The sequence below is a fragment of the Arachis stenosperma genome, chromosome 6 (assembly GCF_014773155.1).
Source record: "Arachis stenosperma cultivar V10309 chromosome 6, arast.V10309.gnm1.PFL2, whole genome shotgun sequence".
In the NCBI taxonomy this organism is placed as follows: domain Eukaryota; kingdom Viridiplantae; phylum Streptophyta; class Magnoliopsida; order Fabales; family Fabaceae; genus Arachis; species Arachis stenosperma.
Genome location: NC_080382.1, coordinates 292,674 through 418,251, shown reverse-complemented (window position 1 = coordinate 418,251; position 125,578 = coordinate 292,674). Strand labels below are relative to the sequence as shown.

Genomic DNA, 125,578 nt, shown 5'->3' with positions numbered 1-125,578 from the left:
AAAAACAAATTTAGAGTTTAGAATTTAATATTTAAAGTTTAGAATTTAGGATTAGAGTTTAAAATTTAGGATTTAAGATTTAGGATTTAAAATTTAAGATATAGAGTTTAGGATTTAGAATGGACGGTGATAATAAGGTGGTGGCTAGTGGTAGTTGGAGGCGATGGTGGCTAGCTAGTTAAAGTTGTGATGTTGAGAAGAAGAAAGAAGAAATGAAAAGGATTAAAAACGTAATTTTAAAAAAATATTAAGTAGGTTTGTTTAGTTAAAGTCCAATAATTTATTATTAGGTGAAATTAGTTGATTATTTTGCAAGATTCTAAAAAGAATCTATTATTGAACCGATAGAGTTATAAGTTAAAAACTTTAAAGACTCAATCAAAATTTAATTATAGTTGAATCAAATATAATAAAATAATATATTTTTTAAAAGTAACTTTTTATGTTTAGTATTTTAAATTGGTTAATCACTAAAAAAAAGTGTACAAATTCAATTCGGTCAATAAACCAATTTTTTGACCAATTTTTTGCCAACTAATTTTTTATCTGAATCGTACTTATCTAGCGACTTTTTTCGTTAATTAATTGAATCATTCGGTTCGATCCGATTTTTAAAACTATGCTTTTTTTTTTATGATTCCTAGTGGATTTAGTCTTTTACTTTATCCATTTAATTATATTTTTATGTGTCATGTTTTTAATATAAATAAATTGCAGTGTAGATTTGAATTTTATAAAATAACAAGTAAATCATACTAGATTTAAAAGTTTTACTCTTCTAACTTAAATGAAAATAAATTACACAAAGTAAGAGGATTTAAGATGAATACATAAATTTCCTCTATCCAATAATGCAATTTTAAGCTTGTTTTATGGTTTCTTTTTGTTGTTAAATCGTACCATAGTGTCCTCATAACAAGATTTTCCAAAAGTTTTGAGTCTTACATCTAATGGGTGAGAAAACGACAATAGAAGGTCTAAGTGACAATAGAAGGGAGAGAGAGGGAGAGAGAGAGAGAGTGTGTGTGTGAAACACATTAAATTTACCGACGCGCTTAAATTACCAGTAACTGTGAAACACATTCAAAAAAGACGAAAATACCCCTGATATATATATAATATGTGAGCCATTGAGAAAAATCCTAGTCGTCACATATTCAAAGCTTCGGTGCTTCACTGCTTCAGAGACAGAGAGTCTCTTCTCCTCTCTGCTCCACTCCTCGTCAAACCCTCAGTCCCTTCTGTCTCCTTCCCAAACACCGCTGACTGCCAGCTGCCATCTCCTACCCACTCGGTCCCTCAGCACCGCCTCCCACCCCCTGAGTGGCTCGGTCGCTCACTGCATGTCTCGAGCTCACCGTCGCGGCCACATCGTCTTCTTCTCCTCGTCGCGTCATCGCCGGTCGTTGTCTTCTCCTCGTCCCGGCAGAGAAACGTTTTTTCTCGCCGTGTCGTCGCCGATCATCATCTTCTCCTCGTCACGGCAGAGCAACGTCTTCTCCTCGTCGCCAATTATCGCATCTTCACCGTTCGTTCGCCAAATCGCTGATCTTCGCTAGTCTGCCCCTCTTCTCCTCGAGTAAGTCAGCTTTGTGACTTCTGAATTTATGTTTCTGAATTAGGTTGATCTGATTCAAGAATTTCTAAATTTAGATTTCTGAATTAGGGTAGTTAGATTCTGATTTCTGAATTTCTGATTCTAATTTCTAATTGATAATTCTGAGTTAAGTTAATGTGATTTTGAATGGATATTCTTGATTTATATTTCTGAGTAAATTTTGGGTTAATCTGGAATTAGGTTAATGAGATCCTGATTCTGAATTTCTAACTTTTAATTTATATTTTTGGGTTAGGTTGATGTGATTCTGATTTCTTATTCTGATTTATATTTCTGAGTCAATTTTTAGTTAATCTGGAGTTAGGTTAGTGAGATTTTGATTTCTGATTTCTAATTTAGTTATAATTTATATTTCTGAGTTAGGTTAATGAGATTCTGATTTTGAATTTCTGATTTTTAATTTATATTTCTGAGTTAGGTTGACGTGATTCTAATTTATATTTCCGAGTCAATTTTGAGTTAATATGGAGTTAGTTTAATGAGATTCTGATTTTTTATTTCTAATTTAGTTATAATTTATATTTCTGAGTTAGGTTAATGAGATTCTAATTCTGAATTTATGATTTTTAATTTATATTTCTGAGTTAGGTTGGTGTGATTCTAATTTCTGAGTCAATTTTGAGTTAATCTGGAGTTAGGTTAAATTGGTAGAAATCGAATGGCGCAAAATTTCCCACTTTGCAAGCGATTGTTAGGGATTTTTTGGCGATTCCTATATCTATAGTTGCTTCTGAGTCTTCACTTAGTACTGGTGGTCGATTTGTTATACCACATTGTAGTGGGTTCGTCCAGATACGTTAGAGGATTTAATATGTAATCAAGATTGGCTTTGAAATGAGCTTGGAACCACATATAACATAGAGTTTGAGTGCTACACAATTAATAGCATTGAAGCAGATGTTGATGTAAGAAAATTACTAAATTATATACAATACTATTTTTTTCATATTATTGACTTATTCTTGATTTATTTTACGATTTTAACTTTTAATTGTATTCTTTTTTATGTAGGATTCAAACAAATCAGAATCTACCATCACTACCTTTATATCATGAAAAAAGGCTTGAGAATTCTACAATGTGATGAGTTATGTTTTGTAGTTTTCGGATATGTTTGATACTTTGGTTGTTTTATGGATATGTTTAATATTGTTTGTTGTTGTTAATGTCTTTGTTGTTGTTAATGTCGTTATGTCTTTGGAGACAAAGAACATGTTGTTAATGTCTTTGTTATTGTTAATGCCTTGGAGACAAGGAACATGATGATTGATATGATTTTTTTATTTTTTTTCAATTTTCTTTATTTTTTAAAATCCGCAGATATTCGTAGAGTTCTCGATCCTTGACGGATACAGAATTCCCGTTACCTGTGACGGGGACGAAATGGGGACGAAAACTGGATATGAAGGTGGGGGGCGGAGGACATGTTCCCACCCCTGTGAATACCTATTATCATGTCTATAACATTGTTTCATTAATGTATTATTATCAACGCCTACCTAGACCGTCGGTAATATCATAGCATTAGCATAATTTATTAAAAAATCAAATAAATTTTAAATTAAGTTTATCAACTGTTAAGCCGTAAATAATTGCTAACGTTAATTTTATTATAAATTTTTTATTTATTGAAATTTACCAATGACAAAATCATAGGTAATTAAATATTTAAATTAATTTAAAATAGAAAAAAACTGTATATATTACCGACGATCAAACCATGAGTAAACAGGTGACAAATTTAATTGTTTAGCAACAGCACAGGCGTCGGTAATACTACGTGTTGATAATGTTAGCGCGAGTCAAGTGGAGCCATTTAAGTCGCATGTAAATTTTAGTAAAATAAATTTAAAATTTTAAAAATATATCATAGATAACTATTTATTCATTAATGAACCTCTCTGATCATTCTATGCTGCCTATGAGCGAAAGCATTCACCATTTATAAGAATAATGGATATTTTGATTATTTTCTAATTTAGTTCAGATATTTAAATATTTAGATATAGAAGTCTATATTCAAGACTTTAAGAAATAAGATTTTAATTTTTTAATACTTTGAGAAAATAATCTTCGTTAAAGCATGCGCATATGTTAATTAATATCTTTAAAATATCATATTTTAAACTTCTTTTTCACTCAAGTACAAGATAATATAATCCATTTATGGCATAAGTTTCACTTATCCTAGCATCATTGTACTTCCATCATAAAAAGATGCCAAAAACTAAATTGTAGTAGACTATAGAATCTTACTTGGCTTCTAAAAGATACCAAATGCTGCGAATTAATAATTAATATTCCACTATACTAAACCAAGTAATAATAATATAAATTTATTTATATGTTTACAACCAAAGTCTACATTGACACATTGAGCATTTTGTTCAATTATTTTTGTTAGGCATAAACGATTACCTAGCTAATTAATAGACATTGATTACGTAACATCTGGTAAATTGAAAAAAATTAAAATGTGAACTTTTATTCTTTATTTGAAGGAAAAAACAAAAAGATGGACATGAACACATGTTCCTCGTGTTTATTATTGTTGTATTATTGTACGACACAGATATACTAAGACATAGATAGATCGAATTCTACACATAGGGTTTAAGAAGAAAAGTTATATTTTTAAAATTGGAAAAACACCCATTCTTACCCCTGAACTTTATAAACACTTATAAAAATACTCATCAAACAAGAAAATTGATGTTATACTCATTAAAAATAGGTTTTGTGTGACACAAATACTAAAATTTTAATTTTTATTGACTTTCTAATAAAATTTCTAAATTACTTCTATCCTTTATCTTCAACTTCAAATCTGTCACTATCTTTTTCCTCAAATTCCAAAGTTTCACAACCCTCACCACCATTAACTTAATCCGATCCCTTATTACCACTGTCTCTTTTCTCCATCTTCACTGCCACTACTTACCGTCACCACCACCAACAATGTCATCATCACCTCTTAAAGGAACTTGTAAAAGACAACGAGTTTGTTGTGCTAAAAAACAAGATTTATGTAGCGAACAGTTTAGAGGAAGACGAAAAAAATAGCAGCAGAAAGCCACCCAATGAGAAGAATCAAAGTCTTGGAGTCGTCGTAGTAGAAAGCGTAGTACAACTGGATTGATGATTGCAAGGATAATGCCACGGTTTTGAGGGAAGTTCTTGACACAAGTAACAAGAGAGTTGGTGTTGGTGAAGAAGGATCGAGAGAGGGGAGGCAGTGATAATCAGGTGGTGAGAGTTATGAAAATTTGGGATTTGGAGAAGAGATGGTGGTAGAATTGAGGATGAAAATAAAATATGGGAATAATTTGAAAATTTTATTAAAAAGTTAACAAAAAATTAAGATTTAAGTATTTTTGTCACACAAAACCTATCTTTCATGAGTATAATATTAGTTTCCTTATTTAATGGGCACTTTTGTCAGCATTGTAAAATTTATGGGTTCAAATAATTGTTTTTTTTTTTAAATTTTATTCAAAAGAGTTTAATAATAAAAGTTTTATTTGGAGTAAATGCTCTTTTTCAATTTTTAACCATTTGTTCGAAGAACAAAACATATATATTCACAAGTTAAAATTTTTTTAGTCGATCTCTAACTATCCAAGTAATTGATCTAAACATCCTTTGTTATTAGTCTAAATGATTTTTGTAAATGGTAACCTGCTAATGTGTCAAAAACCTCCTAAATTAATACCAAAAGTTATTTAAACCAATATTTTAAATAATTAAAAATCAATTAAAATTTTTCAAATTATAAAAAGACACTTTATTTGTAAAGCAATAGCCATGGGAATCGAAAATAGTATTTACTCTTTTATTTTGCTTAATTTTACTTTAGTTGTTAAAGAAAACGAAAGCGAAATATTAATAAAATGACCCAAAAATATACTTTGCAATATATTGTCCCATGCTTTGCAAAAAAAAAAAAAAATGCCCTAAAAGTTTATTTAAGATTAGAATCAACCCATTTTGGAAAAACTAATTACACTTTGTTAGATATGAGATTTTGAACAAAATCTTTTTTTTTTTTTTCCTTTTTATTAGGATCCATTGCAAATAATAGATATCTACTTAGTATATGATCCATACGTATTGTCTATTGGATTTGGAGATAGAACTATCAAATCCAAATTAAAGTTAGTGTCATGTGTACACTCTCAAACAATATCTTGAATATCACTAACATAGTATATATATTACGTACCAATTATGTGTCTTTGTTTCTTTTTTTTATGTCTAGTCTATTATTAAAAATAAAAACAATAAAGGTGATTTGATAGGGAGAAGAAGTAGTAGCTAGTAGTGATTTGAAGATCCCAGTTGCAATTATTTGCAAGCTAAGGTAGTGATCATGGATTCTCATAAACTAACGGCGCTTGTTGTTGATGATGATAGGATGGTTCGAATTATCCATGGAAAGATGTTGAACAGTGTTGGGGTGAAAAATCAAGTTGTGCAAAATGGTCAAGAAGCCATTAATGTTCATCTCTCTGGTCAAACCTTTGACCTAATTCTAATTGACCTGGATATGCCTATCATGAATGGCATCGAGGTAATTATTTATTTACATTTAATTAATTATTTAATTTGTGTTTTTTAATAATGAGATTATTTTGATTGATATATTATTAGGCAATAAAAGAACTTCGATCAATGGGAATTTGTAGCACCATTGCTGGTGTTTCAGCACGGTCAATGGAATCACATATTCAAGAATTTATGGAAGCAGGATTAGATGAATACTTAGAGAAGCCTCTTAATATTTCTAAGCTTACTTCATTCATTCACAAATTCTATGTTACAAATTAAACTCTATTTTAGTTATATAGTTGCATTGTTGGATAATTCATGAAATTGAGGATGTGCTATTCACTAAGCTATATTGTTAGTTGGTTCTTATTGTTTTCTTTTTTAATTGTTTGGGCTTTGCATTATTTAGGTCTTATATATTTCTCTTTTTATTTTTATATATTCTCATGAAGATTTTGGAGTTTAGGTGTTTCAAGTTTCTGTGAATTGGTGTATTATGTATTATAAAAATATTTATAAGAGAATAAAAATTAATCTAAAATTATTTTATTTTGTATTTATTATTTTCAGTTGTAATAAATATAGTATAAGAAAAATTTTAAATATACCGAGAATATTGGTGTTCCAATTGTTTTAACCGTTGATTTCAATTAATATATATTATATATATTTTTATAATTCAGATCAACGGTTAAAACAACTGAAATATCAGTATTCTCGATATACTTAAAACTCTTTTTATAGTATAATATTATATGTAATAAATATAAAATTATAAATATTAAATTAAATAAAATAATTTTTAATTATTATCTTTCTAGCACGTATGTAATATATACTAGGCATAAATGTTTTGGTAAAAATGTGATAATATATAAAGGAAAGAAGCGAAAGAGAAATTTGATGTTATTTTGAATAAAATGGACTTTTTTCTCTTAAGAATGAGGTAGAGTGATATCCAATCTTTTAAATAAATAATTAAAAAATAACTTGTTTTAAATTGTAAAAAAAAAAGAACATTTTAGACAAATTTATGCCAAATCAGGTTATACGAATCGTGCACAGATCTTTACTATTTTCTGGTTATACGAATGTTGATTTTGATGTTCAGGAGTTTACATATATATAGAAATAAATATTTTGTTTTGGATCTGGTTCTTTATATTTGAGATATACTAACTATTTAAGTATTTATTGAAAATAAAAATTCTATCTATAATAAGATTTTCGTATGCCACTATTATAAAATTTCCAAAAACAATAGAAACATTTCACTGGGGAGGGAATATATATACCTTTGACGATTTTATCTCTTTTTTTTTAATTATAAATTCAAAATTTAGAAATAAAAGAAAAGGATATGTTCATGCATAATTATTATTAATAGAATGATGATGCAGATATGTTCATGCATGAGTTTTTATATGGGGCCACCAGTTTTATTAGATCAGTACAATATCATTACTTTATCAACCAAAATAAAAGGATGATATAGTAATGTTGCTCATTTTAACACGGTTTAGGGAATTATGGATTGAAAATCTTGGAGTACATTGTTTTGGTAGAATAAGGCAATCAACAATTTTAAGAGAATTCAGGACGTGGATGCTGCATAACCACGCGCAAATTTAACATTACTTTAATTACTTTTTCATTCTACTTTAAAGATGATTTTATATGTCTATAATAGTGTGACAGGTAAACATCTTTACTTGAGTATCCGCTTCGGATTAAATTACCAAAAAAATAAACTGATCCAAGTGAACAAAAATGGGCCAACCCACATAAAATCCAGTTGAGTAAAAATACACAAACGCCCAAGCAAGGCATAGTGGGGCGAATTCCAAATACTAAAACTGAAAAGCTTCACCCTGTCCAAAAAAAAAAAAACTTCAATAGTGGACCAAAATAAATGGTAGTCATATTTTAATAGCATGACATCTGAAGACCCTAAATAAACCTTGACCAAAAAAAAAAAAAAGAAAGACCCTAAATAAACAAATAAATATGACATTTGAATTGTTCTTTCAGTCCTTTGTGTTTGCTAGATGAACTTTTAATATGACAAGCGTAGGAATTCTTGATCTATTTATTCTCTATTTAGCCCTACCTTTAAAAATTTTGAATCCAAATGGATGATCACACTAATTCCATATTATTAATTAGGCAACTAAAATAATTAATTTGGATTGATTTAATAATTATTTTATTAATTAATCTGTTTAAGTATGTTTTGGAGATTCAAATTTTACTTTATGTATATAGTAATTGATTGACCAATAACAAACCTTTAAATAAAATTTAGATCTGCAGTGGATTAATCCTTATTCTAGCATATTAGAAGATATTATGAAACACTAAAAAAAAAGAAATAAACAACTAAAAAATATTATATAATATTTTTTTATTATAATTAAAATATTTTTTAAATTAAACATTTTTTATTTTTTTCCTTTCTATATCTCCTACTTTACTGTCTCTTATTCGTTTTTATATATTGTATTTTATCAATCAAACAATTAAAATATGTTACAAATTATTTTATAATTATAATGATACAAATTATTTTTTCTACGATTAAAGAGTTTTTTTTTTCTCTATTATATTTTACTAAATAAAATTTGTTCTTTTTATATTCACATAAAAAGAATATATATATATATATATATATATATATAGTCGGTTGGACTAATCAAACTGAGAAATGGTGACTAATTCATTTCAGTTCACATGTAAAATTGCTAATTTTAGAAATCTGTATTGAAACAAAAATTCGATTGAGAACCGTTCAGTAGAACCAAACTGAGACCCGATCAATTTTTTTAAACCATACGAAACAACAGCGTTTTGAAATATAAAAAAAAAATTGCAAGCAAACAAATTCTAACATCAACAATGACAGTTAGAGAGTGAAGTTTCAAAAATAAATTTTAACAATGGCAATAATGACAGTGCATATGGGTGGTTTGGAGAGTGAAGTAAAGAGGGAGAAAGTTGGAATAAAAACTCACGGCAAAACTCTTACTTTGTAAGAGGCAATTGGTGGTTCATATGGCTATTGTTTGTTATGTCTAGTCTAGTTAGTTTAGTTCTTGGCTTGTGACAAACGAGTAGATCAAATTGTTCATAGAAAGAACAGATGTCTTTTTTGTTTTGAGCCTTTTTGTAGGTTAGTTGTCTTTGAATTTTGTTATTTTGACAAATTTTTAAGGCCAATTTTTGGATATTGGAGATTAATTGGCCATAACTTAAAAAATCGTATGGAATAATACTGTCCGAAATTAGGCTATGAATTTTGTCTCACATTTTATCTCCTAAAAATTTTGAAAGTCTGGCTAAACCATAAACCCTAAACGCTAGACAAGCTCCCGAAATTCAAGAGATTAAACAAGATGAAATTGGAAGAATTGAAATCTTTTTTTTCATAGAAAAAATTCATTTTCTCTAAGGTTAGAAGCGGATTCTACATACAGATCAGACTTGGCCTCAGTCAGACGATCCTTTTCAATCTCTTCTCAATTTTCTTTTAAAAATTCACATATTAGAACCATCCATTTTAAAATTAATCTTATAAAAATACAAATTAATTCCAACATTTTTAGACCAATTTACCATAAAGAAGAGAATATAGACGAACAGTCTATTCAATATCCAACATATCCTTCTTTAAATGATGATATCCATGTCAATTGAAGAACTCATTATTGATAAAGAAGCCTTACGTAAAAATATTAACTCTGCAAAAAAAAAAAAAACTCCAAAAAAAATGAGTTTTACAGACTTATAAAGCACCACAAGTATTAGAATTTAGAGGAAAGTTTTATAATTTTTTCCAACAAGTTAAAATGCATATTGGTTTCATGCATATAGCATCAAACGTTACATAGATTATCCTTTTAAATATGACAAGAGTATATCTCGTTTTATAAATGTCATATCAATTTGAAAAAGGATGGAGATTTAGTTAAATCTGAATTTTTTCAACAGAAAAATTCATCCTCATAAATACCTTAGACGCGAAACATAACCCTGTTATGGCTTCACATTTCAAAACAAAAAATTTGGACAAAACCGTTGAGTCTAAAGACATAAAAAATATTATGAAAACAGGTCAACTATACAAACAAATATCTTCAAACATTAAGGTAAAAATTTAGTTCTCGAAATTTTAGAATATAAGAAGCCTCAACATCAAAACTTCTAGAAAAACCTTTATTTAAACTTTTAAAATTAGCCACGAAGCCAGACAAATATCACGGTAAATTTTAGAAGATTAAAATTAACGGTAATTGTATAGATTTTTGGAGTGTTTGAGAATGCTCTAGATAATTTCGAAACGTTTTAGGATGTCCTAGAAGGTCTTGGAATAATCTAGAAGGTTCTAGATGACTCTAAAAAGTCATAAATTATTCTAGAAGAGTGTGGATGTATATAAAAGTATGAAGAGTAGTATGAAATACTCTAGAAGTATTTAGAAAATTGTGGTAGAATAGATATTTGTAATGAAAGTTTTAGATGATTAATCTGGACTGTGATTAGATTTAATCTTAACCATCCATTAAAGAGGTGGATGGTTATAAATAGGAGGTGAGAGTTAGAGTGTGAGTCATGTGTGAGTCATTTGTAACAAACACTTTATTACTCAAGGTGTTCTTTCCACCAAAGCTTCCTTTCTCTTATATTCTCTTGTGTTCTTAGCTTTCTTGTTAAATATTGAGGGTTAGGCTGACTTAGTCTTAACTCAAGAGGTTGAGTAAGTTCGAATACCGACACGATAGCGTTGGAGTGTGTCCAAAAATCATAAACATCGAAAGTGTTACAAAAAAATTAATCATCTTCTCAGCTAAATAACTATCCTTAAAACTTCTCAAACCATAAAATCATCCACAAGAGTCAATGGACAATCAGCAAAAACAGCTATTAATATCATTTATGAAGAGTCACAAGATTCCAAAAAAAGTCTAGATTCACCTAGAATCAATTCCATTATGACAACTTTCATTATAAAATGGAAAGATCTTACAAAACCTTTTTCCTAATCTTACATTACTGCATCTGATCTAGCTCTCGAAGATAGAAAACTAGACTTCAATAGTTTTAATGCCAACAACATTTATAAATGAAACATAGACGGTAAAATTAAGTATAATATTATACATATATTATAACATATGACCATAATTTGTACAACGTATCAAACTGCCCATAAAAATTTCGAAAAAGCAATTGTAAATTTTATTGTTTTCGGTCAGGACAACTCAATAGATGGTGGGATAATTATCTCATAGAAGATAAAAAAATTTCAATTCTTTCAGCTATCAAAACAAATGATGACGGTGATCCCATCTTTAATAACAACGGAGAAATTATCTCTGATGCAGTCAGCATTTTAATTTTTACCATAACAAATAATTTCATTGGCAATCCATCCTTATAGAAAGACAGATGTGTTGAGCTATTATCCAATCTTAAATATAAAACCTTATTTGATTTTAGATGGTGTAAAGATATTAACAAGAGTTTATAAAAAAAAAAAAGTCTATTTAAAAAGAGTGCTTAACAAGAGTGTATATATAAAATATTAGAAGATCATCAAAATTTATTAGTTTTTATCATTAATTAACTATCAATATTTAAAAGTATGGGATAAAATGTATTGTTAAATTATTAAATTAAAGAAATTAGATTAAAAAAATTGAATTGATAGTTAAATAATGACTAAAAATAATAAATTCTGATCTTCTCTAATATTTCTCTATCTATATATAAAAGAAGGAAAAGAGAATATGTAAATACGAATACCTGAACACTTGAGTGAAAATTTATTAAAAATATTTTCTTAGATTTGATTATAAAATTAAATTGCTTCGCGAACATATTGCTATTTAATTGGTTTTATTTGACTCTGCCGTTCACTCGTTTGTGCATTTTCTCTGCTGAAAATTCCAGGAAATGAACTCTAATAAATTACTCGGAGGACCGTTTCAAACTTTGCTTCGTTTTCTTCAAACGCGTCATGATCTTCATGTAAATTAAACCCGACAGAAGCAAAAGAAGTCGAACACATTGTTATATATGCAAGTCAACCTAGTTAAGTTCTGTCTAATATTCTATATAAAACCAACATTGATCAAAGTTAACAACAAACCAAGTATCTAAATTAACATTAACATCCACATCAATTATTCCTTTAATGGAGACAGAAGAGTTAACTATTAATAATACAAGGCAGGCATTCTATCAAGCATCATTGAATAACAACAATGGTGGCTTAAGAACCTTAATAAACACCTTCAATCTGAGCAGAGTTTCATTTTCATTCTCTCCATTCGGAGAAACCCCATTACACATAGCAGCTGTGCTTGGAAATCTGGAGTTATGTGAGATTCTTCTAAGCAAGGAACCAAGTTTAGCCACGGACGTTGTCCTCTTCATCTTGCTTCAGCTGAAGGACACACTAAGATAGTGAAAGCTCTGGTTATGGAGAATTCGGACACGTGCTTGATCCAAGACAAAGATGGTAACCTTCCTCTTCACTTGGCTGCGTCATTGAAGAGTTGATAAGATTGAAGCCATGCTCTGTTTGGAAGATGGTTGATGTGTTAGGTGTAATCACCTTGAGGCCTTGAAATTCATAGTGGAATCAGTGCATGGAGCCAAACAGCTCCTATATGCCATTGATAAAGATGGTAACACACTTCTGCATTTAGCAGTGAGTCTTCGCCAAGTTAAGGTACTATAGTGATGCATACACCAAACCAAAGCTTTCATTTAATCATGTATTGTTGTTGTATTAGTAATTAAATCATGCTTTTCTTGGTTTATATTAACTTAAATCAATTTTCGAAAATTGTTTTGACAAATTTTAATTACTAAAACAATTCCTACGTCAAATGTTAGTATACTGAATGAACTTATTTGAAAATTTTAAAAGTTTTTTTGTATTTTTTAAATGAATGTAGGGTTAGTCAAGTAGTAATCAGAACTTTTTGTTTAACTTGTTTGCAGATCATAAGATACTTACTTTTGCTAGCCGAGATAAGAACAGCAGCAAAAGCTATGAACAGGAAGGGTCTAACAGCTTTGGAAGTATTGGATCATTGTCCAAGAGATTTCATAAGCCTCACAATTGAACACATTTTAATTGAATCCAGAATTCAAAGGCTAAGAGACATACCAATTTTTATTCCACAACAACCACCAAGAGCAAGAAGAATCACATGAACAACTAAGCAGTAAATGGAAAAAATGGGAGAATTTCTACACAAAATATCTACAATACCAAGGAAATTGGATAGAAGAGACACGTGGCACACTCATGGTGGTGGCAACTGTGATAGCAACAATGACATTCCAGGAGGGGTATGGCAAGAAAATACAAGAAATGGAGGGCATAGCTGCAAATCCTATGGTGTGTGTGAAGCAGGAACTGCAGTTGTAGGGTATGTTTGGTCAGAGGACTATGTGAGATTCATGTTCTTCAACACTATATCTTTCTTTGCATCACTTTGTGTGGTGCTCATTCTCATTAGTGGGTTCCCACTTAAGAACAAGGTCGTCATGTGGGTTTTGACCATTGACATGACCATTGCCGTAAGCTTCATGCTTTTGACATATCTGTGGGCATTGGGTTTGGTGGCACCTGATCAACTTTATTATAGATTTTATAAAATTGGATTTCTTCTTGGGGGTTCTTGGTGTATCATACTCTTAGGTATTGCTTTGATTCAAACAGCTCGCTTACTCTTTTGGATTAAGAAGAGGAACATAATTAGGGCATCTAGATCTGCAATGGGATGTTAACCAACAATTAATGCCAAATTTTGTCAAGGTTCCCTTATGTATTACATACTTATGACGTTTTAGCAACTCAAGTAATTATTATTAAATATAGGGTAAATTAAATTAGTCCTCTACGTTTGAACGTAATTTTGTTTTGATTCTTAAGATTTAAATGAAATTTTTTTTTAATTTAAATAAAATATTTTACACCTTAAAGATCAAAATAGAATTATGTCTAAATATAGGAGACTAATTTAAACTTTACCTTTAAAGATTTATGCTAATTTGTTATTCCCTTTTATTCGGACATTTTTGCTTAGCAATCCAATTTGAAATCATAATATAGTTTTAAGTTATCGAAAAGGTTTTTAAAATACTAAAAGTGTAATCTTAATAAATTGATAGTGTAAAAAAATAATACAATTATTGACTATTCATGTCATACAAATAAAAGTTTTAGTGGAGTCTCATACAAAAATGATTAAAACGTTTTTAAATAAAAACGTTTGATTTCCAACATTGAATATATTATTATGTATTAAATTTTTAACACATAATATAAATTAAAGATGTTGTTGTTAAAAAGTATTATTATATTCTTGAAATTGTTACTTTAGTTTGGATATCAATTTTTTAATTTGGTTAAAATTTAAATTTTTAACAAAAAATTTATTAGAGAGTTGTTTTATTTTTTTATTTTTTTATAAATTTTATAATATTATTTTTTATTATAATTCAAATACAGATAAAAGAATAGTTAAATTATAATATAATATTTTCATAATTTTTTTAAAAAAATTTTTAATGTCAACAAAATTGTCTATCGTAATATCTCTTCTCAAATTATGAAAAACAAAAAAAATATAACAATCCTAGCTTAATTTTTAAATTGAAAACAATTTTGGAACAAAAATAACTAAAATACAATATATCACAAAAATAAAAACGAGTTTTGTAATAGAAAACAAAAATAGAGCCATTTATATTTTAAGAAATAAATTAAGTCACATAATTTAGAGTATATATATTGGAAGTGCAAAATAAAATAAATAAAATGAAAATAAAAATAAAAGAAGTATATTTAAAATTATAAATTTTTTATTTTCGTATATACTTCTAATATTTTATATTATTTAATTAAAAAAAGTTCATATTTAACTCATTCTTCCTTTCGAAAATCCACAAATTTGACGGTATAAATTTGGTAAATTTCTTTAGTTTACATTGTCAATGAGATACATGCAAGCTTATTTGATTTACACTATAAACAAGATACATGTTAAATTAAAGCATTTACAGTGTAAACGAGATATATTAAGACAAATTTTTAACTGTTATAAAAGGATATGCAACTCTTGACGAGACTGATCACCCCGGAAAGCCAACAAAATTGTAAACACTACACTAAGCAGCTACGAAAATAAAGGCCACAATCCGAATATTTAAAGAGCCACAAGTCGGCTTGGCAAAGCCAAATATCAAACGTCGAGTAAAATGGTAAATAGTTTACACAAGCTACCAAAAAGTTCAAAACAACACTTTACAAGGCTAGCACAGCCCAAAAAAGTACAACTAATTACACATTACTTTTCTGGGATGTCAACAATCTGACCATCCCGGATAGTCTTAAAAGCTCCAATGGCGGAGGTGTCGAACTCGGGAGAAAGCAACTTGACCTGGGCCTTAATCGCTTCCTCGGTCCCGAAAATCACCTCGCGAGCATTTCTCACAGTCTCCTTATTCTTCTTCTTCAAACCAGCAACCTGCCCCTTCAGCCCCGCGACCTCAGTCTTGGCATCCGTTGCCGACTTGACGGCCTCCTCCAGCTTGGCCTCCAGGGCAGCAACCTTGGCCTCTACTGCAACAATTTCACCGCGAGTAGAGTTGAGCTGACTCTCCAATGTCATCTCTCGATTGGTAAGTCGGGCCACCGTCTCGTCGGAAGTTGTTAACTTCTCCTCCAAGGTGGCTAATCTCTCCTTCAAGGATCCCACCTCAGCTCTCAAGCTTTCGACCTCTCGCAAGGACTGACGGTACTTCCCGTCCAGTACCCCAGCTTGGGTTAGGATGGGTTCTGCCCTCCTTGCGATGGTCACAGATCTCAACATGCACCGGTAGATCCACCTAACCTGGGCACCAAGATCCCCCTCATGGAAGAACTCATCGGTGTCCGGCATGAGCTGCGAGTCGATGAAACCCCCGGCATCGAAATTCTTTTTCATAACGGTAAGCCACCCCTCAGGGCTGGAGGTCGACTTCCGCTTACGGGGGTTCTCGACTCGACTATCACCACGTCGGGACCTTCCCCGGTAGGCTCTACCTCCGGAGGGACCACGCTGCTACTAGGAGTGGCCGTTGCGTTGGGGCTGGTAGGTCCCGGAGGGGGAGGTGGAGTTGATTGCACTTCAGCAGTAGGGGAGGACGGGGGGTCGACAGTATGGGTGGCGGAGCTGTCCTCACTATGCCTGGGAAGAAACTGGGCCATTAAATCTTCAAGTTCGATCTTCTCGGCGGCCATGGACACTGCAGTAACAACACACAACAACGCGTTAGTAAAAAAAGGGAGAAAGCGAGGGGGCAACACTAAACTAGCCAATCACTCACCTACATAGCTTCTATCCATCTCTTGGTCACCCATCAAAAGATGTAGGTTGACATTATTTTTATTAAAAATAGCCAACAAGAAGTCGGCCACATTCTTGTCCTCCTTGGTCATCCCTTTGTATGTCACCTTAGTAAAGGTATTGGACCCAGCCCCGAAACTCCAGTAGGTCGGGATACGGCGCTCCCCCTCATGAGTCAGCCAAAATGGGTGTTGGTTTTCAGTAGGCCGTACTTTGAAGAACTTGTCTTTGAAACCGTGAAACGAATCTTCGAACACCCCGAAGATTCGCCTACCTTGAGCAGCCCAGAAGGACATGAAACCCTTTTTATGCCTCCCCTCTTTGGAAAGATTTGTCAAAACGAAGAACCACAAAAACACTTCTACGGAGGCCGACAACTCCAAATACTCACAGACCATTTCAAAGCATCGGATGATGGCCTAACTATTTGGGTGCAGCTGTGACGGCGCCACGTCGCACCGATTTAGAAGTGCCATTTGGAAGGGGGAGAAGGGGATGCGAACCCGCAGGACGGTAAACATTGCCTTATACATCCAAATTCAGTCGGCAATTCGAGGGGTGTTCAAGTTAAGAGACATATCCGTTCGTGGTCTGCGGGAACGAACACTTCGTAGCGTTCCTCCTCGGGACCTCCCTCGCATAATTAGTCGGCTTGGTGGAATTCCGTGAGCTCCTCTAAAGTTATTTGAGAGAGTGTATCCTTCACGTCTGAGGTGACCCAGGCGTATCGGTCAACACGGGGCCTCGGAAGGGGAAGTTGCGCCATACCTATAGTGGGGGCACCACTCAAAGTCAGACTAATAGGTTGGGAAGCCGGAAAAACCGGAACTAACACTATATACCACAGTAAGCCTATCTACAGTTAAACAAAGGCTAAAAACCAGAAATGTAAATGGTAACCCCCTCTAAAGCCTAACTAACAGCGGCGTGATTCAAACAAAACGCATGCATAGCCTAAAAGCTACAAAAACGCAAGGAGATGGCAACAGTAAAACAACAATAGCAGTAACAACAGCAATCATTCATTAAAAACGGAGATGCTTACCAGGAAGGAAGTTGTCAAGTGATTTCAGAAACTTCTGAGGAATCAGAGGCAGACCAATGCAGTAGAATCCAGAAAGCTCGAAGGAAAAATGAGAAAAAGCAGCACAGGAGTGATTCAGGAATGAGGAAAGGGAACGTGAAAATAGGAAAGAAAAACTAGAAACAAAGGAATAACTGTCACGGAGAAGCGCGAAGATCAGGAGTAAAGTGGACTTTTCACCAAGGTTTTCAAATCAATCATAATGAAATTTATTGTCAAGCGCGGAGAACGAGGCGACAAGTGACGCCCCCGAAGCGGAAGAACCTCACCCGCGCGTAGGAGACACACCCTTGTCACGAGCAGCCGACTCGGCGAGGCCCCAACCAGGGAGAAAGTAGGATGAAACGCGCCAACAACGGCGCATGCAGCTATAGCTGACGCATTGGGGGCACTGTTTTGGTCCGGCCCAGTTAGCCCTGTGCTCGGGTTCGCCGACCCGACAGATTGGGGAGATCCGAGCCAGAAAGCGACCCAGGCATTGTCACCCTTTCCACCTGGCACCTGACAGCTGGGGAAGGAAGCTTCCCATAAGGTGGGTCTTCCAGTGTGGGACCCACCCTAGTACAGACTATATAGGGGGAGGGCTTACCCCTCCCCAGAGGTATGACACCTATCCCTTACTTTTTCTGCCACCTTGTACAGATTCTGACTTGAGCGTCAGAGTCTTTTTTGCAGGTGGCTCCCCCCACGTCACACCGACCAGTCGATAAGATCCTCGAGCCCTCCTCCTCTCTCCACCACACTAGTCCGTGAGATTCAGTCACCCGTAAACGATCTGGATCTAGATCCCCCGTCAATCTAGAGTACCTAACACCTCCGACCTGTTCAGGAACCGAGCAACCGAACAATTTACAAATGTTTTTTTTTTTTTGGTTTTTTATCAACACCATTAGAGCAATGGTTGGTGCAAATTAAAGGAGAATGCTTCCATTTAGCTTGAGTTCTTTTTTAGTTGTAAATTATTTGGACCTACAAATTATTCACACACATCACAAATATATTTAGACTTTCAATCCAAACCTAAATATTTGTCATCATAAAAATATTATTAATTTTTTAAACTCAACAATAACTAACTGACCAAAAATAATAAATTTGATCACCCTCTAACATTTCTCCTAAGAAATTCATATATTACTCCGAGGACCGTTTCAAACCTTGCTTCGTTTTTCTTCAAACGCGTGAGTGGGGTTTTTTCTTAAATGAAAAAAAAAAAACAATAATTCCAAAAAGTGTTTCATTTTTTTTTTTTTTGAAGTATTCTCTTTTTTATTATTTAAAAGAATAAAAACCGTGAGTGGCTGGTCCTCAGATTTGTGATTATATATAATCAATACTGATGAAAGTTAACAACAGACCAACTATCTAAATTGATATTAACATCAACATTAATTAATTCCTTTAATGGAGACAGAAGAATTAAATATTAATGCAAGGAAGGCATTCTATCAAGCATCACTGAATAACAATAATGGTGGCTTAAGCACCTTACACACTGAAACATGCTATTTTGACGACCATTTTCATTTTCATTTTCATTCTTTGTTCGGGGAAATCCCATCATTACACACAGCCGCTGTGCTTGGAAATCTGGAGTTATGTTGACTCAGAACAAGGACGTTATCCTCTTCATCTTGCTTCAGCTGAAGAACACACTAAGTTAGTGATGAAAGCTCTGGTTATGGTATTGATAAAGATGGTAACACTTCTGCATTAGCAGTGAGACTTCTTCAAATAAATCAAGGTACTATAATGATGCACACACAAATTCTTCAATTATTTTTATTCACATAAGTTATCTGACAATTTAATATGGAAGCATAATCCAATTGGAAGATAGTATTAATTTGTGGGCTGTTTGGTAATGATATTGATTAGTGTCAATGTAGGGTTAGCAACTAAATAGTAATCCAAGAAATGGTGGCATATAGATGGGTCATTAGATCCCGTGCCACCTTGAACAAAAATCAATCTTATTCGAAATCCGAAAATCCATCCTACTCAAAACCCATCTTAATTAAGTCGGATAATTATTCGACCCGACTAAGTAGGAGTGCCATAAGTATCTACGATACAAATTGTATTGTCATTCCTATTTATATATTTCATACCTATCATCTCTTGATCGAATTAGGGATATGACCAAACAATTATTTCTAAGAATTTATGTCTAATTTGTTGTTCCCTTCCATTTGGGTCGATTTGGTTACCAAGCCAATTTAAAATTATAACATAGTTTCAAAATATTGAAAGGTTCTTAAAATATTAAAATTTTATTTTTAAGATTTAATAATTTGTTAGTTTCTATAGTTTTATTAAATTTTTAATTAGATTTTTATATTTTTTTATTAGGTTCCTATATAAAAAACGTTAAAATTAATAGAATATTTCTATCAAAATACATACGGTCAAAGATCTAGTTAGGTTTTTAATTATGAATACCTTTAAATTTGCGAAGAAATATCCAGTTAACTCTAATATTTTTTACACTAAAAAAGACTTAATTATAAAACTAAAATCAGTGTAGAAATCTAATTGAAAGTGAAAAAAAAATAGAAATCTAATTGAAAATTTAGTAAAACTATAAATACCAACAAAGTAATTAAACCTATTTTTTAATATAGAAATTCATAATTAGGTGTAATACACTATTTAATGTATTAAAATTAAGTTCAAATAATAACTAGCTAGAAAATGTAATTTGCCTTATATTTATATAGTTGCCGATATGGTTCTTGTAACACAAATAAACAAAGCTTAAATTATAATAACACTTGGATCTTGTTACTATCGTTCTGTTCGATGATTTCACTGATTGATTATATACACTGTTTCAGGACACTAAAAGTAACTACATTGATGATCACATTGCACCCAACATTATTACAAAAAGAATGGAGGTTTTGAAAGCAGATTCAAATCTACAAGACAATGCAATGAGAGAACTTTATGAAGCATCAATAAAAGGATGTGTAATGACCTTAAAAGCACTGATCCAAAGGGACCCTCTCATTCTCTTTAGGGTTTCACTATATCCCTTTCATGAAACCCCATTACACATAGCCTCATTGCTTGGACACCAAGATTTCTGCAAGATCCTTCTAGAAAACAACCCTGCTTTCGCCGTCGAGGTGAACTCAGAAGGACGGTGCCCTCTTCATCTTGCTTCCGCTAAAGGGCATGTGGAGGTTGTGAAGATTTTGTTGCAGATAAACCAAGAAGCTTGCATGGTTAGAGACAAAGATGACCTGATTCCTCTCCACTTCGCCGCGATGAGGGGACACGCGGCAGCAGTTGAGGAGCTGGTAAGGGCAAGGCCGGAGTCCGTTAAAGAGAGGATTGTGACCGATGATAGCTCCGTTCTGCATTTGTGTGTTCGGTTTAACCATCTTGAGGCCTTGAAATTCTTGGTTGAAACAATGAGACTTGAAGCTGCAGAAGACAACCACCAAATTTTGTGTGCCAAGGACAAAGACGGTAACACTGTTTTGCATTTAGCTGTGAAGAACAGGCAATTTAAGGTACTACTAACCAATAAGTTAATAATTACTCATTTGAAAGTTGATAATAGAGTATACGTTGTTACTTAATGGTAATAACACAATAATTTTGATGCCCTTTTATGTAGAAAATGAATGATTATCAATGTTAGTAAAATATGACAAGTTTTGCAGAGCATTGAATACTTGCTTTCGGTATCGGAAATGAGTCCAGCAATAAGTGCCTTGAATGAAGTTGGAAGTTTATCAGCTTTGGACATGGTGCACTCCTATGCCCTTAGAATTAACCAACTTTTAACCAGAGCAGGAGTACTCTTTGAAAGCTCTTCCAATACGCTTGTTGTACAAGAGTCAGAACCCTCATCAACAGACATTGATAATGCACACTCATCCTCATCAGAAGGAAGCATAGGTAGTATTCAGAAAAAATGACTCTGACGTTCTGATAAAGTTAAGAAAATACCCTAAAGTTATTTATGTGTGGCTCTTTCTAGAAATTAACAATAGTATATCTAAATCTCTAATAGATACTCCTGCAGAACAACCACAGATGTTGGCAAGCATGGATCTTCAACCACAACCACACCTGCCACTGCGATCAAGCACAGGACAACCTTCAGAGTCATCACAACCTCAAGAAAGCAACCTCGTTCCAGCACAATCAGCAGATACTCGTGTGGAACAACCTCTGCCCTTGTCAAGCATGGCGCCTCAACAGCAACCACCACAACTGCCACAGCAAAACAACATTCGTCGATCACAATCAGCACCATCCTCGGTAAGTAACAATAATCATCCTTCACCGCCACCACCTCCCTCGTCAACAGAAATAACACCACAAGAAGATAAGAACAGCAGATGGAGTAGCAGGGTTGAGCATTTCTGCAAAAAATACCTGATAAGCCAAATCAACTGGATGGACAGCAGTCAACTCATGGTAGCAACAACCGTCATCGCAACCATAACATTCCAATCAGTTCTAAGCCCACCAGGAGGAGTATGGTCAGCGGACACACACGATGGCGGCTACCAATGCAACAGATATGGTTACTGCGAAGCCGGAACGGTGGTTCTAGGTTATGCTCAATCACCAGATTATATTAAATTCATCTTCTTCAACTCTGCTTCATTCTTTTCCTCTCTGTGTGCGCTCTTGTTAATCATAAGCGGGTTTCCACTTAACAATGTAGCTATGAAGTGGATAATGACATTCCTGATGGTGGCTTCTGCGTCCTGCATGCTGCTAACATACATGTGGGCCCTGGGAATGACCAGCCCTGATCATATTTATCATAGGCTTAGGAGTCTGGGGTATTTGTTGGTTGGTTTATGGGGTTTCTTGCTTTTTGTTATTGGCATCTTTCAGATAATAAGGTTCATTCTTTGGCTTAGATCAAGAAGGTCGTCCTCCACTCCCTCAACAACTACTACTCGGAATACTACAAATGCGCACTCACATAGTGGCATCTAATTAAGCTAGTTATTGTCAAAACATGCACATCTATTTTCTAATGTATTACAAGGCACTTCCCAGGTTCTTTCACTTTTTTTAGTTAATATTTATGTGCCAACCTAAAACATATCATTCTCATGCGACGAAGGTAATAAGCCTCTTTGGTGCTATCAGCGTCACTACAAAAATAAGCTATAGGGCAACGAGGTGAATTTAAGACTGCTCAAAGTACTTTCTGGATATTATAACAAGGATTATGAAAAATGCTCCCTCGTCTTTTAAATGATAAACGGAAACTATGTTGAATTGTAGTTCAGATCGTAATCCCTGAAAGCTCTAATTTAGGATACAAGCGAATAAACATCGTTCACACAACATAAAGAAGAACGACCATAACCAACGACAGAAATCAGAGAAATTGAGGAAGATATTTTACATATACAGTCCTTCTGGCACCCCTTCTTTCTTCTTGAACATCACTTTATCCTTTGCCTTCTTAAAGTCGGCATGTGTCACCTACAAAACCAGAAGAGAGAAGGGGGGGGGGGGGAGGTTTAAAAATTTAAATAAAAGCCTAAAATGATATAAAACAAAAGGAACATAGACAATAGCATCCAAATAATTCAACAAATTTCACACAAAATCATGTACACGTTACAACTGGAATGAAATGATCAATCATCTTGCACATAAACACAACTTTGGTACTTCAAAATACACCAAGGAAAACTTCCACCACATAGGTCGAAATCAATAATTTGCTAAATTCTAATTTGACCTTGTTTGTTTCCAAACAGGAGATATACAGGGTATGGAAATCGTAGAGGTCCGAACAGTAAGTACCATTCCCTAAAATTTTTATAGAATTGCATTGTTTTAGCCAATAACTGAAAACATAAAAGAATATGATTCGAACCTTCATTCGGCGCTCTCGTAGAGCAAGTAAGCCAGCTTCAGTGCATATTGCTTTTATATCAGCCCCTGAAAACTCATCCTTAGTCATAACAAATTCTTCTAAGTTCACATCATCAGCTAATGTCATCCTTGATGTGTGTATCTACATGAAAACCAGTATAAGAGCTTTTAGTCATGTGATTAAGCAAAATATGCCTATATATATATATATATATAGCATTTCGGTTGTTGCTATCACAAAATTAGTCATCATGCCTACCTGGAAAATGCGTCTCCTGGTTTTGATGTCAGGGAGGGGAAACTCTATCTTCCTGTCTATTCGACCAGGTCTCAACAGAGCTGGATCAAGGCTTTCAATTCTGTTGGTTGCAAGGATCACCTTTACATCTCCTCTTGAATCAAAACCATCTAACTGATTAAGAAGCTCCAACATAGTCCTTTGAATTTCGCGTTCTCCACCTGAGTGAGCATCATACCTGCAGAGTGTGTTAAAATATTAATATGCAACGGTAATGCAGGATAAGAGTCATAAGCAGGTCTCCACAATATACTCTTCCACCAGTTTATATCCTCCCCCCAATCTTCCCCAGAAAAGACACACAGATAAATTTTGACCAGTCATTGACTCCAAGAGTTAATGTAAAGCTTTTAATTGTACTTCAGTTTTGAATTGGATCAACAGTTTAACAATATCATATGCTTGAGAAGAACAGGACACTCAGTGCTATGTCAACTAACTTGTGCACAATGAGCGTGTTGGATTCAGTGTGTTGCAATTGCCCTAAAACAATATTTATAGAGTAGGCTTTTTAGTATCCTCAAAGGGAATGGCGTGCATTATTACATTGCTAACTTTTAATGACTTAACTATACCTTCTGTGTCTATGCGAGGATCATCCAAGGATGGCTGATCCATTTTCTATATTCTCTTATATTGTGTGTGTGTGTGTGTGTTAACAAGATGAAAATAATTCCAAGAAGATCCACCATGTAAACTCAACGCCCTAAAAAAAACAAAAAAAAAAGTTTGGGAGGGGGGGGGGGGGGGTTATAATGTTGGTGTGCAATCATTACCTCTTTGTACCAACTGCATCAATTTCATCAATGAAGACAATTGAAGGGGAGAGATCATCAGCTACCCGGAAAAGTTCCCTCACAAGTTTTGGACCATCTCCCAAGTATTTTTGTATTAATTCACTACCAACAACTCTTAAAAATGTTGCTGATGTTGAGTTTGCAACAGCCTGAAAGAAGAAGAGACTTCGTGTTAGAGCCAACAGCCTATGCATGGCACTTGTGTAGAAAGGAAGAAAGAAGAAAAAAAGAGAGGGGTGGGAAGAGTAGGGGAAAGGTAAGACAATAAGACATAGATTAGTTGGTATTCAACAAATGAAACTATTACTTTTTAACTGACTTATAGAGTTAATTCTATCTCAGTGACCCAATAAGAAACAAAGATAAATGGCCACCTTTGCAAGCAAGGTCTTTCCAGTTCCAGGTTCTCCATATAAAATGACCCCCTTAGGTGGTTTGATACCGATGTCTTCGTACAGTTCAGGATGTGTGAGAGGAAGCTCAACTGCTTCTTTAATTTCCTGTATCTGGGCATCTAAACCACCAATGTCAGCGTAGGATTCCAAAGGAGCTTTCTCAACCTTCATGACTGAGACCATTGGATCAACTTCATCTTGAAGAAGCCCAACAACAGATAGAACCTGATAAAATGGCAAACATGTTAGGATAAAAATTGTATCACCAGCATTTAACTATATCAACCATATAAGAAGCAAAGACTAATTCTAATTCATTTACACAAACAACCATCGTGCCAATGCCTACATTACTCCGAATCATTAATTTCCCCTGCTAGCTATTCAGAATTTATATCATCTTTGTTGGTGATTTAATCGAGTCGTGCTGATTAAAGATACTAGAAACTATACACATCTGTCCCTGTGGTATGAACTGTTACGAGGTAAAAAGACACTTAACAATTTTTTTAAAACTAATAATACCTCCCAAAATTGTGTAATTGTGCATTAATGATTCAACAAGCAGCATTTTCCATGAAAATATTAGTACTTTAAGTCTGGAAAGGTTTTATCATATCCACACAATTCAAACACCAAACCCTAATTTCTTCCATCACTCAATCAAACCTCGACAAATAAAGCACAAATCAACATCATATAAAAAGTAATAAACTAAGAGAAACAAAACCCTACCTTGTTATGCATCAAGATGGCGCAACCGGGTTCAAGCTGATCCTTATCGACAAAAGACAAGATTCCAACATAGTACTCAGGGCCAACCGATGACGAAACGATTGCATGATTCTCATCGATGAGCTCCTCCAAGTTTCCGACGGACATGGGCGAACCGCGAAGGTCATCGACTTTGGATCGGTCCTCTTCAGCCTTCTCCTCTTGCGGCTTCAGTCGCTCCTGGTTGGCCACGAACTCCTCCTCCATCAGAAGGTAGTCCTTAATCCTCTCCAGCTTCAGCAGCCTCAGCTTGCACTTCGAAACCGGCGTCACCGTCGGAAGCCGCGCCGCCGCCTCGGGCCCCTTCTGCTTCCGCTGTTTCCTGCCAACGCGAGCTGGCGGCGCCGCCGGCTCGAACTTCTTGTCCTTCTTGTCGCCGCTGTCTGGCTTCCTGTCCCCCGGCATGCCCTGCCGGTTGAGACCGCCCGGAGTTCCCTGACCCATGATCGGTAAGTTTTGGGGAAAAAGTGTAGAGAGAGAAAGTGTGAATGTGAAGATAGTGAGAGAAAGAAAGTGTTGCACTCCTCTTAGTTTTTTTTCGGTCATACACTCCTCAGTTTCAGCTCGTCTGTTTTTTTTTTTTTTTGGCCTAACTAAGTAAGTTTTATTTTTATCCTCCAATAAATATCGAATTTGGAAGAGACACTTAAAAAAGACTTTGTGGAGTTTTTAAGATAAGAATTTTTTTTTAGTTATTTTTTTAAAAAAATTTTATAAAAAATAAAAGTAATTTTATGTTTAAGTATCTCATGTAAAAAAATTTTTTTATTTATCAATTATGTTTGGGTATAATAATATAAAATATTTTTTTGTTATTTATTATATGAAAAACATCTTTTTTAAAAAAAAAGATCTTCTGAAAAAAATATAAATTATAGTTTTTCAAAAAAAATATTTTTTATTTTTCTAGTACTATTATTTTTACTACTAGAAATTTGCCAAATACGCTAAAAAATAAAAAAAAATCTTTAAAGTGCATAAAAATGTCTTTTCGATTGAACAAAATAAAAAAAATCTGAAAACATGAAGAAAGTAGTTCGAAAATACATTGATTAGGATTAAATTAAATTGCATTATATCTAAATAAAACAGTAAAATACCTTCAACAAAGGAGCTTTGAAATTGAAAACAAAAAATGCTTAAATGTAAAGTTAAGCAAAGAAAATGAAAGTTGCTTGAAAGGTAAATTTTCAAGAAAAGTAAAGGTTACAGAAAAACGTAAATGAAAAGGTAAAAACAATGAAAGGAACCCTACAGAAAAATGATTTGAAGCAGACTCATTAAGTCGCTAGTAGGGGTGTACATGGGCCAGGCCACACCGGGTTTGGCTTAACCCAGACCCGACCTGAAATATAGACCGGACCTGAATTTTAGACCCTAACCCGATCATAGACCTGATGAAACCTATGCACTTTCGAGCCGGGTGAAAATCGAGTTTTTAGCATGTAAAAATCACATAATCTCCAACCATTATTTCACAATTCACATAGTAAAATTCACTTAAAAAATATAACAAGAACCAACCCTTCTCTAAAATTAAAGTATAACCATAATCAATACTAATATTGTCTAATAACATCAAATATTTAAATCAATACAAATAACACAATATTATGCATTAGTCTAAAGTCTTATGCATTTTAAACATAAAACATTAACTTATAATCTTATAATGACTAATAACACAAAATATTAAGGTTTACAATATTTAAATTTCACATAAGAATAGCCATCATCCATCACTAATAACACAAAATATTAATTGTGTATGATGACCGGGCTACCGGACCGAGTTCGGGTGACCCGAGTTATGACTCGGACCTGACCCAAAATAATAACTACATCTATTTTTGAGACCCTTACCCAGCCATAGACCCGATAAAATTATACTAAATTAGTTCCTAAAGTAGTCGGGGCCGGGCCGGGCCGGGCTAGGCCATGTACACCCTTAGTCGCCAGGACGAATGTGAGTGTGCGTGAGTTTTTTCTGAAGTCAAGTTCAAAACCTGGTTCCTTCAACCTCCTACTTATTTATAAAAATTTTCGACCAATCACATTCAAACATAACACTCACGTGCATCAATCATTGAATAACTATTCCCGCTCCTTTTGCCTAACATAAGTAACCGCTTCAAAACTTGAGCTCTTCGATTAAGTACATCAACCAGCTCCTCGACTAAATACATCAACTGGATGTTGCTTCACATTCCTTGTCACAACCCTTCGAAATATAAACTTACTAAATTTCGAATATAGTTCCTCTTCAAAATTTAATATTTTCGATTAACAGGTGCAAAGATATTTATTAAGAAATTAAAAGTACTAATAGAATAATGCTACATATTTAAATCTTTTTGTGAATCAAATCCAATCAAATTAAACAATAAGACTTGAAATAATGTTAGTCATAACTGAATTTTATTTTAAATCCATTTAATTGAACTTAATTAATAAAAAGTCTTAAATGTGTAACGTTATTCGTACTTAATAATATAGGTAGTTAATTTTATAACTATATAACTCCTTTTTAGTTTGTCGTTTTGTGAATGATATCAAACTCTCTTTTACTCTGAATACTTTCTTAACACTCTCTGCTCGAATCACTACATTTTGAGTAATATTTTTCTTATATTTTTAAGGGTAAAATACAGATTTAAACCAAATGGAGCGAAAAATTACACAAATCAACCAAAAACAAAAACGTTATCTGGATCTCCCAAAAAATGTAAACTGAATGAGACCTACTACTAAATCGAATCACATTGACTCGAATTATGCATGCAAGGATGTCACTAGTAATTCGAATGAGTATATTTTGATTTACACATAGAACAGTCTTTATATAATTCGAATTTGGCTTATTCAAATTATCAAGCACCCACGTATATAAATATGATGTGAACATGAATTTCTCCCATTAGAGTGAAACACAATGGCTAGTGAGGAGAGTTTTTTAGTGTTTGTGCACTGTAGATGGTCGATTAAGAAAAAAACACGCTCTGATATTAAGTTTACTGATAAGGATCCCCTCAGTGTTTTTCTGAAATCTACAATGAGATTCGCTGAGTTCCAAAATTCTATAATCCAGAAACTGGGGTTGCAAGGCGTGAAACGGGTTAAGAAGTTATTTTATCGCATTCCGATTCCAGTTTTGCGAGATGATGTGAAATATGATTCGTTTGTTATAGGGAGTGACGATAATTTGGAGGTTCTATTCAATTGTCGTCGGCAGTTTCCCGAGGTCAGGACACCTAAGCTGTTGGCCAAGTTTGTAGATGTGGTCTCTAGCTCAGGTGGTTCGAACCGGAATCTCCAAGCTCTAGCAACGGTAGCTTGCTATAGTTCGAGGCCTGTTAGTGCCTCTTCATCCGTGCCTGTGATTGTACCTCAGGAAATGGTGGTTGCTTCCCTGTCCTTCGCAGCTGATCTCAACAGCAGTGGTGACAGAGAAGTTTGTATTATTGATACGGCCCGGTTTTATTACAGGGTGGGACACCGGATGGTATAGATGATGTATTGCCAGATGATGATGACGCTGATGATGTGGAGCCGGACATCATTGCTGATGATAGCGGTGATGACAAAGCAGCGAATAATCCAACTAGGGTTGGCGGAGCGTCCAGCTCAGGGACTCAACAGTACCATCTGTACTTTTTATATTTGGACTTAGATGTCATGAGACAGGAGGGGATTCCTGGAAAACCTGTTGGGTTTGGTGCCAAAGATACATAGGGTACCTGAGGTCTATCAGAGTTTCAGGTTGGTTAACGGTTTCAGGACAAAGAGGAGGTCGTGTTTAGCGTGAAGACCTATAGCATCCGACGTGGGGTACAGCACAAAGTGTTGGAGTCCGATTATCGCAAGTACTTTGGAAAGTGTAAGGAATTTGGCAATGGGTGCACATGTTTGATTAGGATCAGTCTCCGCCCGTGTAGAGGCATTTGGGAGGTAAAACGGTACAATGGACTTCATACTTTTCTGGCCACGTTGATCTCGAGCGATCACAGTAGTCTTGATTATCATGTGATCTCGGCCTTCATACTACCAATGGTTAGAGCTGATGCAGCCATGGGTTCAAGGCACTGCTGAATGCAACAGAGGCACATTTCAGGTTTAGACCGACTTATAGGAGGGTTTGGTTAAGCAGAAGGTCGTGGCACAGATTTATGGAGATTGATGATGAGTCATACAATGAGTTGCCGCGATAGGTCCTTGCTGTGCAGATGACGATGCTTGGTAGTGTTGCAATGTTGAGAACGAGTCCTGTGCGAGTGGATGGGTAGGTGGACCAGTCGCAAGCCTATTTTCACCGACTTTTTTGGACATTCCTAACGTATATTGAGGCATTCTGAAATTGCAAGCCATTTGTCAATATCAACGGGACCCACCTATACGGCAAATACGGGGGGAGTTGTGATTGCACAAGACAGGAACTCCAACATCCTATCTATTGCATTTGCACTTATGGAGGGTGAGGATGCTGAGTCATGGTCTTTTTTTCTATCCCACCTCCGCCAGCATATGACTCTACTGTCGGGTATTCTGATGATATCAGATCGGCACAATGGTATCAAGGCGACACTTGAAGCTTCCGACGGGGGTTGGCTACCACCTGCTGCATACCATGCATTCTGTATTCAATATATGGCGTCAAATTTTTCCCTGACTTTTAAGGGCAAGGATGCACGTAGGCTTCTGGTGAATGTCGCTAACAGGATTGATATTCTACAAACTGAAGATCCTGCCATGTGTGATTGGGCTAACAGAATTAAGTATGCGATGTGGACTCAGCATTGGAATAAAGGTAGGAAATTCGGACATATGATGACGAATATCTCCAAGTGTGTGAATTTGATACTGAAGGGAGTGAGGAACCTTTTTGTTTGTTCACTGGTGAAGTCCACGTACAGCAGGTTGGCCGAGCTATTTGTTTGCACAGAGAGAGAGAGAGGCAGAGGCTCAACTGAGAACCGGACAGTAATTTAGTCAACATCTAATGAAAGCTACAGAGGCTAATTTGAAGATGTCAAAGTGTTTCACAGTGACTTTGTATGACAGAGATAATTCTGAGTTTACTGTCGCCGAGACCATACCTACTGGGTCCTTCTCACTTGGTAGTTATAGAGTGTCACTCAGAGTACAGACATGTGATTGCGAATATTTTTAGGCACTTCATTATCCATGATGTCATGCCTTAGCATGTTATGCGTATTCACGGTTCACTTGGCAGCCCTATGTGCATAAGGTGTATCTCCTTAGTTCGGTGTTCAGTGTGATAGGATTCATCCCTACGGTCCTTGAGGATTTTTGGCCACCGTATGATGGACTCACATTCATACCGAATTCCTTCAAGAGGTGTGCGACTAAAGGGTGTCCCAGGACCACTAGGATTCGGACTACCATGGACGAGGCTGACTCGAGTAGGCCCATGAGATGTGGACTGTACAGACAGCCAGGACATACATGTAGGACGTGTCCACAGGGAGGTGTCACCACGGGTACCGGAGTTGATGTCTAGTCGTTAGTTTCATATTTGCATTAGTTTCATATTTTCACTTAAGTATGTTAACATTTCCACTAATCCAAAAACTCATGAGACGGGCCTGGGTCTGCCATGACATCAAACCGAAGGACATGATTTGCTCGGTTGTCCCAATGGAGGTGCCAAAATTGCAAGCTATATGGGAACCACCGATCACCATATCTGCCATCATTCGACATCAAAAATTCGATGCCGAGTGCGGCTCGTGGTTGAGGCTGTAATCCACCAAACTGCGGTAGCACCCGATCTACCTGATGCCACTCGATCACAGCAAAATAGATCAACATTGTCACGGACCTCCATAATGTCGTATGCCGAGGCTCCAATATCTCTGGATGCACCATCTGAACTACATCATGAGAGCTATACGGCATCCAAATGAACTGTGAATTGAAGTAGTTATCAAACGTCACCATTAAATATACATTGTTGCCAACATAAGAGACATTTAATCTATATAGAGTGGTTGAAATACTCACATCCCCAACCTGTAAGAGGTTTATATCCTGAGCCTCCAACTCGCAACTCGAGGTCCCTTCTCGCTCGTTGTAGGGTTGTGACCTAACCATCTGCAACCCAAACACAGGTTATCACTAAATGAAGTTAACACCAGATAATTGTGACAAACATAACGTTTGAATAGAATACTACCTCGAGGCCAAAGGCCAGCCGAATGTATCATATTCAACGGGTCTGAATCCAAGGAACCACCAGAAGATCTATGACTGAAGCAGCTGTAATGATCTGGCTAACTTCACAACATGTTTGTTCGCCACGCGGCACAGACACTAGTATAACCATGACAGAGCAACTGATCCCCAACTGAACCTGTCTATATCCTCAAGCCTGGCTACGTATGGCAGCCACCGAATGTGAATGCGAGTACCGGACTTGTCGCCAAATAGCTGAGTGCCCAACAGCATTATGATATAGAACCAGGCATACCTCCTAACAGTGGCCTCATCGGCACCATCAGAAAGATCTCTGAATGTGTCCTAAAACCAACTGCATCTCACCGCGAACTTGTCGATGCAATTCGCAGGAAACAAAACACCCAACAGCTCCTCGAACCACGTCCAAGCTGGGCGACCACTCTCGATGTATCGCTTAAAATTTGTCAGGCAACCACTAACATAATGTCCATCAATCAGCAGCCCTAACTAGTATGCAACATCCTGCAGTGTAATCGTACACTCCCCGAACGGCATATGAAACGTGTTCGTCTCCAAACGTCATCGCTTGACAAATGCACTAACCAGCGGCTCATCCAACCTAAACCAAGTCTCGTTCAACCTCGTAAGATGGTATAAACTGGCCATCTGCAAATACGAAATGATCCTCTCCTCCAAGCGCATACCCTGCTGCTGTCATATGCTCGTAATACATCAGTGGGGCTGCATAAAAAATGTAGCAGGTTATCTCTCAACTCAGAACATATTTATATAACACATCAACTAATGCATATCTTAATCTAAAGAATACAACTTGTACGCAACCAAATAATGCTACACATTAAAATGCAAAATAACATCACATATATACATCAAACTAAGACCTAATAAAAAATATTTTCTTAAAAATAGCTTAACGTTAACATAAAAATTTACTTCAATTACTACTATTCATGTTAACAAAAAAAATCCTAATCTAAATAAGTTTCACTCCCCATTATCTTTACTACTCATACTCTTCTACTAATTTGTAATCACTATCCAAATTAGAAATTGATCCGTCGAACATCTAGAAACTAATAAACCATTAATATAACCACTCTATCTAACTTAACAACGGTAAATAATGACTAGCATTATAAGAAACAAAAAACAAAAATATAAAAGTAACACATTAAATCCTATTTTAAAAAGAAAAGTGTGCACTAACCTCTTCATTGATAACACCAGCTATACGGGCGACTCCATCCAAACGATAAAGCTGGTCCGAGTTATCCCCCATCAGCGGAATATGATGTTGAACACTTTGTTGGAGTCGTAGGGAAAGACTTTTCTCTGAATTTGGTGGGGCAGGGGTTTAGAATTGCAGTTCGAATGAGTTCAATTCGAACTCTATTTATAGGGAAAGCTTTAGTAATTTGAACGAGTGTGATTCGAATTACCTTGGGCTGCCTATACTATGGGTAAATAAGAACAACCTGTTTCAAATTACCATGTGCATCAAACCATGGGCAATTCGAATTTGGTTGATTCGAATTAGTGTAGCTCATGTGCATGTATAATTTAAATCAATGTGATTCGATTTAGTAGTACATTCCATGCATGCATAATTCGAATTGGTTAAATTCGATTTATATGCATCACTACTAATTCGAATTGGCTTGATTCAAATTAGTGTTGGATAGTGTAATTCGAATGGGACTCATTCGAATTACATAAGAATGTCCTTTTGGGAGATTCATGTAACATTTTTACTTTTAGTTAATTTGTGTAATTTTTGCCTCCATTTGATTTAATTGTACATTTTGTCCTATTTTTAATTAGGAGAACTAATTTCTTTTGCAATTAATTAATAATTTTGTTTAGATAATATCAAGCTTTTGAAAACGGAATCGGGTTCTTAAATTAGTAAAATTAAAAATTTAAAAATTTAAAAATTCAACAAAAATTTAATTAAAATTAAATTAGATATAATATAATAATATATTTATATATAATATATTTATATATATATATTAATTTTTATTATTTTAAATTGATTAACTATTAAAAAATAATAAATTAACTGATTCTTTAATTAATTTCTTTTATTCTTTGACCGATTTATTGTCTTTAATTTTTTATTTGTACCGAATTAATTTACTACTCGATTTTTGTTAATCCAATTGAACTAATAAGTTCAGTTCGATCCTCAGAACCACCAAGATGATATATGTTGGTCCTCTTTAGTCTTTAATTCTAGTGGATGATATTGGGGACACTACACTACTCAAATATATATGGACTTGGACATACATAGTTCACTGTTTATAAAGACCTACCTTGACCATGTATTTATGTGCGTGTACAATGCATTTACCATAACTAGAGTCTGCTTTATAATATTTTCCATGCACATTTTTATAATAGGATATGTAATCTATTTATTTGATAAAATATCTAAAATCAGAAAAGAAAAAAAGGTAAAATAAAATAAGAGAGTGATAGAGTGAGGCAGGGAGCGACATAGAAAGAGAGGTAGGTGATGGTTAATTACTTGACTAGTTGACATGTGACTGTGTGAGGCTCCAATTCAATTCTACCATTGAATTGGAGTGACTCGTGCCTACTACCACCTGCCCTGTGTCAGTGCTAAGGTAGTAAATGTAACACGGTCCCTGTTCCAATCTTCAGGTACCTTCATTCAAAACTTCACCAAACTCAATAAAGAAATCTTATCTTGCATTGTTTTGAATGATTTCAGCAAATTAATTAATGTATTGATTTGCACTGGTGAATGGTGATGGTGTCTTAAATTTGATATTGAAGCATGCACCGGTACCCTACCTATTCTATATAGCTGGGTATTTAATATAAAGCCTATTAGATTATTATTCTCTCACTCATGAAATTCAAACTCTCGAATTCAAATATTAATTACAAAGTTTCAAGTCAAGAAGAATCAAATAAGTTGATCCCTAGAAATTAGGAAGAGTAATGGGAGACTAATATGATGTTTCGAGGGAGATGAACATATATACAAGCTGTCGGAGTAGTCTTAAATGAACAGTAGTAGCTAGTAAGCTAGCCATCATCACCGGGATTTTCTTCACTGAGTGGGACCATTGACCTTCAAAATCTCTGATTAATATTATTGGTGTTGGATGGTATTTGGTATATACTAATAAATAAAATTCATGTCACAAGTTATTTTAATTATAATAACGTTAGAGACAAAAATAATAAATAGGTAAATTTTGGTTATATTTTGTTAAATTTTGTTTGCTATCAAATGTTTATTATAATAATTAATAATGATTAATTGCACACATATCTTTATTTGTCATTCCCTTTATCACTAGTCAAACAACATAATTGTACGTGTTCGATGTTCGATCGGCTATTGGTACATGACTTGATTTTTTTTTTTTTAGACTTTTTAATGATATCTTCTCTCTCAATAGACCAAAAATTAATAGACTTGCCTATCTTATTTGCACATTAAACATGTTTTAACCAAAATCTTAATCTTAATTACTTGGGTTAGACCTCCAAGAAGTAAATAATTTTAATTAATTATCGTTACATTGTCGGTGTGCTAATACGAAGTGCTTTTTGTTTTTTCTAAAGAACAAAATCAGAAGAGGTAAGATTCTCGTTAAATTTGTCAACATATTTTTTTGTTATTTTTTATTATAAAAATAATAATCTTCACTTTTCGTTCAAAAAGTAAAATATATCATAATATTAAGCGTATTAATAAATAAAAAATTCTTGGGACAAAATTTTTTTAGTAGTTTTGGATATTATTTGACAAACATAAATATTAAAATATTTTTAATAAATAAATTTTTATTAATTTATGCATGCAAACTCTAAAAAATATGATGCAAAATATATTAATTTATGTGTATAAAAAATTCTGATAAATATAGATATAAATTATATATTTTTTGTGTGTAAAATTTTTTATAAATATGGCATATACAAATTATTGCTAACTAATTATTGACCAAAAATAATAATATTTACTAATCATTTAGTATTATTGTAAATAAATATATGCATAAATAGTGTAATTTTTAAAAAGATGGAGATTTATGTGCAATTATTTTAAAGCTGATAATTAAAAATTATTAAATGATTTGATTTTTTATTAATTTATTAGATAATAATTTTTTATTATCAACCACATATGAAAATAAGTATAAGTAAGCTTTTACCAATACATATGGCAAAATGAAAAGACATATAAATAATTATATTTTTAATATTATTATTAAAAATTTTTTAAATAAATATTATAACTATTTTTTTAATGTGTATTATATGTAATATTTTTATTTTTTATTTTTTCTACTGTAAAAAATAATGTTCCCTTTTTATCATTAACAAATACTCTTTATAATTAATTGAGTTAATTCACTAGTTTGCTTAAATAAGTATCGTGAGTTCGAATCTTGCTTTATACATGCAATAAATTATTGGTTAGGAGCAAATCCTTAAAAATAGAGCTGGATAAATTAGTTTTTAATCTATTGGGTTAATGGATACGAGAAAAACCCAAAAAAAAAAGAAAAAAAAATACTCTTTATAATACTAATTTAATTCGCGGGACCCTTATTGTTAAGGGATCACATTACATAGTGTACATTGCAATATTGCAAGAAGAATGTGGGAGTTTTCTTAGAACAACATGGTTTCAACTGCATGCCTTTTAGTTAACTTCTGTTATAGTATTATTTAAATCACTGTTATGTCTGTGTTCATTTATCTTCCCTCTTTAAAAATGAAGGTACTGCATACATATTGATTAATACACTACATATATGAAAAGCCGAAAAACACAGAAATTAAAGATGGAAGTTGCTAAGCTAGCAACCACGCACTTATATATGATAATGGTGAGTAACATGGACGTAAAAAAACGTAAATTAATTAATTAATTAAGGACATACATATATAGAGCGCAAATAAAGTACGACACAGATACATAATAATGCAACACTAGATTACAACACTAACATACACTAATAAGGTACGTAAACTCAAACAAAAACATTCAAGGATCATAGCATCGTATTCATGTGTTTAAGGGAAAGGAACAACACCGGTGCCAGTACCGCCACCCAGGCCGCCGCCGAGACCACCGCCGAGACCACCACCACCACCCATAGTACCGCCGAGTCCACCAAATCCACCCATCCCGGTGGGGAGGCCACCAGCACCACCAAGACCACCACCGAGTCCACCGCCGCCGTATCCTCCGCCTATTCCAGCAGCGCCACCTCCAAAGGGGAGTCCATTGTTGCCAATCCCGGAATAACCACCAATACCGCCGAAGGTGACGACGTTCTTCTGGTCATTGAGGCCAGCGTCGCTTGGGACGTTTCTGCTTGCACTTGCTGTGGCGACAGCAAGAAGAAGAAGAAGAAGAGACAGAAAACAGCACCTAGCCATAACTTCTTCTACTATATGTGAGTGTATGTAACTGCACCACCCTGCTAACTCCTGTGTCTCACTCTAAGATAGATGTGTGTACTAAGAGTGCTTGGAGTGTCCTTTTTAAAGGCAAAAAGCTAAGTGTGTTTGCCAAAAGGGGTAGTTGTGAATGGTAAATGACGACTTTAATATCTCTGTAAACGCCTTTGCTGTCACCCAAACAATTATATATTATCAAAATTTAAAAGAGTCTGCTAAAAAGATAATGGCTTATTTGTACAAATAGATTATATGAGTTACAAAATGAATATTTCTTATACTATTTAGAATAACTATCTGACTATTAGAAATAATAAACATCTTTTCAAAAACTTAAACTAATTTTTGGGTTCTAAAAATTGAACTTTTAACCTTTCGGATCTAGAACTCTAATACCATATTATAATATCACTCATCCCAAAAATTTCAGCTGATGAAAAAAAATAACACTAATACTTATATCTCTAATACTCTCTAAACTTTCATTATACATGTTGTACAAATATTCTATTTGACTTCTCATACTTTTTCTTATTAAAATACTCACCCACTATATCAACGCATTTTTATATGCCAAATCAGTTGAATACCAACCCCTTAATCTCTTCTCTCATTCCTTCCATTTAATCCTTTTGCCCTATCTCCATCACTTTTCTAACCACTTTTGCTAAATCTCTTTTATTTTCTTCCATCACCATCACATTCTTTCTGCTACGTATTTTTTTTTTTTTTTTTAGCTTACACAACAAATTCAAAAGTTTGTGCTTTAATTTGTTTGTCTTAATCACGTATTTCCTTTCCGTACATTTTCTACTCACTCTTTTTTGTTTTGTTTTTATTATATTTTTTTGCTGCAATAACTTTAACGGTAGTCTTTTTATCATTCGAAATGTAGTCTTCTTTTCCAATATATTATCATATGATATTCTTAATTGCTCCATTGAAAACCCGAATTCCCAAGTCACTGAATATTGGATTCCACATATTATATAAGCTATCAAAAACATAAATAAATAAAATTAAACTTCATTTAAGCGATCCTTTTGTTGAAATAATGGAGTTGTTCATTCTGATTTTTTGTTCTTCGTGAAAGTCATGCATGAATAATGGTCTCTTTGACATGAATTTCTGACCTGATTATAATGAGTTTGAATTTGAATTTTTAAATTTGATTATTTACCTTAAACGTATTTGATTATAAATAGAGTTCGTAATATCATTTTGGAATGTATTTTATTATAATCTAATTATAGTATTATACCATCAACTTTGATTTCGATGATTTAAGGATTTGTATAAATAAAAAAATATAGTGACTAATTTTAATAATAAATTTTAGTATATATTTAATATAATTTAATATTAATATATATTTTATATTTTAATATATATTTTATATTAATAAGTAATTTAATATATATAGTATATACATAACATGATTGATATTATATACAGATTAAATTATTTAACTATTTCAGACATATGTGTATATACTCTATTTGTAATTTTTAGAAATATTAGGTTCAACGTTTTCTTATTAATATTAATTAATAATATTATTTTAGGTTAATCTTTTATTTTTATACTATTAAAACTTAAAATTTAGTTTTTAGCATCTAGGATTGGTTTAAATATTAATAAAAAGTAATAACTTTTGTCAGTCATATAGATTATTGTTCATGACTTCATGTATTTTTTCCAATTGAACATACATGTGTGTATATAAAAGGGTAAACTCCTAATATCGTTTTTTATTTTTTATATGGTGACAAAAGTGCTCTTATTTTTGTTAACGACAACAATATTTTTAAAATATTTAATGTAATTTTTAACAAACATATTAAAAAAATAAAACATTTTTATTCTTAGAGTTTGTTGATTTGACGCTGATTATATCCTTTTATAATTTATTTTTTCAATGGCCAATATTACATTTAAGAAATGAAAAAAATAATTCTATAGATTAAATTTTGATATTTTTAAATAATTATTCAAATATTTTTTATAAACTTTTGAATATAATATCTGAATAGTTTATCAAATATAAAAATTATTTACAACTTATAATAAATAATAATTTTTATTTATTTGTGTTGTAATTTAAAATATTTTGAAACTATTTTTATCAATCACGATTTACGATTCTTTTAAGAAATTTTTTGTCGTTATCAAGAGTAATTATTATTTTTTACAACGTTCTCAAAAATAGGGATAATTTTAATTATTTATTTTCTATATAAAACTATAAATATGGCTGCTGCTTTTTTATTTTCAAAATTATTCTAGAGTAATTATATCATAAAAGCACATCCTCGATGAAGAGGTCATTTATTTGTGAGTAGATGAAAAAAAAATAGGAAAATTTTTAAGATTAAATTATATTTTGTGGCCGAGGGTGATTATACGTTGCGTTTAAATTTAAAACTTTCAAATTTGATCACTAGTTTTAATGTATATATATAGGAAAGGTTTTATTTTAAAATTTGGACAGGTCAAATTAACTACGAAATAAAATTTAACTTATTACAAAAAAAAATACAAAGTCAAATCTAATAAAATATTATTCTTTAAAATTAGACTTATTATGAGAATTACCAGAAACGGATGAATTTAGACCTGAGTGTGAGGTCTAAATTTCTTTTAAAGTAGTGTCTTTTGTCTTTTGATGTTGGGATAGATGCAGTCATTTGAGTTTTTTGTGAGGAGATGGAAAATGGTACTTACAAAGGATTCCGATACTTAAGTTAGTATAAATTTTAGGTAAGTTTTTAGTAGATTGGGTTTGAATTATACCTAAAGGTGTGACAATATTTATAAGTATAGATGTGGAGTTAATAACCATTTTTTAGAGTGGAAAGGTAGTGGATAGTTATTTCCTTTTGGTTAGAGAGATTGTTAAGATCTCTTTTCTAGAGGAATAAGAGAAACGTAGGAGTTGGTTACTTATTTAGATAAGTAGATTTGCACTTGTGTCGTTGTGACCGACCTCTACGAGGTTAGGTGGGAGCCGATTCACCTGATGTTTGTGAAATGGGCTTTATTAATTTTGGGTCTGATTAGGTAGTGGGTCTTTACTTAAGGCTAAACTTCATTATTGGATTAAACTTAAGCATTTTTAGAGGTCGAGCTAGATCTCTATCACATTGGGTAAATCGTCTTTCATAAGGTCAAGTCGAGTACTCGACGTGTTTATAGAATAAAAACATTGAGTCCTTTCGTAATTATTTGCATGTTTCTTTCGATTACTTTGGTAACTGTACGCATCATTAAATGGGAAGATAATTTTACTATTTTGCCCCTAAAATTTTATATGTACTCAATCTATTTTCTCTCTTTTTTTTCTTCTTTTTCTAAAACTTTTTTTCTCTTTCCTTTTCAAGTCTTTTCATTTTTCTTATTACGGTCCCATTAAGATTTTTCTGTCTTGAAATTCTATTTGAAATCTTCATTCGCGGTTGTTTAAAGGTTGTTTTGAAACGTTCGTGTTTTGATGTTGTGTGTGTATATTCTGTTACTTGATCTTCTATTAAGATTGATTTTTTTTCTTCATTTTTATTTTCTACAACTATGTTTCTTGCTGGATTATGTGTTTTTTATATTATCATTTTTTATGTTTGTACAAAAAATAATTTCTTGTAGTAATCTTTCTGGTTGTTCTTCTTTCTTTGAAAGTTATTTCCCTATTTATGAATTCGTATAATGTGGACTTTGTTTCGTGCCTTAAAATGGTGCTGTTTTTTATTCTGATAATAGCATCATTTCAAATTTCAGTAGAATGTGTAACCTTGCTTCTAGCAAAATATCTTGTTTAAATCACAGTATTTCTACTAAAAAGAACATTACATAACCTCTCCTAATATTAACTACTTAATACTGAGTCTTTATATTGCTAACTCGTTTCCAAATTTAGGAAAAAGCCAATAAATTTATCTTTATTTTTTAACAATCGTCAATCAAAGATTTCTAAATAATATTATTCACATGATTATTAATAATATATTATAGTTATTCAAATGAACAACAAATCCAAGCCTACCCCTTTGAAGATAAATAGAAATTTTACTAAAAAATGCGAGAAAAAATAAATTCTAATAATAACTTAACTCGCAGTTAAACTCTTCTATACATCTGAAGCTTTGTAATAAGTCTTCATATCTATAATTGAAAGGATAAAAAATTTGGGTGAGAACAAACTACTCGTTCTCAATAGAAAATGAAAATGCCATAAAAATAAGGAATAAGTGCACATAGCTCACATATCTTTCTAAAATAATTTTCTTTATTAAATTTTTAAAATTTTGAGTCTTATTTTACATGATTTAGCAGTTTCTTTCAAATTATATTATTTTAAAATAATATTTAGTTACATTAATCAATACTTAGTTATATCTGTCCTCAATCATTTCAATTCGGTCACATTTATAAACCAACAAACACAAGTAAGGTACATAATACAAACGTACAAACAATTCACACAAGTCAAACAGCAAAGAATTTCACAGGTAACATAACTCAACAATAGAAGGCATAACCAAGCAATTCATATAAATACATATGATGAATAAACAATCAGATTTTCTATCTACCTGATTAAGGTCTACAAGATAGCCATTGCTTGTTCAAACCAACAATCTCCGTAGGATCGACCCGCACTCACCTGAGGTATTACTTGGACGACCCGGTGCACTTGTCGGTCTATCTGTGCAAATATTACAAAGCCAGTTTCGTGCACCAAATTTTTGGCGCTATTGTCGGTGATTGTTCGGATTTGACAAATTACCGGATTATTTTGTTGCTTAGATTAGGTACTTTTTCTTTACTTTTGTTTTCTTTTTCAAAAACTTTTTCAAAAATTCATCTGTTCTTTGTCTTTTGTTTGAGTCTAGTGTCAGTTCTTAATTTTGGTGTCCTTTGTGTGTTCTTTATTTTCTTTAAATTTTTAAAAATTAAAAAGAGTGTTCTTCTTAATATTCAAGTTGTTCTTTTTTTTTTTGTTTGATCTTAAAATTTTTAAGTTTGGTATCTTTTGGTTGTTTTATTTTTAATTTTCAAAAAGGCTAGTGTCTTTAATTTAAAAATTTTAAGTTTGGTGTCTTTTAGTTGTTTTTCTATTTCTTCATTAATTCAAAAAATAAAAAATATCTTTTTTATCTTTATTCAAAAATTTTGAAAATCTTGTTTCTTTTTATTTTGATTTAAAAATTTTTAAAGTTTGGTGTTTTCTTGTTAGTAAAGTCAAAATTCAAATCTTATCTTTCTAAATCTTTTCAAATCTTTTCTTTTAATTTGATTCTTTCCTATCTTTCTTTTAAATTTTAAAATTCAAAATTTTTTCAAATCTTTATCTTATCTTAATTTTAAATTTTAAAATAAAATCTTTTCAAAATTCAAAATCAAATCTTTTTCAAATCTTTTCAATTCTTATTTTATCTTGTTGATTTTTCTTTTCCAATTTTAAATTAAAAAAATTAAAATCAAATCTTTTTTAATTCTTCTATCTTATCTTATTTTCAAATCTTTCTTAATTAGTTACTTGTTTTCTCTTCTACCTTTTTCAAAACTTTCTAACTAATTCCTCTCTCTTTTTTTTTGAAAACCACACTCAAGTTTTCAAATCTTTAAAATAAAAACAAAAATATTTTAATTCTAGTTTTCCTTTTTACTTCTCAATTTTCGAATTCCTCTACCCCTTTATTCGAATTCTTCATCTCATTCCTCTATCTTCATTCTTCTTTCTTCTTCACATCTCACAGGGAGTTCTCTATACTTTGACATAGAAACTCCCATTCTCTTTCTTTTCCTTATTTATGAGTAGAAACAGAGATAAAGAATCTCTCTTTGATCCTGATCCTGAACCTGAGAGGACCCTAAGGAAGCGTTTACAACAAGTTAAAGCACAACACTCTGGAAGAGACCTCACAGAACTTTTCGAATAAGAAATTGAAAGTACAAACATGGCAGCTAAACAGATTAATGAAGGAGATGCAAGGAAGGTTCTTGGTGACTTCACTGCACCCACTTCTAACTTCTATGAAAGAAGTATCTATATACCTGTCATTAGAGCAAATAACTTTGAGCTTAAGTCTCAATTAGTCTCTCTGATGTAACAGAATTGCAAATTTCATGGACTTTCACCGGAAGATCCATATCAATTCCTATATGAATTCTTACAAATCTGTGACACTGTTAAGACCAATGGAGTGGATTCTGATGTCTATAGGCTTATGCTTTTCTCTTTTGCTGTTAGAAACAAAACTAGGATATGGTTGAATTCTCAACCTAAGAAAAACCTAGACTCTTGAAAAAAGTTGGTCAATACTTTTTTGGCCAAGTTCTTTTTGCCTCAAAAGATGAGCAAGCTATACAAAAATATTAATTATACGAAAATATTCAATTTGAAACATACTATTATCTTTATGCTTAAATAGATATAAACTTGAATTATATGGTGTGAATACATGTTTGTAATAATATTCAAATTTCTTAAACATATTTTCAACATAATGAGATTGAGATAATATAAAATTAGCACTTTTTCTTATTATCTTTATTCTAAAAATAATATTTATAACACCCATATCCTTTATATCAGTCACAAAAAAAAAAATATCCTTTATATCAAATTGAGAAGATAAAAACCTTTTAATTTCATCTACCTTTTTTAAGCATGTTCAAAATATTAACAAATTATCAATATATACACAAATAATAACACCAACACTATTATTAAATTTGCTATATATGTATTTATCAGATTCATTAGAAATCTTAACTTCATCAATTTTTTCATGTCATTGTTTTGAAACTTGGTTTAAATAATAAAGAGATTTGAAAAATTTACGTAACTTATTCTTGTTACCTTTTATCATGCAACCTTCGAGTTGATCTATGTAAATTTTTCGAGTTAATCTATGTAAATTTTTTATCAAGATCTCCATTTAAAAACGTAATTTTCACATCCATTTGATGCACAACAAATTTGAATATAGATGCAATAACAAATAAAATTCTAATAGATACAATTCTAGTAACTGAAGTATATGTATTAAAATAAGGTTTAATTACTCTATTGGTCTCTATAGTTTCACCAAATTTTTAGTTATATTCCTATACTTTTTTTCTTTTCAATTAGATCCCTACACTACTTTAATTTTATAATTAAGTCCTCCTTAATGTAAAAACACAAATTAAACACAATATCCAATCACAAAATCACATATGAGTGTCCATCAAGATCTTTGATTTCTTTTGACATATACTTCCTTAGATTAATATATAAAGAATCAAGGTTTTAAAATTTTCTTCTAAGTATATACAACAAACCCTAGATATTCTTCTATGGGATTGGCCTCAACAACATTAAAGTAGTGGAGGTTGTGCAACTCAAAATCTCAGTTCCTCCTATTCTTCTATGGCATCATCAACCTCCTCTTTCGCAGCTCTCCTCTACTTCTGATCTCATGCCATCTCACAACCTTTTCCTTCACTCATACCTATATTTGTGCCATCTCCATCCTCGTTTGTGCTCAACATTGGAATTAGAGGCAAACATAACGAGCACGGGAAGCAAACATGGCTAAAGGTTTGACTGGAAGCATGCACGATGAGCACGACAGGAGCAGAGGGTGTAACACCTTTATGCTAAAATATCACGCTTTCATCACGCCACTCTGCTAACCAGGACATTACTCTATTTTTAAAAAAAATATTTTTAGATTTTGTTTTGTTTTCTTTCCGGTGAAACGTCGTTTTGAGATTTTTCAAAATTCGGTTGGTTTTCGATTCACTTCGATTGATCGACTCTTCACTGATTTTTCAATTTATAAACTATTTTTAACATTTGTTGTTTTTAGTGTAGACTGAATTACGTTTTCTATCGGTTTAACTCATCATTTTAAACTAAATTTTAAAATCATAATATTTATATTTGATAAATTAAACTAAAAATAATTTTAACATGTACAAACAACAAATATAATGATAAATTTAGTTAGAGGTCAATACTTTTTTCATCAATATCAATTGACACTTGACTAACATCTTATTTATATATTATTAAAGTTGATAATTTAAAATTCAGTACTTAGTGTTTAGCGTATTGGCCAAATATTGACTAAAACAATAAATTTAGTGCTCATAGATATTTATGAATTTCTTTTACAGTTTTTTACAATAGTCTTTACTCAAAAGGGAGAAAGAGTTAAACCTGGCCATTCACGGACATCAAAAGTTCTCAACCCCAAAAAACCATAGAAATATTACCAAGTACTTTCCTCTCAAAGTTAGGACACTAGATCTCAAGAAAAAAAAAAGAAAAAAAAAGAAATATCCAACCAACGAAAAGATCAATATTTGATTCATTCCTTTTGACATTGCCATAAGACGAACAAATAACAACCAATGATGGATGTTATTATTTTTTTTTATGGAGTTTTTTCTTTGATACTCTTTGATGCATGTTGCTTTCTTATGGAGTTTCTAGTGCTCCTTATTCATACAAGTCTTTTTTCGTTCATTTTTACTTCTCTTTGATGCATGTTGCTTCTTTTTTTTATGAAATTTTTCTTTGTTTTTATTTAGTTTGACTTTATACAATTTTTATTGTGAGTTATTGAATTACTGTGTACCATGTTTACTATTGTTATAATTTTTTATGACATGAATTATTGATTTCATAAGGAAGCCCAAATTAAATAAATTAACCCATCTGAACCTTTTTAGAATATTCATAGAAAAATAAAAAAATAACCAACGATACTAATCATTTTTTAAAATGCTATAGAAGCAATTAATAAATAATAAATCCAAGTGATAAATATATTGATGCCACAACTTTTAAAAATCAACTTTCGTACTTCTTTCAAAATATAAAAACTTTACCAAATCATTCCAAAGTAATCTATATTTATAATTAATAATTAAACTTATATTTATTAAAAAATTATTAAAATTATTATTTAAAAAAAAGTTTCTAACTTTGTTAATAAAAATTAATTAAAAATAAATTAATTATGATATACTAAAAATTAGTCAGTAAATTAGTTATTATAAAAATTATATATTAAATATAAAATGTATATTAAAAATATTATAAAATATATATTTATATATAAAAATATATAATAGTTGATTCAGTGATTATTTTTTTTATTATTAGCTGATTAATTTTTAATTTACATTAACATTTTTGAAAATAAATCATTTTCGTCCAAGGAGGTAGTTCTAACGGGCCCTACACATTTTTGATAATTGGAAAAGTGATTGGACCGGGTCAAACAGATCCGATAGTTTTGAAACGCTGATTGAACCCGGTAAAACCGACCCGTTTGGGGTAGCGACGAGTTCAATGCATGACCCACGAAAGGAAAGCTGTAGCTATAGTAGTGAGATGCTTCCCCACGGCTTCTGCTTCTGCCTTCTATCCTCTTCCGCGTTTCTTTTGACGAGTGGAAAAGAGAAGAAAAACAAATTAGTTTTTTTTTTTTAATTTTTTAATTGGGTGTAGAAGGGATTTTAGGGTTTAGAAAATCAATAGCATATGGTTGCAGATGATATGATTTGATATGTAGGAGAAGTGCATCATCAACGGCTTTGGTTCTCTATCTTCTTATGCCTATTCTCTAAGGTACACTTTAAAGATCCCAGTTGATTTTCCTTTTGGGTATCTGTTTTTCGTTTCTCTAACCATTGATTTTCGTTTTTTTTTTCTGGAAAAAAAAAACGGTTTAGAAATATAATAGTGATTCATATTTCATACAGTTTTTATACTTTTTTTTTTAGGATTTATGGAGATACTTGGTCTAGGGTTAGATATAATGTTCCTTCAAAGCCCCATTTTTGGTTTTTATTAACCCTAACAAATACCAATTTTTTAGGCTTTGATTTTTTGTTTGAAAAAAAAAATTGTTTTTGATACTCGGGATTTTTAATGTGTGTTTTCTGAAGTGGGTGTGTGAGGATTCTGTAATCTGATTTATAAATGTTGGGTTTTTGATAGTGGAGAATTGATATGATGTAGGTGTGTATATAAGATTGTTCTGTTGAATTGAGTTATGGAATGGCAACCTTGAATCCAGCAGCAGCAAGAATTTGAGGTAACATGGTTGATTCTCTTCTCACTGTTCTGTCAATGGAGAGTCATCACCCATCCACACTCCTGTCCATGGATTCAAGTGCATCTTCTCATGAGGAACTTGATTTGGAGATGAATCCACAAATCATACTTTCTCGTCCGCCCGATATCAATTTGCCCCTCTCCGCAGAGCGCAGCCCCCCGCCACAGCTGTGGAATTCTGATACCTGTGATATCCTTGATGTTGGACTTAGTACTCAGGGATACGAGGCCGAGACTTTTCTCAACCCTCCTAAAGCTGGCAAGAAGTGCTCAAAGCGAATTGATAGCATATGGGGTGCTTGGTTTTTCTTCAAGTTTTACTTTAAGCCTGTGTTGCACGAGAAATCAAAGGCCGTGGTCATAAGGGACAGCAATGGCATTTCAGGGTTTGACAAAACTGATCTTAAGCTTGATGTCTTTATGGTTCAACATGACATGGAAAACATGTACATGTGGGTTTTCAAGGAGAAGCCTGAAAATGCATTGGGAAAGATGCAGCTGAGGAGTTACATGAATGGGCACTCTCGTCAAGGGGAGCACCCGTTTCCATTTAGCGTTGAGAAGGGTTTTGTTCGATCCCATAGGATGCAACGGAAGCATTATAGAGGTCTTTCAAACCCACAGTGCGTCCATGGCATCGAAGTTGTTCCATCACCCAATCTGTCAGGCATCGATAAGGAAGAGCAGAAAAGGTGGATTGAACTCACTGGCCGAGATTTTAATTTCAAGATTTCTCCTGAAGCAAGTGATTTCAGCTCGTGGAGAAATCTTCCCAACACAGACTTTGAACTTGACAGACTGCCTCATCCAATCAAGACTCCTAATCCTCACCCTAAGAAAATGCTTAATGGATCCGGGCTGAATTTATCATCAACAACTCTGTCTAACCACAGTAATGGTGACAACCATGATCTGTCTCCTGTCAGTGGCAAGAAGAGGAAAGACTTTTTCCTTTATAGTAATTACGAAGAATGTTACTTGCCGATTAATCCTCCATCTGATCGGATTGCAAATATATCTGTTCACCCAAGCGAACCGGGCTGGTTGAATGACTTTACTGGTGTGATGAAGAATGTTTGTGGACCCGTTACAGCTGCAAAAACCATATATGAGGACGAGGAAGGCTACTTGATTATCATCAGCCTGCCATTTGTGGATCTTCCAAGAGTGAAAGTTTCGTGGAGGAACACTCTCACCCATGGTTTCATAAAAGTTTCTTGTGTGAGCACATCCGGGAAGCAATTTATCAAGAGAAATGATAGGACATTCAAGCTTACAGATCCGTCGCCAGAGCACTGCCCTCATGGAGAGTTTGTCCGTGAAATCCCTCTTTCAACTCGAATTCCCGAAGATGCCAACATCGAAGCATACTATGATGGGCCAGGATCCGCGCTCGAGATCATGGTGCCAAGACTCCGGGCAGGAGCGGAAGAGCATGAGGTTCGTGTTTGCCTCCGGCCTCATCTAGGAGGAAATGATCTTAATGTTGACTTGAGTTAACAAATTTGGGTTGCAAGCATGGTCCTTAAATCTTAAATCATTGTTTTACTAACTTGTGTCCCTTTGTAAACTATAATACAAATGTGCACCTCACAATTTTTTCCCCATCCATACTAACTGCCATATGGTTTTACTTTTTGGGGGATCCATGCATCTATTATTGTTAGCTTTCGATTGTAATCATTCTTTATCTTTGAACATCCATTCCTGATCAGTTTATATGAAATTATTTAGTGTTACCTTACCCATGTTGGCATGTTTTGGATTTCAGTGAAGCAGCACACATGTTCTTGTATTAAATTAGTGAGTCATGTATGGGACTCAATTTCACAGTATAAAAACATGAGAAGAGCACGAGAGGATCCAAATCCGATAAAATATAGGTTAGTATGGGTCAAAGGTGAATGATCAATGATCACCAACTATATATCAGACTTAAAGTAGCAGTGTGATTAGCTTGTTTAAAATTTTCAGTTTGTTGATGATAGCTTTTGACTAGAGCATTAAAAAGGGTGAGGAAAAACGAGGCTAATATTTGGGATTCGGATAATTGATATTTCTTTTTTGGATTTTTTGAAGATAAATGACTAATTTATTGTAAATTTAAACTGATCAATAGATCGTTGCATATAAGACGCTGATTGAATTTTCAATACTTAAATTTTGAAAAAAATCAATGCTTCTGTCCATGTACATGCATCAAGAGCATAAATTATTTTTCAGACATTTATAATGCATATACGACCACTAACAAAGGACAAAAAATGGTATACATCACAATTAATGATTAGTTGGAATTTTGTCATTTGGCATATTAGTGGATAATAAAATAGGACAATTTTATTTATTTAATTTTGTCAAACAGAATTTATTTTTTTAGGTATAATATTAGTTTAATTTTTTTTCTGGTTAATTCTGTTAGTACTTAAATTTTCATAATTAAAAATAATTATTTATTCTTTAATATATATCTCTTTGCACTTTTTAGTCAAGGCAGCAATTAATATTATTACAATAATGCTTAGTATATATATAAAAAATTAATTATTAATCAATCATTCGTAAAAATATATATTAACATACAAAATATATATGTGATAATTAATTTAATAATTAATTTTAATGTATACAAAATAATTTTATTTTATTGACACTTGACTTCATTTTCTCATATCTCTACAATTTTATCAAAATCATGATTTAAATCTATAATCATTTCCCTTATTAGAAAATTAAAATGTTTGTTGAAATTTAGGTTAAAAATATTTTTTTTTCTCAATAAAAAAGTGATCTATACTTATTAATTGCTATAGTCTTACATTAATATTTTCATTAAAAATATCAAAAATATTTTGTACACACAAAAGTATTAACTATTAAATAAGTCATTATATATATATATATATATATATATATATATATAATTTATATTTTTAATGTATATTTCGTATTTCAATATCTATTATATATGAGTGGTTGATTAATAGTTAATTTCTTAGATATACATAATCGTATGTTTAGTTTTTAGAGGGGATTTAGATATGCAATTTAATTAAGGAATAATCTTAGTAAACATAAAATAAGTAGTTTGGTATATATGTGTAATGAAATGACTCTTTTATTTAAATAATTTTTTTTTTCAGTTTAAATATGTTCGTACTTAGAATAAGTTCACAAACTGAAAGTTAAAAATCAAAGATTCTAATTTTAGTGTGTGTAGAATCATGCTGGAAAGATAATCTATAAGACATTCTAATACTAAAATTAGCTAAGTGTTTGAGTGGTATGTCTAGATATGGGTTTACTTGCTGACTGCCTTTCCTTTTATTCTCGTATTGTCAGGTTACTGTTTTCCAATATTTGGTACCTTTATGTCGCGTCTTTAATGTTTGGATTTGATGTTTTTGTGGCTTGATGCTGCTGCCATTATCGTTATCTCGTAACGTCGGATTATTATTTAATTGGCATTCCATTGTGTTATTATTTGTTTAGAATAATGCCCCCAACTCAGATCCATTGACTTAGATGTTTTTGTAAAGGGTTCCTGAGTTTATGAAGTCGGATTTTGGGGATGTCCTTTGGTTTGGGACCCTAAAGGGTCTATAAGAAAAATGAATAGTTTTTTTAAAGGAAACTGAAACTAAGACGTTTTTTGGCACTGTTGCAACTCTATAACTTTCTTCGTTTTATGAACTGTCAGCCTACTCAAAAATTCTTTCTCTTAATTAATTAATGCAACATTAATTTCAAATAAAATAATCTCCTACTTCACTTTACTTCTCAAGCAAAAACATTTCTCTTTCCAAATTCAAACAATCCTTCTTAGTTGCTCTCACTTTTTGTTTCTAAGAGGCTTTCTTCCGTTCGGTCTTCCTCCTCTGTTGCATTCTTTGTTGCATCAGAGGGGATCACTCGAGTTTTCTAGTGGATTCCATAGCAACCTTCTCTCAAGGTTAGTGATGGCCTTTATATTTCTCTCTCTCATTGTTATTTTGCTAGAGAAATTTATGTTTCAGGTTTTCGTATTATAGTCTTTCTTGTAATTCCTGGTACTGCTTGCTTAGAAATTTCTTTGTATTTTCTCTAGATTCGCCACCTTTGATTAGGCTTGACGTAGTAGAGCACCACTATTTTAAGTTTTCTGTCTTAGTAGTGATAGTTTCTGTTTTTGCCCAAATCTCCACAATTTTTTGTAGCTCAAGAAATGTAATGAAACTTGCATTTTTTTAAGTAAGCTTTTGAATTTTTTGGCCCTTGGTAACATATTGGTAGTAATGTATTGGTGGTGCTCCTGTAGGTTTTTTCGTGATGGCGAGGAAAAATGTTATCATGAATCGTGAATGTGTCAATGCTACTATCCAACTGAGACCCCGACCTGTCCCCTTCTGCGAATGAACAGCGAGCTTGAGGTGGATCTCCTGGGTATCCAAGGAGTTTAAGACTACCCCTTCCACCATGATGCAAGAAGAGCTTGATAACCTAAGGGAGACCAGGGTTATCTTTGACTCCAACCTGAGTAATTTGTACACCTTCTCCGTTCCTAGGTCCGAGGATTAGTTATGTCCTATTAATGAGCATGCCGGCACTATTTTGGATTGGTTGTGGATGTATGAGACCATCTTCTCCCGAATTGGGATCCGGTTGCCTTTTTCCGACTTCTAAATGAGTGCGTTGACTCACTTTGGATGTGCTCCTTCTCAACTCCACCCAAACAGCTGGGCCATTATCCGTGGTTTCGAGCTCTTATGCTCGTTCTTCAATATCGAACCCTCTCTTAGAGTCTTCTTTTATTTCTACACTTTGACAGTTTCCTTTAGGTCACAAGGTCGCGAGTTCATCTGTTTCCGAGGTGTCCCGAATAGAGAAATCTTTAATTTGTTTGAGGAATCCTATCACGGTTTTAAAGAAAAGTTTTTTAAGATTGACGGGGAGGAAGGTACAACCATTTTCTTTATGACTTTAGAAGGTGCAAAAAAATTTAAATTGTATTAAAATTATAATGTTTCCTTCCCAAAGATCCGAGTTAGCGATGTGAATGCTGCAGATATTTTTAGCATTAATTTGCTAATGATGTTGTGGAATGAGCACCCTCTTGTTTTAAGTGACATATTAATAAATGAACAGGCTTCTTGGAGCGCTAACAGTATGCGTTATTCTTTGGTCTTTTTTGCATCCATGATTTTGTATGCTTATGACCTTTTTACCTTATGAATTTCCATTGTTCTTATTTCAGTTGACATGGCAGGAGGACTTGCTACCATTGTCGAGATGAAGAGGAGGTTGTCAACTCAACCATCGATTAACGTGGGTGGTAACAGGGTTTCTTCCTCTGCTACTATAAGCCGCTAGCCGCAATCTCAGAGGATTGAGGAGAACGGAGAGGCGTAGGGTCCCGAGGTCCACATTTTGGAGGAGGATTCCTACAACAACTCCATCTAGGAAAAATTGAAAAGCACTGGCCAAGATAATGCCACTGTTTTTGTCCCCACCTCATTTAGACATGTATTGGATAAGGGATTTCGAGCTCCTAACTTTGTGGATCAACATTTCATGGATGAAGATACAAAGGCAGTACTTGCTAAGATGCCTTCAAAAGACACCCTTCCTCGAGTTCAGAGGATGCTCCTCCGTTCTGCCGGATATGTTCGAGATGCCAAAGTAGAGATTTTGAGTCTCCGCTTAAATTTCTTATCAAAGGACAAAATGATTGCTGATGCAAATGCTCAAATTCAGAAGCTAAATACCTCAGTTACTGTTCTTCAAGATAAGCAGACCTCCCTTGAAAATGAGGTAAAATGTTTGAAAGAAGAAAAAGTTTCTTCCGACTTAAGAGGAAAAAATATGAAGAAGCAGGTTTCCAAGTTGATAAGAAAAATTGAGGAGCTCGAAATTGCGGTAAAAAAGGCAGAGCAAGCGGCTGTAGATGGAGTTTTTGATGTTGAACAAAACATCCTTGATCAAATCAAACTGAGAGCTCACAACTTGGACATCTCCGAAGTCGATGCTTTCAAGAAGGTGGTGGATGGAAAAGTTGTTTCTATTGTATAATTTTGTAATATTTTTTTAAGTTTTATGAACTTAGTAGTTCTAAACTCTTGGCACTTTTGTGTGTAATACTTTTTGCAATATTTCTCCCGTGGAACCAGGATTAACTTTATGGGCAGTACCTTTCCCATGAAATCAAGATTAACTTTATATAACTTAACGTTTCTTACCATTTTGATATTTCGTGAATATTGGTTTTTATTTAGTATTTATTGAATCATTTCTCTTTGAGCTTTATTTTCAACCTGAATTCGACTTTATACATACTTAGAGAGATATTTCAACACTTAATTCAAACATTCAAATGTCTCATAGTATAGCAAAAGGAATCTTACTTACTAAATACAAAAGAGGCCTCATTAAAAACCTAGGAGCCTAGGAAAAAAGTGCCTTTATTCTTTGATCTATCTAGAGAAAAAAAATTCTAGAGAAATTCTTAAGAGTAATACCTCTTCAAATGAGTTGTATTTCAGCTTATCGGTATATCAGAACCATCCAACACCTCTAGCTTATAAGCTATTTGCCTAGGACTTCTTTCACCCTGAAGGGTCCTTTCCAATTCGGAGCTAGCTTACCCCGCGTTCCTGAGATTCTGGCATCAACCTGTCTTAACATTAGATCCCCAGCATGAAAACCTCTGGGTCGGACCTTGGTATTGTACTTCTTGGTCACCCTTTTCTTCAAAGCTTGATCTGCTAATTTAGCCGTATCTCTAATTTCATCAATAAGGTCCATGCTTTCATGATGTCCCGAAGTCCCCAAAAGTATTCTTGGATTAGGCTCTCCGAGTTCCACTGAGATTGCTGCTTCTTCGCCATAAGTGAGTATGAAAGGTGTTTCTTTATGGTAGATTGGATTGTAGTTCGATAGGTCCATAGGATTGACCATACCTCGTCAGCCTAGGAACCCGGAGACTCATCCAATCTCTTTTTCTACCCATTTAAAATTACTTTATTAGTAGTTTTAGCTTGTCCATTCGCTTGTGGGTGTTCTACCGAGACGAATATTTGCCAAATTCCTAATCCATTTAGTAGTTCTTGAAATCTCGAATCTGTGAACTGAGTCCCGTTATCTGTGACTACAACTTCGGGAATCCCAAACCTTGCAATAATTTCTCTCCAAACAAACTTCTGACATTAGGTAGAACTGATACTAGATAGAGGCATGGCCTTAATCTATTTGGTAAAATAATCTACAGTGACTATGAGATATTTTACTTGACCTAGTCTCTATGGGAAGGGTCCCAGTAAATCTAAACCCACTTAGAAAATGGTCTTGTTGGGATGACGGATACAAGTTCGTGAGGAGGTTCTTGGTGGAGGTTCACGTGTAACTGGCATTTGTCACATTTCTTTACATATTCCATGGCATCTTTGATAAGAGTGAGCTAGTAATATCTTGCTCGGATGACTTTCTGGGCTAGTGACTTTCCTTCCAAATGATGTCCATAACATCTCTCATGAACTTCCTACAATACATACATTGTTTGTTGGGATTCAAACATTTCAATAATGGTTGGGATATACCCCTTTTGTATACCTGTCCATTTATCATGGTATATTTAGCTACTTTAAGTCGCAACTTCTTTTCTTCTTTGACATTACTGGGCAAAGTCCCATGTTCTAAATACATACGTATTGGATCCATCTAGGTACTAAGATCGGAGGAATGGGAAATTGTGACATCGGGCTTTGTTATAGTACGTTCTATCAGTACCTCTTGTATTAGACTACGATTTTCAATCCTAGGCTTAGTACTTGCTAGTTTAGACAGCACATTAACTCGTGTGTTTTGTTCCCTAGGTACATGCTTAATTATAAAAGGAATAAAATAATTGTACCTCTTGTTGCACTTTTCTCGTACCTAGTATTCTCCATTAACTTGGGACGTCACCAACTGCGAATCACAAAATACGGTCACTTCTGTGGCTCCACACGCGACGACAGGAGGAACAAATCGAGGAGAGCCGAACCTCCGAACAGAGCCTCCACACGCGACACGGCACTCACGGCCTGTACCTGGAGCGAGTTCATGGACTGAGGGGTTAAAGATCGTAGATCCTAACTTCGGTGTGTGTAGAACCAGGCTGAGAGGGTAACCTACAAGACACTCCGATTGCTAAAATTAGCTAAGTGTTTGAGTGGTAGGTTTAGATATGGATTTACGTACTGAGTGTCATTTCCTTTTATTCTTGTATTGTCAGGTTACCGTTTCTCAGTATTTGGTGCCTTTATGTCGCGTCCTTAATGTTTGGATTTGACGTTTTCGTGGCTTGATGATGCTGCCGTTATCATTTTCTCGAAATATCGGATTATTATTTAATTGGCATTCCATTGTATTATTATTTTTATAGAACAAAATCATTATAGAAAAAATTGTGTTTTTCATGCAATTTTATTTTTTGATAAGTAGTCCAATTTTGTAGGTTGTGCCAACGAAATTAAAAAAAAATCACTTTTGTGCTACTAACTACGAAATTAGAAACAATTTTTTTCTACCTCAATTTCATATTCTTTTTCAACGAAATTAAGAAATAACATGTTTTACCCAAAGTTTTGAAAATTGAACTGGTCATCGAACCGCTTTAGTTATTGATTCATTGGTTCAATCAGTTCAACCGTAGTTCAACCAAAATAACCGTTTTATAATAAAATAATAGATAAAGTATAAATAAACACATTAAAACATAATTACAATTTACTTTTATATCAACAAAATGTTATTGATAGCTAAATTCATTGTTTGCATTCTCTTACAGATTATATAACTCGGTTTATTGAACAAACAATAAAAACTCAATTCAAAACATATGCACAAAATAACTCAAGGGTAGGATAATGCTAATACAAACTAGAATTCTTACACTAAAAGGCCTCTTCAAACATTGACGAGGTGAAGAGTTATTTAGCTTGACCAAACTTGAATGTAGTTAAACGGTTAAACCTATAATCTGACTTACGAGTAAAATTAAATTATACATTAAAATGATATATTAGTACTCTATGTGAATTACTATATTAAAATCTATAAAGAAAACAAAGCTTTATTATTGAGTATCTAATCCTAGCAAATCTCTTCTTTGAGAACCATTAAGTATACATATGTTGATAATCAGCTCTTAAATAACTGTGCTTTATACTAACAAAAATTTTTTGGCTTCTTGTAGAATAACAAATGAAACCGTCCAAAAGAAATGACACCAGAAAATCCCATAATCACTGATCAGTTAGTTAATCACTGCTTATTAATCTAGTTACTATTGTTATTATACAGGCCACAGGGAATGAAAATCATAATATGACAAATATAAAAGCACAAAACAAAAGCATCTAAGTACAAGAACAAAAAGAAAATAGCAAGACCCAATATTTTGAGCAACCAAATGAAAATATTTACATGCCTAAGGTAAGTCATTTGCTTACTTTGACCAACAAAAACTAGAAGATAAAATGAAAAAGGAACAAAAGAAAAATAATGTTCACAATTTGTTATTAGTGTTAGAAATGCTCCTATGAGTTTGCGTATGTATCAAAACCTTACTTCTGCAATTCTCCCTAACCCAACATACTTTCATCAACATCCTAAAGTTAGAATCTTACTAGAAATTTTGTTATTCAAAGCAGTCAAAAATTGTCCATGGCCATTGCATATATGCAGTTAAGGTATCTTTATCACGTCTTTAACAGATTTCAATTTTTAACAATTATTTAATCCAGTAAGTCAGTAACAACAACAAAGTTAACTAACAACAATTATTATTACGAAAAAAATTAATACATAGGGCTAGAAGCTAGAACAAAGCAGAGTTGGCAGGGACAGTGGCTGGCAAGACAATGGCTGGCGTGGTGGTACAGAGCTGGTGCCTACGGGAAGTGGATGCGCCACGGAGGCAACAGGCGAGACTGACGACGACGGTTTCGGTTTTTGAAGCTCAAATGGTAGTGGCTGGACATTGGCTAGATATATAGAAGTTGCGCCGATGGCTTCGAAGATTGAAGTTGCGACGGCGACGGTGGGTGGATGGAAGTTACACCGGTGGGTGGACAGAAGTTACGCTGATGGTTTTGATGACGATGAGACGAAGGAGAACTGGAGAATAGAGGGTAATGGTTAAGAAAGTTAGGGTTGGAAAAGGAAAACGTGACCGTTTTTAGAAATTTTTTAAAAACCAACCAAATCACAGTTCGATTTGACTGACTGATTTCTATTCGATTCGACAGTCCAATGCCAGTTTTTCAATCTTTTGGTTTTGGCTTCTTTTAGAATCGTATTTAATAACGGTTCATAGTTCGAACCGATTTTCAACGGTTACGAAATTGAGGAATAATATTGACATAGCAGTGGCCTTGAAATAGAGCAATGCAACAGAAAAAAAAAAATTAAAACAAAAACTTTTGCATGAACGGAAAATTAACAATATAAAAATGAGATTTAAGTATGACCATCGGATATCTGCCGCCTTGTGTAACTAATTTGCCTACAAAACCACATGCACATTTAGGTGCCGGTTCAACCAAGGTCGTGTCACTGGGGAATGAGGATCTTTGTGGCCTCCCCTTTATCCATTAGCTACATTAGGGCATTAGGCTTCTCTCGTTGTCTATAGTCTATACTATTCACCGTTCCCCAAAAGTTTGTTTTGGTTACATATATGATGTATCTATTTCAAAATCATTCCATAAAAATATTCTTCCTCAATTTTACTGGTAGTGGTTGCAAAAATTGAGATAAAACACGTTATTCTTCAATTTCACTAGCAATGGAGTTAAATTGAGGTATAAAAAAATCATTGGAAATTAAGAGATAATATACACAAATATCATTCTTTGTACAATGATTTAAAATGAAATATAATTTCTAATAATAAATGCTAGTTCATTAAAAGGACTAGTATGTATGTATTTTCAAAATAAACTTGTATAGATAGCAACTAGCAACTAATGTGCATTTGGGTGAGAAGTGAGAAGAGAGTAGTATAGTTAAGTATGGCCACCCATAGGGAAAGGGAATCCAGTACCCTGGGTTAGAGGGAGCTATATACACCATTAACCAATGGGGGGTGGGTCATGCTGATTCATCTCCCTCCCTATAATCTACATTTCAAATGCCACTTGGTCGTTTCAATTCGTTTTATTTTTCTGTCTCCATCTTCTTATTTTAACACTTACATGATTTCATTGTCTTTGATATAATATATCTCGTTATCATTACATTAGAAGAAGATATGTTAGCTTCTTAATAGTAAAATAGTGCACACCCAACAATTCAAACAATAGCAACACCACTATTTTGGATGATTAACATTCCACATGAATAACGTTCTCATGGTCCAAAATTAAACATGTACTTAGTTCTGCACAGCTCCACAGTATAAGAAAGCTTTAATGCAACGGACGAAGAAAAATATTAGAGACAAACACTTGTTCCGACAAAGAAAAGTAACTGATCATTCCAAGTAGAGATACCACTAGCTTTTCTGCCATCAATATTTCTTTTTTTTCTCAAAGTATTTTCCAGTCACAGGGATTAATCTGTCACAAATAGAATTTTTTTTAACGATTTGTTATGGCCAATAATAAAATGTTATATATATCAGGTAAAATTCGAATACTCAACACTTATTAAAGTAGGTAAGTAAATTAACTACTTGACAATCCCAAATTGATTCATGCTTTTCCCTCTTGAGGCATAAGTCCTATTAGTTATTCCCCACTAACTTTGTTCTATTAACAAACATAGTACAATAGGAAGAAAGATAGCAGAAGTAAGGGTTATGGCGCTATCAAATCTACAAGAATAATTTGAAAACAAAAAAAAAATAATAAATAGTTACTATAAAATTTTAATGTGTGGTTTCAAAATTTTATATGTACTTTTTTGGGTGTGCCAATTTTTATGATCCATTGCTAATGAATTTTTTTTTTTACTCCCCAACATAATCGGAACATTGCGTCCTCTTGCTCTCGAATATTATTGTTCGGTTTAAAATAAAATATAGTATATGACAAAAAAACCTATAATTTAGTAATATGGCATGACATTTATTACTTGTATTAGCTAGCAAAATCCAAATAGTGTCCCTTTCTAATGCCTTATTGTCATTACTCATTACTTATTTGTCAAACCACACTTCACACATATGCCTTTATTAACTCCTCATCAAATACTTCACAAGCTACCAATTCAATTCACAATCTCAATTTTTTGTACTTCAAATTATATACTCCCTCTCATTATTAGTTAGTATTATCATGTCAAAGATTATAAACACAATTAGTAGCACAAGGGCAGAGGTGTGGCAAGCACGCTTAGGATCAGCCCTAAGGACCACTCTAGCATGCACCATAGTAGGTTGCACCTCCCTCTACGGCCCCGAATCCCTCCGGCGCTATCTCGAGTTCCCGGCCTTCTCGTATGTTACCACAATCCTCATAGTCTCGGACGCAACACTCGGTGACACCCTAAGAGGTTGTTGCCACGTCCTCTTTGCCACTATCCAGGTCATGATCGTTTCTCTTCTTAGCCTTCATGTGATAGGACCTACCAACTTCTCTAACCACACGGCCGCGATGATGGTCGCGGCCGGTTCATTTTTAGTGGCGCTTCCTGGATCGTTGGAGTTGGTGGCTAAGCGGATTGCATTCGGGCAATTAGTGATTGTTCATGTAAGCGCCGCAATAAATAGCGCCGCGGAAGCAGGGGTGACGGTTTACCCAATTCATGCCGCATCCTCCACAGCCCTTGGAGTTGTGGCTTCAATCCTTGCCATGTTGTTACCATATCCTCGCCTCGCCTATTATGAGGTAACCTAGCTTGTAGCAATATATATACATACATATATGCAAATTATGCATTCATTCATGTTTAGACATATTGAATTTGGAATTAGAAGAATAATCCTTATGAAATCTTGTTAGGGAAACTTTTTTACATGTATCATCGGGAAAAATGGTAATTCTTTTTGCGATTATGCTACGTATACACTAAAATCAGCTACTAAATCAGTCGTCAATATAAAATATATGTAGAAGTATAAATACATATTAAAAATAAATTAAACCACATACATATTTACACACAAATATATTGATGATTAATTTTTGTATACAAATAATATTTTTATTCTTTTTGACATCGATTTAATTTATAATTATATTTGGTGTGCATCTAAATCAACCACTAATATAAAATATATATTAAAAAAATTAAACTATACCTATATTTATATACAAATATACTATGATTAATTATAATATATACTTAGCCTTTTGTTTAACATAAAAGAATTTTTTTAAAGAAAATTACTTGTTTTTATTACTTATTACTTATTAGTGATGAGTCCACCTTGGGGTATATGCCTATCATCCCTCGAAAATACTACGAAGTAGTTCCATGAAATTAGTAGATGGATGACATCACACTAGAAGTTAAAAGTTTTTTTATGTCGAATATAATTTTAAAATAAAAAGTGATGTAGCACTATTTTTTTTGTTGGTAGAGAGTGATATATAACAATTATTGTTACTTTTAGTTAGAAGACTTATTTGATGTAATATTCTCCGACGGCGGTGTATATATAAATTATTACTTATTGAATAAATTTATTTGTATACTTTCTTTATTTATCTATTTTTATAAAATCCATGACTTAATCTGAAATTTATATTTCATGCATTACTTTTTTCTAAAAAAAAAATCTGTCAAACAATTAATTTTTTTGTTTTCTTTCATTTGTTTCAAATTAGCGTTATACAGCGGAACGCTAACCTTCATCTTTATTTGTGAAAGAAATTAAGAAAGCAACTTTCATTTATTTTTGAGTAAATTTCTTTTTCGCCCCCTATGTTTTTCTAATGAGAAAAAATTTTAAGTAACTTTTATAATTATTTTGAAAAGATCTTCAATAAAAATAAAATATTTTTTTTATTTTTTTATTTTTATGAAACTGATTAATCTATTTATTAATATTTTTTTATATTAATAGAATAAGTCTAAATAACATGTTAAATTATTAATTTATCTGTTAAAAGCTAATAGGATTGATAAATTCTTTTTATTGAGAGTCTTATTGTCTTTTAAGGATAATTGTCAAGGCCGTAAAAATTAAATAGAGGATATATTAGTGATTAACGTGTCACATAAACATGTTCTGAAGAGAGATCATTAACAGTGGGGAGCTCTACCGGAGAGATCATTAACAGTGGGGAGCTCTACCGGAGAGATTTCGGGGAGAAATCAAGTGAGATAACATAAGATGAAAAAACACTACATCCAACTCAAAACCTTGAGGTGCCAAATTAATGGATCTCTCATCTTATAAACTCCTCACTCTTCCTTGCTTTCTTTGATGTGGGACTAACTTCAACACTTCTCACACTTGCAACACTAACAATCTCCCTCTCAACTCCCCTCTAGCTCCTCCACCACATATGAGTATTCGTCCATCACACCGCTGCAAAACACCGCAGGACACGCCGCTCGGAAGACTTTCGATATTTCACCTTGAATACTCCTTAAACTAGACCGATTAAAATCGGAGAGATTTCGGGAAGAAATCAAGTGAGATAACATAAGATGAAAAGACACCACATCCAACTCAAAACCTTAAGGTATCAAGTTAATGGATTTCTCATCTTATAAACTCCTCACTATTCAGCAAAGGATGACGAAAATACTTACATCAGTGGCGGAGCTTGAAACAAAATTTTGGGGGGGACAGATAGAAGATAATTGTTCCCAAATTTGAAGCCGTTTTTCAGAGTATCGTTCCAAAGAATTAAGGTCAAACTCATCAGATGTAACTCTTTAAACTTTTGAAGGTTGTATCTTACTTTCTTCGTGATTCATTGAAGTAGAAAAACTATTTACAGATGTTGATATTGTAAAAATTATATATTTTCCTTCTTGAATATTAGCCTTCCTCTTAAAAAATGCATCATCAACTCTTTGATTTTTTATAATTATTTTATATAAAAATTTGAATATATATCCAATAAAATATATAAAAAAATTAGAAGGACAAATATTAAAATTTATAATATTTATTAAATTTTTTATCAATTTATACAAATACAATAATATCAATACTTATTGAATATTCTAATATTTTTTATCATATAAAAAATTAAATTAAATAAATAGTAAAATATAAAATAATATTTAATTACATAAATAAAAAATACCTAATTTTTTATATTTGAACTCAAAGGTAGAAGGAGTGTTGCTTATTGAATAGAGAGCTGCGAAATGCGAATACACTCAATTCAGTCCAAATTCGATATGTTTTGAATGTTTAAAACTAAAACTATTGTGCAATAAAAACAAGAAATGAAGATTGAACTTTAGTATTTTAAGTCATAATAAAATATTTGAGCCAACTGAACTATTTTTTATTTTTTGAAAAAGTATTACTAATTTTTTTAATAAAAGTTTGGGGGGCCATGGCCACCCCTTGTCTGAACTAAGCTCCGCCACTGACTTACATGTAACGTAACTTGTATGACCGCCCTTGATCAATTATACGTGAATAATAACCATTCGATTAGGATTGTTTAACTCCTATATAATCATCAAAATGACTCCTAAAATTTAAATACTAAATTTTAAATTGTAAAATTTAAATTCTGGATCTTATATTGTAAATCATAAACTCTGAATTATAAATTTTAGACTCTAAATTTTAAATTTTAAATTTTAATTTTTAAATTTTAAATTTAAATTATTAATATAAAATATAATAAATGAAGAGTTAAGATTTATTTAATTAATAAAGAGTATAGTATGTTTTACTTAATAAAAAATGTTTAAAAATGTGTCAAATTATACTATTATTATTATTATTATTATTATTATTATTATTATTATTATTATTATAGTCTTCCACTCACATGAAGGCTGTGAAGCGGGAGCGAGGGTGGTAGTTACAACATACAAAAACCACAAGCAACGTACAAGAGTAACAAGAATATTCAACCAAATAAATTCCAAAGAAACAAATCAAAATCATAGGATAATCTTACTAACTTCCCCCTTAATACAAAATCAAATTCCTTGCCCTGCAGCCTCCAGTAGTCCCTCTCCATTCTATTAATTACATAGCATATGCATTTTATTTCATTTTTTCTTTTTCTTTCTTAGTGATTACATCTTACAAAATAATTTATTCGTGAAAGTTAAAATACAGCAATTATTAGTTTAGAGCAAGCAATGCTCGTCATGTCAACAAGAAAAATTAAAGAAATATTACTAAAATATGAAAAAGTGACCAAATCTAATTGAGAAGAGTAAATGATGAGCCAAATAACATTGTTAATGTGCAAGAGCAATAATACTTCATTGTGATGCTGAGAAAAAAATATAAATAGAATAATACCAACAGAATGTTAGTTTTTTTTTTTTTTAGACAGTATAGTAGTGTTAGTCTAAGCTTAAAGAAACCACCTTCTTTAATACGATCTTAAATTTGATCCTAAAATTTACCTGTATATGACATCAAGATAACACTAGAAAATCGAAAAGTTAACAAAAAAAAAAAAAAAACATAAAATGATATAATTTATGTTATCTAATGGCCAATCTATCTACCACCAATTGACTAATGGCAAAATTTATGCTAGAGGGTTTGTTTTAGTATTATCATGGAAAATACATTAAGAGAAACATTTTGTATATTTAATTTTCCCCTTATATATAGATATTATACACATCCTTTGTTAATGAAACCTTTTTATCTGTATGTAATGACTAGACGTCACAAAAAAAAATTTTCCGTTGACCCTTGAGATATGTTCCAATGAGATAGGAGCAATCTTAGCTTGTTTCCATGTGCATGTTTCCACACATGTTTGTTAGATAGAAAGGTTAACATGGCTGAGTGTACATTATACAACATCATTTGAGTGATTAGGGAGAAATAATAATTAAAATTAAGCGAATAAGAAATAAGTCAACACTTGTTTTAGATAAGCAAAAGCTTGGTTTTCCCCCCTTCCCAAAATCTTCTGTCCCTCCTTCCCGAATATTACAATGGTTTATAGGAATATACTTGCAAGTTTTTTAGAATATTTTTTGAAGACATTTAATATAGGTTTAATTATTACTCCTAAGTACTTATGAGTACTTAGATAAACTATATCTATACTCATGCCGTTCATAAATTGACTTTTTAACTAAACATGCAAGATAATAATGGATTATAGATAGGTGAAATACTACTTTCTCTACTTTAGTTTTCGTTCGATCTTTTAGAGCATACAATATCACTTTATTATAATAGTTTGAGAATGATTTAGTTAAGTGTTTTTTAAGAATGATAATGGGAAGGATAGAAGCGAATTTCAGCCTTATCCAATTTCACTCTACTTTATTCTATTCTATATAAATTCTACTTTGTTATTACTTGTAGGTAGTAAAAATTTGCACCTTAATTCGTCCTGCAAAATATCCACCTTGATTCTATCCATTCCTAATCTCTTGTGAGTTGTACTGTCATCGCTAAGTGCCCCATGAATCCATGAGCTCATGACCATGTGCGCAGAATAATTTCTCTCCACATAAGAATTGAGTCCTTTGACTTTTAACACCAATTGTTGTTGTTGTTTTTCTTTCTTTCTTATATACCTTAATGAAAGTTCAGACATATGTCCGCCTTAGCGCAATTTTTTTATAATTATTGGCTCCTTTTGTGCAATTTGTACTTTTCAGGTGAGGAAACTCTACCGATTATACACTGATAACATATCTGAAAGGTTAAATTGGAATATAGACACCATCACTGCCTCAGATTGTTCAACTGCTGTTGGTTTTTCCAATCAATCCATGACCCTCTCTACAATAGGAGCCAAGCTTTTCCAGAGAATCGAAGTTAACATGGTAAGCTTTCAAAAATAACCAAAAGCATGGGATTGAACATTACTTGCATATTCAGTTAATTAGTTTCCTAGTAATAGCTATGAATTAATTATAATATTTGGTCATCTTTTTCTCACTAAAAAGAAAGGCATGCATTGGGAAAGGCCTCATAATCCTCACTGCATAGACCCAAAGGAGAGACTGCAAGACTTGGAGGTACCAATCAGAGGGATGGACATTGCTTTATCAAGTTGCACTTCTTTTCCCATCGATGTCATTGATGAAGAACTCAGAGGTGTCTTGACCCATTGCAAAGGAAGATTCAGCCAAAAATTAGATCAACAAGGCAAGTGTTTTGCACCTTTTGATGCAACCACCAGCTTAGAGACCAAGAAGGAAATTTTGAACAGAAGCATTTCCAAAGCCTATAAAGATCTTCCAACTTCATTCTTCTTGTATTGTTTGCAACTTCTCCTAGACAATTCACCTGTGACAAAGAAAATTGACCACATGGTGGAGAAAACAAAGAAAATTGGTGATTCGGAAAGGATCTTCAGAAAGATAGCAGAGGTTGTTATGAACTTTATGCCTAGCACTCACAACTTGGTTTTTGCATTCAAGTGCTCCCTTTCATTAGGTCTTGCTGTCTTCTTCGGTTTGACATATAATAAGGAAAATGGATATTGGTCAGGACTCACAATCGCTATCAGTTTTGATACTAGACGCCAACCAACGTTCTCGGTTGCAAATGCGCGCGGACAGGGAACAGCAATGGGATCAATCTATGGGGTTCTTTGTTGCTCCATTTTCCATAAATATGCGGATTTGAGGTTGTTGCCTCTTCTACCATGGCTGGTTTTCTATACTTTTCTTAGGCATAGCAAAATGTATGGGCAATCTGGTGCGATTTCAGCTGTTATAGGAGCCTCACTTATCCTTGGTAGGAAGCATTACGGCCCTCCAACTCAATTCGCAATAACGAGAATCACCGAGGCCACAATAGGACTCGTTTGCTTCATCATTGTAGAGATTCTAGTGAGTCCCTCAAGAGCAACAACTCTAGCGAAAACAGCACTTTCGGAAAGCTTGGGAACACTTCAAGATTGCATTACCAAAGACATGCCAATGCCATCTATAAGTTCTCAAGCACTAAGAGAAGGACAAAATAAGATGAAATCTCTGGTGTGTCAATTGGAAGCATTTATAGCAGAAGCTGATTTGGAGCCAAATTTCTGGTTCCTTCCATTTCATGGTGCTTGCTACCAAAAGATGCTCGAATCTCTATCAAGGACAGCAGACCTCTTACTCTTTGTGGCATACTCAATGGAACAACTCACACAATTATCACAGAAGGGTAATGGAGGATCCGAGGTCGACCTACAAAACGGAATGAATGAGACTATAGAGAATTTTAAGAACAAAGTTGGCCCGACATTGAAATGCCTCGAAGAGATAACAAAGATGAAGTCGCTTAAGAAACTAGAGAAAGAGTTGAAGAAAAGAAATCTTCCTTGTGATATTGAGTCAGGAGAATATCCCAATGCAGAAACATTCTTGATTGGAGATGAGGACGTGGAAATCATTTTGGGGACTTTCTTCAAACACCTGGAGGGCATAACTAGCAGAACTCACACTAACAGAGATGAGGAAATGCTTTTTCATTACAGTTGCTTGGGATTCTGCATTAGTAACTTGGTGAGAGAAATCATAAAAATTGAGAACCAAGTAAGAGAACTAATTATGTGGGAGAATCCATCAAATCAAGCGAACATGAAAGAAATTTGTTGTAAGATTAGCACCTTGTGTTCACTGTCATAAGTGAACACAAGAAGTAACTTTTCCTTGTGAATTATTAACCAATGTCGATGGTATCTTATTGTAAAATTATCTAACTAAAATAACAAGAGAAATGATGGCATCTTATTTTGTTACACACATTGTCTACAATATTATACTCACTAGAAAAGAATTATCACTCAACCAAATTATGAATTTGCTTCTGTTTTCAATGCAAAGAATTGGAAGAGAATGACTCTATTGTACCGCTAGATCTAGCTGGTTTCATTTCTTCCAAATTGGTTAAAGGTCTCAAGGGCTAAAGAAATAGGGGATCGAGCCGGCGAGCCCAGTAGTTCAGAAAACAGAGGAGAGAGTTCCAGAGAGCATAGTTTTCAGAACCGAACCGTCAACCCATACTATATTTTTTACATCAGCATATATTACGCCAATACAATTTTAACAAAAATTAGTTAAAAAGAGTAATGTTAGTTATAAAAAAAATTAAAGTTTAAATTAAAACAATTAAAATTTCAATAGCCACTTTAAAAATTTGAGACAAATTTCATTTGAGTCTTCATTGCAGAAAAACTATTCAAAAGGTTCCAGCAAAGCTTGCTTCATAAAAATGATTAAATGGCGGTTACGATAGTGATAAACTTGTAAAAATTTAACAATTTCCTAAAATACTTCTGAAAGACCTACAACTTTCGTAAGTTGATAATTTGATTTAGTTACTAACATCACAGTTGTCAAATATCTGACTAGGTAAATATACGTAATAACAAACTCGGCTTTAACAACAAATTGACAAATTGGATAAATATCAACATCTACGCATTATTATAGCTAACTTAATCATCATAAGGAGTTAAGGACGGTGCGATTCATATGACCAAATTTAACCCACCTTAATTAAGAATATGCAAGTATTTGATCACCATTATTGACCATGGAAAATTTTCAACAAAAAGAAAAGAAAATCCAACAAAAATGAATCAACCAACTTATGAAGAAAAAACACCACCTATTACATAAGAGTGTTGATGGTCTAATAATATTTAGAATATTAAATAATTCTAGTAATAAAGTATGATTTTTAACAATTATTAAATAGTTTTTATTTAATGTTATTTATAAATTAATCTTTTATTTATTATTATTTAATTTTAAAATTTATATTTTATTTTATAAATTATTACTTTATTATTTATTTTTTTTATTTTAAAATTTTATCTTCAATTTTTTTAATTTTATTTTGATTTAAATATCATAATCTTATCTTTTACCATACTAAGGTTAATAATTAGTACATAATTTATCATTAATTTGTTTTTAGTTGTCTAATTGTATAATTGTAATAGTTTATAATCTCTTTGATTATCAATTTGTTCGCCATTTATCTATCTTTTGATTATCAATTTTTGTTCATCGTTATGCGATCTTTGCGGAAATTGTAATACATAGAAATCTAATCGATTTTTTTTATTGTAGTAATCATTAGTTCGCGAAAGAATCTTTTTTCATCTTAAGTTGTTCAGAAAACAATTCGATTGTTTTATTCAAAAATCGATTAGTTATAAAAGATTAAGAAAAAAATTTGTTGATTCATATTGTCAAAATATTTATCAAAATTACTATTAATAGAAGATCTATTTTGTTTTTTTTTAATTGTTAATAAACATAAATAATGAATAATTAAATGATAATTATTGATAGAAGGGAGTCGAGCTCATAATAGTTTCTTATACACAGCTAGCTAGGAATCAGCATTATGTACATGTTAGTTAGATAGTTTTGGAGTTTGTTAGGAGAATGCCAGCTTGGCACTAGTTAGTTAGAGATTAATTTAAGCCTTTTGGATATTTGTAATCACAAGACACTATATATATAAACCTACATGTAACTAGTTAGAAGAGTGAGATTCATCATTATAGAAATGTGAATACAAGAGAGCAATTTCTCTCTCTGCGTTCATAGCTCTCTGCTTTTTCTCTATGCATAATTTCTCTCTTTGTAAGCTTCTGAACGTAACCTTTTATCATGGTGCGGTGAGCGTGGAAGGAGCTGAAAAAGAAGTCGAATGATGAATCCATTGTTACGATTGAATTGCTCTTCCAAGTTCGTGTTCGAAGCAATATTCACCTTCTCATCTTGATCTACTCTTCAGTTTTTCTTTTCTCTACTTACCTCCATTCTTCCCCTTCACGTTTGAACTCATTCGATAGAGCTGATGAGAGTTGCTCCATTTCTCGTCTAATCGTCACACTGATAGAGATTTGGAGGCTCCGATCACGAGATCGAATGTGAAAGATCCTGGATCTATTTCAAAATCTCTCGAAGAATCCAGTAAAGACAGATCTTGAGACTGTGTAATGGCCGACTCAGAAGGCAACTCGAACAAGGAAGATCAACAATTCTCGGCTTCAGATCTTCAAAAACTGGCGAAATTGATGAATCTTCAGCTGGCATTGATGCATAATCAAATGCCTCAAGCAGGGAAGACGAGCTGGAACCTGCTACAAGATGTTTCGAGTCTATTTTATCTCCAGCCTGGCGACAATCCAGGTATACCTCTCACAACGAATCCATTAACAATTCTAAACTATCACTCTTGGTCGAAGTCAGTTTTGTTGTCCTTGAAATCAAAGAACAAGCTAGGTTTCATCGACGGTTTCCTCCCAAAACCAAACAGATCTGACGATTCATTTCAGGCCTGGGATAGGTGTAATACTCTAGTCTTGTCTTGGCTGCATGCATCTATTAGTAGTGAAATTTTGCATAGTATTCTATCATGCAATGTAGCGTGTGATCTCTGAGAAGATCTTAGGCACTGATTTTATCAGGGAAATTTGTTCAGAATTACAGAATTGGAAGAGGAAATGTTTGCGATTAAACAAGGAGATTCCTCCATCACATCTTATTTTACAAGACTCAAAGTTTTATGGGAGGAACTGGATGAATTCCAACCAATTATAAAATGTGAATGTGATGACTCACGCTCATGCGGCATTGAGCTTATGAAGAAGTATAGGTCTCAAACTCACATTGTTCGATTATTGAGAGGATTGAATGACGATTACCCAATGGCCAGATCTCAGATCATGCTCATTAAGCCACTCCTTGATATGAATGAGGTTTATTCATTAATGTTGCAGCAAGAGCGCCAGCTACCACGCTCAAGCCACGACGATGGGAAGCTGTTAATAAATGCTGCCATGAACTTCAATAACCCCTCTAATAATCGTTTTTGTGGAAGTAGGCAAGATGACTCACGTGGCAGGGGAAGGGGGCGCTGCAACCGGGGGAGAGGCACTAATGGATGTGGTCAATTGAGGAAGTGCTCGCACTGTGGAAGGACTGGACATTTAGTTGACACATGCTACCATAAGCATGGTTTTCCTCCTCACTACAAGCATAGTTCTGACCTAAAAACCATCAACAATGTGAACACTGATGAAGATTTGCAAAAGATCAGTGAGCCCCATTTGGAAGATAGTGAGAGCTTGGACTACCTGTTTTCGAAGGAACAAAAACAAGCTTTAATTGAGTTATTCCACAACCATGGTGGCAAGCCTGCTCAAAACATCAATCTGGCTACTGAAGTCTATGCTCCATCCAAAGGTATATACAAAATTTTATCTATCTCCAAACATAAATTGAAGTGCACAGATTGGATTCTCGATACAGGTGCCACGGCACATGTGGCTTGTTCTTTAAAATTGTTCACTAGTTTTCAAAGAGTAAATCCAATCACACTTCAATTGCCAGATGGTTCAAGAATTGTCACTGCCATCAGCGGGACAATCAATTTTTCAACCAAATTTCAACTTCAAAATTTTCTATATGTTCCATCCTTTACTTTCAACCTTATCTCTATTTCAAAAGCTACCGCATCCCTTTTATGCCAATTTACGTTCAATGATTTGAATTGTGAGATCCAGGATAAGATGAGCTTGAGGATGATTGGCACTGCTAAACTAACTACAGGCCTGTATATATTGGACTCTGCCCATATGCATACACTGCACTCACTCTCACAGCACTCTCAATTAGTCAATAAGGAAGGTTGTGTTAATAATGTTGTAAATAAGTCCGATTTGGCAGCCCTATGGCATAGTAGACTAGGACATAGTGCTAATACTAGAATGGAGGCTATGCAAAAGTACTATGATTTTCTTCAGAGTCAAATGAAACATGTCCCTTGTGAACCCTGCCATTTTACTAAGCAAAAATGCCTTCATTTCCTTCTTAGCATAACAAAATTCACTTCTTGTTTTGATATCATCCACATGGACATTTGGGGGCCATCGGCTGTTGCTTCTAGTCAAGGCCATAAATATTTCTTGTCCATTATGGATGATAAGAGCAGGTTCACCTAGGCATATTTCATGAAGAGCAAAGCTGAAGTAGCGCATTTAGTTCCCATTTTTGTACAATTGATTGATACACAATTTCAAAAACGAATAAAATGCATAAGAAGTGATAATGGCAAAGAGTTCCTACTGCACTCTTTTTATGAATCAAAAGGAATCATTCATCAAACTACTTGTGTGGAAACTCTACAACAAAATGGAGTCGTGGAGCGCAAGCATCAAGATATGTTAAATATGGCTAGAGCGCTTATTTTTCAAAGTCATTTGCCTCATCAGCTTTGGACTTTTGCTATAGCTCATGCCATACATATCTTGAACCGTGTTTTCTCTAGCTCTATAAATGCATCAAGTCCCTTTCAAGAATTGTTCCACTCTTTACCTGACATCTCTTATTTTCGAACTTTTGGGTGTTTGACCTTTGCTTCCACCCTAAGTGCTCACAGAAAGAAACTAGAAAAGAGAGCAAGAAAGGCTGCTTTCTTGGGGTTTAAAATGAATATTAAAGGTTTTTTATTGATGGATCTATACTCAAAAGAGATTTTTCTCTCAAGAGATGTCATCTTCTATGAGGACATTTTTCCCTTTCACCAATACAATGCTTTTAATGATTCACACGGTGCATCTATTTTGGATACCTTGCCATTCTATCATAATGATTTAGCACATTATGCTTCTGCACAATCCTCTTCTATTGTGCCTCAAATGCTGCCAGTTCGTTCACACATACCTTCAAGCACACAAACACATCACCCTACTCATGCATCCTTAGATCAGCAGGTGTCACCCTTGCATTCTCCACACTTGCATGCTGATCACAACATGCCAACATTTGCTTCAAGCCCCATCTAACTCACCATCACATGATCATGTCGCTTTAGAACAACCTCATGTAGACCAGCATCTTAGGCACTCAAATAGGATTAGAAAGCCACCTGCATGTTTAGCAGATTTTCAATGTATGCAGGTTCTATGTGAATCAGATTCTTCCTCTGGTGCCTCATTCTCATTTTCACGGCATCTTATCTCTCAATTCATTTCGTATGAACATCTCTCCCCGTCTCACAAAGCCCTTTCCATCGCCATCGACAATCTCACCGAACCTCAAAGTTTTGAGCAAGCTATTCAGCATGATTGTTGGCGCAAGGCAATTAGGGTTGAACTTCTGGCCCTCGAAACCAACAAAACCTGGGTAATCACCACTCTTCCAAAGGAAAAGCACGCCTTTGGGTGCAAGTGGGTCTTCAAGACCAAACTCAAGCCAGACGGATCGGTAGAACGCCACAAGGCCAGGTTGGTGGCAAAGGGCTACACTCAATTAGCTGGATTTGACTACTTTGATACATTTTCTCCTGTGGCAAAAATGTCCACATTTCGGGTTTTGCTGGCTCTCGCAGCTCAGAAGGGTTGGTTCCTTCACCAACTCGACGTGAAAATGGCATTCCTCCATGGGGATCTTCCTGAGACTGTGTATATGAAGCTTCTCTCCGGTCTTTCCGCACCTCGCAACAGTGTGTGCAAACTTGAGCGGTCTCTCTATGGTCTTAAGTAGGCAAGTCGGCAGTGGAATCATAAATTGTGCTCTGTTTTGAAGGCGTCAGGCTACACGCAATTGCGAGCTGATCATTCTCTATTCACCAAAGGCAGCTCAACTGCCTTCACTGCCCTTTTGGTGTATGTTGACGATCTTGTTCTAGCTGGAAATGACATGAAAGAAATTGAAAGAGTGAAAGCCCTCTTGGATGCCAAGTTTAAAATCAAGGACCTGGGAGTTCTCAAATACTTCCTTGGGTTTGAAGTTGCAAGGAGTAGCCAAGGCATCCTTCTCTACCAACGTAAGTATGCAATTGATCTCTTAGATGAGTTTGGCCTTCTGAATGCCAAGCCCACCTCCACCCCGATGAATTACACTGCTCCCCTGTCAAAGGATGCCGATTCACCCTTGTCCGACTTGACTCCCTATCGTAGGCTCATAGGGAGGCTGCTTTACTTGACAAATACTCGTCCAGATATTAGCTTCGCTGTCAACAAGCTCAGCCAATATCTGGACTGTGCCACGGACATATATTTCAAGGCTGGGCTGCACATTTCGAAGTATATCAAAGGCGCTCCAGCAAGAGGAATTTTGTTCTCCACCGCCTCCGACTTATGCCTAACTGGCTATTCTGATTCTGATTGGGGAACGTGCCCAGACACAAGGCGCTTGGTGTCCAGATTCTGTTTCTTATTGGGTTCCTCTATTGTCTCATGGAAGAGTCAAAAACAGCTTATGGTGGTACGTTCTTCTGTAGAGGCAGAATATCGTGCATTGGCGTTGGCGACATGCGAAGGGAGATGGCTCACGTACATTCTCAGAGATTTGCAAGTCCCTTTACATAGGCCGATTACCCTGTTCTGTGATAATCAATCAGCAATTCATATTGCTTCGAACCCAGTTTTTCACGAGCGTACCAAGCATATCGAAATTGATTGCCACACTGTTCGAGATCGAGTGCAAGATGGTTCTTTGAAGCTGTTACCGGTTCCTTCCTCTGAACAGGTTGCCGATATTCTCACCAAGAGCTTGACACCAGGGCCGTTTGCAAAGATTCATTGCAAGCTTGGAATGCATGACATTCATGTTCTAAGCTTGAGGGAGGCTGATAGAAGGGAGTCGAGCTCATAATGGTTTCTTATATACAGTTAGCTAGGAATCAGCATGATGTACATGTTAGTTAGATAGTTTTGGAGTTTGTTAGGAGCATGCCAGCTTGGCACTAGTTAGTTAGAGATTAATTTAAGTCTTTTGGATATTTGTAGTCACAAGACACTGTATATATAAACCTACATGTAACTAGTTAGAAGATTGAGATTCATCATTATAGAAATGTGAATACAAGAGAGCAATTTCTCTCTCTGCGTTCATAGCTCTCTGCTTCTTCTCTATGCATGATTTCTCTCTTTGTAAACTCCTGAACGCAACCTTTTATCAATTATAAAATAAAAATAGATTTTAAAATTAAATAATAAATAAAAAATTAATTTATAAATAAAATTAAATACAAATTATTTAATAATTATTAAATAAATTAAAAAATATATTTTATTATTGGAAGTATTTAATAGTACAAACCTCGTCAAATCCTTTGCCGACTATTAGAATGCATATGCAATGTAAATTTTCTACATTGCTGATTTTGATTACGACTACTCAATTTAAACATGGGACTAGAAAATATTGTGTAGTTTAGTTGAATTACTTTCAAACATTCAATATTATGTGTGAATCAACAAGAGATAAACTAAAAAGCAATCAATTCGAATTTCTTATCTATTTATAACTAAATTAAATTTATTTATACCGAGTGTTGGTGTGGAACATCGCGTGTTAAATGTGTTAACTTAAAAATCCCAGAATGAACTCGGGCCGGCATATTCCCATAACTCCAAACGAAGAAAGACAAGTAATCATTCTTAGTAAGTGATTGAATAAAATGGGAAAATATAAATCATCCTTCCAACCACGAAAGACAAGAGATTATTCTTCCCAAGGATCCACTAATTTGAACAAAAAATGTTTCTTTCACTCTCTTTAATCATTTGATTATTACCTCCTGAAATATCTTTATCTGAAAAATACAGGAATGACACACACCATCCACATACTTAGAAAAAATCTTCTGAAACGGAAAAATTTGTAAAATAATAAAATAAAAAATTAATTACAATTAAATTTATAACTTTTATCAAAATCTCTCACCTTATTAACTTTCTTACTTTAGAGAAACATTGTTTCTCTCTATCACAACTAAGATGGATAATTACTGAAAATGGATTCTCTCAATTTTTTTTAATAATTGAGAGAATAAAGTGTAATTTTTTATATTAATTTTATAAGTGAAATAAAAAATAAATATAAAAAAAATAATAAAAAGTTAAAAATTATATTTTATATTTTCAATTTTTTAAACAATTGAGATGATCTATTCCTATAATTACTCGCCAAAATGCAGGATGAGTTGTGCTGTAAAAAATTTGTTACTTTATTTCATGATGGAGTAAGGTTGGGGCTAGTTTGTACTTGCTTAGTCGCTCCATTACATATATAATATAAATAAAAATAATACTATATGATAAAAAAAATTATTTTTAGTCAATATATAACTAACTCTAAAAGTGTGGCATAAAAATATAGAGTTGGATTGTTGGAGTAAAGGTGTTTGGGCTGTTTGTTGAAAGTGTTGACCTATGATGCGCGAATACTGATATGAATATGGAACACGATATGACACAGGACACGCTGACACGCAAATTTTAAAATCTTACATGACACGATGATACGTATACATATAAAATATAAAGTATTTTTTAGATAAACCTTAATGATATTTTAATATTTTATTGATATTAAAATATAAATTATTTTTAAATTATTTTTAATGTCTTATTTTAATTATATCAAGTATTTAAAATATTTTTTATTTTAATAAATAATAATATATACTATATCTAAATTTATTTTAAGAATATATATTAAGAATAAGACCAGACACGCTGACACGTGATGGTATTTAAGTGTGTCCAAATGTGTTCGGAGAAAAATTTTTTATTGAGATACGATTTGGACACAACAGACACGTGTGTCGGACGAGTGTCGATAAATATCGTGTCCAAAATGTCTTTGACACACAGATACGGCAACTCAAACAAAGTGTCCGTACTTCGTGGGTCCCATGAAATTTTCTGTCATATATATATATATATATATATATGGCTATTGAATTGATTTACATGATTAAGATTTAATGTAATAAATGAGATACAAACAATATATTATAGTCATATGAAAATGTATTTAAAGTCATTATATTTATAACAATTGTCTTTTATTTTTATTAAAATATACTGAATTAATAAATTAAAAGTTTAAAACAAACTACTAAAAAATGCTTTTTTAATTAGATTAGATTATAATAAATTAAAATAATTAGATTTTACATAACTGTAAAAATATAACAACTAAAAAAGAATCCTATACAAGCAATATTTTTAAAAAAATAAAATCACATAATTAAAAGTGTTCCATTTCAATATATATTACAATTTTATTTTTAAATAATTTTCATAACTAGTAAAATAAAATAATTAGACGATGAATTGTAAACTCTTATAAAAACTATATTATCTAGTGACAAATTATTGAACTTTGTTATTTAGTATTAATAGTAATCAATAAATTTGAAGGAAAAGCCTCTAATTTGCACCGCTAAAACTAAAAAAGGGTTTTAAATTTTCAGAATCAGAGACTTAGTCATGGCGTCCATGCATTATTATTCATTCATACATCCTATTGGCTTTCCTACGAAGCAAATTAAAAACGTCGTGGTTTAATTAATAATGATTTTGTTGATGGAAATTAAACGAGAGATAGAAAGAGTTTTAGGGTTGAAATTAAAAAAGCATTTCTTAGAAGCATTTTAATTTATTAATTAAATTTATTTTAATAAAAATTGAAGACAATAAATGTAAATACAATGACTTTTAATGTATTATTTGTATATTATTTATTATGTATATTTAATTAATTTTAACTATTTTAATAGATTTAGTAAATATAAGTACATTCTCATATAAAATTTTATTCCCAGAAAATACATTACATGAATTGTTAATTAACATCTTGAAACAATAATATAACATGAATTGTTAACATCTTGAAATAATATTATTAATGCAATTGCAGTATAAAGTTTTAAACTTAATGTTGCTGCAAAAGGTGAATTTTTAAATTTATTGATATACTATTAATTAGTTCATTTATATTATATTATATTATCTTATCATTGGTATTTTTATTTCTTAACAATTTATATATCCTTTTATTTCTCTTAATTTTTTTTCTTTCAGATTTTCAATTTATATGAAAAATTAAATTGCATGCTCTATTTATTTTTTAGCCCACAAAAGATGTTATTAATAAACTTTATACTATCCTGCTGCTCAACCGGCACTATCGTATCTATTCAATTATTGTTTTATTATTTTTTAAAAATTAACTTTTATATTTTATTTTTAAAATTATAAATTTGATATGAATAATTAAAAAATAAAAAAATAAATTATTCAAAAATAAACTTCTATAATATTATTGTTGTAAATAAATTTAAAATAAAATAGTTAAAAAACAACAAAATAAGAATAAAAAATAAAAAAATTAATTTAACAAACAATTGCATTGGTAAAAACAATTAAGAACCAACTTTATATGTTTTTCCTTTCCAACTCTTTTTTTCTCTCTGGTTGGTTGAAAAAAAATAATTATTCTCTAATTATTAGTTCTGTTAAATTAGTATTTTAAAAATATTGAGTAACCAAATATTTTTAACGACTAAGTTCTATTATATTTGTTACACGTCTCTCTTGTTACGTTCTGTTTCTTTTTCTTCTTCTTCTTTCTTCTTTTACATTTTCTCTTTCTTTTTTTTTTCCTTTATATCTTATTTATTTTATAATTTGTATATTTTTAAAAGAAGAAAGAAGAAAAAAAAACAATACAAGAAAAATAAAAAAACACTCTTGATTTAAAAAAAATTAATTAGGCATAATTATAAAAATTATTTGATATAATAATACCGTTAATGTTTTTTTATTTAAAAAATAAAAAAAATATACATTGAAAAGTAATAGAACACATATAAATTGCAGAACAATATCCACCGATAAATTAAAAGAAGTCAGAACAACAATAATTATGGTTTGTTTTCCTGGCATATATAACCGCATAAGTCATTTGCGTGGATAAAATAAAAATAAGAAAATAAAAAAAAATCACCCTAGTAATTGTTTCCTAAAAAAAGAAATAATCCGTTGTATAAAAATGAAAGGTAACAATCCGAAACACGAAAAAAAGAAGAAGAAAATAAACGAGCGAAACAAAAAAAGTATTAGTCACCTAATATTTTTCGTTTATATATTATTTCTTAAATTAAAAAACTTATAATTATAATTTATATGATTAACAAATTGATTTTAATTTGATAAATTAAAAATTACTTTTAAGCTTAGAATTATTCATCTTGTTAAAGATACTAAATGTGAAAAATTTTATGTTTTAATAATAATTTTAGACAATTAAATTTTTTTATACAACTAAATCCAATCAAGTCATAATACATATGTATTTTTTTTCTTTGTTGGTTTTTTTCTTTTTTTTCTTTTTCTTTCTTTTTTTTTAATTTAATTTTTTTCTTTCTCTTTCTTCTTTTATTATTATCATTATCATTATTATTTTCTTCTTTTTATACTTTCTTTTCTTGTTCTTATTTATTTATGTATTTTTAAAAAAATTATTAAATAGAAAAATAAAGAAAAAAATAAAAATACAAAATAAAAAAAATAATAAAAAAATAACACTAAATTTTTTTTATAAAACACAAGTGAAATAAAAATATATCAAAATTTATTATATAAAACACAAAAATTTTACCAAGATAAATGTAGAATTTGAATTGATTTCCATGCCATATTGCAAGACAATTTATTATGTTTAGGACTTCAATGTATACAATTCAATTTTAAGATAAATTTTTATTTAGATAAAATCTTTATTTTTGAAATAAAACATAACAAGATGCAAAAAAAAAATAATTGTATTAATAACAAAATATAAAAAAGAAGAAGAACATATTGAGAGAAAGAAAAAGAAAGAGAAAAAAGAGAAGATATATTGAGAGAAATTTTGATATTACCGTCGAGAAATTTTGGTGCTATTTTTAAAAAATTTCGCTATTATCTTTATTTCTAATAACTTTTAATTAGTTAAGAAATTTTTTGTATCACTCTTAAATTTAGTGTCAAAATTAAGAAATTTTATGTATCAAATTTAAAAAATTTTGGTGTTATTTTTTTAATAAATTTTACACAATTCAAAACTCACATCTTCCTTTTTTTTATGATCGTCATCATCTTTTCTTTCTTATTTTACATTTTCATAATTTTTCTTATTTTCATCCTCTTAAAAAAATAAAAAAAATAAAAAAATAAAAATAAAAATACTCCAATAATAACATCAGAAGTAGGATGAGAAGGAAAAAAAAAAGCACAACAACAACATACAGCAATAGAAAAACGATAAGAAAGATAAAATACACAAAAAAGAAAAAGAAATGTATGATTCATTTGTGCGTTTTTTATTAAGTTTGAGTTAATTTGGTTAAATTTGATTGACAAAAATATTTGGATTTGAAATGAGACTATACATCCAAGCATTTTCTACAATCAGGTTCAACTAAGTTATCCCAAACTTAACAAAAACTGCTCACACTTGTACGTGTGAATCACACTTCTTGTTCATGTAAAAAATAATATCGAAATTTCTTAATTGCGACACAATGATTTCTTAACTTTGAATCTGAAATTATTTAACTTTGAGATAAAAATTTCTCAAGGTTATAAGCTTGATGTCACAGTTTTTTTTGTTCTTCTTATTCTTCTTTTTTTTCATGTAAATTTTTTGTATTTATATTTATAAAATTATGTATTTTTTTTAAATATTTGTGTTTATTGTCAAAAAAGATAAACCAAAAAAAAAATAAAAAATTACATAATTTTTTTATTTTATTCTTTTTTTTTGTTTTTAATTTTTAAAGAGGGTTAATTAAAAAAAATTATAAAAATGTGAAAATAGTGAAAATATGAAGGAGAAAGAATTGTTTTGAAAATATATAAAATTATTATCAAAATTTTTTATGTGCAATACATAACTTTTTTTACTTTGACACTGAAATTTTTTGATATTCTAAATTTGATGTAACAATTTTTTAAAAAGAACTTATTTAGGTTCTTTTTATTCTTCTTTTTTTTGTTTTTTTTTTTTGGTTATGTATTTATTTGTTTTTGTTTTTTTGTTTTTGGGTTTTTTTTTTGAGATAGAAAAATAAAAAGAAAAAGAAAAATTGAATAAAAAAAAAAGACTTAAAAGGAGAAGTAAGAAAAGGAAGACACCGAATGTGTATATGTGCATGATTCTAAGATGTATTATTTTATTTTATTTTGGTTGAAGTTGGTTGAGTAAAAAGCTTGTACACGTAATTTTTCTGTTATTGTTATTATTATTATTATTATTATTATACTTTTCCTTTTCTTACCGCAAAAGTACAACTGAGGATCCCTCGCCAACTTTATTATTCTATTAAGCAACTTCTTATGTTCAAAAACTGCCAGGTAAGGGTATCTTTGACTTTGACAATCTTTGAAGGAACCTAAATAAATAGTTTCTCAATACATATTTCACACTACCAACTTATAATTCACATCCCTTGCTAATTTCTTGTGCTCCAATGTATATCACGCATGATGTCAAATAAAACTATAATAACTACAATTACTAGCTCAAAAACAGAGATGTGGCGAAGTCGTTTAGGCTCTGCTTTAAGGGCCGCCATAGCGTGCACCATAGTTGGTTGCACCTCAATCTATGGCCCCAAACCTCTCCGGCCCTACTTCGAGTTTTCCACTTATTCTTATGTCACCACTGTTCTAATAGTCTCAGATGCCACACTCGGTGAAACACTAAGAGGTTGCTGGCATGTCCTATGTGCCACCATGCAGGCTATGATCATTTCACTTCTTAGCCTCCTTGTGATAGGACATGGCAACTTCAACAACCGTGTGGCTGCGATGGCAGTTGCGGCTGGTTCCTTTTTCGTGGCGCTGCCGGAATCAGTGGAACTTAGGACTAAGCGGATTGCATTTGGGCAGCTAGTGATTGTTTATGTGAGTGCAGTGATAGATGGTAAGAAAGAAGGAGTGACAGTGTTCCCAGTTCATGTGGCAACCTCTACTGCCCTTGGAGCTGTGGCTTCAGTTTTGGCCATGTTGTTGCCATACCCTCACCTTGCATATTTTGAGGTAACTTTGTTTAGTTTAAATATTAATAGTCTGTTTGGACCCCATTACTGTTGATTTTTTTTTAAAATATGGCAAATAGATTTTTGAAAGTTTTGTGTCACCAAATGAATGGTAATTACTGATTAGTCCATGGAATATTTCATTTTAGTTTTTGACTTTCTATTTCCCTTATTCACTCTACTTATACAAAAAATAAAAAATGAAATAAAAATAAAAAATCTCAGCATTTAACATAGAGCATGAAGGAACAAAACAGAAACAAAAGAACACTGTAAGATAGGAGACAAAAGGAAAAGGAGCTGATTTAGAAGATAAAGCTTATTAACAAACCAAAAAGTGCATAAAGCTAAGGAAAGTGTAGAATGTTTAGTTATTTTATTTATAAAAATGCAAATTTTAATAATTAATGGCTTCCTTTGTGTAATTCATACCTTTCAGGCGAGGAAATTCTACCAATTATACATTGAGAATACTTCTGAGAGGCTAAATTGCAACATAGAAACCATCTCTGCCTCAGACAACTCAACTGCTGTTACTTTCTTCAATCAAGCCAAGTCCCTCTCCGTAGTAGGACCCAAACTTTTCCAGAGAATAAAAAGCAACCTGGTAAGTTATAGCATGATATTCAACATACAACCTTCATATATGAGCAATTAGTTTCGCAATAATTGCAATGAGTTAAATATATTAATATTATCCTTTTCACAAAACAGAATGGAATACATTGGGAAAGGCCTACCAATCCCCATTGTATTGATCCAAAGGAAAGACTGCAAGACTTGGAGGTACCAATCAGAGGGATGGACATTGCTTTATCAAGCTGCACTTCTTTTCCCATCAGTTTCATCGATGAAGAGCTCAGGGGTACCTTGCTCAATTGCAGAGGAAGATTCAGCCAAGAATTAGATCAGCCAGATAAGTTATTTGCACCTCTTGATACAAACACCACCTCTGAAAGCAAGAAGGAAATTTTGAATAAAAGCATTTCCAAAGCCTATAAGGATCTGCCAACCTCATTTTTCTTGTACTGTTTGCAACTTCTCTTCGAGAACTCCCCTGTAGCAAAGAAAACAAACCATGTGGCGGAAAATCCTCCGAAAGATGATGATTTCAAAGGGATTTTCAGAAAGATAAGAGAGGTTTCTATGAAGTCAATCCCCAGCATGGACAGCTTGGTTTTTGCATTCAAGTGCTCGCTTACATTAGGCCTTGCTATGCTGTTTGGGTTGACATACAGCAAGGAAAGTGCATATTGGTCAGGGCTCGCGGTCGCCATCAGTTTTGATCCTAGACGTCAACCAACATTCTGGGCTGCAAATGCACGTATGCAGGGAACAGCAATGGGTTCAATCTATGGGGTTCTATGTTGCTTCATTTTCCAAAAATATGTAGATTTAAGGCTCTTGCCTCTTTTGCCATGGGTGGTTTTCTATACATTTATAAGGCATAGTAGAATGTATGGGCAAGCTGGTGCAATTTCAGCCGTTATAGGGGCCTTACCTATCCTTGGTAGGGAGCACTATGGCCCTCCAAAACAGTTTGCAATTGCCAGAATAGCTGAGGTCACAATTGGACTCATTTGCTTTGTCATTGTAGAGATACTAATGAGTCCTTCAAGAGCAGCAACTCTTGCAAGAACTGAACTTTCTCGAACCTTGAGAGCACTTCAAGATTGCATTGGCAAGATCGCTATTAATGTTCCTAGAGAAAACGACAAATTGTCTTCAAGTTCTCAAGTACTGAGAGCAGCACAGAAAAATATGAGATGTCTGGTGTCTCAAATGGAAGCATTCATAGTAGAAGCTGAGTTAGAACCAAACTTCTGGTTCGTTCCATTTCATGGTGCCTGCTACCGAAAGATGATCCAATCACTGTCAAGGATGGCAGACCTCTTTCTATTTGTGGCATACTCAATGGAACATATCTCACAGTTGTCACAGCAGGAAGGAGGATCATGGGTGAATCTCCGAGATCAAATGCATGAGAATATAGAAATTGTTAAGAACAATGTCTGTCCTAAACTGAAATTCTTTGAAGAGATAACCAAAATCAAGTCTCTCACAGAACTAGAAAAGGAATGGACGAAAAGAAACGTTCCTTGCGACATTGAATCAGGAGGATATCCCAATGCAGATACATTTAGGGCCATGTCTGGGGATGAGGAAGTGCATAGCATCACAGGGACTTTCCTCAAACACCTGGAGGACATAGCTACCAAAACTCACACCAACACAAATGAAGAGATGGTTAAATGCCAAATGCTTTTTCATTATAGTTGCTTAGGATTCTGCACTAGTAACTTGGTGAGAGAAATAATGAAGATTGAGAGTGAATTAAGAGAACTACTAATTTGGGAGAATCCATCAAGTCATGCAAACATGAAAGAAATTTATTGTAAGATCAGCACACTCTGTTCGTGGTAAATGATCACAAGTCACAAAAAGTAAATTTCCTTAAGAATTAACCAATATCATGTCAATAATGGTACCTTATGTAACTAATAAGAACAAATGATTCAACTCCTACAATTGTTTAGCCTTACATGTTCATTCTCTTTCAATTATTTTCCTCAATTATGGAACAGATATCTTGGAAGCACAAATCATGTATAAAAAGATTAAGGTTTCAGCAAGTTTTATATTAGTTGAAGTTTTAGCAGTCACATACTGACATAGACGAACATTGACATTCCCAAATCGGAGGTCTTAAATAATAAATATATAAAAAAACCATTAATTATTTTTAAATAATTAAATGAAAAAGAGCAAACACACTGAAGGTCAGTCTAACACCCCAGCAGTTTTGCATTTTTTTTTTTTTGGTCAAAAGCAATTTTGCATTTCAATATAGCTTTCCGATTATGGAATTTTTATTTATTTGTTTTTTGGGACAGGATGGATTTTTCTTTCTAAACTCTATAATGAGACCAATGATATTGTACTCACCAAAAAGGCAAAAACACCAACGATGAAGGGCCATCTTTGAACTTCTTATTTACCCCTACCCGGAGAAAAAAAAAAAAGACCCTTGCGTGGTTGAGCGTTTCTATAACAATAGCTAATTTTTTTTATGAGTTTATACTAAATATAATATAAAAATTTAATTTAATCTCTTAAATGTAATCTTAGTACATTCAAGCTATGTTCTAAAAGTTCATTTTTATCCTATTTTTAACTATTTTTAGCTATAGTGCATTGATTAAAGAAGTAATTATTTCATGTGTTAAAAATATGCAAAATATTATACAATAATACATGTAGATGAGTAACTACCCTCTAATTTTTGGAAAGCAGCCGAGTAACTACATGCTTATATCTCATATTAATTTTAGGATAAAGTATATTTTTTATCGTAATTAATTTCTACATCTAAGTTATTTGATCAATCAAGTTCAACTAAGTAGTTTTGACCTATTTTACTTCTATGCGCTATTATTTCTAATAAACTTTTGATTCAACACACGAATATATATAACCTTTTTTTCATGCAGATTTTGTTTCTTTTTTCAAATTTTTAAGCATTTTATGTGTCTCTATATTCCGTTCTATTTCTATGTTTTCTATGTTTTTCTTCTTTTTTTTATGTTCTTTGCGTTCTCTGCGTTCTCTTCGTTCAAGTTCAATGCTCTTTTATCTGATTTAAAGAGTTTGATTAAAGTTTTTGAAATCAAGCTGTGAATCAGGTTTGAACAGGTATTTGGTTATCGAAAATAATGAATGATTCAAGTTCAAACTGTCAATTGAACCAGAGCGAAGTGAATTATTGTTTTGAATCGAATCAAGTGGTTAAAGTCTGGTTTGATTCTAGTTAATGTAGTTCGTTAGTAGTATATGATTCTGTAGGTGAAAAATATTATTTTTGTATTTGAAAATTGCTGTTCATGATTAATGGTTTGAATTGAATATTGAATATAATGTAAGAATTCTGAATCTGAATTATTATTGTGATGAATCTATTCTATTCTCGTTTTGGTGTATTTCTATTTATAAATTGGTGTATTTTGGCAATCTATCGGTGTATTTTTAGGTTCAGACTTTCAATTGAACTAGGTCAAATTGTATTATTATTTTGAATCAAATCAAGTGGTGAGGTGTGGTTTGAATCTATTTAATGTAGTTTATTAGTTGTTCTTGTTTTCATTGATGAGTAAGGTCTATGGATTAAAACTGACTATGCCTATTTGATTTTTTCCCAAAGGCGGAAATGACTAAATAGGATTAACTCTAGATAATCGCCATGTTTGTGGTCAATGACTCGGATAGGAACTCTTTGATTCTCAATCCTAACCAGGAATGTCTTTTATCATTTGTACTTCTTTAGTTGTTTATTTTCTCGCCTCTTTATCCGCAAACCCCCCTCTTATACTCATAACCGATAACACGCATACCTCACTACAATTACTTTGAGAGACAACTTAAGATCTAATATTCTTGATATTTTTATTGGCTTGCACTTGTGACAAATAATTTAAACTTTGATTGATGGTTACTCGTCGGTCGGGACTATGCTTGCAACGAGATTCTTTTATTGAGAAACTCTAAACCGTCGTAAATCCTCACACCAAGTTTTTGGTGTCGCTGCCGTTGACTCTTCTAGAGATAGTGTATAACTCCTAATTGTCGTGACGACCGACTTTCTAGAACTATATTCCATACCGATTCTAAACTCTCCGCCCTTAGCTTAGGATCAGCAATACCTACACAAAAACTAAATTATTACTCATTGATCCATCGAAAATATAAATTAAGAAAAATATATTACTCACTCCTCACGTACCTATGTTTGCATATTCGGAGAATTTCGGTACATGCATAGCATCAAAATCCAAGCTATACATGAAAGGTGGAACGTTCATCGGTTGACTGACTACGGGAGGAACCACTATATTTTCCACTATTGCCTCTCTTCCAACATCACCATCCTCATCCTCGTCGCCGGCTTCGTAGGTAGCTTCGAAGTCCTCTTCGCTATCACTGTTCATTTTTTGATACACTTTAGCTCTATCATCTTCTATGTCTGCATCATGTTGAATCTCATTTGTCTCTATATTTTCAAACTCAACATACAACTCAATATTTAGCTGTTGCACCTGAAGCCAGTGAATATGGAACATATGCTACATACTTGCCTCGTCAATGATCGGCATAATATCAAATTTTATTAGACCACCAAATACTATAGCGGGATTTTGGTATAGAATATTACTCACTCTTTTTAAGATATCGTTCTCTATGTTTTGACAAAGATCGTTCTGAAGCTCTACGAACGTCACGATGCATAGAACCACAAATAAAAACGGATTCTCACACACAAAGCTCACCCCGCACAAGTATTTTGTATAATCTCACTGTTATAATTCACCACTAAATTTGTAACACTCTCCATCACACCACCAACACACTTAAATAACTCTCCTCTTTACAATAAAATGGTAACAAACTTTGGTATGTATAGAAGAAACACCCAACATACAGGTCACGTATTGCAGCAACAACGAATCAATCCATAATATATGTGCAGGACATTCCCAGCGTGTTAGTGAGAATGTTACCACGTGACAATAAATCTTCTACATATATATTGGCCAAAATTTTGCCACGTAACTAACACATCCTCAACCACATGCTGAATTAGTATGACCTTCACGTGTTATCCTTTTTTTACCTGCAATATTTACTTATATACAATTATACTAAATACTCTTATTTCTAACAAAAACACTAATAATATTTTCATATTGGAAAAAAATCAGCCATCATTTGGTTACACAAGTTGTATGTCATACACGTTTCCTCAATGCTTCAGTCCGCCTTTGTCTAAAAGAAAGACACAGGAAAACCAAGACGCATCACTGATTATATATAAAACTGTTTATGTTATTATCCCCTTCAATATCTATGACGAAACCTTATTTACAAGTGTTCGCGTGCGTATGATAACTTCAGTAGAAAATTCATCTAAACATAATTCTCTTGTATTTGAATGTATATCAAACGCCTATAAAAATGTGCTTATAATAAAATGAGAAAGTATAGAAAAATAATAGTTTTTTAAACAACATAAATAATAAATTAAAAAATTAATTTTAATTTTAAAATTTTTAAATAACGTAAATAATAGTTTAAAAAAATTATTTTAATTTTAAAAATTAAATTTTAAATTAATCAGGTTTAATCATAATAAAAAAAATTAATTTTAATTTAAAAATTAAATTTTGAATTAATTATATTTAATCATAATTTTAAATTTTTTTATTTTTGCTGCAATCGCTTCTGCAATTCTGTGTCACTGTCGTCACTGCTGTATCGCGATTTCGATGTCTCCCACAGTTGCTGTTTTGTTACTTGTTTTTTATTAATAAGTCAGATGTTTATTTTACTATGTATATGGGTGGTTCTTTTCATTCTAAAGTGGATGTTTATTTGGATATATCGTTGGTATTTTACTTGATTTACTTAATTTTGCATACACATGCTTCGCAAAATGTTTATTTTACTATGTATGTGAATAATTTTTTTTACTAAGATGTAGATATTTATTATTAGACATCATCCAAAAAACTCCCAATTTTTTCTCTCTCCAATATATTATCTGAAAAAAGAAACAGATACGAATGCAATAAAAACATATGGGACTCACAATGGGGAGGGTGGTGGCATAGTGACGGGTCGGATTGGGTTTGGCCGTTGAAGACGCACGGCAGAGAGGACGATCGACATTGGTTCAAAGCTGCGGCAGAGACTATGCTATGGCAAAAGTGCGCTGCTAGGACAGCAGTAAAACAGAAAAAGAGAAGATAATTTCGTTGTGGTAACAGTAAATGAATGCGACGCTGAAAAGTTTTGTGCCTGAGCGACATCATAGAAAAGGTGGGAATGAACATCATTATAAGGACTGTAGTAGTAGAATAATTGTGATAAAACTAAGTAAAAGTATCAGTAAATCTATAAATATAGTAAATTGTTTACGTTGTTCACAACTCGTGCTATGTACTTAAAAAAAAACACACCAAAAGTTCAACTCAAGTTACAGCGATATGCATGAAGGAAAAAATAATGGCAATGTGAGTCAGCTCCATTAGTTACGTGTATGTATCCATCACCGCTTGTTTAAAAAAACAGCTTATATTGAATTATTGCTAGTCAATTTTGTTGGTTAATTACAATGTATACAATAATAATGGCTAATCAGGCTATATATTATATTGTTTGTTTACCATTCAGTAGGAAAACGGATATGGTTTTAAACTTTTGAATAATTATATTCAGCCATCCTAAATGCACTGATGACCATCTGATCAAGACATAAATAATAGATAGTGATTATTTATTTATTTAGTTGCGTTTTTTGAGTCTTAAAGAGATACAATTTGAGCATACATAGTAGTAAAACGGTATGTATAAAATATAAATTTGGTAAAAGAGAGAAAAATAATAGTACAAAAGTGAAAACTTCAAAAAATTAAACCATCCTACTACAGTTAAAATATTTTACGTATGTTGAGTTTATGATACAGGAGAATAGAAAAATTGAGACGGATGTAAAATATCATATACAAGTGAGCTGGTCAAAGTAACAGAATGTATCTAGTTTTATATGTGATAAAAAATACCTTTAAAATTTAAAAAAAAATTTTATCGCACTGTCATTAGATTGACTATGTTGTATGGAATAAAATATTAGGAGGTAAAAAGTAAGCATGAATGTAAGATAAATATAATTCAAATAAAAATATTGAAATAAATAAGTGATCATATATGTTTAAACAAAACAAGAATGAAGATATAAAAAAATTGGAATAATATCTATTAAAAAAATGATAAAATTTTGTCTCATCAAACAGTTTAGACATGTAAAAAAAAAAAGTAGAATTCTTGCTTAAAAAAAGGGATAAAATTAAAAATAAACATGTGATAAATAATAAAAAAATCTAAAAAAAATTATACATAAAATAATCAAAAAGATATATATATTTAGTCTTATTATAAACAAAATATATAATAAAATATATTAGTATTGTTTGATTTATTGAGTTGACTCCATCTAGTGGCTGGGATAAGATATTGTTATTGTAGTTGTAGTATATATACATAGTCAATGAGAATCTGATGATTTCATTACACCCTTATCATATTATGTTAATTGCAACGATTCCCTTATTCCGTACGTCTTATTATCATATATAGTGAATCATCGCAGAATATTCTTTTTAGTTTTTATCACTTAATCTTTCAAGCACATCATTACAACAAATTAGGCTTGTACTACGATAAAGTAGAGAATAATATATCAAGTGGTGTGTTTAAAGTTAAGAAAGTAACTTATATTGTCGTATTTATTGATTATGTTTGAATAGTAGTTTAGCTAAAAAATTGTTTAGCTATTGATTATTCATATTATATTGTATTTGAAACTAGATGCAATAATATATATATAAAAAAATGGACACATGTATTGAAAAATAAACAAAAAAAATATTTTTTCTACTTTTAATAAAATTTTATGTCATTTTAGCTTTTTTTTTTCCTGTACCATATCTTACATTTTATTACAATTAAAAATCTTACAAATATGAGAAACTATCACATTATTAAATATATTATTAGAAGTATATTATTAAATGTAAATTATTAAAAAATATACGATACTTAATTAATTATCATAATTATATTTAAAAGTATCTAAGTTATTTTCATATAATAAAAATGATATGCTTTAAAATTTATTTTTATATAATTTATTAACAAAATATGTGATATTTAACATAATTTTTATTTTTAGTAAAAAAGATTACTGTATTACAGTGATGTGTTTTAAAGGTTTATAAATATGATTTTTATTTAAAAAAAGTACAGTTATATTACTAGGATGAACAATATTAATTATACTTAACTAATTATATTAATTATTTGATTTGATCAAGATAAATATTATATTATTTAATAAATAATGAATAAAAACAAAATAAATGAACTTAATTTAAATTATTTTCTAATATATAAAATCAGAATATGCTATATACCGTCTTCTTCTCTCACTTTTGTGTTTCAGTTATAGTTTTTGCAAATTTTTTTGTGATTTATATATTTTTTATGTATTTTGATTAAAATTTTTTAAAGGTACTATTATTTTGTTTATTAATATTTTAAATTTTCTATAATATTTTTGTAGAACTTGATTAATAAATTCTTTTTTATAATATATTTTTTAATTTTTTAATAAGAACTTAATTTGATTTTTGTCTTTCATCTTTTATATTTATTGGTTATATTAAACTTTTCTTACAATATATTTTTTATTGACTATACATATTAGAATAAACCAACAAATACAAATTGAATATATAATTTAATTTTAATTCAAATTAAAAACTGAATGAATTATATATCAAGAAAATAACAATCAATTTTGTTTTTAATTTCTCTATAATTTTATTTAATAGTAAAAATATCTATATAGTTACTAACATCGTCGATATCAAAAAAATATGTTCCTATAAAATAAAATAAAATATATATAAGATAAATAACATATATGTACTTCCAAAGTTATTAATCATAAACTATGGACATATTTTTAAAAAAAATCTTATAAATCAACATGTAATTTTTTAATATTTTTACTTTTTCTAAAATTATCCAAATTTATTAACATTTAAGTTATTTATACATATCATTTTTCAAAAATATTATGATTTAACAAGTTATAATATGTGATATTAGTTATTATTTTATATATATATATATATATATATATATATATATATATATATATCTGTGTGTGTGTATATATGTATGTATGTATGAAAAATATGACTCATTTAGTATTTAACCATTTATTTTTCATTAATATTATTATAATAAAGATACATGCGCGTGATTTTATGAGAATAATATAGCTTGAGTTTTGGTTATTTGAGAATTTACTAAATGGTTGGAGTAATTTTAGGTCATGAACCAACGAATGCTAACAATAGAGATGATGAAAAAAACTACCGAAATGTGTTACTCGTAATTTGGGGCTAGATGGAAACTCATAAAATCTCATGGGTGGGGACCGGCCACGTGAAATGGACGGAAACATAGATACTTGTCTCATAGAACTAGTTAAATCCACGTGAATATGAAATTACTGATTTATTCTAATTTATATATGCATCAATTAATTTCTTAAGTTAGTAACCCTAATTCCTACTTTTAACTGGATTTTTTTTCTTCTAGATTCATCCTCAACTTCGATTTTGCATCTCTTTCTTTCTGAGTCACTTTCTCTGCCTCTCAAATTCATCACTACGTCGCTCAGTCTCACCACAAACTAAAAAATTATGTTATGTTATTATGTTGGAAGATGTTTTTATAATTTTTTGTTTTAAATGTTATTTTTCATAATGAATAAGTTATGAAGTGTATTGAATTATATTGAATTGATTATTTTATGATTATTATATTATATTTTTTTGTTAATTTTTTTCAAAAATTTTCATAATCCATAAATACTCGTGGATATTATCTACGTTCTTTAAAGAAATAATTAAATAGAAATTTATAACGAAAATAAAAAAGAAATTAAGAGACCTTCTTTTAAACACGAGCGAAAGACGATGAGGATTCGTCGTTCTCCCAGAGTGCCTATTATTATTACTAACTAGTAATGGAGATCCAATCCGAACTAATTTAAGAGGAGACGCGTGAAATTCATCTATATTGGACCTTAAGGTAATAAACCTAAGTTGGATTTGAAATTCTAAAAATGAGCCTAGGTTGATATTACTTGCTTGAGAGTTTTACTAGACCCAAATATATCTTGAGTTAATATTTTGAGACATTGTTATAACAAATACTATATTTTTAAATATTATAACATTTAATATATAGTTATAAAAGTTTGATATACTTATAGAAAATTCTTTAATTATCTTTTTTATCTCTTTTAATTTTAAATATTATTTACTAATAAAATAAAAAATAAAAATAACAATAATTAGAGGGATGGCGCTGGCGAAGCTTGAAGTCACCGTCTTCGTCGAAAATCAGAATCAGAAGGAGAGAGAGCTCGCGAGGAAAAGAGGAGATGCAAGCCAGGGAGAGAAAAGACGCGAGCTCCGCCACTTCGAGTCCTCACCGTCGCGCTCCGCCACTACTACTGACTTCGCCGCTGCATCCCGCCGATTCTACTTCTGCTTCTGCTTCCGATTTTGCTTCTACTTCTACTTCTACGTCTACTTCTGTTTCTGATTCTGATTTTGATTTGTTATTTTTCTAATTTCATTTTTGTTGTGCTTCTGATTCTAATTGTGATTTTGTGTTGATTTTGTTATTGAATTTGATATTGTTATTTCTGAATTTGAATAATGTATTATTATTGGTGTTGAATATTGTGTTCTTAAATCTAATTATTGGTATTTAGTGGGAGTAACGGAGGTGGTGGTGGTGGTAAAAATGGTGGTGGTGGAGGGTATTTTTGTCTATAAAAAGTCAAAAGGACGATTTTAATACCAAATGAAACATTAAGGATGATTTTAAATCTAAAATAATGTTGGGGACAAATTTTATTTTGAACCTAAATCTTATGGACCAAAATAGTATTTATGTCTTAGTTAAACTACTTTTTGTTGTTAGGTTGATTCAGAGTAAAATTAGAATTTTCTTATTAGGATTTCTCTTAGTAATTAAGCATGCTATTAAGATCCTTGGGTTTGTAATTTGAATTTGTTTGAATTCGTTGACTGATATTCTGCTGAATACTACAATATAATGCTGAATTTTGTGTAATTGATGCTGAATTTTGTGACTTGATGTTGAAAGAATGCATGTTAGTGCTATTTTGTGTTATTCATGCTTTTGCATGCCAAGTGTTCGATGATATGAATTTCTGTATTGATATTATTATAATTTATTTTTGATTTATTTTTCAGAATTTCCGTTACTTAGTATGCTATTTGCAGACATAACGATGGTAGAGGTTTGGCGGATCAGACTGCTGGTTATGATCGTAGTCGTGGTCGGGTTAGAGGGAAGGTTTCTTCTGGTACCCCCAAAAATTTTGGATCCTCTCCCACTACTCCAACTACCCTGGTGACGTCACAGGTTGCAGGTTTAGCGGACCAGCTCTTTATCATGGTCTTAACCTCAACTACATGCCTCTGTCCACGGCGACGACGACGCCTCCTACTGCTCAACAGCCCGCTGCCACAGCGATGCCACCTTCAGCGACGAAAGCTGCAGCCCTAGAGTCCTCTCACAAAAGTGAGGCAGCTGATGCCCCTCCATTACTTTCTATCGTACGGTTGACCATTTGGTCTGATGGCGGCACGGGGTAATTATCACTTTGAGTCTCATATATTTCCTAATTATTATTATTACTAAAAGTGCCTGAAAATTAATTCTGGTTTAGCGGATTTAGGCTTGACTGCCTGAATGTGTTTCCTATTTCTTGATCATTGTTATTGCTGAAAGTGTATTATTATTGATTATTATATAGTGGATTTAGGTTTCATTGCCTGAAAGTGTTTCTTGTTTTCTAATTATGGAATTTCTAAAAGTGTCTGATTATTGATTCTTGTTTAGTGGATGATGAATCCATATTTGACAATAAATTTTGGATTGATTTGAGTGGATTTTATCATATAAACCTATATTTATTCATCCAAATAGCATACTTTTATGTTTCTCTCCCTAAATTGAACTTAATTGTAAAAATATGTTATTTTGTGCTTAATTTAACTAATTTTTTTCCACTTTCATTCCATTCGATGTCTTGATATTTTTGATAAGTGATTTTAGGTATGATAGGTTGGAATGGCTTGATGATAGTGGAGGAGAAGCATGCAATAGGGAGAAAACATGAAGAAATCAAAGGAGGAGCACACAGTCATGTGTGCGTACGCACAACATCCTATGCGTACACACAAGTGGAAAATTCAGCACGTGTGCGTACGCACACATCTGTGTGTACGCACGAATCAGCGCACGTGACTCACTTAGAGAAAAGCACTTGGGGCAATTTCTGGGCCTCTAAAGCCCAGTTTTAGACTTTTTGAAGCTGATTGAGTGCTATATTAAAAGGGCATTGGTGCACGAATCCTCACACTTTCGTACAACTGTACGAGCAAGTGCACTAGGTCGTCCAAGTAATACCTGAGTGAGTCAGGGTCAATCCTACGAGAATTTTAGTTTGAAGCAATCTATGGTTATCCTACAGGTCTTATTCAGGTGAATCAGAATTCAATTGGATTGATGAAAGGGCAATTAATAAAAGGAATATTGTATAAATTAAAATCAGTAATAGGAATAAGGTAAAGGATTGGAGTTGCTTTGTTTTTTCTGAATTAACTGTGTTATTACTGTCTTCCTTACTTGTGAGTGATTTCTTCAATGGAAGGCTGTATGTGATCAACGCCTTTATTGAGAGGTCGTCAATACTCCTCCGGATCTGAACCCAAGGGGTTAGTGTGGATCCAGTCTGCTTGAGGGTGAATCTCGTACTGTCCGTTCTCTTTAATGATCATACTCAAAACGCCACAGACAAGGTTGGATCTTCTGAATCAGAGAATACTGCATCTTTGAGTTCTAGCCTCTACCACAGAGACCCTAATCTCCCCAGAAATTGGTTGAACTGGTGTCTCGAGAAGTTTCCAACAAAGTCATGGATTAGCCATCTGAGAGATGCATAATCAAGCTGGCGGTTCGATGCTTTCCACTGAAGTATTCACACGAACCCAAGTAGACACGGGTGTTTGTCAGGCACGTTCGTCTTAGTATGATAAACAGAGCTGATTGTCACTGATTAATCTATTCACCATGTTAAAGAACAAGTATACATCTTAGAATTAATCAAACACAGATCAAAGAAAAACAATAATACTTTTATTAATTCATAGGACTCAGCAGGGCTCCTCTCCTCAACCTAGAAGGTTTAAAAACTCATACTGAAAAAAAATACAATGATAGAAACGAAAATATGGCTGAATGATGGTAAAAGTTGTTATAATAACATAAATCAAATCCCTTAAATATTAAACTAATGACTAGTAAGGGTAAAATAATCTTTTTAGTGCTAAAATTCACTTCTGGGGCCCACTTGATGAGTGTTTGGGCTGAGCTTTAATGAAATCCACATGCTATGAGGTCTCTGGGGTTTGAAACGCTAGCTAGGGGGTCCTCTCTGGGCGTTTGGACGCTGGACTCTACTCCTTGGGCACTGGACTCCTGAAAGGGGCAAGAGACTGACGTTGGACGCAAGTTTTAGGCCTTCTAATCTGAAGAAAATTATGGACCATTATATATTTCTGGAAAGCTCTGAAAGTCAGCTTTCCATAGTTGTTGAGAAAGCTCCATTTGGACTTTTGTAGCTCTAGAAAAGCTCTTCCGAGTGTACGAAAGTCAGATTTGGACAGCATCTGCAGTACTTTCTCTGTCTCTGAATCAGACTTTTGCTCCAGCTCCTCAATTTCAGCAAAAAATTATATGAAATTGTACAAAAAACACAAAAACTCATAGTAAAATCCAAAAATGTGAATTTAACACTAAAACCTGTAAAAACTTAATAAAAACTAGATGAAAACAATCCCAAAAAGCGTATAAAATATCTGCTCATCAGACATCATTCCATATCAAGGGGGAGAGCAATTAGGGTAGATTAAAAACATGATTTAGGTCATATTCTAGAGAGAGAAGCTCTCCATTCTCTCTAGAATTAGGGTAGATTTCTCTTAGATTTGGTTTTATTTCTTGTTTTAATGTAGTTCCTTTTACTTTTCCTTGTTTTATTGCTTTGATTCTCTTGTTTCTCCTTGTTATTTCTTGTATGTGGTTATGTTATTGTTGATGCACAATTGTTAATTTCAATTTTCTTTAATACAATTTATGTTTTCATGTTCTTATTGTTTAATTGAGTTGTTATTATTATTTTCTTGCATTTGGTAGTTGTAGATTTTACTATCTCTTGTTATTTTACCATGCTTCTCTTTTATGTCTTTCAAGTGTTTGAGAAAATGTTTGGTTGAATTTTTGCCTAGTTTTTCACACTCTTGGTTGGAAAATTGGATAATTAGGTGAATTTGAGTAGTGGATGTCCATTCTACATTGTGTGAGGATTGTTAGTTGATTTGGTTTCCACTAACTCTAAGCCTTCCATTAATAGAGTTGGCTAGGACTCGTGGATTAAGTTCAATTATGCCTTTTTGACTAGTTCTCGATGTTAGGATTGACTAATTGGAATTAATTCTACACAATTACCATGTTTGTGGTCCATAACTAAGATAGGAATCTTTAATTCCCCAATTCTTGCCAAGAGCCCTGGCCTTCTTGCCATTTAATTTCTATTTTCATTGCTTTCACTTGCTTTCCATTTAATTACTTGTCATTTTAATTTCTTGCCTCTTGTAATCAAAACCCCCAAATCCCCCATAGCCAATAAAAGAGTATTTCATTGTAACTTCTAGGGAAGACGACCTGAGATTTAATTACTCTCAGTTATTTTAATTTGAAAATTATACTTTGATGTTTAGGATTGAATTGCCGGTTTGGACTATGCTATCAATGAAATACTTAATTTCAATTAAGAAATTCTAAACCGGCATAAATCCACTTCATCAGTGGACTTAGGAGTTGATTGCTTAAAAGTGTTTTCTATTTTTTAATTATTGTTATTACTGAAAGTGTCTGGTTATTGGTTCTTGTTTGTGGATTTAGTTTTGATTGCCTGGAAGTGTTTCGTGTTTTTTTTTATTATTGTTGCTTCTAAAAGTGTTTTATTATTGATTCTTGTTAAGTGGATTTAGGTTTGATTGTCTGTAAGTATTTTTTGTTTTGTGATTATGCAATTGCTAAAAGTGTTTGGTTATTGATTATTGTTTAGTGAATTTAGGGTTGATTGCTGAAAGTGTTTCGTGTTTTTTGATCATGGAATTGCAGAAAAGTGCCTGATTATTGATACTCATTTAGGGGATTTAGGTTTGATTGCCTAAAAATGTTTCTTGATTATTATTATTATTATTGCTAAAAATGCTTGGTTATTGATTCTTTTTTATTGTTATTACTAAAAGTGTGTGGTTATTCATTCTTATTTAGTGTTTGATTGCCTAAAAGTATTTCGTATTTTCTGATTATTGTTAATATTGAAAGTGCCTGGTTATTGATTATTGTTTATGAAATTGCCATATTGTTTTATTTGTGGATTGTTGATAGGTTTGTACCGAACAACAATGCATGTACTTAGGAGATGACTAATGTTATCAAGCTGATGTACAACTATCCTTGGCCCAGCTACAAGAAGATTCCCACTGAAACCAAAGAGCGATGGCTTCAGAAATGGGCGGTAATTACTTTTTTTTATAGTTTCAAATCTTTTTAGCTAGTTTATATCTTCTATTTTGATTAACTAATTTTAAATTTTATTTGTGCAGTTGCACTTTATATAGGACACTGAGCACAATCTTACCATCAGAAAGATATTCGACCATAGAATGGGTCGGAGGTAGCAGATGTTGGAAGATGTTCATGAAGGGTGGGACCACTTGAAGACCTGGCTCCGACCGAAAATAAAGAAGGCTCTGTTAGTTCATTGGAAGACCAATGAGGGACTTAGACATTGGTGACTCACTAACAGAGCTAACAGGGTATCACCCAAATCGTCCAAGTATACTGGTGGCTCAGTGACCTTCATGAAGATTAAGAACAGGTTGGTATGTAGTGACTTTAATTTTGTTAATAACTTAGTTATATTCTTTTAAATACCATTACTAAGCATCCCAATCATATTATTTCAATACAACATGTGTATTCGAAGTCGTTGGATCGCAAAGCAACATTACCGGAGACGTTCAAGTATACCTACACGCTGAAGGAGAACAAAGCGAGATTCGCTGATTAGCGGTCTCAGGATCATTATGTGAGTAAACATACATTTGATCTTCTGGTAATGAATTAGTAGAGATTAACTGTATAGCTATCGTACTAATCACAATAACATGTGTTACATAGGAGTCTTACATGTAGAGACTAGAGGCCGCGATTCAGAAATCTCAACAAAGTGGGGAGGACGGCACTGATAGCTCTGCTACTTCAGTCATCGATCCCGATAAGGTTTAGCGTGAGATTGTCTCACCGCCGTACAAAAATCGCATATACGAGGTGGGATCGTTGTTCGCCAGCAGCCTCCGCACCTCCACGTTGAGGCCATCGTCATGCTCCACCACCAGTCGAGCCGTCGAGCCGATGAAGGTGTGAATTTGAGGCTACAGGTGCAGGAGCTCTAATGTAACTTTCACCAGTAGGCTCAGGAGCTGAATGATTTCGAAAGAGGTATTAGGAGATCTTCACACGCATGACGAATACGGATGACTTTAGGTTGGAGTAGAGGTGTACCAGATTTAGATGCGTGCCGCTGACATCATCCCTGCTCGCACAGACATCACCGTTCTGCGTTACATCCTCAAAGCCACGGAACCGACGACGACGACGAGGAGGACTAAATGGATCTTTAGTTATTAAGGTATCGTTTTATTATTTCATTGTATTTATTTGATATACTTAATTTTTAATTTATTTGAACATGGTTTTATTTATTTTAAAGAATAGGTTTTCATTACTTATCAAATAACCATTAATTGTGAGAAAAGTATATTTAAATTAAAAACTAAAATTGACTATTTATTTCAATTCTTTTTAAAAATGTTGATATTTCTATCGGGTTTATCAAGGGAATAATTTGACGGTAATAATACGAAAAACAACATATTTTGATGCCAATACTACTGTTAAAAAAATTCGTCAATAACCAATTAATTTTTTGAATAATTAATCTGTTGCAGAATTTGACGATAATTACCGTCGAACGAAAAAATTTCGACGATAGATATTTAACGGCAAAATTTATACTATTTGAATTTTTTTTCAATAATAAATCTAACGGTAATTTAATTATTGTTGTTTTTTATTTTTTCGACAAAAAATCTAACAATACTCAATATTTTTTTGTAATGAGTATAGATTAGGCCAGATAAATAACTATCAATAAAAGGGTCAAATATAATATCAAAACTAATATTTTAAAACATTAGTTAATGTAAGAGTCTTAAATATGATTTCAATCAAATGTGAAGATATGCGTTTTTACGAGTAATATTATACATGTTAGTTATGCGCTGCAGAATTCATTTGACAGTACATTATTATCATTATTTTAGTAACATTTTTATAATAGTAGTGTTACATTATTTGACAGTACCCTATTATCATTAAATTTTTACATTATTATCATTATTTTAGTATGATTTTAATAGCATTTGATCAAAAATAATTTATGTCTACGTTTACAAGAATTTATATATAAAAAAAATATATAATTTATACATATATATTAAAATTTATATACATAAATTAATATTGTTTGTATTTGTATTTATCAGAATTTATATAAAACAGTAAAATTTATTTATTAAAAATAATTTAATATTTATACCAATTAAATACTAATAATCAAAATTATTAAAAAAAATAAGTGGTCTCAATATTTTCTGTTTTTATAAAATTAAACTAGTATATAATAACCTATTATGATAACAAAGACTACTCCTGGGCACCGCTTATTATAAATAGGTTTTTAAATATTATAGTAGTAAACACGGGTATTAATTATATTGTAGAGTGATAATATATACATTACTTTCTTTTGTTAATTATTCTTTTCAATAGTATCATTAATGATTAATAATATATAGTAAAATTGGAAGTGGCAGCAGAAGCACAATAAAATGGGTTACCAAGTTTTGACATACATCTATATCCAGTAGAAGGCATAAGGCATTTGACCTATTTATCGGTGGCGTTAATGTAATTGGGCCAGACTGGAAGGCATATCATTCTATTTTATTTTTCATGTCATCGCATGCATATTGAATTTAGTGGAATAATCTTATATGTAAAATATACCATTTTTTATTTTTTAATTAAAAATGATCAATAAAAAATAAAAATATAAAAAAGTTAGTACAGTTATCATTTTATTTCAAATTTAATTTAATTCAATTTATCACGATGTATGGTTGTGATTTTACTTACTTTTAATTAATGTGCAGTCTGTCACTTTAATGAAGATACCCATCTTTGTCCCACTCCAGATTGTAAGAAGCATGATTGTTTTTAGTTGAGAAAAATAGTGGTTATAAGAAATGGACCGAATAGGTCGGTTGATCTGGTTGTTTAAAAATTGGCTATTAGTATTAGATCAGTTTGGATCAAGGTAATAAGTAAAAACGGCTTAGCAATGAATATATCAAAAATTAATCAAAAAATTATTAATCGATAAAACATATATTATTTTAAAAGTTAATTGATATTAGATCACAAAAAATAATTATTTTAAAAAATTATATATTTTATACATAAATATATTATTTTATTATATCCAATACGATTTTAGTTGAATTTCAATTAAACTTTAAATTTTTTAATTTTTAATTTTATCGGTTTAAATTTTAGAATCTTGATTAATCCTTTAGATAAAATATATGTTAAAATATAAATACACACTAAAAAAAATTAAATTATACATATATTTATATATAAATATATTAGTGATTAATTTTATTAATAATTAATTTTAGTATATAAATAATATTTTTGGTGTTAAAATATAAGCACATCTAAATATATTCATTTGTAAATACAGTGTAAAGATAACTGATTTATTAGATATATATGAAATTGAGGGAGTAATAATATAGGAATAAGGTCTAACACAAAAAAAAACCGTTATTAAAGGATTGTTTAAGAGTATGAGTAAGTTTATATTTACTTTACTAAAAACATATTTTATATATTTATATAAAATTTATAAAATAATTAGAACCTAAAGATGATTTTCAGATTTTTGAAAAAAAAAAAGAGAAATTAATTAATGTATGACGAAATCGAACTTTTGAATTTTCTTTCAAAATATAATAAAATATGAAGCTGTAAAATTAATTTGTATATATATATATATATAAAAGAAAAGAAACGCAGCCTAGAACCGACCATCCATTGGATATGCAACACCCTGATAATTGAATAATGCATTAAAAGAGGTTACCCAATAATTCAGAATATACAACTCTAAATTTCATGGGATGAAGGTGATGGCAACCATCCACCATGTGAATTACTAATAAATATATCAAACTTAAATGAGACGTTTCCTTTTTGTAACGTCTCCAAGAAGTCAAACCTAGGCTTCTCTTCGTTGGGATTAAGGGCATAGTTATGTTCCAATAAGTATCAATGGAAAAAATATTTGTTTACCAAAGATAAGGATAAGGGGATAATAATATAAACACTACAAATCATGCTATATATTACCAAACAACAATGTTAGAAACTAACTCTATATAAGTCAAGAATCAGTCAACTGGTAATTGGATGTTGCTATTAATAGGTACACGGATATTTTTTTTTCTTATAAATTGAATGATTTTAGATATAATTTCTATGTTTCATATGTTACCTATTAATAAAACATAATTAATTATATGGAATCAACTAATGAATGATCAAAGTATCTGTTCCGTGATTCTCTTCTAACACTAACGTGATCAATAATAATTTAACAAACAAATTAAATTATAAATTAATAAAACTAATTATAATTAATTATGTTATTCCATTCTCGGCTAATTATTAGTTGGTTTCATATACTTTTCCATTACCGAATCATTTTTGAGCAATGATTTCATTTACTGCAATTTCGTTAATGGTTGTGAAACCGAACAATTTGTTTTCTGCTACTAGTTCACAGTCCCCAGGCGAGGTTGGAAAGAATAATATTTTTAAGAAGTTAATATTCAAATTTGCTTCTAAAAGATAATTTGTTTTACAATTTACTTCGTAAATGATTTCTTGTCAGTTAGATATATTATTAGTCAAATCGATTTTTTTATTAATTAAATAATAATATATCACGTTACGTGATATGTGTCATAAAATAATTAATTAAAATATAATATATCAATTAATTATTTTATAATATGTAATATCAATTTATTATATTATTAATTATATCACGTGACACTACTTAATATAATATGTTATTATTTAACTCATAAAAAATTAATTTGATTAATAACTATAATTTTAAATATTAACCTTTATTAAGAATGTGAAAGATCAAAATTAAGCAGCTTTAATAAATGGTCCTTTTTTTAAAAGAATATAATTATATCAAAAAAATTAGACAATTAAATAATTTTTTAACCAAGTTCATATAGCGCACTTTTTTTTTTTTTAATACGTAAACTGTTATTGTTTTGTTTTTTTTATTTTTTTTTATCTTTTTGGCCATTTTTTTTTGTTATCGTCGTCTTGGTAGTCACTACCATCTTCTCTTTCTTTTTTTTATTTGATTTTTTTTTTCTCCTTCCTTTATCATCACCATCATTATTCTTTTTAGTTAAATATCACACAATTAATTTAACGATAACAAGTCCAAAATCTTAACTCACTTAACTAATAAAATACATTCAAATGTATTCTAAAACAAAAAAAACCATCAATTTATTACAAATGCATGACACAAGAATGTCTAGACCTTTTATATATGAGTTCAATACCACTCAACTATAGTTTAATAATAAAATAATACATTATTTAGTTGAAAATGACGTGGTTAAAAAATTTTTATATGACAGTTGAAAAATTTTCATGTCAAAATAAAAAAAATTTTCTGTGTCATGGTTTAAAAGTTTTGGTATTGTTTTCTTATAAATTTTGCACAATTTAAAACTCTTATTCCTTCTCCTCCGACTCTTTCTCTTATTCTTTATCATCAATATCAATATCATTATCATCATCATCGTTATCATTTTTTCTTCTTCTTGTTGCATATGTTTATAATTTTTGTTTCACTTTTTAATAAAAATCTGTGTCACGATTAAGAAATTTTAATGTCAAATTAAGAAACATTTTGTGTCACAATTAAAAAATTTGGGTGCTATTTTTTTTGATAAATTCTGTATAATTTAAAATTTTACATCTTTCTCTTTTTTATCATTATTTTTTTTATCTTCTTCATCTTTTTTTGTTATTTTATATTTATAATTTTTTTGTTGTACTCTTTTAATAAAAATAAAAACAAAAAATATTGCAATAACTACTAAAAAGAGAAAGAAAAAAAATACAATAGCAATAATAACGATAAAAAATGATAATGAAAAAATATGTAAAAAAAAAGAAAGAATGATAATTTATACGAATATTATATAAATGATTTTTGTTAAATTTAAACTAATTTTATTCGATTTAATTAAAAAGAATATTTAAATGTGTAACGATATATCTCTGAATTTGATTAGCGAAATAAAACCTCTGTTAAATTGAATAGCATCTTAGCCTCTTATATATACAATAAGAATCACATGCGTGCCCATAAAGTTATTAACATCTGCTACCACTTGTGTTCCAATAACAAGTAATAATGCGTTCGGTTTCGATGTTCGTTATTGAACCTAAATGAGAGCCTCACATTGACAATTTCGCTCAAACGGCAAAAAGGCTTATGCACTTTTTCTCTTTAACCTGAGCTTCTTATTACTCGTCGTTTCAATTCCAAGTCAACCATGCGTGTATTTATAATACATCAAAATTTAAAATAATAAAATAAATACTGTGGGGCAGAACCAGCAGGAGCAGATGGATATGCAACCTTGCACGGTGGTGAGTGGATGAACATGCAGTCACAAAGACTCACGAGATGCTTGCAAATAAAACTTAACCCAAATTGGTAGGCATATTATTTAGTTTCATGTGAACCACGATTTTACGGACTCTATACAAATTCCAATTCCAATTCTTTTCACCTCTATTTTCATCTCCACTTCCTCCTATTGTTGTTATTATTATTATTGTTGTTGTTGTTGTTGTTATTAGGGTAGTTTACCATAATAAATAAACAAGCCTCCATATACATATTTTATAAAATGTATACATTTTTTCTATAAATTATGTAAACTGTGACAGAAATTCCACGGTTTACGAATGCACATAATCCATTACAGAGATATCGTGGTTTACATTCGAAGCAAAGCATCACGTAATCCACAGTAGGGGTGTCGCGATTTATGTGTGTTTCGCAAACATGCATAAACCGCTACAGGAGTCTAGCGGTTTATGCTTTGTCAAATTCACCTATATATACCACTCAAGATAGAGGTAGGGCATTTGAGGCGACTCATTTTCACACTTTTACAAATGGATAGTGAGGAGAGCTTGTTGGTTCTAATCCACTGCTCTGGTAATATAAAAAAAAAAGTAATAGGCATGGTGTTAAGTTCACTGATAAAGAACCGCTGAGCTTGTTTATCCGTTCGACTGATACTTTGTCAGATCTAAAGAGGAACATATTGTAGAAGGCAGGGTTGTGTGGGACCAAGTTGGTGAAGAAGGTGTTCTACAAGATTCCGATGGCGATCGTGTCAAGTAGTATGCAGTATGAAACATTTGTGATAGGATCGGATAAAGACATGGAGGTCTTGTTTCATTGTCGGCGGAATTTTTCGGAGGTGATAATACACGAGTTATTTGCCAAGTTGGAAGATCGTGTTGACAGTTCAGGGGCTTCAGCGCCAAATCCCCAGTCGACGACGATGGGGGGTGTGTCTACTTTGATGCCTGTCGTTGCAGCCGGTTGTCTCTTAGCTGCACCTCCACTTGTTCTATTACCGGCAGCTAGAACACCTAGTTTGATTACTGGTCTTGTTGGTAGTGGTGAGCCGGATCACGTTGAGGACGCGCTGCGAGAAGATGATTCGGACGATGAGCCTGATCACATATCGGGGGATAGTGAGGAGGAGACTTCGATGGCCCCACCTGCACCTCAGGGGCCATCCAGTTCTGGGTCCCACCAACAACCGCCCCATTTCTCAACGCTGAACCTAGAAGTAGTGAGTCAACAATTGGATGAGGCACACACCTTCTGAGACCAAGGATTACACGAGGGTAATACTTTTGGGGAATTTCAGATTGACCAATCTTTCCATACTAAGGAGGAAGTTGTGATGAGTGTTAAGGATTATAGCATTCATTGTGGAGTTCAGTATCGGATTATTAAATCAGATTATCTGAAGTATGTTGGGAGATGCAAGGAGTTTGGAAACAATTGCACGTGGATGATCCACGTGGCACTTCGATAGCGCAAGGGTAACAGGGAGGATAGAAGGTAGAACGGAGCCCACACTTGCCTGGCCACTTCGATATCGAGCGACGACCGACAACTCGATTACCACGTGATATATGCGAAGATCTATCCGTTGGTTAGGGCGGATGCAGCGGTTACGATAAAAGGTGTTGCAAGAAGCTACTGAGTCAACCTACGAATTCAGGCCTAGTTATAGGAAGGTGTGAAAGGCAAAGCAGAAAGCAGTCGCATAGATTTACGGGGATTGGGAGGAGTCGTATGCCGAGTTGTTCTGGTGGATCCTTGGGATGCAAGCAACGATAGACGGTTTCGTAGCTTTGTTGAAGACTTCTCCACTGTGTGTAGGAGATGAGGTTGATGACTCTACAGAGTACTTTCATCGACTTTTCTGGACATTTCCTCTATGCGTTGAGGTTTTTAAACATTGCAAGCCACTAATCAGCATTGACGGTACGCATCTGTATGGAAAGTATGGCGGGACTTTGCTTTCGGCTATTGTGCAAGATGAAAACTCGAATACATTGCCAGTTGCGTTTGCACTTGTTGAGGGGGAGAATGCTGAGTCGTGAACTTTTTTCTTATCCCACTTGCGTCAACATGTGACCCCACAAGAAAGGATTCTGGTAGTCTCTGACAGACACAACGGCATTAAGGCTGTACTAGAGGTACCAGACAGTGGTTGGAAACTACCTAATGCATATCGAGCATATGGCATTCGACACGTTGGAACTAATTTTGCTCTCAGTTTCAAGGGTCAGGATGCAAGGCGGATGCTCGTGAATGCGGCGTATGCCAAGATAGAGGCCGAGTTTGACTACTGGTTTGATATTTTGAGGACTGAGAATCCGGCCATTTGTGATTGGGCCAACCAACTTGAGTACGATAAGTGGACTCAACACCAGGATGGAGGCAGACGGTTCGGCCACATGACGACGAACATATCGGAGTGTGTCAACTCTATAATGAAGGAGACACGAAATCTGCCGGTTACTTCACTTGTGAAATCTACAAATGGGAGGTTAGCAGAGCTTTTTGTCGTCCGAGGGCAGACAATAGAGGCGCAGTTGGGATCAGGCCAACGGTTTTCCCAGGCGCTGATCAAGGTGATAGAACACAACTTGAAAGATTCGAGGTGCTTCACGGTTACTCTGTCTCAGTCTGAGTATACCGTGGTTGAGACCACTCTTACCATTAACTTTTCGCTTGGGACGTATTAGGTTTTTCTCAGAGATCGTACTTGTAACTGTGGGTACTTTTAAACTCTCCATTTCCTGTGCTGTCATGCGATTGCATGCTGTGCTCAGTCCCGGTTACACTGGGCTATATATGTCCATGATGTTTATACCATGAGTAACGTGTTCAGCGTATACCGAATGAGGTTTTTGCCCTCTATTCCAAAGGGTCTGTGGCCACCATACGCCGGTCCTACTATCGTTCCTGATCCTAACATGAGACGTGCTAGAGAAGGGCGACCGAGGTCAACAAGAATCCGTAACACCATGGATGAGGCCGATACTAGTCGGCCGAAGCGATGTATGCTATGCAGACAGACAAGAGACACACTCGCATGACTTGTCCTCAGCGAGGATTCGCCCCCAGTGCCGAGGCATAGGTGTCATTTGGTCGTCATGATTAGTTTTCATTTTTCTTTTCTTTTTTGTATTCTTGTCTTGTTTTAGTTGTACTTACTGTTAAGTAAAATTGTACTTACTGTTCGTATTACGGTGACGTGGTTATTGTTAGCGATTCTCTATGTCGTTGTGATTCTCTTGAGTAAGGGTGTTCTAATTTTGTTGGTAATTCTATGAATTCATGAGACTAATTTCAATTAAATAAAAGCACCAACCTATGTTGCGCCATACATAAAAAATGTAAACCAAAGTTTTATCTAAAAACTCATCCTCCATGAAAAATGAACTAAGTCCACACTAAAGCATAAACCGCTAAACCCCTGTAGCGGTTTATGCACGTTTGCGAAATACACATATACCACGACATCCCTACCACAGTTTATGTGATACGTAAACCGTGACATCCCTGTAGTGAATTACGTGCATTCGTAAACTGCAGAATCCCTATCGTGGTTTACATAGTTTATGAAAAAAATGTATTTCGGTATCTATTTTACAAAATATGTATTGTGGTAAATTTTGGAGGCTTGTTTATTTATTATGATAAATTGCCGCTATTATTATTATTATTATTATTATTATTATTATTATTATTATTATAGACAAAATCAAATAAAACTTAAAAATTTGAAGAGGTGTATGTGTGCTTTATTTCGCATCTATTCAACGGTTCATTCATCAGTCATCAATGAGCAAATTCACAAAGAAGCAAATCATAGCTTGGCCTTGGCTTCATCACGCTTCCCCTTCTACTCATGGATAGTTACGTGTACAGTATCGATCTAGACCGGGTAAACATTGAAAGTTTTGTACAAATAAATATAAATATAAGTTTAAAAAACATAATATTAATAATAAGTTATCTCAATTAATAAAATTTAGGGTGTGTTTGGCAACCACGTTTAAAGAGAAGAAGTACGTTTAAATATCTTGAAAGTTGTAATTTTTGGTTTGGCAAATTTTTGATTCATGAACGCAGAAATGATTTTGCATTTAAAACCACGTTTTTAAGAAGCAACAATTTTAAGCTTCTGCGTTTTACCAACCGACTTTTAACCATCAATACTCAATCTTTATTTATCTTTTACCAATTTTATCCTTTATGCATACTATTATATTATTTATATTATTTTTATTTATATAAACTATCTTTTTCTATTATTTACTATTTTTTATTAATTATTTATTTGATATTATACATTTTTATAATTATATTTTTTTGTATTATTTTTATTTTTTAATATAATATATTGATCCTATTAAAAAAGTAAATTAAACAAAAAATTAATTGTAAATAATAATAATAAAAAATTATAACATACTAAAAAAGAGTACTAAGAGTACTAAAAATATACTATATAAAAAATATCATAAAATTTTTTTTGATTTATTTCAATTACTACCAAAATAAATATTTAATTTTTTTATTATTTTTAGTACTCTCTAAAATTTATATTTTGTTAGTTTTAATTAAAAGTATATTGTGCCAATTTTTATATATTATTTTTATTTTAGTGTATAAATATTAATTTTATTATAGAATTAATTAATAAGATCTATTCAAATATCTAAATTAAAATAATATACAAAAATTATTTAAGTTGATGTCTATTTTAATAATTTTGTATCTAAAAGTGATTTTAAATAGTGTAATCCAAACAACATTTATTTTACTATAATTCATTTTGATATAAATATTGCCAAACATAAATCACTTAACACAAACTTACTTTTCATTAAAATCAAGTTTACAAAATTAATTTTATTCAAACTTCCGTTTACTGTAATTCAAACACACACTTAATCTTGATTTCTAAAAGTTCATTTGTATTTCAACCTACTTTATACTATAGTAATTAGATTATTAGATAATGGAAAAATGGCAAGAATATATAGAAAGGCTAGATGGTTTATAATTGGAAGTAGCGTCTCCATGCATCTATAAATACACCCCAATTCCTTCCTTTGCAAACCATAAGCAGAAGGGAGAAGCAAATAAATGATGGCCCCGGTGAACATAACCTCCATAAAAACCTCCTCAAGTGGGGCGTGGCAGGGCGACGATCCCTTAGACTACGCCTTCCCCCTCCTTATAGTCCAAACCACCTTGATCCTTGTAGTCACCCGCATCCTTGCCTTCCTCTTCAAACCCCTCCGCCAGCCCAAAGTCATTGCTGAAATTGTAGTAAGTAATATTTTCTCTAATTTAACACGTCATCATTTCGTAGCTAGCAGACTTCCTCTAATAATAATTAAAAACATGCGTGGTGCAGGGAGGGATTCTGCTAGGGCCGTCGGCATTGGGGAGGAACAAAACCTACATGAACAAGTTGTTCCCAACGTGGAGCACTCCCATACTCGAATCAGTTGCCAGCATTGGCCTCTTGTTCTTCCTCTTCCTTGTTGGACTCGAACTCGACCTCAACTCAATCCGCCGCAGTGGCCGCCGCGCCTTCAGTATTGCCGCCGCCGGAATCTCTCTTCCCTTCGTCTGCGGTATTGGCGTTGCCTTCGTCCTCCGAAAGACCATCGACGGAGCCGACAAGGTCGGTTATGGCCAGTTCCTCGTCTTCATGGGCGTCGCCCTCTCCATAACCGCCTTTCCCGTCCTCGCTCGAATCCTCGCAGAGCTCAAGCTCCTCACCACGCCTGTAGGCGAGACCGCCATGGCCGCCGCCGCCTTCAACGATGTCGCGGCTTGGATCCTCCTCGCCCTCGCTGTAGCACTAGCCGGAAACGCCGACGGTAGCGGCGGCCACAAGAGCCCGGTGGTGTCCGTGTGGGTTCTCCTCTCCGGCTTGGTGTTCGTCATTTTCATGATGATGGTTATCCGACCGGCGATGAAGCTGGTGGCGCGGCGGTGCTCGCGGGAGCACGATACGGTGGACGAGGCATATATTTGCTTAACCCTCGCTGGAGTGATGGTATCGGGATTCATGACGGACCTGATCGGGATCCACTCGATTTTTGGTGCGTTCGTGTTCGGATTGACGATTCCGAAGGGAGGGGATTTTGCGGAGAGGCTGATAGAGAGGATCGAAGATTTTGTGTCCGGGTTGTTGCTGCCGCTGTACTTCGCTTCCAGTGGGTTGAAGACTGACGTGGCAAAGATACGGGGCGGGAAGGCGTGGGGGCTGTTGGTGCTGGTCATATCGACGGCGTGCGCCGGGAAGATTCTGGGGACGTTGGTGGCGGCGTTGATGTGTATGGTTCCGGTTAGGGAGGCGGTGACACTTGGCGTCCTCATGAACACCAAGGGACTCGTGGAGCTCATCGTACTCAACATTGGAAAGGAGAAAAAGGTTAGCTTCTTACTTATTTTATTTAGGAAAAGTATAGAGTACCAATATATTACCTGTCAACTTCTGTCAACTCTTATTGTATTTTATGGAAGTGTGTTTGTGGATGTGTCTAATAATTAATATATTTTAAATATATATATAAAGAGACACATCCAAAAAATATATTTATAAAGACATTTCTATTAAACACACTATAAAAAAGATATTTTTATTAGACACATCCACGAACACACTTCCATAAAACACAATTATAAATAAAAATTAACAAAAGTTGACAGATATGCTGTTGGTAACGTAGCGAAACCGTTTTATTTATTGCTATATTTTTTTTGGTGTCTTCAACCTCGGTTTTTTTTATTATTATTCATTTACCCAAAATTGACAAATCATGATTCTTCAATTTTTATAGGCCCTTCAAATTTAATTATTTTAAAATATATCATAAATCAAAGATTAATCACACTTTACGTCTATAGCATTTTATCGTATTCTTTTTTTTTCCAACAGATTTCTTTTATCAAATTCTTAGTTATAAATTTATAGTTTAAAAATTGAAAAATGTTAGTAACATCAGAATTTATTAATTTTTGTCATAACGTTATCAATTTAAATTTTTTAATTTAGTTTAAGTAATTTAATAACATACTTTATTTTATATTTTTAAACATTAATAATTAATTAATAATAATAAATAATAAATTTTAATAATACTTTAGTATTAATATTAGTATTTTTCTAAGTTCCAAATTAATTTGAGATTAATATTCAGAATCTGTATTAAACAATGAATATTCCAATATGTTGTTTTTGTTTAGTAGATAATTTATTTAAAAAATTCTTATTACAAATTTTTAAATTTAGTACCATTTAGACACTTTAATAATTAAGATTTTACTAACTTATTCTAAAAACAGAGATTAAGTATATTATAAAAAATATTAAAAAAATTATTATTATATTTTTAAAATATATCTTTAAGATACGAATTAATTAAATTATAATTCCTAATAATTAAACCTAAAGTAAATGATAGTCCGCAATCACAAGTTATTACTTATTACGACACATTTTTGTTTACTCGTTAAATACGCTTAAAAACACATCTTTGGAACTGAAACCGAAAACGATGGCCCTTTTCCAACACACATAAACGCATAACGCGTGTCTTTTTTTTTTTTTTGGTTGATTATATAAAAAAGATTGAATTATTTAGGTAGAATTTCGCTACTTATCAGTGATTTTTTAAAATTGTTTCTTCAAAAATAATAACATGAGAAAATTATTAAAATTCTGACTTTATATATAATTTCTATCATTAATGTATACTGTATACGGGACTACATTTAATTGCAACTACTAGCGCATCAACATGTCACGGAAAATGTGAGCGAGAGAGATCAGAGCTGAACAAATTGTAGTAGTTTCTTCCTTTATCGGCTGCTTTTAGAATAGTATAGTTATTAACTTATTATTACTCGTGACTCGTGAGTATATCCTAGTAAGCCAACCCAGCTACGTAGCTAGAAAGCAACCTCCTGTTTGACTTATTTTATCGGTGCATTTATTAACATATAAAATTATCCAATCCTAATGCAAAAAACTCTTTTAGTAATTCTAATAATACTTAATAAAGAGTATTTAACTATTTACAATCTTTTTTCTGTTTACAAGGTACTATTAATCTTTTTATTTAAATTTTTTAAAAATTGAAATTTATTGGAATTATAATTTGGACACTATTCAAATAAAACACTTAAAAACATCTTTTAATAATTAAAATTTAACATATATAATTAATTAAACTGTATTATTTTTCTTAAAATTAGACTAGATAAATTGATTTGACTAAAAAATAGTAAATTAAATCTTGAATTGATCTAAATTAATATTCATTTTTATAGAAAATAACTACAATATTGTTATTATAAACAATGACTAAAATATTCATATTCTATATATATTGAAAATCTTAAAATTCTAATCTTAGAATGGCATAGAAAGAAGAAAAGAATTAGAATTTAAAAGTATTTTACTCATTTTTTATAATAAAAATATTATAATTATTTTTTATATAAAAAATATTAATTTAGACCGATTTAAAATTTAATTTATCGATTTTTTAGTCAAATCAATTTGTTCGGTGTAATTTTTTTAAAAAAATATTATTTAATTAGTTATATATGTTAAATTTTAATTACTAAAAAAAATTAAAAAAAATTTTAAGTATCTTTATTAAATGGCTTTCTTATAACTTAGAAGGATGTATTATTCTACTTAACATTTTATTGAAGGAATAAATATAAATCTATCTCTCCGCTTGAAGACATTACGTGAACATTTTATTATGCATCTTGTATATTCTTTTTCCATTTCGTTTTAATTTTCATTTTTAGCATAATGTACAAATATTTTAAAATTTAAAAATTTTAAAAATAATATTATTGAACAATCTTTAATTAGTTAAACAGAGAAGTTTTCATAGCATGTACTTATAGTTCAGGTATAATGAATAATTTAATAATAAATTTTACATAGAAAATAAAATATTGTAAAAAGTCAAAATAACAAATATATTTTATATAAATAATGTGTTTTAATAATCTTGGAGTATAACATGGACCCTATTTGATTGTTTTTGGAGTGGGTAGATAGATGAATGGTATGGAATCTTGGAGATAGCTAGACTCATTCTACTGGCACTATTGGTGGTGTATGTTTTATTCTTTTGTGTTTTCCTCGTTCTTTTTTGGCTGGGTTTCGTAGCCCTTTTGATGCACGGCTCTAGTTAGTAACAATTATTAGTTTGGTAATCTTGCCAGTTAAAGACAGAAGAATAAGTTAGATCAAAAGCTGCTAGCTGGTGAAACTATTTTAAATTCTGTGTTATACGGGATTAATGAATTTTTCTTTTAATCAATCTGGTTAAATATTTTTTAGTTATTAATTAAAACATTACTTGTATATTAAAATATAGCACCACATAAAACACCCCTTACAATGGCTTTCATAGAAAAAATTATGTCATAATAAATTTCGAGAGACTAAACATAAAAGAAGTCTCATATTAAGAAATCAACAACTGATTTTTTTTTAATAAAACTTTAAACTTTTTAACTATAATAATTAACTTTTGTGACCATAATTATTTTTCCAAAATTTTGCAATTCATTAGATTAGTAGTTTCCTTGAGAGTGTACCTTTTTTTTCTAAGTGGCAAATTCCTCCAAATAGCATATTCTTTTGGCTGTTTATGATCTTCCAAAACGATGAAAGATACACTTATATGACACGTAAATCTAGTACTAATTTAGGACGCTTATAAGGTCGATAGTAATTTATGGCCAAACCCCAAAGGTTGCAAATTAAGGCACAAGAGTCTTCGCTCACATTATCGATCCTTTGACCCTTATTAGTTATTGTCTACCAATCTATGAGGACTGTATTTCGGCTAATGTATCCACTACTAATCATGTGTGTATTTAGGTCTAGTCCAAATCGCACAAACATTTTATGGATCCAGATTTTCTGAGGTAAGAGTGTTGATAAAGTGAAAAAATAAAGAGTCAATATTTTTAAATTAAGATAATGGAATTTATATACGAGAAAAGTTACAAAATTAATAATATTTAATTCTTCACTTTATCACTTTATTAACTCTCTTATTTGATTATTTTAGAGTATCTAAATTCTAATGTTTTTTAATGCATTGACGACAATAAAATTTAAATTATATTGACCACTTTAATTTGTAAATACCACTCAAACCTTTAGTTATTAGACATTCCTAATGATATATATTAGGATTGCGGTTGAGCATTCACGAACACTATTTGTAAACTAAAAATAGATAAATCAATTTGGTTATTATCAAAAAAATAAAACTTTACAATTTTGTGTGTGGGGGGGGGGGGGGGGGGGGTGTTAAAAGAGGGTTAAAGTCTTGCATTGTTTAATGTTAATATGATCACGTATGAGGTGAGTTACACAGTAAGAATGGTATAATTTTATTATTTATATAAATATGGTTGACCTAATTAAGAGTTTGCTGAGGATGAATTCTATCTTTCTAATTTTCTCTAATGATGGTATTTTAAAAAAATTGTATTTATAAAAAATTCTCCTCTTTAAAAAGATGAAAATAAAAGAATTGTCCTCCACAGGTTGTAATTTTGAAAAATAAAAATTGCAATTTAGAATTATTAATTTAGAAAATGTTTCCAACGATTTCTTTTGTTTTTTTTCTTCATATGCTCGTCATTCATCCATTATTTTCATTGTTTGGAATTTCACCTATCAACCAAACCATATTAAAATTCGTTACCCATCTATCTTGTGTCTCTACAGGATATTTATTTTAGAAGCTAAGTTTTACATTATTTGGAAATATAGCTATAATAAATAGTAGCCTTTCCCATATAACAACAGCAATAACAACAACTCTAGGCTTATATCATAATACGTAAAATACCTGAGTAAAACATAGGTTCATGGTTAATTTCCGATCCTCCGATGAACATATAATAAATCTTAGCAACTTCAATAATCTAGATTTAGAAAGTAGAATAAGTACTCGCATAGTAAATCTAGGCCTAGCTAGGACACACGTGTAGCCATTTCGACCACTTCAATCTCGTTTTCGTTTTAGTAAACTCCACTTTGTTGCGTGTAATTATTAAACTAAAACTTTACTACTCGTGGGGAATTAATAATCAATTATAGGATTATTTCCATGTTCACGATTAGATAGACGACACTAATAATCACCCAAAGATTTTTCAGATGTTGATCGATATTTCGTCATTTGACACTGCGTCTGGTATATATAATGATTAATTTTGGTATACAAATAATATTTTTAAATTTCAGAAATATATTTTGCCAATATTGTTAAATTATAGTAAGTATTGCTGTGGTCGTATTCTTCTTTTCTTCTTTTTCTTTTTTTGGTGAGGTGAAAAATTTTAGAGAATGGAGATTTAATTTAATGATATACTAGACCATACTAATCAAATAGCGTCCTGTATGTTTTCCTGAACAATTTGCGCAAATATTTATGAATAACTGTGTTGATTCCATGTTCACTTTACATAAATTCATCATGATATATATTGTTGTACATATTCACAGGTTCTAAACGACGAGATATTTGCAATCTTGGTGCTGATGGCATTGTTCACAACCTTCATAACAACCCCAATGGTGATGGCCATTTACAAACCAGCACGTGGCATCGCCATGAAGACCCACCGCAAGCTCGGCGACTTAACCACCAACTCCGCCGGCAACGACAAGAAAGATGAGCTCCGAATCCTAGCTTGCGTCCATGGCCCCGGCAACGTCCCTTCCATCATAAGCCTCATTGAGTCAACTCGCAGCACCAAAAATTCCTTCGTCAAGCTCTTCATCATGCACCTTGTCGAGTTTACGGAGCGATCCTCCTCCATCATCTTGGTCCAACGGGTTAGAAAGAACGGCTTTCCGTTTTTTAAGCGGTCGCGCAACGGTGAGTGGCGCGACCGTTTAGCTGGGGCCTTTCAGGCCTACAGTCAATTAGGCCGGGTCTCGGTCCGGCCCACTACTGCAGTCTCTTCTTTGCCTACGATGCACGAGGACATATGCCACGTAGCGGAGGAAAAGAGAGTGACCATGATCATCCTGCCGTTCCACAAGCACTGGAGGGTGGAAGCTGATGACGAGGATAATGGTGGGGCCCACGAGGTGTTGGAAAATCTGGGCCATGGATGGAGAGGGGTGAACCAGAAGGTTCTCAAGCACGCGCCGTGTTCTGTAGGCGTGCTAGTGGACCGGGGTTTTGGAAATGGTTCGCAAACTCCAGGCCCAGATAGAACGATGGGCCAACGGGTTTGCATCTTGTTCTTTGGTGGGCCGGATGATCGAGAGGCCTTGGAGTTGGGTGGGAGAATGGTTGAGCACCCTGTAGTTAGGGTCACTATTATCAGGTTTGTTGAGGAAGATGAATTGAATGGTAAAAATATTGTGTTACACCCCTCGCCAAATGCCAATTGCGACCAAAGTTATAGCTTCTCAACAGCTAAAATGAACCGTCAAATAGAGAAGGTAAATAATTACTATATTAACATTCGAATATATTTCTGCCAATTTATTCAGATATTTCAATATTATAACTTTTTGTTAATAAGTTATCGAAAATTTAATGTAATCTTTTAAGACTATTTTGATTATCAAAAATATTATTTATACATAAAAAATCAGTTACTAAATCAGTCATTATGTATTTTGTGAATAAATATATGTATTGTTTAATTTAATATGTGTTTTGTATTTTATGTTAATAGTTGATTTGGTAACTAATTTTTTTTATATTTCTAGTATGTAAATCCATATTTTTATTTTTATTTTTATGAATAACATTGTATGTACTAATAAATAGTTGAATTTAATGGTACTTGTAGGAGTTGGATGAGAAGGCAATGGGAGAGTTTCGAGGGAGATGGGGAGAGATGGTTGGGTATGTTGAGAAGGCAAGTGAGAATGTTGTGGAGGAGGCACTAGGCATAGGAAGAAGCGGAGATTATGATCTTATAGTAGTTGGGAAGGGTAGGTTTCCGTCGAGTATGGTAGCAAATTTGGCGGAGAGGCCGGCAGAACACGCAGAGTTGGGTCCCATAGGGGATGTTCTTGCATCTTCAGGGCACGGCGTGGTGACGTCAGTGTTGGTAATTCAACAACATGATGTAGCTTTGACTGATGAGGCACCAGCATTGAGGGTGTTACATGGTGGCTATGACAATGCCAGAGGGGATAATGATTCAACATCTAGTGCTAAAGAAATTTCATCAGTTGACAACAATGATATAGTGTGATGGTTTTCTTTAAGCTCACTTTGGTTGATAAAAATAGAAAGCAAAATTACTTATTAGTAACGCCTGTCTAATAATGTACAGTATGATGTCCTAAGAGCAAATTAAAGCAAGCTGTTTGAATAATCTGTGAAGTAATTAGTTGGGACAGGTGTTATACATATTATAGCCACAGATGGATCCCATCTAATGTTGGGAGCAAAAATAATATACATTATTATCAAAGGATATATTAATCCAAAATAAAAAAATAAAAGTGCACATTAGTTATTCGAATAAAAAAAAGTACATTAGTTACTAATTTTCTTCTTTTTAAATTTTGAAAGTATTTCTCTTCTTGTTTTTATGTTTTGAAAATATTGAATAATTGTTCGTTAATAATTTGATTGAATGTCTCTTTTTCTATATATGTAATTAAACAATTATTCAACTACTTGTCTCCCATTTGATTATGAAGTCAATTTTTAATGATATTTATAACAAAAAATATTCTTTTAATCGATGCTATTGCCACAGGCAGAATTAAAGTTAATTTCAATAAGAGAAACACCAATGGATAAACAATATGCTTTTTTGTCTTAACTAACTTTTGAGATAGTCCACTAATTCCATTTATATTTGAGAATTGATCATCAAGATACATATCGAATATAAAATTCTAAAGTTGATTAACAAGTGTCAAAAGTTGAGTAGAAGAAAATTTACGTGGATAAAATTTAGTTAAACAGATCAACTTCTTCTTATTAAATGCAAAAAATGAGTAACTTGATATTTATTTAAAACGATTGTTAAACTCTTGAAATTGTCTATCAACCACTTGATAAAATAATTCAACTTAAAAATGATGCAAGTTTGAGACTTTTTGAATTTTGCGCCTTGATATTCCTGGTGCTACAAATATGTCATTCATATTTGGAGCATGAATTTTGTGACTATCATAAAACAGTTAAACTTCATTGAGCAAAGAATACCAACCATCCTTTCTCATATTTTGCAATATTGCTTGAATACTTTAACCAATAGCATAGCTTTACAATGTTTTGATCACTTTTTTGTAGAGTTTGAGATAACTTATTAGTAACCCCAATATACTTTTCATCAAATGTAAATTGAATACAAATTCAAAAGATTGAATATAATTCTATAATTGGCATACTTTCAGCTCTTTGTTCTGGATTATTTTCATCTTTTTCAATGACTTCAAGAACTTCTACCACAGAAAAAAAATAGAAATCAAACTAAATATTGTAACTATAATGTGAGCCTTATAGAGTATCACCTGTCCTTTTCAATGTTGTTTCTTGATTTAAGCCACTAGAAACATCTCTATTTTGTAATGTAACAATTGTCTTTTGTATTTGACTTTCACAGAGCATGTCTTTACGTTTAGAAGAAGCTCCAACAATATTGTACAAACCAGCAAACATTAAAAAGCAGTGCAATTTCAACCTGTTTCTTTGCAACAACCATAAGTGCTAATTAAAGTTGGTAAGCAAAGCAATGAACATAAAAAGCACAAGTATTTTCTTTCAGGATCAAACTTTTTAAGCACATACATATATTCATATCATAATTCAAGCTGCCATCTAATCAATTAATAACCACAACAATCAAACATACTAATTCGTGAGACTCACTTCATCACCCAAAAATATAATTCCCATCTTGATATCAATTTATAACAATTTTTGGTAATAAAATAATTTTAAGAAAAATCCCTATCTTGTTGACGGCAGTTTTCAACCTTTGAATTTCCTTCACAATTCAACTCGAGCCAACCAAAGCTCCATACGCCAAACCAAATGTCCAATTCTACACCAAATCAATCCAAGTACTCAAGCAACTCTAATTACATTAAATATCCAAATATTTACACTAGGGTTTTCACTCAAAATGGCGATAATTAAAGAAAAAGAGCTCCCTTACCTTATTTCCATGTTCATGGGTCAAAACTCGGCTAGAACTCAAGTTTAAGCTTTTTCTAAATATCAAAATCACAAAATCTCAACACCAAACTAACCAAAATACGTTTTCAGTGAAGAAACAGAAAATTGGACAAGAATTTCGAAGTTTGTTACCATAATAGCTAGATAAAATCGAAGAGGGAGCTGAGGTGAATGCGTAGCCGCAAACGGATTGTCAATTAGAGTTACGAATTGAAAGTTTTGTGGATTTTAGTGATGAAATGAGTAATGCACTAAGGCTCAGTCTCTCTTCTCTTCCTTCCTTTTATCTGCCTCTTTCTCAAAAATGGGGGTAGAATGACTGAAATGCATGGAGTGAAGGGCTTATAAGTCTTGGGCTTGGGCTCAACATGAACTCATTTGCGATTTTGAGCCCGTTGGCCCTATCTTGGGGCAAAACCGTTAAAATAAGTGTCCGGACTTTCATTCTAAATATTTTTCTTGTCTTTCATAAAACAAAGTTCAAAATATCAAAGAACTCATATTTTAATTTTCAAAAATTCGGAGTCTTACAGCTAGCATGTTAAAACAAGAGCCCTCTCTGAAAGATGAAGAACCTTACAGTCCTACTCCCCTTCCAATTGCTGGCTTATCTCGAATTCCTTTTCTTTGGGACTTATTATCTAACATCCAAAGGCCAAACGAATTTGACTGCTTACTCATCACATCCCTCTTAGCCCCAGAAAGTTCGCTTGATTATCAATCATGAGTATATCATTTTTGAAACCTACATTTGAATTTTTCGGAGTCAATTCTGGAGCATCAGCACGTTACAAATTTGAACCTGCTCCCTACAATCCCATCACTGGTGCCGACGATCGTTGAGCACATTCCTTTGACCTTTCACCTTCTAATCTGTGGCCATAGCGGCCGCAACCAAAACAAATCAAGTGTAGGCTTTCATACTCAATTCTGAATTCTTTTTCCAATACTTCAATAACTAGAACAAGCTTCTGCCTTAGGTCTATCTCCACACATAGACGCATGAACTTTCTTTTAGAATGGATTAAAGTAGTCTGACAATCTTGAGCATGGACCCAATCTTCCCTCTATCTCCACAAAAAAGGCTAGCCATAAAGTTCCACTAAAAGCTCTAGGATCCTTATCCATACAGCAATTTGTTGAAAATCATACCCACCTGGATTGAAGAGTAGGCGTCATCTTTGTACCAACAAACAGTGGTCAGAAACTTGCCAAGGTCTCTTAAATAGAGCATGCTGATATTCTTCTTCATCAAGAAAGTGGATCAAAAAGAAATTTTGTGTTAAATCAATGACCTTTACTTCACCTTTTTTAGCCTATACCTTTTTCACCCAAGAATCCATAATACAGAAACCTAAGCTTTTACCAAGCAACTTGATAATCAACAAGAATTTTCATGGTCTACACCAAGAGTCATATTCTTCTAATGACACCTCCAGAATTGGTTTTTGATTGAAGGGAGCCACCTCCTTTTTTTTGGCTTTCTCCTACCTCGTCTAGAGTATAGTCTTCTTCCACTAAGTTAACGATTTCCTCTGGGGATAGATCCATACTTGCTACTCCTAACATCAAACTGTCCTTATAGGAACAGTTCTTCGCATCTATTATCACGTCCTTGATCACATTAGAGTTTTGTGCTTCTACCGTCATAGGATTATGCTGACCTTTCAAATCCATCTTTGCATTCTCTTTATGCATGTTTCCTTTTTAGCATCCAGTATAATCTCATCACCATTATATTTTGTTTTTTTTTTTTTTATACTTCGGAGAACAAGATCTTCCTCCTGCGATGACTTTTACTTCGAAGCTGCCGTACTCGTACTCATACTCGTACTCACATTTGTACTCTCTTCTAAAAATCTATTGTTCTCACTAGAGTCCTTAGATTGATAACAATCTAGGTTCTCATTCACAAACTATCTTCTCAAATTATTAAAGTCAGTTATCTTTTTTCTGAAAAGTTTATTATTTAACTAGGCAAAATGTATTTTGAAAATGGAAATTGTTCTACAATTATTCTCATTCTTTTATTAAGAGTAATACCTCAAATAGGTCCCAAAGATTTGGCCGTTCGACAGATTTGTCCCTCGAAAAAATTAACTAGGTTTTTGGCTCCCCAAGATTGCTAGATATATGCCATATAGGTCCCCAAGTTGAGCCAGTTAACAAGACGCTATCTCTCCTACGTGGAGGTTGTAGGTGTGACGTGTCAGGTAAAGTAACATGTGTCGCGCTTAGGACCCAAAAGTCCCTGGACACGTGGCTAAAACAATGTCGTTTTGAAACAACACCAAACGATACAGTTTTGAGGGGACAGATTTGTCCCCCACCTTTGTTCCTTGATTCTCAAAACGACAGCGTTCTAAAGTCAAGTAGGTCCTCTAAAGTTTTTGTTATAAGTTAAAAAGGTCCCTAAATTTATAGTATATATGTCAAACTGGTCCCCTCAAATTAAGCAACTAGAATCAAAATTAGAATGAAATCATGATGAAATCACCCAAATTATGTCAAATTACGCAGTTCCAACAACATGAATTGACAGATCTCAAGTACAATGACAATCAAACAATTAGAATTCATTAGTATCCTCATTTAGCATCTTGTTCTTTTGCAGAGCTCTAATCTCTTTATCTCTTATATCAATATATTGCCTTGTAGTCATGATAATCCAAGTCCAAAAACTATTTCTTGAGGTCAAAGAAATAGATCAAATCAATGACCATTAGGGGGAATATTTTTACTTCTCCGTTGATGTACACAAGTACCCGTTTGTTGTCTTTAAAAAAACTTTCACCATGGTAAAATATAGGTACTACGTCTTCATTCATCTAAATGCCGAAAAAAAAAACTCTTTCACAAGTTACACAAGCAACCAACACAATACAACATCACAACAGAATAAAAATTTCAAACTCCTACATTATTTTTGTTATTATCAAATACCTATTCGTAACTATTTCACAACTCTCACTTAAGCTACACTTACACACACTATTTATAATCTACCCTAAACATCACATGCACGTTCATCATACTTCACTCTTCATTGCTAATTTAATCCAGCAAAAACTAACTTAACTTACCTCGAACAATGGCGATATGCACATCAAACCACCATCAAGTAGTCCCTGCACACGTCATCAAAGTACCATTACTTACTATCTTGGATAAAAGTTAATGTGAGTGAAGATAATAAAGGGTAAGCTCGTAAAATCTAGGTGAAGGTTTGGTGTATTTGTAATTTTACAGAGAGAAAGGGAGAGGGTGAGTTTTTCTATACAAGGTATCCAATTAAATTCAGAGACCTTTTTGACTTATAAAAAAAAGTTTAGGGGACCTATTTGACTTTAAAACATCAACGTTTTGAGAATTAGTGACTGGTGCACGAAATTGTGATCATCAACAATGGCGCCAAAAACTTGGTAGCGCTCTCAAACGTGAATCACACTTTGTCACAACTTCGCACAACTAACCAGCAAGTGCACTGGGTCGTCCAAGTAATAAACCTTACGTGAGTAAGGGTCGATCCCACGGAGATTGTTGGTATAAAGCAAGCTATGGTCATCTTGTAAATCTCAGTTAGGCGGATTCAAATGATTTATAATGGTTTTCAAAAATAATAATAAATAAAGCATAAAATAAAGATAGAGATACTTATGTAAATCATTGATGAGAATTTCAGATAAGTGTATGGAGATGCTTTGTCCCTGTTGGATCTCTGCTTTTCTACTATCTTCCTTCAATCCTTCATATTCCTTTCCATGGCAAGCTGTATGTAGGGCATCACCGTTGTCAATGGCTACATCTCATCCTCTCAGTGAAAATGGTCTAAATGCTCTATCACAGCACGGCTAATCATCTGTCGGTTCTCGATCATGTCGGAATAGAATCCATTGATTCTTTTGTGTCTGTCACCACGCCCAACAATCGCGAGTTTGAAGCTCGTCACAGTCATTCAATCCCTGAATCCTACTCGGAATACCACAGACAAGGTTTAGACTTTTTGGATTCTCAAGAATGGCCGCCAAAGGGTTCTAGCTTATACCACGAAGATTTTGATCAAGGAATCCAAGAGATATGCACTCGGTCTAAGGTAGAACAGAAGTGGTTGTCAGTCACGCGTTCATAGGTGAGAATGATTATGAGTGTCACAGATCATCACATTCGTCATGTTGAGGTGCAACGGATATTTTAGAATAAGAATAAGCATGAATTGAATAGAAAATAGTAGTACTTTGTATTAAAACTCGAGGTACAGCAGAGCTCCACACCTTAATCTATGGTGTGTAGAGACTCCACCGTTGAAAATACATAAGTGATGGTCCATGCATGGCCGAATGGCCAGCCCCCAATGTCTAAGGACTAAAACGTTCCAAAGATACCTAATACAATAGTAAAATGTCCTATTTATACTAAACTAGCTACTAGGGTTTACAGAAATAATTAATTGATGCAGAAATCCACTTCCGGGACCCACTTGGTGTGTGTTTGGGCTGAGCTTGAGCTTTACATATGTAGAGGCTTCTCTTGGAGTTAAACGCCAAGTTGTAACATATTTTTGGCGTTTAACTCTGGTCCATGACGTGTTTCTGGCGTTTGACTCCAGAATGCAGCATGGAACTGGCGTTGAACGCCAGTTTGCATCGTCTAATCTCAAACAAAGTATGAACTATTATATATTGATGGAAAGCTCTGGATGTCTACTTTCCAACGCCGTTGAGAGCGCACCATTTGGAGTACTGTAGCTTCAAAAAATTCATTTCGAGTACAGGAAGGTCAGATCCAACAGCATCAGCAGTCCTTTGTTAGCCTCCTTATCAGAGTTTTGCTCAGGTCCCTCAATTTCAGCCAGAAAATACCTGAAATCACAGAAAAATACACAAACTCATAGTAAAGTCCAGAAATGTGAATTTATCATAAGAACTAATGAAAACATCCCTAAAAATAGCTAGATCATACTAAAAACTACCTAAAAACAATGCCAAGAAGCGTATAAATTATCTGCTCATTAGTGACCAAAGGTGGGGACGAATCTATCCCCTAAAAACGGCTTCGTTTGGTATTGTCCCATCATTTTAGACATTTGTACAAGGACTAATGTGTCCTGAACGTGATGCATGTTGCTTTACCTGACACGTCATACCTACAACCTCCACGTAAGAGAGAGAGAGATAGAGTGTGTCGTGTTAACCGACTCAACCTGGTTTGGAGACCTATATGACATATATCTAGTAATGTTGGGACCGAAAATCTAGTTTATTTTTCTGTGGGATAAATCTGTCGAACGACCAAATCTTTAAGGACCTATTTGGGGTATTACTCTTTTATTAAACTATGCAACTTTTATTTTGGTTTTAATTTTTTTTAACGATGGATTATTATTTTTTGCATTGGCTATCATCATGACTTGAAAAGTTTTATAATAAAAAAATGAATTATTCTGTTGATATTTATAGTTTTACCAAATTTTCAATTAGATATTCTTATATTTTTTCCCTTTTAAATGGATCCCTACACTGCTTTGAATTTTATAATTAGATCCTTAATAATGCAAAAAAATTAGAGTTAATAGAATATTTTTTCACAAATTGAAGATACGTACAATTAAAAACATAGTTAAATATTTAACCAAATATTTTTTAATAAGAATATTCCATTAATTTTAATGTTTTTGACACAGAAATTACCTAATTACAAAATTAAAAGTAGTGTAGGAGCCCAATTGAAAAGACAAAAAGTATAGACATCTAATTAAAAATTTGGTAAAACTATAAGGACCAACAAAATAATTAAACCTAAAAAAACTATATTTTAGTTTTTGGATTAAATACATAAAAATATTTATATAAAAGAAAGAGAAAATAAATAGTCATTTTTGACCATGAAAGATTCGAACGCTGACAAAACTGACCATGAAAGAACAAATTAAAGTTGTACCTATGAAAGATCAGCTTCCTACGACAAAATTATCCAAATCCTAAAATACTATCTAAAAATTTCAAATTACCCTTCCCTCACCCATCATCATCATCATCACATTACTCTCTCTCTCTCCCTCCTCTCTCAGCACATGCTTGCCACTCTAATCCCCCTTCATCCCCTTCCGTTCACCACCATTATCTTTGAGTTCCTCTCCACATGTGCCCACCTTCACCACCGCTATCTTCGGAACCGATGAGCAA

The 125,578-nt window shown here is 32.5% G+C and overlaps 11 protein-coding genes across 12 annotated transcripts; 9 read left to right on the top strand and 2 right to left on the bottom strand.

Moving 5' to 3' along the window:
- Positions 1-5,987: 5,987 nt before the first annotated feature.
- LOC130936554 (two-component response regulator 24-like) lies at positions 5,988-6,445 on the top strand. The gene is made up of 2 exons (XM_057866642.1): positions 5,988-6,188; positions 6,269-6,445. Exons 1-2 carry the CDS (start codon positions 5,988-5,990, stop codon positions 6,443-6,445), a joined length of 378 nt encoding a protein of 125 aa, XP_057722625.1.
- Positions 6,446-12,259: 5,814 nt separating this feature from the next.
- LOC130932923 (uncharacterized) lies at positions 12,260-14,085 on the top strand. The gene has a single exon (XM_057862385.1). The coding sequence runs from the start codon at positions 13,406-13,408 to the stop codon at positions 13,967-13,969; it is 564 nt and encodes a 187-aa protein (XP_057718368.1). The 5' UTR covers positions 12,260-13,405; the 3' UTR covers positions 13,970-14,085.
- Positions 14,086-19,068: 4,983 nt separating this feature from the next.
- On the top strand, positions 19,069-22,728 carry LOC130933442 (uncharacterized). Of its 2 annotated transcripts, none has more exons than XM_057863057.1 (4): positions 19,069-19,400; positions 20,494-21,177; positions 21,331-21,568; positions 21,696-22,728. In XM_057863057.1, the coding sequence occupies exons 2-4, from the start codon at positions 20,551-20,553 to the stop codon at positions 22,625-22,627; spliced, it is 1,797 nt and encodes a 598-aa protein (XP_057719040.1). In that variant the 5' UTR covers positions 19,069-19,400; positions 20,494-20,550; the 3' UTR covers positions 22,628-22,728. The 2 variants fall into 2 exon arrangements, with proteins under 2 accessions (XP_057719040.1, XP_057719039.1); XM_057863056.1 differs by having other exon boundaries at positions 21,684-22,728.
- An 89-nt stretch (positions 22,729-22,817) lies between these two features.
- On the bottom strand, positions 22,818-26,356 carry LOC130933443 (26S proteasome regulatory subunit 4 homolog A-like). Its single transcript, XM_057863058.1, has 6 exons — positions 25,750-26,356; positions 24,994-25,239; positions 24,599-24,768; positions 23,784-24,000; positions 23,526-23,666; positions 22,818-23,125 (listed from the first exon to the last, which is right to left on the bottom strand). The coding sequence occupies exons 1-6, from the start codon at positions 26,332-26,334 to the stop codon at positions 23,042-23,044; spliced, it is 1,443 nt and encodes a 480-aa protein (XP_057719041.1). The 5' UTR covers positions 26,335-26,356; the 3' UTR covers positions 22,818-23,041.
- A 2,484-nt stretch (positions 26,357-28,840) lies between these two features.
- LOC130936534 (uncharacterized) lies at positions 28,841-29,877 on the top strand. Its single transcript, XM_057866619.1, has 3 exons — positions 28,841-29,239; positions 29,275-29,493; positions 29,566-29,877. The coding sequence occupies exons 1-3, from the start codon at positions 28,841-28,843 to the stop codon at positions 29,875-29,877; spliced, it is 930 nt and encodes a 309-aa protein (XP_057722602.1).
- Positions 29,878-30,011: 134 nt separating this feature from the next.
- On the top strand, positions 30,012-31,306 carry LOC130936528 (uncharacterized). Its single transcript, XM_057866614.1, has 4 exons — positions 30,012-30,067; positions 30,150-30,701; positions 30,847-30,925; positions 31,019-31,306. Exons 1-4 carry the CDS (start codon positions 30,012-30,014, stop codon positions 31,304-31,306), a joined length of 975 nt encoding a protein of 324 aa, XP_057722597.1.
- Positions 31,307-36,896: 5,590 nt separating this feature from the next.
- On the bottom strand, positions 36,897-37,490 carry LOC130932487 (uncharacterized). Its single transcript, XM_057861817.1, has one exon. It carries the CDS (start codon positions 37,438-37,440, stop codon positions 37,072-37,074), a length of 369 nt encoding a protein of 122 aa, XP_057717800.1. The 5' UTR covers positions 37,441-37,490; the 3' UTR covers positions 36,897-37,071.
- Positions 37,491-46,854: 9,364 nt separating this feature from the next.
- LOC130935210 (uncharacterized) lies at positions 46,855-49,319 on the top strand. The gene is made up of 2 exons (XM_057864826.1): positions 46,855-47,086; positions 47,480-49,319. The coding sequence occupies exon 2, from the start codon at positions 47,561-47,563 to the stop codon at positions 49,073-49,075; it is 1,515 nt and encodes a 504-aa protein (XP_057720809.1). The 5' UTR covers positions 46,855-47,086; positions 47,480-47,560; the 3' UTR covers positions 49,076-49,319.
- Positions 49,320-59,796: 10,477 nt separating this feature from the next.
- Positions 59,797-67,401, top strand: LOC130932473 (uncharacterized). The gene is made up of 3 exons (XM_057861805.1): positions 59,797-60,423; positions 65,324-65,491; positions 65,615-67,401. Exons 1-3 carry the CDS (start codon positions 59,872-59,874, stop codon positions 67,286-67,288), a joined length of 2,394 nt encoding a protein of 797 aa, XP_057717788.1. The 5' UTR covers positions 59,797-59,871; the 3' UTR covers positions 67,289-67,401.
- Positions 67,402-80,918: 13,517 nt separating this feature from the next.
- LOC130936273 (uncharacterized) lies at positions 80,919-84,037 on the top strand. Its single transcript, XM_057866319.1, has 3 exons — positions 80,919-81,507; positions 81,946-82,113; positions 82,221-84,037. Exons 1-3 carry the CDS (start codon positions 80,950-80,952, stop codon positions 83,928-83,930), a joined length of 2,436 nt encoding a protein of 811 aa, XP_057722302.1. The 5' UTR covers positions 80,919-80,949; the 3' UTR covers positions 83,931-84,037.
- A 25,214-nt stretch (positions 84,038-109,251) lies between these two features.
- Positions 109,252-117,751, top strand: LOC130935501 (cation/H(+) antiporter 20). The gene is made up of 4 exons (XM_057865268.1): positions 109,252-109,491; positions 109,580-110,608; positions 115,736-116,686; positions 117,043-117,751. The coding sequence occupies exons 1-4, from the start codon at positions 109,306-109,308 to the stop codon at positions 117,451-117,453; spliced, it is 2,577 nt and encodes an 858-aa protein (XP_057721251.1). The 5' UTR covers positions 109,252-109,305; the 3' UTR covers positions 117,454-117,751.
- The last annotated feature ends 7,827 nt before the right edge of the window (positions 117,752-125,578 follow it).

What these genes read in the sequence shown, in the direction of transcription:
- LOC130936554 (XM_057866642.1), top strand. Translation starts at nt 5,988, where the DNA reads ATGGATTCTCATAAACTAACGGCGCTTGTTGTTGATGATGATAGGATG. An exon ending in CTATCATGAATGGCATCGAG is followed by an intron (nt 6,189 to 6,268) that starts GTAATTATTTAT and finishes ATATATTATTAG; the next exon opens with GCAATAAAAGAACTTCGATC.
- LOC130932923 (XM_057862385.1), top strand. Translation starts at nt 13,406, where the DNA reads ATGGAAAAAATGGGAGAATTTCTACACAAAATATCTACAATACCAAGG.
- LOC130933442 (XM_057863056.1), top strand. Translation starts at nt 20,551, where the DNA reads ATGGAGGTTTTGAAAGCAGATTCAAATCTACAAGACAATGCAATGAGA. An exon ending in TGAAGAACAGGCAATTTAAG is followed by an intron (nt 21,178 to 21,330) that starts GTACTACTAACC and finishes CAAGTTTTGCAG; the next exon opens with AGCATTGAATACTTGCTTTC. An exon ending in CTCATCAGAAGGAAGCATAG is followed by an intron (nt 21,569 to 21,683) that starts GTAGTATTCAGA and finishes AATCTCTAATAG; the next exon opens with ATACTCCTGCAGAACAACCA.
- LOC130933443 (XM_057863058.1), bottom strand. Translation starts at nt 26,334, where the DNA reads ATGACCGAAAAAAAACTAAGAGGAGTGCAACACTTTCTTTCTCTCACT. An exon ending in CCAGGAGACGCATTTTCCAG is followed by an intron (nt 23,667 to 23,783) that starts GTAGGCATGATG and finishes GTTTTCATGTAG; the next exon opens with ATACACACATCAAGGATGAC. An exon ending in TACGAGAGCGCCGAATGAAG is followed by an intron (nt 23,126 to 23,525) that starts GTTCGAATCATA and finishes CTGGTTTTGTAG; the next exon opens with GTGACACATGCCGACTTTAA.
- LOC130936534 (XM_057866619.1), top strand. Translation starts at nt 28,841, where the DNA reads ATGAGATTCGCTGAGTTCCAAAATTCTATAATCCAGAAACTGGGGTTG. An exon ending in ACAGCAGTGGTGACAGAGAA is followed by an intron (nt 29,240 to 29,274) that starts GTTTGTATTATT and finishes GTTTTATTACAG; the next exon opens with GGTGGGACACCGGATGGTAT. An exon ending in AGGGGATTCCTGGAAAACCT is followed by an intron (nt 29,494 to 29,565) that starts GTTGGGTTTGGT and finishes TAACGGTTTCAG; the next exon opens with GACAAAGAGGAGGTCGTGTT.
- LOC130936528 (XM_057866614.1), top strand. Translation starts at nt 30,012, where the DNA reads ATGACGATGCTTGGTAGTGTTGCAATGTTGAGAACGAGTCCTGTGCGA. An exon ending in AGTCCTGTGCGAGTGGATGG is followed by an intron (nt 30,068 to 30,149) that starts GTAGGTGGACCA and finishes TGAAATTGCAAG; the next exon opens with CCATTTGTCAATATCAACGG. An exon ending in GTGAAGTCCACGTACAGCAG is followed by an intron (nt 30,702 to 30,846) that starts GTTGGCCGAGCT and finishes TTTGTATGACAG; the next exon opens with AGATAATTCTGAGTTTACTG.
- LOC130932487 (XM_057861817.1), bottom strand. Translation starts at nt 37,440, where the DNA reads ATGGCTAGGTGCTGTTTTCTGTCTCTTCTTCTTCTTCTTCTTGCTGTC.
- LOC130935210 (XM_057864826.1), top strand. Translation starts at nt 47,561, where the DNA reads ATGGTTGATTCTCTTCTCACTGTTCTGTCAATGGAGAGTCATCACCCA.
- LOC130932473 (XM_057861805.1), top strand. Translation starts at nt 59,872, where the DNA reads ATGTCAAAGATTATAAACACAATTAGTAGCACAAGGGCAGAGGTGTGG. An exon ending in CTCGCCTCGCCTATTATGAG is followed by an intron (nt 60,424 to 65,323) that starts GTAACCTAGCTT and finishes TGTACTTTTCAG; the next exon opens with GTGAGGAAACTCTACCGATT. An exon ending in AGAGAATCGAAGTTAACATG is followed by an intron (nt 65,492 to 65,614) that starts GTAAGCTTTCAA and finishes CTCACTAAAAAG; the next exon opens with AAAGGCATGCATTGGGAAAG.
- LOC130936273 (XM_057866319.1), top strand. Translation starts at nt 80,950, where the DNA reads ATGATGTCAAATAAAACTATAATAACTACAATTACTAGCTCAAAAACA. An exon ending in CTCACCTTGCATATTTTGAG is followed by an intron (nt 81,508 to 81,945) that starts GTAACTTTGTTT and finishes CATACCTTTCAG; the next exon opens with GCGAGGAAATTCTACCAATT. An exon ending in AGAGAATAAAAAGCAACCTG is followed by an intron (nt 82,114 to 82,220) that starts GTAAGTTATAGC and finishes TTCACAAAACAG; the next exon opens with AATGGAATACATTGGGAAAG.
- LOC130935501 (XM_057865268.1), top strand. Translation starts at nt 109,306, where the DNA reads ATGATGGCCCCGGTGAACATAACCTCCATAAAAACCTCCTCAAGTGGG. An exon ending in AAGTCATTGCTGAAATTGTA is followed by an intron (nt 109,492 to 109,579) that starts GTAAGTAATATT and finishes TGCGTGGTGCAG; the next exon opens with GGAGGGATTCTGCTAGGGCC. An exon ending in TGAACCGTCAAATAGAGAAG is followed by an intron (nt 116,687 to 117,042) that starts GTAAATAATTAC and finishes TGGTACTTGTAG; the next exon opens with GAGTTGGATGAGAAGGCAAT.